This window comes from Moschus berezovskii, chromosome 22, assembly GCF_049115385.1.
Source record: "Moschus berezovskii isolate FMDL1 chromosome 22, NW_MosBer_1.0, whole genome shotgun sequence".
Taxonomy (NCBI): Eukaryota; Metazoa; Chordata; class Mammalia; order Artiodactyla; family Moschidae; genus Moschus; species Moschus berezovskii.
In genome coordinates, this window is record NC_142481.1 from 39,404,347 (window position 1) to 39,548,525 (window position 144,179).

The window sequence follows — 144,179 nt, forward strand, 5'->3', positions numbered from 1 at the left end:
GATAACCATGCTTCCCCCTACCCCGGGGGTCTCCTGTTTATGAAATGTGTGGAAGTTCCTGCAAATCCTGAGCTCAACAAGAGAGGTGTGGGGGAAATAACCTGATGGCCTAGGCCATGGAGAGTGGGGCCCGAGTGGTACCCTGCGTCCTGGGCCCAGCCCCACCGCACCCTTTCTGGTGCTACACCCAAGTTCATGGTGGCAGGCCCGGCCAGGAGAGCATGGCCCCTTTCTCCTCCAGGCCCTGAGGACAGTCCCCAGGGACTGGGCTGCCCGCCACACCCGGGCACAGGGAAGTTTCTTAGCCTCTCATGCTGAGACAGGACTGGCATTTGGCCTGCTCACTACTCGAGTGCTCAGTCACACCAACATCAGAGGTGGACGCAGACCACCACCAGGTGCCCCACCCTAATCCTCCACGCTCTCTGGGGCCCAGGCCTTACCTGAACAGAAGCTTCTCCGTCTTCCTGCTCGCCGTTTGGCCTTTCCACGGGGCTATTCAATGCGGGCCTGATGCTCTCTGACCGCTGAAAGAGAAACAGCAGCACAGACAATGCAGAGCCGCTCTGAACTCAAGGAACAGGTACAGGGGGACCAGGAGGTGGCGGGGAGAAGCTACAGCCCCAACAGGCTGAGTTCAACCAATCCCTGGCATCCAAGACACGAGAATGCTAGATTAAAGACCCGACAGAGGAGTCCAAGGCCTAAGCCCGAGAGTCATCAATGCTTAATTTCCCTTTCAGTAATAACTGCACAGCAACAACAAAACGCCAACAGCAGGACAGACAGAGCACTGGAAACCACCTCACCCACCGCAATGTCCTACAAACCAGGTGCCGCTGTTCTCACGCTCAGCCAGGCTGAGACCCTGGCCGACGCGGCAGACACCTCGGGACCCTGCCCTCATCCCTACAGGTCTGTCCCCTCGGTGCTGGCTGGCTGGTTTCTGTATTTCATCGCCCAAGGACGCGCTTTGGCTGTGTGAGGGAACTCCGCGCTCCTCAGAGGAAGCCCTGTGCCAACAACTGATGGGAACTGGTGTATAAACACCCCGGCTCCTCTTCCCTCAGGAGGCACATGAATTCTACACTGGATCCCAGAAGCCTCCAGTGGCTTGAGCTCTAGACACACACGATAGTGACCTGTTGGACGACAAGCCCTTAACCCGCCTCACAGTCCCACCTGCTGCCTGTGTTTCTTAGACTCCTTCCCATGGTTCCCAGAAAATGTTAGTCACTCAGTCATGTCCAACCTTGCAATCCCATGGACTACAGCCAACCAGGCTCCTATGTCCATGGGATTCTCCAGGCAAGAACACTGGAGCGAGTAGCCATTGCCTTCTCCAGGGGATCTTCCTGACCCAAAGATCGAACCCGGGTCTCCTGCATTGCAGGCAGATTTTTTACCATCTGAGTCACCAGGGAAGTATTGCATGGTTCCCAGAACACTTCTCAAATTAACTACTGGCATCCAAATCCTTCTCAGAGTCTGCTCCCAAAGCCACAGCCAGTTCCTACAGGTAAGGACCACAGAGCCACCTCTAATACCTCAACCCCTTTGACTACCAATTCCAGGCTTATTCCCTCTTCAAAGATTCTCACATTTTAAGATTTTTACTAACAGATTTCCACGTTTTGGCATATCAAAACTGAGTGATTTCTTGGTATATGATAGCCTGCATGTGGCTCAGTCACTTAGTCATGTCTGACTCTTTGTGACCTTACGGACTGTAGCCCACCAGGCTCCTCTGACCATGGGATTCTATTCTCTAGGCAAGAGTACTGAAGTGGGTTGCTGTTTCCTCCTCCAGGGGATCTTCCTGACCCAGGGATCCAACCTGCATTTTCTGCATTGGCAGGTGGATTCTTTACCACTGAGCCACTTGGGAAGCTCTTATGATACTCTAATCACATATTCATTCCTTGGTCCTGCTGGAAAGCTTGTCTTTAAAATGTCAGTACTTCTTATACCCATCAAAGAGGTTTTATGATGGGCCAGGAGACAGGACCTTTTTTTAAAAAGTCAATAATACAAGCCTCACACAGAGAGGAACTATACCCAGTGGACAGCCATACCGATGTGCAAAGCCAGCTGAGGACAAAGGGTGCTATCTCCCACAGCCAGGGTTGACAAACCGCAGCCTATAGGACAAGTTACTCCAATGGTTTCTGTAAATAAAGTTTTACTGGAACACAGTCATGTACGTTCATTTCCATATTGTCCACAGCTACTTCAGCACTGCAGCATGGAATTAAGAAGTTACAACAGATAATGCATGGCTTGCAAGGCCTGAAATACTTCAATCTGCCCTTTATAGAAAAAGACTGCCAATCCTTGTTGAAAAGTGAACTGATACTATGACCTCCTGGACTGGTGAGGGCAAACAGGTTTAGGGGATACATCTGCATAAAAAATCAGCCAAATGTTTGTGTCCTTGTCTTCAGCCAAGCCTTCTGGAAGAGTCGGTTCTCAATCATAATTTGGAAAGTTAGGGAATTCACAGAAACCATTCATCAAATCATAAATGATACTCAGCTGTTAAGTAACTAAGAAGTTAATTTAGAAGATTAAACGTTGGTAAGGACAGAATTCACTTGTCATGTCTGAACCCTCCGTTTACCTGTGTGGGAAAAGGTACTTGAATCCGTCCTTCCAGAATGTTGTCTGTTGTTATTTCAACCGAGCGTGTCAGCTGGAGGTCTTGCAATACAAGGTGGTATGGCACCTGGGGAAACATCTCTTGAATCTGATGAGCCTGCAGGACACAAAGAGGCCACGGAGGCGGTCACTCTTCGACAGTTACTCCCTGAGGTCACGGGGTGAGGCGGGCTCTGGGCACTGAACTTGGTGACCGGCCATGAAAACACAAGGACGGGGCCACTGCCATGCTGCAGGTCACTGTCACACTTAGTGCTTCTCTAGAAGGCCAAACAGGAAACCTGGTGACGGCATCAACTCCAAATAAAAAAGCACAGAAATTCGATCCTGAGGCAGACTGAACTAGAATATTCTAGCTTTAAACAGTATTCATTTCAGTCAATCCTGGATTTTGGCACCAAAAAAAAAAAAAGCTCAGTAACAGGTATACAAACATGTTCTCCTTAAAGTTATATATTCCTCGAAGGAACACCAGATGAAATTCAAATGTGTTATGTGGAAGATGTTCCACTCAAAAGGCTATGTACCGTAAAACGGTGACAGTGTCAGCTGCTCAGTCGTGTCCGACTCTTTGTGACCCCACAGACTCTAGCCTGTCAGGCTCCTCTTTTCCTGGGAATCTCCAGGCAAGAATACTGGAATGGATTGCCATTCCCTTCTCCAGGGCACCTTCCCAACCCAGGGATCGAACCTGGGTCTCCCACATTGCAGGCAGATTCTTTACAGTCTAAGGACTCCATTTATATGACATTCGAGAATAAGCAAAATTGTAAGGGTAGAAAACTGACAGGTGGTTCCGAGAGGCTGGGGTGGAAGCAGAAGTGATTACAAAGGGGCACAATGGAACCTGAGGGAGGGGGAACGAAGCTGCCCTGTATTTTGACCATGGTGCTGGTTACACTACTGAATGGATCTGACAAAACCCACAGAGATGGTTACTAAAAACACTGAACTCACTGTGTAAGTTACACTTTGGCCAGTGGGGGCGGGGGGGGGGGGGAGACTCTAAAGAATGTAATTGCTAATGCTGCTCCAGAGCGGAAGTTCTCAAACTGTTCTCTGGAAACGTCACTGAGGCCATCAGGGCTCTAGGGGGTCACATGTACAGAGGGGAGCACGCCACCACCTGTACTTTCATTTGAGCAGCTCCAGATTTTTTTCTCATGCATGTATATTTATTTTGCAAATACTTATATTCAGGATTTTATATGTGGAAAAAGTCCCAATGATCAAAAGAAAAAATGAGGAGGAAAAATTTAACTGCTTCGGAGGCACAAGAAAGACTACTGCTGGGAGAGGACCATGCTGCTGTAACTGCAGACACAGGGGGAATGTGTCTCAACGTCAGAGCGAGAGAGCAGCGAGCAGGGTGAAACCTGCTTGAAGCTTCGCCTGGGGTCACTGTTGGGGCAGAGAGGGCAAGACACGTGTGTAGCACAGAAGGACCTGGTGCTCTGCCGTCCTGGGACCCCTGTACTGTTTCTATGAACATGAGCTGATAATCTTTCAAAACCCAAGTCAAGACAAAGCTAACTGGGGAACAGTCCACAACACCTGGATAATCAAATAACATTCTTCTCTGTTCACAAACAGTTCCCCCTTCGTTTCCCAAATAAAGTAAGTCCAAAGCATTTCTTCCAGAAAATGCAGCAAATTATATATTAGAGCTTTATAAAAAATATATTGCGCCAGTAAATTAGTTGTGCTAAAAATAGGCTATTCCAATCCACGTGGATGGGGAGGAAGAACACCAGGACCTGTCTGTCTAGAATTCTAAACTCATCAACTCCAAGGTAATTCTCATTCCTGGGAGGTTTACGCGCCCCCAGATTCTGACTTTTTTAAGGGGGCAGGTGAGGTGAGCTGACTGAACCTAAAGTGCCCACGCAGAGCATCGGGGCAGCCACATTCCCAGGCCATCTGCCCTCACGACGTCACTCTGTCTCTCTCTGCTGATGACCCGGCTGAGTGCTTCACCGAGACAGCAGAAGCCAGCAGGAAGCCTGGTCTTTTTTTTTTTTTTAATGGTCAAAATCATATACAATCACCCATCTTAACCATTTTTAAGTGTACAGCAGTGTTAACTACACACACACTGTTGTGCAAGACATCCCCAGAATACCTTCATCTTGGCAAAACCACAACTCTAACACCCACTTATCAGCAACTCCCTACTTCCCCTTCCCCAGGCAGCCATTCTACGTCCTGTTTCTAAGAGTCTGAGTAATTTAGATACCTCATGTGAGGGGAATCACGCAGTATTTGTCTTTTTTTGTAACTAGCTGATTTCACTTAGCACAATATCCTTAAAGTTTTTTGGCTGGCTCAATCATACTCCCATTGTGTGAATAGACCATTTTCATAATCCATTCATCTCTTACGGACACGTAGGTTGCTTCTACCTAAATGGTTACTTGAGCCATGCCTTTTTAAAAAAACTATCTCAAAATGACATGCCTGCAGCCATGTCCATCCCCCACCCAACCAAGGTGAATGCCTCTCTCCTGGCTCTGGAGCCCAGCCCGTCCTCCACCTCAAGAACTGTGCCTTCAGTTAACTTTATTCTGTACCATCAATCTCTCCCCCTCTAGTGATCATTCCTATTTGCATACCAAGCATGCTTTAGAATCTTTTTAAAAAGACTCTTGGGGACAGAAAAGAACTAAAGAAAAGGTCTCAAAGAGGTATCTGTACACCCATATTCGTAGTCCCAGGACTCACGATAGCTAAAACATGGAAGCAACTCAAGTGTCCACTGACAGATGAATGGATAAGCCAAATGTGGTCTCTCCATACAAGCGGATATTTATCCAACCTTAAGAAGGAAGGGAAAAAAAAAAAAAGAAAGCAGGAAACTCTGACGCGTGCAACATCACACCTGAACCTTGAGGACATAAAGCTTAGTAAAATAAGCCAGTCACACAGAAAAATTTATGATTCTGCTTAAATGAGGTTCCTAAAGTAGTCAAATTCATAGAGAAAGACAGGAGAATGGTGGTTGCCAGGGGCTAGGAAGGGGGGAATGGGGAGTTGCTGCTTATTGGGTTAGGGCTTCAGTTTTGCAGGATGAAGAGTTCTGGAAATGGATGGTGGTGAGAGTTGCAAAAAAACATGAATATACTTAATACCATTGAACTGTACACTTAAAAGTGGTTAAGTGTATGGTATGAGACACACTGGAAAAGACCTGATGCTGGGAAAGATTCAAGTCAGGAGGAGAAGGGGGCAACAGAGGATGAGACGGTTGGATGGCATCATTGACTCAATGGATATGAGTCTGAACAAACTCCAGGAGATAGTGAAGAACAGGGAAGCCTGGTGTGTTGCAGTTCACGAGGTTGCAGAGAATCAGATACACGACTGAGCAGTTGAACAACAAACAACAAAAACTAGAAAAAAAAAAAAAAGATGACCCGTGGGGAAAAGAAAAAGCATACAAGCTTAGCACTTGCTTCTATGTGTATGTAAACACTGTGAAAGAACACAACACAGAAACCACTAATCAAAATTGTTATTCCATGTGAGGAGGGAGTCTGGGCAGATGGAGGCAAGGACAGGAGTGTGACTTCACCAGATACTCTCTATAGGTTTTGTTTTTTTTATTTTGGGGGTGGTTTTGGTCATGGCTCAAAGCATGTGAAATCTTATTTCACTGACCAGGGATGGAACCTATGCCTCCTGCAGTGGAAGTGGAAGCATGAAGTCTTAACTGCTGAACCACCAGGGAAATTCCCTACAGGTTCTGAAATCTGTGGATCAATGGCCTGCTCAAAAATCTTAAAGAAAAAAAAAAAATCAACCAAAACTCCTCTGATGGCACACCCCTATGAAGCTACCACCTTACTTCTTTGTACCATCTTGTAACACACTGCCAGCTATTGAGTGTCTTCAGCTCCCACTCATTTTTCAATCCAACAATCTAGAATTCAAGCCCTCAAGCCATGGAAACTGCTTGTTCCTCTCCAGCTGATAACCACCTCCACCCTGCCACACTCAAGACGCACCTCTCTGACTTCATCTGCTAAGAATTACCACATGCCTGACCTGCCTCTTCTCCTGGGGTTTCCTTCCTTCTCAATCACTGCCATGGCTCCTCTCTCTCTGCCAGACCTCAGCCCTGAGCCCTCTTCTCTTCGTGAGCCACCTTCTTTCCCCTGAAGAGATCCAGCCCCCTACGACTTAAAGCTCCTAAATGTCTCTCTCCAGCTGGATCTCTTTCTTGAGGTCCGCAACTGTCTACATGACATCTCTACCTGGCTGACTCACAGACACCCCAAGGTCCCCGGCCAAACAGAAGGCCGAGGTCCTGTGCTCCATCTGTTCCTCCCTCAGTCCTATCCATGTCAATACCTGGTACCACTGTCTGCTCAGTTGCTTACCTGAAAACCAACAGTCCCCTCGCCCCATGACCCTACATCCAAACCAAAAGTACTGTCAAGTCCTATCAGTTCATCTTCAAAAAGCCTTCAATTTGCCATTTCTTTTCATCTTAACTACCAACACCCTGCTCCAAGCCACCATCCTTTTTGGCCTGAACTGTTGCAACAGCCTCCTAACTGGTCTTGCTGGTTCCATGTCCGCCCCTGTAAATGTCATTCTCTCAGAAGTAAATTATTCTCTGCTAATGGTCCTGTCAGTCACAGTCCCCTGGGGGAGGAAAAAAAAAAGCCCCGAATGGCCACTAACACTTTCATCACAGAATCCAAATGGGACTGCGGCCTGCACACCCCACGTGACCTGCTCTGCAACCTCGACTACGTCACAGTCTTGGTGTGGACTCACACGCTCCAACCACAACCACTTCCCTTAGTTTCCAGGACACTCTCGCCTCATGGCCATTGCACCCACCGTTTCCACTGCCCCCTCACCCTTCCTGTCCCAGCTTAAATATCACCTCTCGAGTCTTCTCTGAATGTCTCCTCTAGAACAGTCTGTACTCACCACCCCACATGACCTGCCCTGCAGCCTGCAGAGCCCTCATCCGCACTGGCAATGACCTCGTCTGCTGTGTTTACAGTTGGTCTCCCTCTCCCCCGCCATGAAGAAGTCACACTTCTCCAGAGTAGGACTCCGGTCCAGCCTGTTGACGCTCTGGTACTACGCAATTTGTTGACACAGCACAGAGCCCATCTTGGGAACACGCTTTCACTACACATTTGTTGAATAAATACACTAAGATAAGTTAATGGACAAACAGATGAACCAATGACTTCCTAAAGTGCCGGCCAGGCCTGCCCATGTCAGCCAGAGGCCCTGTTCGGGCAGGAATAACACCGTTTACATTTTTAAGACTCTTGCATTTATCATCATAATAAACACTACATTTCAACAGTGGTCAATCAGTGAAGATCAGATGACAAAGCTTTAGAAAATACACAGAATTTATCCTTGAATGAGCCAAGAGCATGCCTCAACAACTCACAGTGTATGTGTTTGTGTGTATAAACACACACACTTACGTCCATAGCCGTATATGCATGTATAAGGGTGTGTGTGAATGTATACTCAGTTATTTATTTTGGGAAGGGAGGAGATGGAGTCAAAATAACACATTTGGTAGGCCTACTACAATTTTTAACAAAAACCGTATCATTCACTCAAGTCAGTAACTCCCCAAATACTTTTGGTGAAAATTAAGAGGAGCCCCAAGACTAGCGAAGATCACAAGAGTGACCCTAGTAGTGCTCAGAAAAGGTTACAGTATCTGCCACATCAGTAAAATGAAACCTCACTTCCAAACCAGTTTCAATTTTTTTCTTGGTAATTATTTAAATTTTGTTTTAAAGTTTTTATGTTATGTTGGCTTCTGCCATACAACCATGCAAATCAGCCATAATCACACATACACCCTCCTTTGCTAGCCTCCCGCTCCTCCCACCCCATCGCCAAGTCACCAGAGCGCGCCGCGCTGGGCCCCCCGTGTGCGCAGTAACGGCTCACCAGCCCTCCCCACACCTCTCAGGGCACACGTGCTGACGCTGCTTTCCCTACTCGCCCCCTCTACACCTGTGTCTCCATCCCCTCCCTGCACGCCAGTCAGTTTCCGTCTTAGAACACAGGAACTGAAGTGGTCCCGATGAATAAGATGCCCCTGAAAACCCTGTCGTTCTGCCAGAGCAGAGTGAGACCAGCCAGGTCACGCACACGGCACACGCTCTCCAGCTCCTCCTTCCCTTCTGATTAATAAGCTCCTTCTCAAGGCAGCGTGCGCTCCTTACCATTGCATTGAGCTGGGAGTTGCTTGCCTGCGTAATGCCTAGAATGTTGGTGGTGTGCATCACTTCGACTGAGAAACTCGGCAGCCAACTCGCGATCCGGGACCCTGAAAACAAACGAGAATGCAGCGCAGGTTTAGAGGCCTCCCTCCTCACGTGAGTTCCCATGTGAGGGCCACTACCAGCCAGGGCTTCCTTTACCCCAGGCCTCTGACCAAGTGTCAGTTCCACTGAAACCCCACCTGGGTTAATTATTCTTCCTATTTTACTCTTCTCAGGGATCTGACTCCAGTGCTCCTGTTGGACCCCAAGGCACTCAGAAGTTAGGTAACTTGTTCAAGATCCGGTGGCCAGCATTTAGTTCCGGTGGCCAGGACCTGAAGCCACAGGCAGGTTCCAGGACACCTCACCGCTAGGCTTGCCCACTCTCCAGTGGCCCTGGACCCACACGACACGCCATCCCTCCCACAGCCCGCACTGTCAGGAAGGTGTTCAGGGCTGCAAAGCTGCTACAGGAGCTGACCTTTCACCCTTCTCCCCACACTACTCATAAACACTACTCATCCGCGGACATCATTTTCATGAAGTAGTTTCTACTTAATAATCTGGTTTAAAGACTTTATTTTTCTCATTCAAAATGCTTCTCCAACTGCAGTACAACATAAGCTGTTGGACTAAGGGTACCAAGAAGTCTGCTGCTGCTACCATGGCCCTAAGAAAGGGGATCCTCAGCTATACGATCTAAAACAGCCCCATATCAAGCCACACATTTAAGGATTTCCCTCTCCTTCACAAAGGAGCACTGAGGCCAGAAATGTAAAACAAGCTCAAGGGCCACTCAAAAGTCTTGCCTGGACAGTTTGTGCCCAAGAAAAAGCTGGATACCTATTTCACGTACTTACTAAGGAGAAATAAAGTTGCCTTTATCAATTTGGACTAGGTTTTCAGTAATAATTCATAAAAAATAGCTTACATAGCCAGAACCCATGTCCAAGATCCGCTTGTCTAAGTCTGATGAGGAAGAGGCCTTAATTAGCAGCCACAAAGCAGCCCCTCTACACCTGCTCAGACAGCCAGGCGGTCACCATCTCCTCAGAGATGGACTCCGCTCCTCTGGTTCTTCCTATCAGGGATTTCAACATGTTCCCACTCCTTCTGTGCCCCACCCTTGGAAACTCAAATCAGAGACAGGAAGAGCACTCCTCCTAAACAAATAGTCTAGGGATACCTACTTTAGAGTAGGAAATATGAACTCAGCATTTAGTGGTATTGAAACTGATGAAAATCAGCAATGGGCCAATGTAATGTGAATTAAGGGATGATAAACCAGTTCCTCATATGGTGCCCATGATCTTAGAATTTTAAGTGTGGTTTTATCATGAATACAACTCTTTTCAACATTCTGGAAGGCTGAACATCCGTATCTCATGGACCAAGCAAGAGGGTTCCGGCTCTGATTCTCCTTCTAGTACTCACTGGGACGACTATTCAGTGACCCTTCATTATATGCTTAAGTATTATACCAACGTAATGAATTATTAGCAATGGTTAACTATTAAAGTGATTAAGCTCACTCCTGCAGGCATGGCTGATTCAACTATAACTATTTTCACCTCCCTGAACCCTCTTCCTCCCCCAGTTCACACAGAATCTAGCAAAGTGCCTGGTATAGACTAACTCCTCAGTGTTATCCATACTTACTGAACACTGTCAATTCAAACTGAAATATATTATTAAACTAGCCTGTACAGGACAAGTTATAATGAAAACAGTGTCCCCTAAGAGAACACCCTGCGGGTGGTTTAAGAGGTTGAAACCAACTAACCGTCGAAGTGGAAGAAGTGATTATGTTGATTTAAGCGAGGTCTGCCTTCGGCTGCCGCCACAGGAACCAAATTCTCATCCAGGTTCTCTCCTGGATGGTCTTCCCGGACACGATTATTGTCAGCAATGTTAAGAGACATCCTGCATGTGGGGCAGGAAGTGTCTTGTTCTAGCCAGGAACGAAGACAAGAGCTACCAAAAAGTCCAAAATAAGATATTCTTAGCATATTTTGCGAGAATTCACCAGAAGTACTCTGAATGTATCAGTGAGTTGTAATTTTACTTTCCATTCACCATTAGCAAGATTTAAGCATTGAGAAACACTTGCTGACATTACCTCTCGCCCAGTTTCACCCTAATGTACTTCTGGTGTATCCCGCTCTGGACATCATTCGTTAACATACATGGTCATCTACAAGCTCCCAGGCATGACCCTTCTCCAGTAAGACTTGCTCATACAGCTCACCATTTTCCTCTCCAGTTCAATTTGACTAGCTTCCAATCCAACACCCTTGCCTCTCACGTCTTTGAATCCTCTGTTCCAATGATCTGTTCTCTCACTCTACTTTAGCCACCCACTAACATGGTCATAACCTTGGCCTTCTCATCAAAATCGTGACTTCAAAGCTCTTATTCTCCAGCTTACTATCTCTCTGCCAGAAGAGTGTATGACAGTAATGGTCCAAAATAATGAATGTGGAAATTCAACTCTATCACATTTTGAAATAATAAAGTACCTATAATTCCTATTTGTGATCATGCAACTATTAGCCAAATAAATGATACTTTTAAAAGTTCACGTCCCTTTAATCAACACCCTTAAATCACACTTCTAGTTACACCAGCCTTGTGTGAGGCTCCAAAAGTATGTAAAATCCTTGCCTTCCAATAATGCTACAGGTGACACACTTTCCATAAGCAAATCTAACTTTACTTCATACTTCCAGCTCAAATGGATCAGTGACCTAAATGTAAGGGATAAAACTATTAGAAAAAAACTATCATGAACTCAGATTTGGCAATGGATTCTTAGATCTGACACTCGAAACATGAGCTACAAAAGAAAGAATGGGTAAATTGGATTTCATTAGAAATTTAAAAGGTATACATCAGAAGATATTACCAAGAAAGTGAGAAGACAAGCTACCAAATGGGAGAAAGTATTTCCAAATCATACACCTGATAAGAGTTTAGTATCCAGAATACATAAAGAACTCTTACAACTCATCAACAGAAAGAAAAACAACCCAAATAAAACAGGATAATCTGACTTCAACAGACATTCTCCAAAGAGAATGCACAAATGCACCAACAAGCCTGTGAAACAATGATCAGCATCACTGGTTAATAAAGAAATGAAACGCAAATCAAACCACAATGAGAAACCGCTTTACAACCTTTAAGATGGCTATTATCTAATGCAAAATGTAAACAGGTATACTAGCTATAGAAAACAGCATGAAAGTTCCTCAAAAACATGGAATTATCACATAAGCCAGCAACTCCACCTCTGGGTATATACCCTAAAGAACTGAAAGCAGGGTCTTGAAAAGAATTTGCACCCCCATGTTCGCAGCAGCATTATCCATGACAGCATGAGAAGACAGAAACCACCTAAATGTCTGCTGACAGATGAATGAATGAACAATGTGATACAGACACACAATGGAACACTTTTCAGCTTTAGAAAGGAATGACGTTCTGCCACATGTTACAACATGGATGAACCTTGCAGACATTATGCTACGTGAAAAAAGCCAGATAAAAGGACAAATACTGTACGATGTGCTACTGTGTGAGAGCTGACAGGAGATAGAAAGGTTGTTGCCAAGGACTGAGGAGAAGGGGAGACTATGGAGTTACTGTTTGATGGATATAGAGTTTCAGTCTGGGAAGGTGAAAACGTTCTGGAAATGGATGGTGATAAAGGTTGCCCGACAATGTGAGTGTACTCAATGTCACTGAACTGGTACACTTAAAGATGGTTAAATGGTAAAATTTATGTTATGTAAACATTTTCGAGGGTTTCCCTGGTGGCTCAGATGGTAAAGTATCTGCCTGCAATGCAAGAGACCTGGGTTCAATCCCTAGGTCAGGAAGATCCCCTGGAGAAGGGAATGGCCACCCACTCCAGGATTCTTACCTAGAGACTTCTATGGACAGAGGAGCCTAGTGGGCTACAGTCCATGAGGTCACAAAGAGTTGGACACAACTGAGCGAATACATTTTCACTTCATACATTTTTTACCACAACAAAAACATTACATTTGAGAACTAGCATTAAAAAAAACCCACCATAATGAGATACCACTTCCTACCAACTAAAATGGCTATAATAAGAAAAAAACAGAAAATAGTAAGTATTGTTGAGGATATGAAGAAACTGGAACCTTCATACATTGCTGATAGGATGTAAAATGGTGCAGCTGCTGTGGGAAAATCTGGTGGTTCTTCAAGAAGTTAAACATAGAATTATCCTATGACTCAGCAATTTCACTCCCAAGTATATACTGAAAAGAATTAAAAACAGGTACTCCAACAGATACAGATATCTGTTCACAAACATTTATATTAATAGCAGCATCATTTGGAATAGCTAAAAAGTGGAAAAATGGAGGGTCCATCAATGGAAGAACGGATAAACAGACTGTTCAATTATTATAAAAAATGTTTAACTCAGTCATAAAAAGGAATGACGTACTGAAATATGCTACAACTTGGATGACTCTGAAAATTTTATGCTGAGTAAAACAAGGCAGTCACAAGAAGTCACATATTGTATGATTCCTTTCATATGGACTTTCCAGAAAAGGCAAACCCACAGAGACAGGGAGTGGATTACTGGCTGCCAGGTAATGTGCAGAGGAAGGAGTGGGGAGTGACTCCCTGTAACGGGTATGAGGGGTTATTCTGGAGTGATGAACAAGTTTTGAAATTACAGAAGAGTGGTGGCTGTACCACACTGTGAATGCACTAAATGCCACTGAATTGTATACTTTAGGATGGCTGATTGTATGTTATATGAATTTTGCCTCAATTAAAAAAATTAAATCCTAAAATTAAGCTAATTAAATGCTTGAAAACATTTTTTCTGGAGTGAAATATACTCTTTTGAGTTATTCTTCCAAACTTTCTCCAAGCTCCTTAGGAACTATCTGAAGTTTTTGAGAAATGCATGTGTCTCTGGTCTTCCAACCTCATCAACCAGCACCACCATCCATCCAGTCGCTCAGCTGCAAAACTAGAAGAATCCTCAACACTTTATGTTCCTGACTCTCTCACAGCCAGTCTGCACCACGTGCCTCCTGCTGCTTCTCACACCTGTCCACCCCTCTCCTGCTCCTCTTCCACTGCTCTAGCCCATGTGCCTCTCGGCGCCCGAACGCTAGCAGCGCTTACTAACCAGCCTCCCTGATTTTTCCCAGCTGCATATCTGATCCTGATCCCCTACTTTAAAACCTTCCACGGCCCTCAGTTCCCTGCAAGGTGACTCAGGCCTGTGTCTTCTGCCTCAGCAAACACCATCCCCTCTCTGACACTCTGAGCTCCTGCCACACGGGTTCTCTTTCACTCCTTGGATACACCACACTCCCTCTGTCTCCAAGGCTCTTCCACCCAATCCCTTCTTTTGATGCCTTCACACCTATTCATTGTCAGGAGTCACCTTCTCCAGGTGCCATATTCCTTTGTTACAAGCTCTCAAGGACCACATTCCTTTTCTTTAGAGCAGTTGTCTCAATTTATCCTTACATGCTCATAAACACTCCTGCTTAATTCATGTCTGTCTCCTCCATTAGGCTGAACACTTTGTGAAACAAAGACCACCTCTGTTATTTTAACATTATTTCCCAGAAGCCAACTCAGCAGCCAGCACATTAAAAAAAAAATCAATAAATTTGTTGAGTTACTGATACTCTGGCTCCAAAGTCTTTCTAATATTAAAAAGGAGAAGAAAAACTACTTGGGAATACAAAATAAAGAAAGGAACATTAAACATGTAAAGATTATAACTTTCTCAATATGCAAGACTGACCATAGATACAAAAGGTCAAGAGATACCCAAAGGTCTATCAACATGAAAAACATTCAATCTACAAAGAGAATAATTTAGGATATAGGTTGAACAGACACAGTCCATATGAGAGCTCTAAAAATGAATAACGTTAGGAGGTGAGGACTGCAACAGCGAGAGACAAGGGCTCGCAGGGGACAGAAGAGCCTGCCCTGCACACAGATCTAGTCCAGCCATGGAGGTTCTGGAATCCCTGATGACACAGTCACAGTTCTGGGCTGCTTACTGCCTCTGGTCTGATCCCCATCCGATCACACTGCCCTGGTGTGTGCTTCTATGTTGCTTCTGGGCATGCGCGAAATGAACAAATAAATATTCTCACCCCAATAAAAGGTGAGGAAAGGAATAAGCTGTTGGAAAGCGAGGATTCCTCCACCCCTTTAGCCTATGTGTTATACCTCAGAGCTTACACAGAGAAGGAATGTGAAGACAGCTAACACATCCAGAAACTGAGATGGCAAACTGTGAGTGGGGAACAATCCTGCCGTGTAGGGAAGAGGCAGAGAAATAAGGCACACACTCCCAGGTCCCCCACCCCACTCAGTACCAGCACCATGGCCAGTCTGAGGGAACGCGCCCACTCTTCAGCTAAGGTTGGTCTTAAGCCCCGGCACAAGAAGCATCCTCGTGGCCAGGACAGAACACCAGTCCCATGTGGCCCCCTGCAAAGCTCCTACTTGTGGAAAAGATGTCCACAAGGCAGTTTCCTCGCAGCCTGCATGGAGTCCCAGCAGATGGCGCAGTCATCGTTATTGACAGCCAGCTCCTCTGGAGTTGCCACTGCAAACCTGTAAGAAAAAAAAACGAAAACCATCAGAGTGCACTGGCAGGGATCTCTGTCAACCCGACACACAAACACTGAGCACCACTTACAGCACAGATTTCACCTTTCCAACAGCACAGTTACAGAGGAAGCATGTTCAACATGAACTCTCCACCCACGAAAACCATGACAACCATGTTCTCTTCAGAGACCATCAAAGAGCAAGCAACCTATACAGAGAAACTGACCGTGTCATAACACAACGGCCCTTGTTAATGATGACTTGAGCGGACATTTCTGGGTAGATTAGAGGAGTTAAGACACCTCAGAGAGCCAAACTGCTCCCCTGGACACAAAAACGATGCCTGTTAATCTCACACCTTTCAGGCTTGGTTTAGCCTCCAGATGCCAAGTGAACACCTCAGTGAGGTTAAGAGTGTGACAGACAGAATGTGTGTTTGTGTGTGTCTGTAAGCCTGCATGTGTAAGGAATAAAAAGGGCAGAAGCCCAAGGAGACTTCCATTTAATAATAGTGATGATAAAAATAATGATGTAATAAAAGAACCTAATATTTACCCAGTACTGTTCTAAGTATATTATGTTCATTATCCCATTGAATCCACCCAACATTCCAGGAAGAAGGTATTGTTATTATTCCTAGGCTTAAGCAACCCAGGCACAGGGAGGTAAGTAAATTGTCCAGAATCACACAGTAACTAAGTGGGCTTCACATCCAGGCAGTCTGACTCCCGAGCCTGCACTCTTCACCATTCCATTAACAGCTGAAAAAAGCAGGGATATAACCCGGGATCTGTTATTGTTAAAGATCTCAAATGTGTCAACGTAGGCGGCATCAACCTGCTGACTCACCTGGCTTCCATGTTTCCAACCACTCGCAAATAGTTCTTGTGCCGGCGGATGCGACGCTGTACTTCATGAAACAGGTAACGCAGCTGCATGAAGATGACCAAGCTGGCCATGGACAACCAGATGTTGCCGAATAACTTGATGAGTGAGAGAGAGGATAAAATGTACAATAACGGTCAACGTGACCTTGCTAGCACTAAGGGTGAGGCAAGCAACAGAAGGTCTGAATCTGGGTAAAGGTGAACAGGAGCAGTTACTTGGGAAGCAAATGCACAGACTTCTCTCATGACCCTGAACACTGTCCATGCTCTTGAGCCTAGTCACTCCATCAACAGCCATCTTTCTGAGGAACTCACCAGAAATTTTAAAGCTTTATGCCAAATGATGTACATTCATGCAATTATAAAACAGAAAATCAGGAGACAGACCAAATGCCCAGTAGGGGAACAGTTATACTGTGAACTCACATAATGTAATATTATATACTCATTATATATATCATAAAATATAATTACATCCTATTATATTTTATATATAACATTTTGAAGATTAATGATATGGGTAAATAATAGTTTAAGTGAAAAGAGGAAAAAAATACTTCAAAAAAAAACTAATATGTGACCAAAAATTATGTAAAGATGTGAAGAGGCAAACAACTGAATAAAATCTAAATACTCTTATTATGGGAGCTGGGTGCTCAATGGCTAGGGGTGGGGAATTGAAGGAAGGAAACTGATCAAAAGGTACAAACTTCCAGTTGTAAGATAAAAACTTAGTGGGGATGTAACATACAACATGATAACTACAGTTATAACAGTGCTGTATGATGTATTTCAATTAAATCATCATAACTCTGTCATGGAATTTTTATCTTAAAGGTATTAAAATGATTTAGAAGAAATGTTGCTAGCATAGGAAAATGCACATAATACAACAGCTACAAAAACCTAAGCTATATGCCCAATATATGATGAATATATGGCTTTGAATAAATAAAGCAGCAGTAACCACAAAAAAAGTCAACACTTAACTTTGGACATTTGTTTGGCGGCGGGGGGGGGCGGGCGGGGGTTTTAAAGTACGTTTTCAAAGTCATTTTAAAAAAGTACACTTAGAAATGTGCTACATTCAACTCCCAAATCTTTAAATGCTACTTGACTGGCTTACAATATAAACAAATTGCCCACCAAATATGTTGATTCTCACCATTCTGAGATCACTGAAGTGCTAACCAGGGAAGCAGGTTTTCAACATGGTGATTTCTTGCACATCAAAGTAAAATGCAAACAATGAAGTAGGAAAAATTAAGAATAAAGACTGCTTTTAATTACAAAGATGGAACATTTATGCATCCATGAAGCAGCTAACACTGTGGGAGTCCCCTTTACTGCCTACAAAGTAACTGCTAAATATCAGAAGCCATAGAATCTACGAGGAGAGGAATTCTTTTAATACCATGCTAAAAGAATTAGCTCCTGACTTGGTCAGCAGAGTGAGTTAAGTCTCCTGGGAGGACAGCAAACACCTCTTGAGCTGGGCACCAAAGCTGTTCCACATTGTTTTACACCCAATGGGCAGAAAGAAACAAAAGGGGAGGGGCACAGTTGCATCATTTTTATAGTCTTTTAAGTGGGTCATCCACAAATGTTTCCCTTATTAAACTTTGTACTGAACAGACTTCCTGATTCTAAAAAACTTAGCTCTCTCTGTTGGAGTTCCCACTGGGAAACTTACCAACATGTGAATATGGTGCATGAGGTCCAAGGACAAGAGAGTGAGCTCCATGACAAAATCTGTGTAATAGACATACGTCCCCTTTCCTTCCCATGTCCCTTCATGGTTGAGGTCCCAGAGGTGAATTACGTATCTGCCATGAACAGAGAAGAATCATGTTAGTGATTTACTGTCACAATTGAATTTGCTTTAAATAGGATACAGCAGAGTCACATTTTTACAAATTTTCTACATGCTATATTTTAAAATCAACTGTAAGAGTGGACCTCCATCACCTCCCTCCCAAATTTCTACTCACCGTAAAATCACATGAGCAGTCCTCACTGTCACAAGAAGAGACTATTTTAAAAAAGAGAGATTTTTTTTTTCTTTTAGTAAAGTTTAGGGTTGCTCAGACCAAATTAACTTTTGCAAAATGATAAAAGACAAACATTTCTCAGTTCAATTAAAAAGCAGGTTGTTCAATGGCTGGGGCGGGGGGTGAGGGGGACTTGGAAGATGGTAGTCACAAGTTACCAGTTATAAGGTAAATAAGTACAGGGGATGTAATGTATAACATGACTATAGGTAATCTGTACCGTATACTTCAAAGTTGTGAAGAGAGGACATCCCAAAAAGTTTCATCACAGGGAAAAAACATTTGGGGGGAATTAAGAGGATACTTATTGTGATAATAATCATTTCACATAAACTATTATTATCATTATGCTGTACACCTTAAACTTATATAGACTATATATCTCATTAAAACTGAAAGAAAAAAAAAAAAGTTACCAACCATTTTAGTTCATGTGCTTCAAATTTCCATGGAATATTCTTAAGACCCAGAAACTCAACTTTTATTGAGCCTTTTCCTGTTAATAGGTGACAACCAACTACACCTGTCCAGCTCCTGGGGATGGCTTCCACAATCTCGAGGTCACTGAATTTGACAATCACTTCTATTTTGTACAGCACCGAGTCACCGTAATTGATAACCCGAAGAGGTGGTCTGAATACCTGGGGGCCATATACCCAAGGTAAGGTTTAGACCCTACTATCCTAGATAATCTACGAGTCCCTGCTTGCTGCATAATGCTTTCTGAACCCTGTTCACTGACACAGAAGAAAACCGAATGAAGGCAATCAATAACAAAATAAGACCTTCATGGTATTTTGTATTATAGAAACTGATGCTAAGAAAAATGTCCTCTTAATCTAGGAGAATTAAACATAAACATTCTTAGAGATTAGAAAACTTTCATTTACAAATAGAAAATATTTTGTGTAGAAGAGAAACACTATAAAAACATGATTCAGTTCAAAATATCAAACCCATAACATGATAATTTATCTTAAAAACTTAATGAGCTAAAATAAAATATGTACTATGGCCCAATAGGCCTGTTTTAAGTATCTTTATTTTTAGGTGCACCTTTTTCAAAGTTTGGCCTAATAGAAATTAAAAGCTCGAGAAACAAAAAAGGAAAACAATGTACTTACACTACGTTATACTCCAAAATGAACACTATTAAGAAAAATAAATTTTAATCCTATTCTAACAAATTCCCAATTAGCAGTTTAAACTTATAGTTTTGATATTAGCCATCTACTGATAGTGATACTAGATATCGTTCATTTTTTCATTAATAGCAATTATGGACGAAAGTGTTTTTCCTTTGGCCTGAAAAAAAAAAAGCAAATATAGCCACTGAAAAGAAAGAACATACAAAAAATCTGATTTCTATTGAATAGAAATTGGTATTTTCAGAAAGGTTTTTAAAAGTGCATTTTAAATATAAATGAATATCTCAGATTATTCTCTAAAAATAATGAATATAGTTTCCATATTTATTGTATTATTCTGTAAAATCTTAATTTATGGCCTATCTAAACTAACCAATTACAGGTGGTAGTTAAGTCACTAAGTCAAGTCCAACTCTTTGCAACCCCCTGGACTGTAGCAGGTAAGGCTCCTCTATCATGGGATTTCCCAGGCATGATTACTAGAGTGAGTTGCCATTTCCTCCTCCTAACCAATTACAGGGTATTTCCCTATTGTTACCAAGTACTGATTCTTAAGGAGAAAACCTTTCCCACTTGGAAGTCATAGACCTTGGATTATGCTAATTTTACCACTTTGGAACTTTTAGCAGTTCGGCTTCCATGCCATTTTCCCATTCATAAACAGGCATGTAAGGCATTTACAACAATCACCAGTGTACAGTAAGCACCATGTATAACTGCTGGCAAAAATAATTACAGCTGACCCTTGGGCAACAGAGGAGTGCATAAATTTACAGTCAGCCCTCCACATCCAGCTCCTCCGCATCTGTGGATTCAACCACCCAGGGACCGTGCAGTATTTCCTACTGGAAAATATCCACATATAAGCGGACCCACACAGTTCACACGTGGTTCAAGGGTCAACTGTACTTTTTATTAGGTTGTAGCAAGGATTACATGAAATAACATACATCGAAGCATTCAGTACCAGAATCCAATCTAAAACAAAGGAACTCCAAAAATGTTTGTTAAAATCAAAGACCAGCTATCCATCATGGGTGAAAAATAATCTGTCAACCACCCTCTAGCTTCCTCGAAAATACATGGGAACACAACCAGAGCAAAAGCCTGTGTCTGTATCTTACCTCTGCAGCCATGAAAGCCAACGTGTGCATCCCATGCGTGTAGCCTGTGACGCAGCAGACGACTGCTAACCCACAGCAGGAAAGCAGCATGGCGGTCAGAAGGGACAGAACTCGGCCGTGGCTACTCATGGGGGTGGTGGGAGAGAAAGAAAGCTGGAAGGACAAAACGGAAGACAGAGCTCATTCTTCAGCACAGCAGCGCTAAACCTGACGGAGAAACTCAAGGTTAAGCTTGGTGGCTTTGTTAGGAGGTCTGCACAGAAAAGTATCCCATTACCAGATGGTCAGAATTCTCCAGCCAACCTCAATGTGAGTATGTGCTGATACCTTGAGATCTTCACCATTTAATTTAGGGATCATAACAATATACATGATATTTTCATCTCAAATTCCCAAGAATCCTCCTACCGGTGGGGTTACAAGCCTCTAGAAGCAACTTGCCAGAGGTCTGTCATTCTCCCTTCTGGCTTCAACAGGACTCTGGGCAACACCATGCTCTGTCGTGCTCTTTCTCAATCTTGCTCTAATCCTAACCTCTCAAAGTCACCTGGGGGGACATTCCTAGCCTGTTCACAGCTGGGACAACTGAAGTGTACTCCAGGTGAAGATGGACCACTATCGTCATGCTGCGTTAACCGCACACAAGCAGAGGCAACAGCTTGGAGAAGGGAGGTCTGGAGCTGACTCCTGAGCAGGAAACTGTAGATACCAAACCAGCTGGGGAGACAAGCAGCACCTGTTCATGGCCCGGGATGGAGGCTGAATTCTGAAACAGCTCAAGGCCGTGGAACTGAGATCAACTCACATAGAGGTGCAAGGACCACCACGGTTCATGAAGACTGGGTAAGGAAACGGGCAAAGAGTACATGGGGCGGGTTTCACAGAGCGGCAGGATTGCAGGTGCCCATTTGCTCTGCATCTATGAGATCAGTTAGGGAGCAGTCAGGAAGGAAGATTCTCCCGCACAACTCTGCAGCCAAAAGGCAGAACTTACACCCAGACAGAAGAGCATTCACTTCTCCAGGGACCAAGGGAGCGAAGAGAGCTACTTCAGTCCTGGCCCGGGGGTGGAAACAACATAAACTAGTCAGAAAGAGGAGCCCCAAGGGTCAGAGTAAGAAGGGAGAGAATGGAAGATTAGAAAACATCTGGAAGAGATCAGCTATTTTTCAGTTTAAGCTTTCCTTTCACTCACTACGATCAAAACAGTTTGTGTTAGGTGAACTGACCCTACGTGGGCTGTCATGTAACAGCACTGGGAAGGGGAGAAAGCCTCCTGAGGGTACACTGCCCCTGCATTCCTTGGCTGCTGCAGAAAGTTCCTCAAGAAACAGGCAGGAGGTGCCTGAGCCAGGAGCCTTCCCTGGGAGAGCCGTCGTGCACACGCATGTCACGGCTCATTCATATTACACCATTCAGACCTGGCATGTGTATGCCTAAGCAGGAAAAGAAGAGCTTGGGTAAACACTCACATATTCAAACCGGTCCTTGCAGAGCTGAACCATCAGGTGCAGAAATACTAGTCCAGCAAACCAGAGGCACCACATGACCACTTCTTCCACTGTTTGGACATTCAGCACACCGAAAATGAAAATGAACTTGTAGAAAATAAAATTCCAAAATTTGTCTTTGAGGTGCTAAAAAGAAAAATATTTGTAAAGGTGAGTACCATTATACCTAATCCGTTCTAGAGAAGGTAACACAACAAAAGCTGGCTTTTAAGGAGGAGAGAATATTCTATTCTCTGCTTTCTAACACTTGTCCATGACAAAACCAAAGGCAAAGAAAGAAATGAGCCCTCTGAAGAACAAAGGTAGGACATCTAGGAAGTAATCTACAGATTCTGGATTGAATTCCTCAGTCAGTTAAGAAATTTTAGACCTTAAGAGTGGAATAATATTAGTTTAGTATAATATTAATAATATATGTTATATAACAGAATAAAACACAGAATAAAAAAGAATAGTGACAGCTACAAGTATCATTTTTACTACTTATGCTCTCTGAATTCTTAAAACAAAAGATTAGACATTCTTTTTTTTTTAAACATCCTTCAGATTCAAAAATAACATATGCTAATTTTTCAGCCATAATCAATAATGTATGAAAAAGTACAAAGAAAAGTTAGAACAAAACGATGCCTTAACATCTTCATGCAATTTTCTTCCTAAATGTAAAACACTGATTGATGCCAATGAACACTGTCTGAAAGGACCATGCCAGTGAACACAGATGGTCACTGAAATGTTTTTTCACCATTCAGAAAGTATTGCAGTGAATATCTTTGTACAAAATTCTATTTTTTCAACAATCAAAGGTTATGGATGTTGTTATGGTTCCCAATAAGTAACATCCACTGATTTCCAATGAAGTTATATAATGTACCCGCCCATATACGTAAGTATATCCACTTCACTGTACTCTTTCTGACACTGACGATGTTCAATTTTAAAAATATTTACCGTCCTGAAAAAAAAGAAGGGCAACGAGGAGCATCAACCCAACAGATATTAAAAAGTACTATCAAGCATAGTGGTGGAAACTGAGTGCAGAGAAGGGTGAAAACATGGCTCCTAAGTTTACTTTTATATAAAGTTTTTAAACTGTGTAAATGTTTCACAAATTCAAAATTTTAAACAGAAAGAAAAGCAAAATTGAAAAAAAAAAACAGAAATAATTGAACCCACATGTGGAACACATTGATAACAAAACTATTTAAAGATAAGAGCTATTTTGAGAACTTTAAAACACTGTACTGTGCCTAGACGCCCTTTGTTCAGAGAAAATGAACTAGGAATTGACAGATGTGAATGTCTGTTTCCAGATCTGGGGCAGGAAGCATGAGGTGAAGCTAGAACATTCTGTGCCCTGGTTCTGAACCTTTGTTCCACCATCTATTTCCTGTATGGCTTTGGTTACCAATCCCATGCTTTGGTTTCCCATCTATAAGACAGGCCTTATAGCAATAGCATATATCTCACAGAATAGCTGGGGGAAGTAAGTAAGTTAATACACATACTGTGCTTAGACAAATGCCACAGTAGGCATTAAGTGCATTAAAAAAACCCTTGTTACACCGCCACTTAACAGTTTAACATGTGTTCCAGTTTAGGTATTCAATGTCTTTGCCCCAGGTATTTACTCTGCTTCTTCAACTTTAAGCACCCAGAGAATAAACCCATATCAACTCTGTAGTGTGCTAACTCAAATCAGTGCTTAGTTAATACTACAGGATGACACTGGTCAAAAATGGTCATCACGGAACAACATGAAAGACGTGATCTATACAGAAGACAGTGGAGATGAGTGACAAATGTGCCGATTATGATTGCCTCCAGGTATTTTAAAAATCTCTATAGTACTTCAAGGTTAATTCTCTGTAAATTTTGAACTGGTATTTAACATTTTAGGAAACATAAAGTGGTACATAAGGCCCACTGGTGCCAAAACAATCCACCAACAATTGGATGGCTTGCTTGGCCTGACTGATTTCTGGCCTACAAGTCAAAGTTTTACTTGAAAACAGAAGAAGCATCAAAGAAAGCTTTTGGGCACTCCCCTGGAGGTCCAATGGCTGGGGGCCCAAGTCTGATCCCTGGTCAGGGAACTAGATCCCACATGCCACAACTAACACCTGGTGCAGCCAAAGACACAAATTAAATAAAATTTTTTTTAAAAGTCTTTGTATGCTACCAAAAAACTATGTTCTATTAATCCCATCTGGGAGACCTCTGGAGTTGATATTTTGCAGAAAGTGCTCAATACTCACTAACGAAAAATTTAGGGGAAAACAAACAGCCCTGCTCTTCACAGCATCCAAGGGCTCAATCACACGGTACCTGCATTTTAACTCTGCCCAGGACCTCAGCTGACTTGATAACAAGAGATTTGGGTTGAAAAGGATATGCACGGGGTGAGGCCACTGTGTACTGTTAATGTATCGACAGTAGGTTTTGTGTCTTACCACTGGAATAAGACAAAGTACAACATAGTTCTGCTCATGTGTTATTGTTGTAAAGGCCAGTTCTAAAGTCTTACTCTAAAACACACCATTCTACACTCCATCCGCTAAAATCCTTTGGGGAACTGCCAATCTGCACAGTATGTTCGTGGCATTAATTCTTTAATGAAAGCACATCCTGCTCATATATACATTCTGAGAATAATGTTCAAATGTCAGACTATCTCACCTGAACACTGGCTTGCAAAATGAGGAATCTTAATATTCCTTTCCAAAGGGAAAAACTAAAATCTCTCAGTAAATTCCTTTGGAAAAGTACCCATATTCTAAAGAATGATATATATATTATTATTCAAACAAAAAAAGTCAGACTTTCTTTCAGAATTACCTCATATATGTCATGGGGAAATAGCGATCAAGAACAATACTGGGACAGCCTGGTTACACTGAATACAGACTGTGGACTACATGAAGCATTTTACCAATGTTGAATTTCCTGATGTTGATCACTCTCCTATGGTTATATAAGAAAAGATCCTTGCTCTTAGGAAACATACACTGCACTATTTGAGGTTATATATGATGTCCCCAGTTAACTCTCAGATCAGAAAAAAACATGTATAAAGGTGAATATATATAGAGACAGATATTTATATAGAGATAAAAGGTGAATAGCCATAGATATTTATATAGAGATAAAAGGTGAATGTTAGAGCAAATGGGGCAAAATTTTAGTAACTCTGAATCTGGATAAAATCTATATGGGAGTTCTTCATACTCTTTGTGCAACTTTTCTGTAAGTTTGAAATTATACCCAAGAAAGTTTTTGTTTTTTTAATCTAGTCACAAGAATGCATCCTTGTCGTGCGGACTTACCTGTCTTTCGCTCACTCGAAGAGGGCCAAACACGATACACTGGATTAGCTTAGCCACCAACATCAAAATGCAGCAAGCAGTATTTACTAGAACCTGTGCACAAACCAAAGAAAGGAAGTTTATTTCCTCTTGTTGAAAAATAAATGCAGCTCTAAAACTTTTCTATTGGGAATTTAGCCAACATTTCTAATGACTGAACCTTTCCAGTTTTCTACCAGTACAAGATCAGTAACATCTGAAGGGGCACATTTTTATGGGTGGTTGGGGGTATGGATGAGGAGTAGGGAGGGAAGGTACCAGCTTGGTGGTTAACTCACAGAGCCCTGTCCCAATGTGTACCCTTCAGAAGGCCATCATTCCCTTCAGTCTTAACTGAAATGACCATAAACTCCGCACTGTATGTATAAAAGTGTATACACTTTAGAAAACCGTATCTCTGAGGTATATCAATTCTCATATTAAGGCTTTGAACAGTCTAGAAGAAAATTTTTTCCAGAAAATGTAGTTATCATGAACAGTAAAAGTCCAGCACCCAAACTTCCTACGCTGCTCGGTTCAAAAACAGGAAAAGAAGAGGGTGAATGGTCATAAAGAGTCTACAAAATCAAGGAGAATTGAAAATCAAAAACATACACATTTTCAAATGTATTGCAATGGGACAAAAGATACCTGTGGTTGGTGTTGGCCTTATTAAAGGAAAGGTTCTGGGGCATTTGAGGGGAGCAGAATCAAGAAAGCAGGAATAAACAAGAAAGGTGGCAGGAGGAGCTGAGAACTGCAGCCATAAGACACCAGTGACAGTGTAAGGCCTTCTTCACCAGCAAGTAGAAAATTTCCTTAGTAATTAAGAAGGACCTTACACCTAAACAACAAACCTAATGCTTACAAAATGAAAATGTGAGCTGCCCCAACTCAGAAGTTAGTATGGCACACCACCTTACTGATGCTCCAGTGATTTTTAAAACCAAAGAATCTGAAAAAGTCGAAAGGACCTTGATGCAGAACTGTAAAGACGACTTTCAGTTAGAGCAAATGAAAATGAACACCAACGACAGAAAAAGCTACTTCAATCTTTGTTTCACTAAGTGTACAGGAAGGTGGAGGTGGCCAGATTCCTCTTCCCAGGTCATCCGTTTCTCTACTTCTAAAAGAAGCAAATGATGTTTTAAAAATGAGTAAATAAAGGAAGGTGACAGAAGAGGGTAATATAAGGAAGGAAACTCCCTAGGATCTCTTCAGGTTCCTCTTTGTACTTGACATTACCCAGCCCTTTGGTAACCCTGATGCATTATGTATCATGAATGGTAGCCCTGATTCTTACAAAAGAATAAATTATGTTTGGTTACATTCTGCCTGTCTAATGGGACAAAGAAGTATGGTACGTATTTTCAAAGAACTAAAACAAAAATAGTGCTGAAAAACGAAACTCTTCTGGTAATTAATTTCTTCAGATAACCAGAAAAAAAAAAATTAGCTATCCAAAACATCCTAACCTCCTTAAGTACTATGGAACAGCCGTATTCAAAACAGTCCAACAAATTGGGTAGAATACTAAATTTTAAGGAGATGAAATAGATGTTTAAAAGGTTCATCTTCCTTGTGCTCTAAATCAGTTAGTGGGAACCCCAATCATGTCAATTAAGAAAAAAATGTCATAAGACAAAACTACAACCACAGTCCCTCATGCCATATGGCCCAGCTGAACCGGATTTTTTAAATCAGCCAAACATCCATTCCCAGCCTAATTACAACACAATTTTTTTAAAAAGTCTTCCTGTTTTTGCAGGTAGGCATATGAAATGCAGAAATAAATTCAACATATTAGTACCTACATGCTAAAGGTATGTGGGAGGTTAATAGAAATGAGGTTGATTTGGACCCTGCACTCAAAGAGCTGTTAGGATCTACAGGACACAGAACTTGATCAACATCTAACAGGCCAAGCCAGCTAGCTGCTCTCCTGAGAACAACAGGAGAGATCAAATTTAGGGTCACTCAATCATTTCTCTAACCTAAACAGATTTCTCACATACCCTGGGGTATAAACTAAGCAATAAAGTATTACTTCTTAGCTAAAACTTTTTTTTTTTTCAGTTTTCCTAAGTTCAAAGATAAGGTATAAAAACTTTGTAACTCTGATTTACCAAAAAAGAAGTGAAAGTCTCTAATAATTCCATCACCAGTACATAATCATTTCTATTTTAAATATAAATGGAAGATTTGAAAATTGGCATGGTTAAGCAGGGGAAAAGAGACTGATACCAGTAAACTGATATTAGAAAGAGATTTTAGATAAAAAAGAAAAGATAATATTTTGTGAATTTTATATGAAACTGAAAGCTATACAAGATTGGAAGTAACCAAAGATTTTAAGATCATGAAAAAGTGCTTTTAAAACACCTCAGTTCGGTTCAGTTGCTCATTCGTGTCTGACTCTTTGCGACCCCATGGACTGCAGCACGCCAGACCTCCCTGTCTATCACCAACTCCCAGAGTTTACCCAAACTCATGTTCATTGAGTTGGTGATGCCATCCAACCATCTCATCCTCTGTCGTCCCGTTCTCCTCCTGCCCTCAATCTTTCCCAGAATCAGGGTCTTTCCAAATGAGTCAGTTCTTCGCATCAGGTGGCCAAAGTATTGGAGTTTCAGCTTCAGCATCAGTCCTTCCAATGAACACCGAGGACTGATCTCCTTTAGGATGGACTGGTTGGATCTCCTTGCAGTCCAAGGGACTCTCAAGAGTCTTCTCCAACACCACAGTTCAAAAGCATCAATTCTTCGGCACTCAGCTTTCTTTACAGTCCAACTCTCACATCCATACATGACCACGGGAAAAACCATAGCCTTGACTAGACGGACCTTTGTTGGCAAAGTAATGTCTCTGCTTTGTAATACACTATCTAGGTTGGTCATAACTTTCCTTCCAAGGAGTAAGCGTCTTTTAATTTCATGGCTGCAGTCACCATCTGCAGTGATTTTGGAGCCCCCAAAAATAAAGTCTGCCACTGTTTCCCCATCTATTTGCCAGGAAGTGATGGGACTGAATGCCATGATCTTAAGTTTTCTGAATGTTGAGTTTTCAGCCAACTTTTTCACTCTCCTCTTTCACTTTCATCAAGAGGCTCTTAGTTCCTCTTCGCTTTCTGCCGTAAGGGTGGTGTCCTCTCATATCTGAGGTTATTGATATTTCTCCCGGCAATCTTGATTCCAGCTTGCGCTTCATCCAGCTCAGCATTTGGCATGATGTACTCTGTATATAAGTTAAATAAGCAGGGTGACAATATACAGCCTTGACATACTCCTTTCCCAATTTGGAACCAGTCTGTTTTTCCACCTCTGCTTCTAACTGTTGCTTCTTGACCTGTATGCAGATTTCTCTGAAGGCAGGTCAGGTGGTCTGCTATTCCAAGTTCTTGAAGAATTCTCTTCTACTTACAGAAAAAATGTCAACTTCACACATACTATCATTCCAATACAGATATAAATTTCAATTTTAAAACTGACAGAGCCTTGAAAAATTGAAAATACAGGAAGAAACATAATTCAAGCTGTCTTCATTTAAAAGTAAATCCCTGGATTAACATATAAACACTACCATATATAAAGTGCTTCCTTAATAGCTCAGTTGGTAAAGAATCCACCTGCAATGCAGGACATTCCAGTTCGACTCCTGGGTCAGAAAGATCCACTGGAGAAGGGACAGGCTACCCACTCTAGTATTCTGGCCTGGAGAATTCCATGGACTGTATATTCCACGGGGTTGCAAAGAGTTGGACATGACTGAGTGACTTTCACTTTCACTATATATAAAATAGATTAGCAGCAAGGACCTACTGCATAGCACAGGGAACTCAATATTCTGTAATAACCTATTTGAGAACAGAACATGAAAAAGAAGGGGTATATGTACATGTATAACAATCACTAAGCTGTACACATGAAACACAACACTGTACATCAACTATATTCCCATATAAAGTTAAAAGCAAACTGCATATCAGATCCCACTAGGTCATCAGTGATATTCTTACAGAAAAAACACTTCAGTCCATATTTAAACCAATAAAACCAGGACAAACCTTCTCACCTCCAATAATCAAAATGAGACTCACTTTCAACAGGCTTAGTCTGAACTTGATCCTTACAGACCACAGTAAAAGAACTAACCTCCTTCTATAATCTTCCCTTGTGGGCAGAATCCAAACTTACATGTAAATAAATCTAAGTATAAGGAGCTCACTGGAACACTGTTTATAACACCAGAAAAATAGAAAACAATTACATGGCCATTAGGGAGAATAGTTCAATAAAGTGTAAAAACAGCCATTCAATGAAATACAATGAAGCCAGGAAAACTAACTCAGCAGTTCTACATTTACAAGCATTATATAGAACCTTCGAGATAACTTGCTCACTGAAAAAAAGCAAAGTGTAGAAATGTGATTATTATGCTACTCTCTGTATAAAAAAGAAAGAATATGTATATATACTATGGGTTTCCCTGGTGGCTCAATGATAAAGAATCCATCTGCCAATGCAGGAAATGTGGGTTCAATCCCTGGGTCGGGAAGATCCCCTAGAGAAGGAAATGGTAACCCACTCCAGTATTCTTGCCTGGAGAATTTCATGGACAGAGGAGACTGGCGGGCTATACAGTCCATGGGGTCACAAAAGACTCAGACATGACTTAGCAACTAAACAACAACATATATCCCATACTGTATATATACTATATATAATTGTATAATATGTTAATGTGTACTGCGTCAAGGACTTGATCAATCTGGGTATTTCTTAATTTTCTACTTAACACCAGCACTAATTACAAGAAACTGGTAAGGGCCACTTTTGGGGGAGGGAGGCAGGTGACAGGGAGATTTACTTTTCATTGTACACATCCCCTGTGCACCTTTTGCCTTCTGTACCATGAGCATACATCATTTATTAATTTTTTTAAGTTAAGAATCTATTGAAAAAAAAAAATCTATTAAAGTTTAGAATCTAACCTGACCAGTTCCGAAGTTTCACATTACTTTTCTCACTGTACCATGGGAGACAGACAAGTAACAAACCCAAACTGAGTAGCCTAAGTCGCAAGTTAACCTGGTATAACACGTTGTATTTCTACTATAGTAAAATACTTCAGAAAAATGTCTACCTATAGCAGTGTTTTTTTTTTTTAAAAGCTTTAATATTTTTTGAAAATCTCACCAAATGCCTTTATTTTTTCTTGTCTACACAAAACAACAACAAGTTTTGCTAGTCCTTGAGTAGTCTTAACCAAACAGACCAGGTAGTAATGACCCAAGGAACCCCTACTGAATCAAGCTTAAAGTAATTCCCTTTGCTCTAAAGGCCCCGTAAGAAAACTTTTCTCCCAGAATGGCTCTTCTGTTCACCTAGAAGAAACAGAAACTAAGGTATCAGACAGCCTGGTCTGCGAGGAAGAGAAGAGGTGCTAAGAGACAGCTTGGCCACATTTATCACTGGGGGCGGGAGGAGAAGGGGACGACGGAGAATGAGATGGCTGGATGGCATCACCGACTCTGTGGACATGAGTTTGAGTGAACTCCGGGAGTTGGTGATGGACAGGGAGGCCTGGCGTGCTGTGATTCATGGGGTCGCGGAGAGTCGGACACGACTGAGCGACTGAACTGAACTGAACTGAGTCCATTTCAAGGGGACGACCGAGAATTAGATGGATGGATGGCATCACCGACTCTGTGGACATGAGTTGGAGTGAACTCCGGGAGTTGGTGATGAACAGGGAGGCCTGGCGTGCTGTGCTTCATGGGGTCGCGGAGAGTCGGACACGACTGAGCAACTGAACTGAACTGAACCCCGCAGGTGTTTGATTCTATAAAATGCTGGCCACCAACCAGGCATTGTACATCCCTGGTGGCTCAGACGGTAAAGCGTCTGCCCGCAATGCGAGAGACCCGGGTTTGATCCCTGGGTCGGGAAGATCCCCTGCAGAAGGAAATGGCAACCCACTCCAGTACTCTTGCCTAGAAAACTCCATGGATGGAGGAGCCTGGTGGGCTACAGTCCATGGGGTCGCAAAGAGTTGGACACGACTGAGCGGCTTCACTTAATGGGGCATTATTTATGACCTTGTGACAAAAAGCGATTCAACTCCCAGGAACCGTTTCAAGGATACAATGGATATGGATGTTACTTAGCCTCCTACTTAACACCAGCACTACCTACCCCCTACCCCCCCACCACAAACACACACATCTTTTATCAGTGTCCTCTTTTAAGGACACTGGAATGTTACTTTTCTGCAGGCTCCCAGTGACAAGTATAAAATGCCAATAACGCATTCCCCTCCTTATTACAATGATAATTATGTTCCTCTTTTCACAACATTGGGGAAATAAATGAGATTACATGTATAAAGCACATAGCACACATGTAGCAAGCAATTAAATAGCTATCTCCTTCCCCCTCACTCTAGAGATTTTTCCTGTATTTTTGAGCTGTTTATCTAGGTTTCGTTCCGTTGCTCAGTCGTGTCCGACTCTATGCGACCCCGTGGACTGTAGCCTACCAGGCTTCTCCGTCCATGGGATTCTCCAGGCAAGAATACTGGAGTGGGTTACCATTTCCTTCTCCAGGGGAGCTTCCCGACCGAGGGATCGAACCCGGGTCTCCTGCATTGGAGGCAGACGCTTTAACCTCTGAGTCACCAGGGAATGTCCTATTATTTACAAGTTTAGTCTTTCTCTTAAGTTGCCCCAAACATTTCTGGAGTTAACATTTTTCTCTCTTCTTTGGAATATTCATCTTATCAACACTCAAACCTAGCAAATTACTTTCAGTTCTCAAGTTGTATAATTATGTGAAGATGGGCTCTTTAAGGCAAGAGTCAGAAACTTTTTCTCTAATGGGCTATTAGTAAATATTTAAGGCTTTGTAGGCCACATGCTCTCAGTCACATAGTCTTCCTTTAAAAAAAAATTTTTTTTTAATGTAAAAACCATTATTAGCTAATAGGCCAAATAGGCCAACAAGGTTTGCTAATCTCTGTTCTCAATGATCAGTTCTCTTTTATCCATTTTCATTTTCGGTGACTTTTTCCTTTGACATTTCTATTTCAACTATCCTATTTGCATCTAATTAAGTCATCAGAACCTTAAAATTTGTTCCATATTTCTATTTCTCTATTTTACCACTTCCTGCTCTTACCATTTTAAAAGCAAATATAAAAGAGAGGAAAAAAAACAGAATGGAACAGGAAAAAACAAAAAATCAGGAGAAAGTAATGAAACTAATGAGTGAGATTAACAAAGTTGAAAAGCCAGAAACACCTGAACGATTCAAAACAATGATGGAAAAGGATCAGGAGATACTTTAATGGAAGGGACATCTGAACAATGTAAAATTAGCCTAGAAATAAATAACAAAATAAAACCTAATCTGGAATGAAAGTTTGGAATGGAAGTTCTAGAAAAACATAAACAAACAATCAAGACAAACCGGGTATTTGTTAGAGTACTAACACTGAGAAAATCCCCTCAAACGTGTTCTCAATATCCATGCCAGAGGGCCACCAGGAGAGCTCTCCTCGGAATTGGAGTCTTTGGTCACTCCATCTCCTAGCCTCTTCCCATTCTACATAAATCCATCTTCCCCACTGCTGCTATAGGTACCCCCCTGAAAAAATCATCTCATCATGACAGCCCCTCCTCCCGGCCACTCCCACTGAAACCCTTCTGCCCATGAAATAACGTTCACACTCCTTAACAGAGCAGGCAAGGTTTACATAATCTGACCTTCACCCCCTACCCCATCCTCTCCCTGATCAGTTTCTCAACCATTAATGAGTGGGAAATCACTAGGACATTAATTAGAATGAAGATATATTCCTAGCTATATTCATCTAAACTGTGCCCTATGAAAATAAGTTTTAGAGATCAATATGCAAAATAATAGCTAGCAGGATTTTGCAAACTGGCAGAAAGATCAACTGATTGTTTTTGTCTTGCGTGGTTTTTAAAAACTGAATGAGTGTTCTTGAGCAGGGCCAAAAAAAAAAAAAGGATCCATTTTAACAAAGACTCCACCATGTATTCACTTAATTAGGCTATCTGGCAGGTTTCAGAGGAAGGCTTTTGAGATTGCAACTCCTATTCTGCTACTAGAGCAGAAACTTAAGTAATGGGTGATGAGGAAAACTGAAAATGCAACACATGGAAGGTCTGAGGAACCAAGGAAGGCCAAGATAAAAGTGTGAAAACCACAGAGGAAAGATGGAAGAACAGCAGCAACACCAACTGAGAATGGAAAAAAAAAATCATCCACAGATAGGAAGAAATCATAAACTCACTGGAGGCAATATCTCTGTTGAAAAAGCTGGGAAGAAAAGGAAATTTTCTTAAAAATAATAATTTTCACAGAAAATCAACAGGCTTTAACGTTTTATGTTTATGTAATTTTTTTTAATGTTTTATGTTTATGTAATGTTTTATGAAGAGGTGCTAACCTTGGAACTGGAATGAGTTTTGTACAAAGAGACTGGGGGGGTGGTAATCATTACACAATACTTATAGTTGTTAAACACCATAGCAGTTCCATCTCAAAGGCTTACTTGTATCTTATACTTAAATATATATATATCAAAGACTACATTATAATCTCAACATTTGACAAAAGCACTCTTCACATTAAGTTGTTTATCTGCCAACTAAAATGCAAACCAGATTTTTAAAAATCTACGTTTAACAGACATTAAACAAGAGACATGGGTTGAGTTCTTTCTCTTCTCCCTTCTTCCCTACTGTAAGGTTCAGCTTTACACAGCAGTGGAAGAAGGGAACCTCACCCTTCCCATCATGAAGGACCAAGACACTTAATCTACACCCACAGAGTTCATAAATCCCACTGCTTCCTGATGAAGCACAGTGGGATTAATTACAACAAATGAGCTGTATATCATTCCGTATACTTGGAATATTAATCCCAGTCATTTACAGCCGACTCTCAACCGAAATGGGAGGAGACAAGACACCACAGCAAACCCTAGGGACAGACTTCAGTCCCAGAACAACTTTTTCTGATCACTGTGGGATTTCTATGAGGCATTCAAAGGCCAAGGTGGAAACCAAGTTCTTCAGCCAAAATACTGCTCATCTGCCCGCCTGAAATTATCTGTTCTAATAACCGAAACTAGCACTTGTGCCTCCTAAACGCTGCTTATCTTATACTGGCAGACAAACTGGAAACCTTGTTTTAACATGGATCACTAGAAGGAGAAACCCTGAGTTAAAACGAAGAGACATCTCTCGACTCCAGATGTTTTGGCTGACTTCAGACATCAAAGGAACTTTCATGAATCACCAGGTAAAAGCAGCAGGAAAGGGAGCACAGTCTGTATTTGTTTTAGGTCCACTCAAAGAGGACAATCACATAATAAAGAAGAAAGAAAAAAAAAAAAACAACTGTGGGAGACGGTCCCTCTCCAAACAACGTGCAAACACACCCAGATGCCCAAAATTCTCCTATGCTCAACATCTGAAATTCTGTCTCCTCTCTTTACACGTGAAACGCGTTAACATCTGCCTGCCTGACCGCGTCCGAAAAGCCCTCCCAACTCCGGGGAAACTGACTCTGCTCTTTGAGGTCTTCCAGTTCACTTCCGGGTGGTCCCTCAGCACCCCCAACTCGGCCCCCCATATTTTACTTCTCCCCCGGCCCCCGATTCCCAACCCTCCGCCACCTCCCTTCCACGCCTGCCCCCCGCCCGCCCCCGGCCGCCCGCCGCGCTCGTTTGCGCCCCGCCCCCGCGCCTCCCCAACCCCGTCCCGAAGTCCCTTCCCCAGGCCCTCAGAGACGAGCCGGCCCGGGACCCGCCGCCGCACCCCAGCCCTCCGCGGGCCCCGCGGGGGCGCGTACGCGGGCGGGGCCCGGGGGAGGGGACCCCGGCCCCAGCCACGCCCCCTCAGATAATGGGTGACATGGCGGCCCCCTCCGCTCGCCCCGCTCCCCCCTCGGCGGGCCCGGCATCCTCGCTCACCCACACGAACAGGCTGTCCGAGAGCAGGTACTGGGCCACGTCGCGGGCCCGCGGTCCCCCGGCGCTCGGCCGCACGAGCGCGGCCGGGTCTGGCTGCACCGGGGCCGTTACCGGCTCCGCCTCGGTGGGCCCGGGCGCGGGCCCGGCCTCGGGCTGACTGAGAGCGCGGTAGGCGCTGACGATGGTGCCGAGCAAGGCCAGGCCGCTGAGGCCCGTGTAGGTGCGCAGGCTGGGCCAAGGGAAGCGCTCGAGGAAGAGCAGCGGCATGGCGGCAGCGGCGGCTTCCTGCCCCCAGGCCTCCCCGCGCTGCGGCCGGGTCCCGGCGGCCTCCCGAACGGCGCCCACGAGCTCTGGCGTCGCTGCCGCTGCCGCCGCCGCCGCCGCCGCGCCGGGCCGGGCCGGGCCGCTCCTGGCCGCTCCGCCCCGCGCCGCTCCCGCTGCTGCCCCTGCCGGCGCGGAAGAGCCTCGGCTGGCTCGGGGCTGGCCGCCGCCCCCAGCAGGGTGCGGGCGGGACAGGCGCGGGGGCGCGGCCTCGGTCCCCCGCCCCCAGCGGTCGCGCTGCCGCCCCGTTGGCGGAGGCCCGGGCCGCAGGCCCTGCGGCCCAGCACCCAGCATTATCTTCCGCCGACACCCTAGCTCGGCCTGGCCCGCGGACGCTCAGGGCACTCGCCCCGGGCCGGGCCCAAGCGTCACTCAGGCCCGACGGCGCTGACGGGCGATCGAGCGCTGGCCGCGTGGGCCCATCCGCGCGCGGGACGCGGGGACCGGGCCACCAGGCGTCCGGCCACTTGTCCTTAGTTTCCTTAACCTCCCCGTAAGCAGGTTACCCCAGAGCCTCCCAGTGGGCCTGGGAGCTTCCCAAGTGGCTGAAAGAGGAGACAATGCTTAGGGAATAATAGAGGCCCTGGCCCCATGGGAAGACAGTGAATCAACAGTCTCATTTCCTCGCAAGTGAAGTTTCTGCTGTTCACTAGTAAACCCCGGCAAAGTCTAAAGTGAACCTGATTTCAGTTCAGTTCAGTCGCTCAGTCGTGTATGACTCTTTGCGATCCCATGAACCGCAGCACGCCAGGCCTCCCTGTCCATCACCAACTCCCAGAGTCCACCCAAACCCATGTCCATTGTGTCGGTGATGCTATCCAGCCATCTCATCCTCTGTCGTCCCCTTCTCCTGCCCTCAATCTTTCTCAGCAGCGGGGTCTTTTCAAATGAGTCAGCTCTTCACATCAGGTGGCCAAAGTATTGGAGTTTCAGCTTCAACATCAGGAAATAAAAATGTGTTCCCTCATACGCCAGGTAGGAATGTAACATAGTGCGGAAACTTTGGAAAGTGATGTCAGCTCTTCAAAAAAGTTTAAAACTAAGAGTGACCATTTGACCTAGCAATTCCATTCCTAGGTGGTATACCCAAGAGAAATGAAAACACACTACCACACAAAACGTCCACACAAATGTCAATAACATTATTCTTAACAGTCAAAGTTAGAAACAACCCTAATGTCACTCAAGGTAATAGATAAGGGATAACCTCCTAAAATGGAATAGTATTCAGCCATGAAAATGAAGTAGAGAAACATGCTGCAAGGACAAAGCTTGAAAGTGTGCTAAGTATAAGCATACACACAAATGGTCACATAATGTGAGTCCATTTATATGAAATGTCCAGCATAGGCAAAAACATAAAGTAGGTTAATGATTGATGAGCAATAGGGAGATGAGGAAAGTTATAAAAGCTAAACGGATTTTTTTTTGAGGTGATGAAAATGTTCTAAAATTTTGGTGACTGTAGCAGCTCTGAATATACTAAAAATCTTTATTTGTATAGTTATATGGTGAATAACGTAAATTATAGCCCAATAGGGCTGTAACAACAAAAAAGAGAAAAAGCTACAGAATAAAAGTGCTACCTTGAGGGGTCTTATTCCTTGTTTTATCTCCAAGGCCTTTACAAGTGCCTGATGTAGAGTAGGTGTTCAGCAAATATTTGTCAAATCTCACAAACTTTCAAAGGCAAAAGACTAAATTATGTTCAAGGTCTCTTTCATGCCTAATAATCTAATGCTAAAAGTTTATCAGTTAGAAAACAAAAGATGGTTCAGCTCAAGGTTATTACTATCCAATTTGCAATATTTAGAAACATCCTATTAAAGATCTTGTGATGAACGCAACAGTTTGGCTTTTAGTGGGGAGGGAGGATGAGTGTCTACACACACACACACATTTTATGAGATCTGTATGATTACACTTTCAGTTCCCTTTGATTCTCTATCTGCAGTCATTTGATTAAAATGCTAAACTTCCAACTGTATTGGTAAATAAAATTTCATTTTGAAAAAGGGATTGTAATTTTCCACAGAAGTAAATATTCTACTTTATCTGAGCCCCCATAAATTTTAAACCACACTATCCTACAATCCACATTCAATCCAAGTCACAAGTTACAAAAAATCATACACCAAACTTGACAAATCATCTTATTGGGCTATTAAGGTACAATATTCTACCATCTTGAATTCGAAGTGCTATACTCTGAATTGTATTTTGAGAGAACCATTACTTTCCAAGTGTTAAAACTAGGCAATCTGTTTTCTGGAATGACATTGTATTTAATAGCAGCTTTTAACAACTGATTCTGACTATATTATTATATATCTATGTATATATGGCTTCCTTGGTGGCTTAGTGGAAAAGAATCTGCCTGCAATGCACGATTTGCAGGTTCAATCCCTGGCTCAGGAAGATCCCCTGGAGAAGGAAATGGCAACCCACTCCAGTATTCTTGCCTGGGAATCCCATGCAGAGGAGCCTGGCGGGCTACAGTCTATTTAGAGTCACAAGAATCGGATGTGATTTAGTGACTAAACAAAATTTTATAAAGTCTAAATATTAAATTTTCAGAAGCTTGAAATTTCTGAAGATTCAATATAAGAATATGTGAAATTAACCCAATAAGGTTATTTTTTATTTGCATTTTAAGATTTTAGAAGTTGGTGTCTGGACATTTTACTAGGGTAATAATTAGTATTTATTCTACCAATATTTTGTCCTCACCCACTCCAAGTAGGTAGCCAGGCTTTTGCACATCCTTCCCTTAAGGATTTGTTTTTTCCAAGGATAGAACCCACTTTCTTAAGTCAACTAATGCTCTTGGTTCTTTGTACTGCTTCCTGCATCATCACAGGAGCAGGAAACAAGAACTCAGAGGGATGAATACTAGTGTGCCTAGGAAGTTTGGACCATAAGCATAGGGGCCACTTGCATCATCTGGTTCTAAGGCCTAAGTGTGACAGGGAGGCAATTGGATAAATATTCATGGAGTCCATGATGGAAGCTAGAGGTCTCCCCACCTCCACCTTCATTTCAGAGTACCATTTTTCCTTCCTGGATTCTTATGACTTTGGGTAGGCCCCTATTCCCAATAATGACTGAGACTGAATTCCCCACCATCTTTATGGAATGGGGGCTCTGATATGGTTTGATTAAAAGGAAATAAATGTAGCATTTCAGATAAACCAGAGTTGTGAGGATTCATTATTTAGATACATTACAGTTTTCATTTTTCTTAATATCCAAAATCCTTCTATACCCATGACCTCATTTGATTTTCACCCTGCCATGAGAAAGGTCGAGCAGTTTTCGTGTTAAGGTTCTGAACAGCCTAGGAAACGAACCTCATCTAATCCAGTAGCCTTCATTGTTTGCCCGTAGAATTCTGCGGGTGTTTTCATTAGCTGGACCAATGTGTTCCACTATTGAATCCAGCAGAGGGGGAAAAAATAACCAAGTCAAATTCATAGGGAAAAAAAGTAAGCTAACGGGAATATTACAACGTGTAGCTTTTGTTTCATAATTTTACATAGCTCTGTGGTGCCTGCTATAAAATATACAAATAGTAAAATTTTCAGAAAAACTTCACAATAACTTTATCAGGTTTGTTCAACCTTTGTTCAAGGCTATGGTTTTATTACACATATTCTCAAGTTCTGAGTTACTGTTACAGTGATGGAATTAAATTATAAAGTGTTACAGAAGTAGCAAGCATGGTGTCACAGACCATCATGCAAATCAAGCAAATCTGATTAAAAGAAGAAAAAAAAAACTGAAGTCAATCCTCTATGGAAACTGAGGCCTCCAATGATATAAAACAGTTAACAAAACTGTATGTCTACTTGTAAATTACAGTCAAGTTCCAAGTCCTTTCACATTGCAGAAAATGACCCTTTCACCTCGCAGGAAACTGAATCTGCCTAAGACCACTGCCAACACACAATGGAGGAATGTGAGAGGAGGGCAACACAGATGTCCCAGGTCTTCAGGTCCTTGCTGTTACGCAAGTTGTCTCTGACCTAATGTAATGGCCCCTGGCCAACGACAATGAAAAAGAATCATGCAGGATTTCTAATGGCACACTATGGTTAGTAGCCACACACACAAGTCAGAGTCATTCTGTTTTAATTTTTTTATTGAAATGACAATAAAATAAAAAAAGAACAGTGAACATTTTAATCAAACTTTAACTTTACAATTATAAAAATATAACCAAAACTTGTTTCTTTTAATACATTTTTCTATAAACTTAACGCCAGAGTAATTCTCAAAGCCAAACTTAAATGATTCTTGTACACTATGATGTGAACACAGCAACCAAAGTTTTTAAAGCACTGATTTTTCCCCTAACAGAACATGATACATTTTCCCAACTTTAGTCTCACAATACAATCCAACACTAAAATACAAACTACATCATAACTAGCTTAATCTAGACTTACTGAGGTTTTAGTCAGTTTTCTTTTTCCCCAAAAAAAGCTAGATAAATATAATACAAGCTAATATTAAAGTGTGTTTTATGGCTCAAGTCAAATTACAGTATTATGCTTCTCATTATGTATTTAACAAAAGCAAATAGCTTCAAATGAGTCCAGTTTAACACAAATAATGAGTGATGTAAAACATGTGGAATAATTACAGGAATCCAAAACTTACAGTCAAAGCCCACTAGACCTCTTCTGGCAAATGCAATATGCAAAATTTCGCACTCTCAGAAGTGGTCTTAGTGAGGAGCATAAACTGTTCCAAACACTATGAATGAGTGAAAACATTAAGTTTGAGGAACTCCAAGGAGTTGAAAAGGTACTCCAAGCATTTCGTCTCAAGTGACTGAGCAGATAGCTTAAAAAACAGGCATTAAAAAACTGAAAGCATAAGAGTCACACTTACTTAAGGGAATTTTAAGTGAACGGCCAGCTGGTTTGCTGAATCTGAGGAACTCCACCTCTTACTTCTGACTAAACATATAAGAAAACATACTGGCTATTTTGGTTATATTTGATCCAAATAAAATACTAACTCAACAAAACCCTTAAACATAAAAAAGGAATTACTGCAATACACAACACTGTAATAATTACAAGGGAAGACAATGATAAAATGTAAAAAAATCTTTTAACTGCTGTCAAAAGATGGATTCACACACAGAATTGTCATTATGCTATTTTAAGTATTATCCACTTATAAAAAAATCACAAGTCTTCATCACATAGAAAAAACCACAAATTTCACTTTTCAAAGGGATGTCAATTCTAAATGTGATTTAAAACATTTGAGTAAAACTTTATTTTTTCCCCCTCAATCTATTGAATACTTTCCAATGCCATTTAGTAGTTTTATATAGAATATGCACTACTTACTCAGGGAAAAGAACATGGCATGTTATAATTACACAATGCAAAAGAAGGCTTTCATTTACAAACAAACCTGGAAAACAAGGCATTCAAACATATAAGTTAGTTAAAACTAGTCAGTACTGACTACATAAAGAATTGGAATGAACATTTTAAGACTGTTAGTTCTTGAAGAAATGTTAAGAATTTACATATTAAAGTGTTAAACAATACCCTATACCCTCTTTCTAATGGACTACATCAAATTTGAACTTCCCCGGTTCTATTTTCATCAGGAAACCTAACAAGAGAGCACTGGGATACAACTATAACAAGTTCAAAAACAAGTCTTAAGATGTGTTTGTATTATGAACTTTAACTCAAAATCAGATCTATTACAGGTTAGTAACTCCAGCTTACTATTTTTCTCACGTAAGCCCCAAGGTATGGATGATTCAAGCACTTATATTATTGGAAGTAATGATCAAGAAAGGATTTCTAGGTCAAAGCTTGAGTTACAAAACAACATGAGTGGCCTTGAATTGGATGACGTTTCAGCTCTAACACTCCTTACTGACAACACTTCAAATCACACCACAAAAAAGTCTTCCTCTCTTCACTTTCCCCAAAGGTCATGAGCTAAGACACCTGAAAGTGGTCACCGTAGCTTTTCAACTGGAGGCCAGAAACAATTATGGACGGTAGGCTGGAGATCGAGCCATGTCCATCTCTGCCTTCCCCAATCTTGTAGGATGCATCCATGAGCTCAACAGTAAAATTATAGTTAGTTAGAGACACGTGAATGTGAAGCAGAACAGCAGAACTGTTACACTTGAAGGAGGGGGACTATCCATAGAAACGGGCTCGTTCAAAGGAGATCCCTGGTCATTTTTGGTCCTGGAGACACGTGCTCACCTTTAGTAGGCACAGTTATAGCCACTATTAGATTCACAACCATGTGACGGTTTCTTAGGACCTCACCTAAATAAAGCTGAATGTTTAAAATTGCTCAGTTGCTCTTGGTCTGATTTTCTCAAGCCTAAATAGGAAGAATATATGATGTATGTTTCACGTCACCCAATATTTAGGAGAATAGCTCTGTCATCAGTACCATAAAAATGTACTCCTAACCAAAAGTTCATTTCTATCTATGAAAAACATAACTAGCAATCTATTTAAGTAGCTGCATCTTATAAGACTTCCTTTACAATCAACCATTTGTAATAAGGCATACACAATGTACTATTAAGCAATCACAAGGCCAGTTCTTTTGCCTTAAGAATTTTTTTTTATTCCCTCAAATTTGATGCTAATTTAACTGTGCTTTTAAGATTCTTAAATTTGGTATTTTTCTCTTAGGCTGACAAAATCTAATTCTGATTATTCCAAAATATTTTTGATTCATCTCACTGGCTATAACTCCACATTAACTGAAATAACAAACTTTATAATCCAAGAGTTCAAAACCTAACAGACCCAATTTTAGAAACTTCCTTCACAGATCACCATTTCACCACAGCCATAAAAATAACTAAGACACATAATTTCATAAGAGCACAGATAATGAATATTTCCATTATGGGCTGGGAGGGGGGGTGTTTAATTGAGCCCTGGACCTCTTTTTATACCAATTCCCATGACTTTCCCCAACCTAGTCAATTTTAACAGTTTCCTGTATGGTTACCGTCTGTTGCATGCAAAATAAGGTCTAGCTACGCTGGTATAAAATGTACTCATCAGTAATACACTTGGAGTTCTGCTGTGATATAACTCATAAAGAGTGTAAAACTGATACAGCAGTTGCACCTTGGATGCAATCAAGCTAATGTAATTCCCCAAAGTAACAGACGATCCTCATCACAAAAATCTACAACATGGTCTTGGGAGTATACCCCCAAGAATGGTATCAGAGCGAAGAGTCCCACAGGCTTGACTGACCTTAATTTGCCATTATATCTTAACATTCACCTGCCTAGTTGGGGAAAAGGAATCCTCGCCTGTAAGAATTTTACAAGTTTAATGTGAAATTAAAAAACAAAATAACAACAAAAAAACCAAATAGAAGTCCACTTTCTTTAATGTTGTACAAAAAATATGTGCAGGACCAAAAGTAAACGAAACAATATCACATTTGTTTACAGCACAATCTAGCTTTTCATATTAACTTTACTATTCAGACAATAGAAAGTAGGTGGTAATTTCAGGACTGGGAAAGAGATAACACCAAAAAAACTTCAGGGATGTTTATTCTACACTGTGTATAGCTGTGCTCACAGAGACGGCTTCTCTTATTTCTCTGCTGTGCAGCAACTCAGTTGTATATAAAATTGAACCTGAATTTTAAAAAGAACAATATCGTTATTAAAAACAATTTTACATTTTTTCTACCTTAGTTAAATTTAAACTCTTCCCTGATATTTTGGGCATTTTCTACATAGACACCCTTTTCTTCCACTTGTCACATCTTACATTCAATGCTTCTGAATACTTACAATTTAAAAAAATTCTAACAGTCTAAGTTTGATTATCCACTTTCCTTGAGGGAAGCAAACATTTTTATACCTCACTGTATTCTGACCACCCAGTACAATTACTGTTACCTGACAGTGTTTAAATAAATGAATAACATGACACTTTTTTCATATCCCATGCTTTAATGTGTAACCCATCAACAGACCAAAACAGAGGAACAAAAGATGAAGTCTGACTTCTGTGCCAGAACAGAAAGACCAATTTCACACTAAACATGCTTTCACAGAAGGCCAAGATCACAACTGAAATTGTTTTTAAAGTAACATTTGTTAAGCATTTACCAGGTGCCTGGCATTATTCTAAGCACTTTATTATGTGCTATTTCACCTAGTCCTCATAAATCTATGAAGCTGGGTCTACCATCCCCCTTTACAGGTGAAGAAATAGGTATAATAATTTGTCAGAGACCACACTGCCCGGATGCAATGATGGTGGAATTCAAATCTACACACTTGACTGCAGAATCCATATTATTAACCACTATGTTATTCTGTGAGTCCTATCTGTTACTGACAAGGACCTCAACCAGTACAAGTCAACTTAAAAAACAAAACAACACACATTTCTCATCACTCCATCTGCCTCAAAGAAAAAAAAATTAAACTCCATGTAAAAATTCAGGACTTAATCCTACATGCCCCAACTTGGACCTGAATAGATTTCCCAATGAGTAATGAGAATACTCATTACAACAAGAGAGTCAATTCTCCACAGTTTTATATATGTAACTTCCATCATATTTATTATACATTTTTGACTACAATTTTACTATCTCTTCTTTGAATGAAGATTTCAAACTTACCTGTAGAAAATACCAGATTTGGAGAAGAACAGAAGCACAAACAACAGCATGTCATGCTGCAACTTAAGGTCTGGGGACATAGTCATCTTTGGCTTAATCTACACAAGACCTAGGGATCCATCTACTGTCTTAGTTTCCTTGAAGACCAAAATTTATGAACTATCCCTCCTCAAGTGGCTTGAATTATTTTAAATCTGGCAGCTTAGATGAAGAAAACACAAAAAGCCCAACTTTCCATACCTGCTCAAAAGCTGGGGGAGACTAGAAATGATGGGTCCATATCCAGGTGCATTGTCATACAGTTCAAATAGTGGTGCAGCTACCAGCTTGTAATTTTTAGGGACTGCAAACAAGGCTAAAACAAAAACAGTGTTCACTGGCTAAAATAAAAACAGTATTCATTTTCTATACTTCCTTATATAATCACTGCTTCTACTTCACTAGTAATCACCAATTTTACATTTGAGAAACTTCTGAGGAAAAAATAATTCTCATTAACACATTTTGGTTGTGTCTTTTAAGCAAAGGTCAGTCACAGCTTTGAAATGGACTCTAAAGAAATCCATGCTGCTAGCAACCAAGAGCACCTTATGAGTGCTGGCTCTGGGAGAAAGGGGAGGAGACCCTTGACCTTCTAATTTATTTCGAATTCCATTTTAAAAGTATAAAAAACCAGAGTAATTAGTTGTTAATGTGCACACAGAGCTAAAGACTCTATTATAAAAAAATCAATTCACCTGTCTCCTAAAATTTTATCACAATGTGAAATTAATACCAGCAGCTAAACAGTTATTAAAAATACTATAATCTGATATTTTTGGCTCTAGTCATTTAGTCTTCCCCCGTAACATAATTGGCTTATCCAAGAAAAACTAGGTAATTCTGGATAAAAATGGTATGTGTTTTTAGTTTTACAATAAATCCCCAAATTCAAATAACTTGAGGAAAAACACAAATAGAGTTAGAGGTATCCTTGAAATTACACTACAGAAGTTTTTAGATGACTGCCCTCAAAAACAAAGTAACTTACCTTTCTCTTGAAGCTGAACCAGAAACAACTTCTTATGTTCTTTAGGTTTTGTAATATGTGCAGGAATATATGGATACTAAAATAACAAGAGAATAATTTGTAGTTGCCAAGACATCCCTGACACCTCCCATGCCTCCACTGACCGACTTCTCCCATTTCAGACTTGAAGCTCAAGTATCAGGCCTGAAGACCAACTTCTTTATAACCCCAAAAGAATTTTAACATGTACACCATGGCTTCATCTATTTCTTACATGTTTATCCCCTAATACAGTGTAAACTCCCTGAAGAAGAATCCTTTCTAGTTTTCCCTTTACCTAACAGATCTGGTACCTAACAGATGAACTAATAAATACATGCTTTAATAAATATAAAATATCAAGCAGTAAATGATTCAGTCACAGAAACAATTATAGGTTGACAAGTTTAAACACAATGAAGTCTGACATAAATATTTATAATAAAAGTTGCCTTTTAAAAACATATTATTACAAAGTTAAATTTGCTAGAATCCTGATGCAAACTATGTTCACTAAATAAAAAGTTTAAATACAATGAGGTGCTCGACAGGAAATTTCTCCCCACAATCACCACACCCCCCACATGGGACAATGCTGCAGGAACACTGGATGAGCAGTCTCTGTCAGCTGAACAAAGTCAAACTGTGTGAAAATGGAGAAAATATTCTGAAGAATGTAAAGGAAGAGAATTACAGAGGGAAGGTTGCTACCTGAGAAAGAAGAATTTTACACAGAGAATTCTAAAAGTCTAAGATCTTTTTCTTTTCCTGTGCACACATAATGAAACCTCTCCTACATCTCCCCATAATATATTCAGAGAAGCCTACTTTCCTTTTTGAAGTATTTGAGGGCAGGGGAATTTAAAAAGTGCTAAAAACAGGCATAATGGGAAGGAGGATAAAAACAGAGGCTGCCAAAAGGAGGTATCAGCACCCAATTTCTGTAAGAAACTTGTGCAAAGAGACTAAGTAAGTATCCTTCCCATAATGATACAGTTAAGCAATGATGCCAGGATTCAACTGAGTCTATCCAAATCTTACCTAACTGGAAAAGCCTATTTCCCACTCTGCCATCCCAGTGGGACCGAAACAGTCCTCCGACTACAGTAATTCCATACCAGAACAATCCCTAGGGTATAATGAATCAAGACACCTAGCTACCCCAGGCTTTGGAGGTACCTTATATGATCATGAAAACCATGCACACTGGCATCAGAGAGATCCAGTGAGGAGAGCGTGCTTCAAAACAACAAAAGTGTGGATAGCAGGGATGGAGCAGTCAAAAGGAATAGGATTGCTGAAGTATGACCATGAGCTAATTGGTGGGGGTGAGTGACAGCTAATGGGATTTGTTCACTTTTACTACGTTACTTCTGTATATATTTGAAATTTTCCTTTAAAAGAAAAAAGGCTTGGTTTTTATTTTTTAATGTAAATTAACGAGAGAAAAGAGGAACTTTCAAGTCAAATTCTATTACGAACTTTTTAAATGGCTAGAATTAAATCAGTTTCCTATTTCCCTAAATGTCTAGCAACTATAACAACACTGACCTGAGGAGGCTCAAAATTTGGTCTCCACCAGTTGCCAATGCAGTCATCGATGACCCAGTCTTGCAGGACTCCATCCTGACGACCCAGTATCTGTCAAAAAGAAATGATAGAGCCGGTAAACTAAATATACATACCAATGAATATCCTTCTTCAGTGAAGAAAGTATTTTTCACAACACTCCTAATAGAGATGAATAGCTAATATGCCCCCCATACAAATTTCCTTTCTACAATTTATCTGTGTCATCCTGCCCAAGATATAAACTATTAGTTCAAAACTGGCAAGCTAGCATCAACATAATGATGGGGGACCAACCCATCTGTTCTATGCCTTGGCACTGAAAACCAAAGATTAATTACCTGTATCAGCCAACGGCATACAACAGTTTCTAGAATCAACTATAGCTTTTGTAAATCACCCACCTAACCAAGCTATAGAAATAAGTACGCAAAATTCAGTTTTCAATTCCATAAATCTGTATATCATAAGATTAAATTTAACTTAATCAGAGCTATGCTCTACACATTTTAATTAGCCAAAAATGGTTTTACAAAGTTCATGATGAGAAAAAGCAGTTAACTGTCCCACTTTTCCATTTCCACTGGCTACAACTTTGAACTTAGTCGTTTCCCCCCCTGATATTTGCCTCCATTTTTAAAAGCATTCTTATTTTTAAATAAACTGTTTATCTCAGTTTTAGGTTTACAGAAAAGTTGAAGCCTAGAACTAGGGAAGCCCTAGAACTCCAGCTGTGAATCAGAGCTGAGAACATCTACAAATTGAAGAGCCTTCCCAAATATCCCACAGCCAGTTTTCCCTATTAACGTGTTACATTAAGATAGAGTATGTGTCACAACCAAGGAACCAACACCGATAACCTTATTATTAACTGAAGTCCATATTTTCATCAGATAACCTTCATTTTTACCTAATGTCTTTTTTTCAGTTCCAGAATCCCACCCAGGATATTACATTATATTTGCATTTCTCCTCAGGCTTCTCTAAGACTGACAGTTTCTCAAACTTTCCTTATTTTTGATAACCTTCACAGTTTCGAGGAGTAGGAGTTAGGTATTCTGTATTATAGAATGTCCCTCTATTAGACTGAGATTTCAGATTTCAGGGAATTGGGGAAGGAAAATCACAGAGGTAAAGTTTCATTCTCATCACATCATTGCAAGGGGGTACATTCCATTAACATGATTTATCACTGATATTAACTTTGATCACCTAGCTGAGGTAGTATTTGTCAAGTTCTCTACTATACTTTTTAATAGTTAATTTTTTAACATTCTTTTACAACCATTCTTGATTGCTTTTCATTTTTAAAAACCTTTAAAAAAAATTTAACACCCTCTACTGGAACAAGAATTTAGATCTTGAAACCATATTCCCCACTCATACTTTCTCTTCTACCATGCTCCCATTGTCAGTATTTAAATCAATATTCAGTATTTAATATGACTTGGTGAATCAGCAGAGCATTTATTAAACTATAATTACACATCCCTACTTGAACAACTGTCCTTTCCTTCAGAGATAATACTCATTTCAGTCACTATCACTAATTCATTCCCCACATTCTCCACAAGAGCTTAAATTTCTTCTCAATTATTCTATCAAATATTATTCTATTTTCCTAAGAGACATTTTTCTATCATCCTGCTTCAATCTGTAGTTGCTCTCAACCCTGATTCACAGCTGGAGTTCTAGGGTTTCCCTTGTTCTCTCTCCTATGTTATTAGATCCTCTCTATATTCTTAACCCTGTCCCTTCTTTCTTTGTTCATTCTTTCATTTTGGCGGTGAATATCCTCCACTAGCTTCCTAAAAAAGGTACAAAAGACATCACCTTTATAGAAACTCTGCCGGGCTGGAAATAAATTTACCTGCACACTTGACTCATAGGTTTGATTAGATAAAAATGTCTCAGATGGGAACTATGTACTTTCAGATTTATGAAGGTATGCTCCATGATGACTTAGCTTCTGGTATTGTTTCTGGGAGGCTGATGCCATTTCTGACTTTTATGTTTTTGTATTTAACCCAGGGCTACCCATTCCTTCTCCCCAACTTTGGAAACTTTCAGGATTTTTCTCTTTACCCTTTTTCGAGAGAGAAGGCCAGTAGGTCTTTGCAATCTGAAAACTGATGACTAGGTTTGGGAAACTTTCTTGAATTATTGCTTTGCTAATTCCTTTTCCTCTGTTTTATTTATCCAGGTTAGCTTTTTTTAATTGAATTACAGTCGCTTAACAATGTTTAGTGTACAACAACATGATTCAGTTATACATATAAATGTATATATGCAGCCTTTTTCAGATTCTTTTCCATCGTAGGTTATTACAAGATACTGCATATGGCTTTCTGTGCTATACAGGAGGTCCTTGTTTCTACAGTTTATACTGATTCTTTTCTCTTACCTATGTTCTTTTTGTTCTACTTTCTGGTAGATTTCAACTCAATTTTTTAACTCACTACTCAATTTTTAATTCTGCCTTTAAAAAAAAATTACCCTTGAGTCCTTTTTTGTTGGCTATATAGTCTTTTCTAATGGCACACCATTCTACAGATACAATGTCTCCTTTTATCACATCAATAATATTAATTATAATTCTGCTGATAACTGAATTTTCTGTTTCTGCTAAGTTCCCTTTGCTTCTTTTGCTCTTTCCTGTTTAGAAGTTTTCCCCAAAAGCCTTGTGATACTGGTTACCTGCTCGCAATTAATGGTAAAATAAGCTGCTTAACTGACAACTCTGTGTACATGAGTGACAAGGCTACCCCTAGTTCTTTGGGGAGATTCCCAAATATTATCTATCATAAAAGTATTTTTTGGAACTCTCCATTTTCTCCAAGAAAAAAAAAAAAACCCTCTAATCTTCAGCCTGGGGTATGTAAAACTAGCTGTTAACACTATCAGCCTAGTAGAGTCTCACTATTCAGGATGTAACTTCACTTATTCTCCCCACCTCCTTTAACTTTTTCATTGCTTAGTGTTTTCCAATTCAATCTCTACCAAGAATTAATCAGCAGCCAGTCTTTGCCTAAATGTAAAGTAGGGAAGACGATCTAGGTATATCAATAATCCTATGCAGACTGCCAGTCAATTCAGCTTTCAGTCCATGCACACCCCCTCTTTCACAGGCACCCCCAATTCCTAAGCTTTTCTGATGTTCTAGAGTGCTGGGTCCTTGACTGCCCTACTGGGAGGCTGAGGTTTTGGCTAAGTCAATTATGATTTACTCATCTGCCTTCTACCTTCAAACACTTTTTCCTTGTTACTGTCTCATTTTACACACCATTAACCTAATGGACTTTTATCTTTCTAAAACCCCTTTAATGTTTTTTGGTGGAGTTATACGAAAAAGCTGAGGTAAGCAGATAAGTTCAATCTACCGTATATAAATTAAAGTTCAAACAGCACCGTATTTAAGAGTAACAAGGCATTTCAGAAATACTAAAAAGATAAGTCAAAGTCGAAGAAATACAGGTTTTAGTTTTGTCTCCTTTCTGTATGTGCCAAGGATTTTGCACAGAATATGTATTAGTTTTGTAACTAAGGGGGGTTGCATGCTAAGAAAGAAAACTATTTATTAATGAAACAGCCTACAATCTCAAAAACCTCCAGCATCTATATACATCTGGCCCCAAGTCTTTAGAGACAGACATTAGAATAGCTTCTAAAAGGTAGCACAACCTGGGCAAAGCCTAAAAGATATGTGCAAAAATGAAAATAGGTATGTAACAGGAATCATTCTCCTGTCAAAATTCCGACACCTACTCTGGAATGAAACCCCCTGCATCAAACCCCCAGCCTCACACACACTAGCTGCAGAACATCAAGGAAGCGACTTGCACTCTCTGTGCCCTAATTTATCAGTAAACAGGAATAACAGCACCCACTTCCTGATGCTGTTATGATGTTTAAACCAATTACTGCGTGTAAAGCACTTAGAACACTGCTTAGCAGTCAATACTCAGTAAATGTTCTTTTATTAACCATTATTGCTACATCAACTATCTCAATGGAAAATAATGCTATGACAAAGTATAAGTTCAACTTACAGAAAATAAACATTGTACTAACACTCTAAGATTTATGCTTTATTTACAGAAAACTAAATATTTAAAATAAACTCATCCTTTTCAAGGCATAAAAACATCTGACTATGCATTAAGTTGACGGTATTTAGATAAGCATTAATAAAATCATCAAAGTGGTTAAACAGAAAAATACCTCTGTCATTAAGCGTTTTAGTCCTTCAACTTCATCTTCTCCTGGATTAAGCTCACCACCAGGTCTGTATAAAGGTTAAAATTTCAGCTTTCAACTTGTATTAACAATTTTGGTTAACAGGAAAAACACAATAATTACTATTTCTATCATGTCGCTTCGTAACACATTTCAGTGTCACATAAGGCAATTAAAGCAAACAAACATCAAATGGAGGGGGAAGAATGTGCCAGAAAACTGAATTCATGTTCATTCACAAGATTCACAATACACAAACCCTAGTCTTAAACAAAATATGCTCCACAACATAAACATTACACAGTTGCTGGAAACTAGTACACCCCACGGAGAAGGCAATGGCAAGCCACTCCAGTACTCTTGCCTAGAAAATCCCATGGACGGAGGAGCCTGGTAGGCTGCAGTCCATGGGATCGCTACGAGTCAGACATGACTGAGTGACTTCACTTTCACTTTTCACTTTCACACATTGGAGAAGGAAATGGCAACCCACTCCAGTGTTCTTGCCTGGAGAATCCCAGGGACGGGGGAGCCTGGTGGGCTGCCGTCTATGGGGTCACATAGAGTCGGACACAACTGAAGTGACTTAGCAGCAGCACTACACCCCAATTTTTTCTCTCTGGAAGTTATCTAGTGATAAAGGAGTCTAGAAATGACGAGAGAGCACTGGACCCACACTCCCTAGGATCTGAAGAATTAGGCATTTTTTAAGAATTCCAAACTACGTATTTGAGAACACTCTTTTTGGTACAATCTAGTCAAACAGTTGTGGACTAAACATACTGAGAGATTTATAAACTTAAATGAGCAAACAATCATCTATAAAAATGTAAAACATTTTAAGGACAGGAAACACTGTTGATCCTAAGCAAGAAATAATATCAATTGTTCTCAGTAATGCTACAAAGACATCTAGAAATTGAACTTGGACTCGATTTGTTTCATAGAGCTTCTCTCAAGCTCAGTCATTAGCATCAACAATACACAGAAACATGCAGATTTCTAGTTAGACAATAAATGAACACTGCAATGGAGGGAAAAAAAATGCTTTTGAGTTTCTCTTCCAAAAGACTCCAGTAACAGCCATGTTTGTTCAGACAAATGACTAAAAGCTAAAGCTGTATTTTAAAGCTGCATAAAACAGCCATCTTATTAAAAACTGTTAGTTCCAATGACACTTACAATTTGAAGAACGTTGTTCCCAGCTGTAGTAGTAACACATGGGGTAGCCGGTGCTCATGGACAATCAAAACCCCTTCTACAGTCCTCCTCATGCCAATTTTATCAAATTCCTCCCTCATGCGCTGAAATCTGGCTGCAACAGAGCTGTCCTTTTCATAGAGGGGCTCTTTTGTACCAAAAGTGTAATTGGTAAGAGGGTACCTGTGATCCAAAGACAGACATCTTAGAACTGTAGACCATAAATTACTCGTACAGACACCAAACACATAAAAGAAACTTTGGTAAAAAGTGTATATATATTGCACTTAGAGACAAAGAATTTGAACAAAGTTAAACAACTAGTGAGTAAGACAGCAGAGATTAGAATCTAGCTCTCTGGACTCTAAAACCAGAGCTTTCATTAGCTCAAGCTGCTACTTCCTACTTGAACTCTCAAGTATAGATGACAATATCCTTGAAGCTCTTAAATGCATAGTGGAGTGGCTATCTGAATAACTGGCAATCCTCTGGTTTTAGACACTAACACTGTCAACCTGACTAATGTGCCCTTGGGCTCCTCTATCAATCTAATCATAAATTCTATTAATTATGGGTGCTAATGGCTGATGTCTTTTTCTACAAACTGAGCCACCACTTTCCATCATCTCCCCAGTTATTTTCTATTTGTCCCAGTCAACTATCATCAGAGTTTTCTGGTACCTTTCTTCTTCAGACGAACTTTTCCTTCCCTTCTAAGATGTTGAGCCTTCTGCATTTCTTCTATTCAGTATCTTTATTCTTCCTTTCTCTTCATTTGAATCTTTTGCTGACTAGATGTAATATAAACATTCTCTACTTCTTTATCAAGAATTCAAAATATAACATATTGAAAAGTTTTCTTCTTGCCTAGTAAATATTTTTTCCTTAGAAATTGTTTAAAAACTCGTATTTCATCACAGGTACCACCTTGTAACCCTATGATCATAAGACTTACAGAAAGCAACCTTTGATTATAAACCTTTGGGTAAGAATGCTTTGGCCACACTTGCCTGTCCCCAACATATCTTGTCTACCAAACACCTTGTGTTAGAAGTCAACAACTACATAATTAATCCACTAAGCTATTCTTAGAAGGGGAACAAATCAAGGTTGCCAAAATGTTAAAAAAAAAAAAAAGAAGAAGAAGAAAATTTTAGTCCCAGAAGTCAAATTCCAGGCATAAGTGAAGCAGCGCTAACATAACTAAAATAAACTATTTCCAAGGTGCTCTAAAGTTTTTAGGACCTTCCCCAGCAGACTCAATGCTAAATCTAACATCTTCATCACGAATAGCAGCAACCCCACATAGCAGTTTGTGCCCTGCAATTAAAAAAAAAAAAAAAACTTTGTATATATTAACATTCAGTTCTCACCACCTGAATTAGAATTAAAGACAGCTCTAATACATCTCTATTGCAAAGCCAGCTCTCACAAAAAGAGATGCCATTAAGATGAAATGTAAGACTGTTCAGCTGTGAAGTCAGAGCCAGCTCAGACACATCTGTAGTACTCCTATCCTACTGTGAGCTGTGTAAAGCAGAGACTACACCTGACTTCCTCACCACTGTCTACCCAGCATTAATCCCAGTGTCCGCTACAAACTAAGCATCCATGCAATACTTCCTCATAAAATATACTGGAGAAGAGAGAACTTATTTTCAATTTAGGCCATTACTCAACCAGGTGAAATGAATTCACAACACAATTCTTTCTGAATACTGTGATTATATAGGAGAGGGAAAGTACTGCAAATCCATTAACTCATAACTTTAACGGAGCAAAAATTGAAACATTTTCACCAAGTTAGTTTGACACAACGGCTTGATGCAAAACGATCAAATAATCAAGGTAAAGCAAGGTAAAACTGTGAGCATTAACAATAATAACCAATGAAAGTAATACAGAAGCTGTGCTTTCACATTTAAAAAAAAAACATTTAGCCTTTTCCATTTGATGGGAATACTATGAGGATTTTTCTAAAGAAGTGATATGAAATTAAAATGCTATTATGTTAGTGTAACAGCAAGAGATATTAACTTGTATGTATATGCTCAGTCGCTCAGTCATATCCAACTCTTTGCGACCCCACGGACCACAGCCCAACAGGCTCCTCTGTCCACGGGATTTTCAAGGCAAGAATACTGGAGGGATTGCCATTTCCTCCTCCAGGTGATCTTCCTGACCGAGGGATCAAATCGGTGTCTCCTGTTCTGCACTGGCTGGTGGATTCTCTACCGCTAGTGCCACCTGGGAAGCCCAGTAACATACACAGTATCTACTACTTGTATGAAGTGAAGTCGCTTTGTCGTGTCTGACTCTTTGCGGCCCCATGGACTGTAGCCTGCCAGGCTCCTCTGTCGATGGCATTCTCCAGGCAAGAATAATGGAGTAGTTGGCCATATCCTTCTCCAGGGGATCCTCCCAACCCAGGGATCGAAACTGGTGTTCCCGCACTGCGGGTGGACTTAACCGTCTAAGCCACTAAGGAATTCCTATTACTTGTATACATTTACTAGTTCCAGATTTCATACTCACTGGAAAAGACTCTGATGCTGGGAAAGGTTGGGGGCGGGAGAAGGGGACGACGGAGAATGAGATGGCTGGATGGCATCACCGACTCCGTGGACAAGAGTTTGAGTGAACTCCGGGAGTTGGTGATGGACAGGGAGGCCTGGCGTGCTGTGATTCATGGGGTCGCGGAGAGTCGGACACGACTGAGCGACTGAACTGAACTGAACATTTTTATTACCTAAATTTCCATCACCTGTTCTGTCAAATAAAACAAAATCATCTTTTCAATTCAAATCCCTTTTGAGCAAATTTCATTTATTTGAAGATAAAGTAGAGAAACACCTAATGTGCCCTACCAAAACACCAGTTATCAGTAAATCCTTGCATCCTTTAAATACTGACCAACATAAGAGACGTCTAGGCTCCTCTGGATAATTCTCCTCCGTTAGCTCGGCACCATGGTGCCTCTCAAATTCTCAGATTTCAATTCCCTGCCACAGATTACTTTTGAGAGTGGCTTCGAAATGCAATGGCTTTACGTGCTTAAACAATAAGATGTTAAAAGTAAAATGCAGCCAACAATGGGTTCTCTGGAGCTACATTTTGGTCCTCTCCAAGGACTGAAAGGACTTCCCAGATGTCTCAGAGGTAAAGAATCCGCCTGCCAGGCAAGAGACGCGGGTTCGATCCCTGGTTAGGGAAGATCCTCTGGAGAAGGGAATGGCAACCCACTCTAGGATTCTGGCGCGGAAAATCAAATGGACAGAGGAGCCTGGAAGTCTGCAGTCCCTGGGACGCCGAAGAGTCAGACACGGCTTAGAGCCTGAACTTCCACCTCCAAGGTCTGAGAGCCCGTCTACAATGAAAGCCCCAGCCCCCTCCCAAGCTGGGGCCTCATGGCTGCTCGGATGCTGTCGCTGCGGCGGCGAAGACATGCAACGGAACATGGGAGAAGTCAGACAGCCCTAAGCAGATGAACAAACTGTATTCAGGAGTCGAAACTCAATAAAGCAACAGAGGAAAAAACTAAGCCTGCGCGTTATAGCTAGATCTTAAAAGCTTACCATTAAAGCAAAGCCTGAACGGCAAAAACGATACTACGTTATACCACTCACACCAAATAAAAACTCACAAAATGCCATACACGCGCCGGTAAAGGATAAACACCACGGTTTGCGGCTGGTTATCTCCACAGACGTGGGGAAAGAATAAGTAGAATAAGTTCAAAGCGTTGTCCTACAATGACTGCAGGGGCATGGACACAAGCCATCTTTCCAGGAAAGAGAAAACCCTCTCAAGAAGGGCTCTAGCCTGTGGGGCTGGAGGGTGAGGAAGGGGAGGCCGCCGAGGGCGCGCCAGAAGCCTAGAGTCTTTAGGGGCGCTCACGACCAAGGGGGATGCAGACAAAAAAGCGCGCGAGGGCAAGGCCGCACTTACAGGTTGATGGTGCGCTCCAGGGTGAGGGGCTTGGTCTGCTGGATGTACTTGTTGCCGAACTGGGTGACTCCCCGGGGCCAGCCGGTCTGCGAGCGATTGGGCGGCACCACGGACATGCTGACGAGCTCGGGCACTAGCAGCGAGCGGAAAATGGGAAGCAGGGAGACTTTCCCTGTGTGAGCAGCAGTTATGCGCGTCCCACTCAGCAGCAGACGGCGGCCATTAACAAGAGAACGCCGAAGGAAGCGTACGCACGCCGGAAGTGCACCCGGAGCCTCTGGCGGCAAGAAGTAGAAAGGCGGTTTCCTATTCCCAACGATCCAATCACTGCTGGGATGACTCCAGTATCTGGAGCTCCTATTGGTAAATCAGGTACTGGTCCCGCCTTCCTTTACCTCGGTGTTTCCTATTGGATAGCAGCAGGGAAACACGGGAAAGGAGGCATTCTGGGAATTATAGTCTCCTTAGGAAAAGGGCTGCTACTTCAGCGTGGCCTGGGTCTTGTAGCTAGCGAAGAGATGAACGGAAAGCGGCCTGCTGAGCCCGGTTCCGACCGGGCGGGGAAAAAAGTAAAAAAGGAGCTGATGGCGAAGTTTTCGGATGCTGTCACAGAGGAAACTTTGAAAAAGCAAGTGGCTGAGGCCTGGAGTCGCAGGACGCCATTCCGCCACGGTGAGCGGGCGCTGTGAAGAGGGGGGCGCAGCGCCGGGTTGGGGGCCTCTGAAAAAGTCCTGGCAGTCGAGCAACAAGGCTGCAGTACAAGAGGCTCATGGAGACAGCGTGACTTTGGCCACCTCCGACTATCCTGCCTGGACTGCTGTCCCTTTTTAATCCAAGTTCATTTGGCTTTAGAAACCCAGTAGAGACAGAAATGTAGGCCAGGAAGTTTCAGGAAGTAGAGGGCATGCAAGTTGGTGAAAATTCTGGAATTAGAGATTAGCGAGTTATCATCTTCTTCACTCTTTGTGCGTCCTTGGGCAATGGGTTCAGCTGCTTACTGTGTAAACTAAGTTCAGTTCAGTCGCTCAGTCGTGTCAGACTCTTTGCGACCCCATGGACTGCAGCGTGCCAGGCTTCCCTGTCCGTCACCAACTCCTGGAGCTTACTCAAACTCATGTCCATCGAGTTGGTGATGCCCTCCAACCATCTCATTCTTGGTCGCCCACTTCTTCTCCCACCTTCAGTCTTTGCCAGCATCAGGGTCTTTTCAAATGAGTCAGTTCTTCATATCAGGTGGCGAAAGTATTGGAGTTTCAGCTTCAGCATCAGTCCTTCCAATGAATATTCAGGACTGATTTCCCTTAGGATGGACTGGTTGGATCTCCTTCCAGTCCAAGGGGCTCTCAAGAGTCTTCTTCAACACCACAATTCAGAATCATCAATTCTTTGGCGCTCAGATTTCTTTATAGTCCAACTCTCACATCCATACATGACTACTGGAAAAACCATAGCTTTGGCTAGACGGACCTTTGTTGGCAAAGTAATGTCTCTGCTTTTTAATATGCTGTCTAGGTTGGTCATAACTTTCTTCCAAGGAACAAGCTTCTTTTAATTTCATGGCTGCAGTCACCGTCTGCAGTGATTTTGGAGCCTCAGAAAATAAAGTCTCTCACTGTTTCCATTGTTTCTCCATCTATTTGCCATGAAGTCATGGGACCGGATGCCATGATCTTAGTTTTCTGACTGTTGAGTTTTAAGCCAACTTTTTCACTCTCCTCTTTCACTTTCATCAAAATGTTCTTTAGTTCTTCTTCACTTTCTGCCATAAGGGTGGTGTCATCTGCGTATCTGAGATTATTGATATTTCTCCTGGCAGTCTTGATTCCAGCTTGTGCTTCATCCAGCCCGGCATTTGCCATGGCGTACTCTGCATATAAGTTAAATAAGCAGGGTGACAATATACAGCCTTTACGTACTCCTTTCCCAATTTGGAACCAGTCTGTTGTTCCATGTCCAGTTCTAACTGTTGTTTCTTGCCCTGCATACAGATTTCTCAGGAGACAGGGAAGGTGTTCTGGTATTCCCATCTCTTTAAGAATTTTCCACAGTTTGTTGTGATTCACACAGTCAAAGGCTTTGGCATAGTCAATAAAGCAGAAATAGATGTTTTTCTGGAACTTTCTTGCTTTCTTAATGATCCAACAGATGTTGGCAATTTGATCTCTGGTTCCTCTGCCTTTTCTAAATCCAGCTTGAACATCTGGAAATTCACGGTTCACATACTGTTGAAGCCTGGCTTGGAGAATTTTGAGCATGACTTTACTAGCGTGTGAGATGAGTGCAATTGTGTATAGTTTGAGTATTCTTTGGCATTGCCTTTCTTTGGGCTTGGAATGAAAATTGACCTTTTCCAGTCCTGTGACTACTGCTGAGTTTTCCAAATTTGCTGGCATATTGAATGCAGCACTTTCACAGCATCATCTTTCAGGATTTCAAATAGCTCAATTGGAATTCTATCACCTCCACTAGCTTTGTTCATAGTGATGTTTCCTGAGGCCCACTTGACTTCACATTCCAGGATGTCTGGCTCTAGGTGAGTGATTACACCATCGTGATTATCTGGGTCGTGAAGATCTTTTCTGTATGTGTATTCTTGCCACCTCTTCTTAATGTCTTCTGCTTCTGTTAGGTCTGTACCATTTCTGTTCTTATGGTGCCCATCTTTGCATGAAATGTTCCCTTGGTATCTCTAATTTTCTTGAAGAGATCTCTCTAGTCTTTCCCATTCTGATGTTTTCCTCTATTTGTTTGCATTGATCACTGATAAGGCTTTTTTATCCTTGCTTTTCTTTGGAACTGCATTCAAATGGGTCTATCTTTCCTTTTCTCCTTTGCCTTTGACGTTTTTTCTCAGCTATTTGTAAGGCCTCCTCGGACAACCATTTTGCCTTTTAAACATAGTATTTCTTTGGGAAAGATGAGAGTGATTAATGAGCTAATGCCTCCGTATATCAATGCATATTTTTCTGAGGAAGGACCGGTAAGCATTTGGACACCTAGTCAAGTGGCTTTTGAGGGTTTTTCCTCTGAAGGTGATGCTTGTTTGTCCTGTGATAGCGTAGCCAGAGCATTTGTTGAGAGCTGCCTTATAGTAGGCACCTGGGCTTACTCAGTTTTGCTGGCCTGTAGTTCAGCAGCATGACACAGGGAAGTAAACATGGTTTGAACAAAGGAAGGAATCTGCCTCAAATGATTTCATCCTCAGCTTCAAATATCAACTTGTAAGATAAGGACTCTGCTTAATGCATCGTACTTTCGCTTCTAAAGTTTGCCGGGTTTTTTGTTTCATTGGTTAAGTGCTTTAAGGAGATGAGTCTTGGGTGTTCCGGATGCACATATAAAGCAGTGGCTTCATGTTTAAGCTCTCTACACCAGGGATTTTGTAGTTTCCTTCTGTGTGGGATAGAGATAGTGATGGGGTCTACCTTAAAACTGTTGAAAAGACTAAACAAGATAACACCTGTAAACTTTACACTATGAAGCCCTACTGTGCCTGGCACCTGGTGCATGGTGGCGGCAGTGAGTTTTATTAGAGGGGTACATAATTTCTCCCACCAGCCTCAGTGGGTAAAACGTTGAGATAAAACTAAAGGAGTTAGAGGAGGTTATTCCTGACCCAATTAAAAAAATATATATATATATATATTTTATGACTTCCTCTAGCAGTGCCTTAGGGAAAGAAAACGGATTGAAAAAAAATTGCCAACGTGTATTGCTATTCTTTTTTTAATTTGCTACTTTCATTTGAAGTTAAGAGGGAAATGAATTGCGACTAAAATGCATTCAGCTGAGTAAGTAATCAGTGAACTACAAAACTCTCCAAAAGAGCAGGAGTCTTAATTTAGTGACATCACCTATACTCATCTTAAGGCCTAACGTTGTTAAGCACAATACCTTTGAAAAGTAGTATTGAGTGGGAAGAGAAAAGAAAAAGAACTTATAGTTCTTCCCCCAAATCTTTGACTTTGGGTACTGTTTCTGAAAATTCATCACCATCCCTTTTGTATTCTCTCTGCTATGCTATTCATGAGTCAAAAATACAAGAAGGAAAAGTCACAGATAACACTTTCTTCCCAACAGAAGCCATTGTCATGGACATGGACCCCTTTCTTCACTGCGTGATCCCAAACTTCATCCAAAGCCAAAACTTCTTGGAAGGACTTCAGAAGGAACTTTTGAACTTGGACTTCCATGAAAAGTATAATGATTTATATAAGTTCCAGCAGGTATTTATGCCCCTTTCACATTAGCTTTTCCACTTCAGAAAGTTGTTGTCTATAAAAATCATTCAGTACCTTATCGACTTGAGGTTTTAGTTTGGGTTTGCCACTGGGGGTCCTGGTCTGGTCTTGACGTTGTTAAAAACATTCATTTATTTAACGTAACCTGAGTGTTCACTATGTGTTAGGTGTTAATAATTATTATGGGGGAGTCTTTGGCAGTGCCTGACCTGAAAGCCTTTAAAATTTAAAATTATAGAGGTGGTAGTGATGGTGAAAGATAGTCAAGAAGTACAGTAAGCTGATGAATTCATTTTGGGGAGTGATATAATAAAGAGAATAGTACATCGGAAGATGGTGTGTTAGTTGCTCAGTCGTGTCCAACTCTTTTGTGACCCCATGGACTGTAGCCTGCCAGGCTCCTCTGTCCATGCGATTTCCCAGGCAAGAATACTGGAGTAGCCATTTCCTTCTCCAGGAGATCTTCCTGACTCTGGGAATAAACCCGGGTCTCCTGCATTGCAGGCAGATTCTTTACTGTCTGAGTCACTAACCAATTAAATTTTTGAGTTCGTGTCTTTTGTTTAGGTGGATTTATGTATTGCCATATGTCTTCTAGAGAGTTAGATCTAGTCTTTTTAAATTGGTGGACAATTTTATTTGACAGAAGACTATCTCAAAATCAAGGCTTGTTTTCCTGTAACAACCAGGCCCATGCTAGGTTTAAAAATATATAGGTCATTGGTTTCCCCAGTTTGGGGGCATATTTTTTATTGTGGGGTGTACATCACTCTTGGAGATTTTTATAAAACCTTAAAGACAGCCCTTAAAATCACAAAAAAGTGAGGATGAAGAACTATCTTGTTTTCTTTCCATTTTCCCTTTTATTTCTTCTCTTCTAAGGTAAAAGTAACAAATTGCTCTGTCTTGCATTTAGTCTTCTGCAATTGAGCTGGTTGTGTCCCCCAGTCTGTCTATCTTTGGGCCTTTTATATGTATGATTTAATCTAGTTAAATACACAAATGATGCTCTCTTCTTAATTCTGAAATCTAATGAAAAATAGCTTTTATCCATAGTGAAGTTGTATAAGTTAATAAAAATCATAGTCATCTATCTTTGTAATTATATCAGCTTTGATAACAGTAGGTCTCTTTTGTTGATTTAGGGCTGTATGCATATCCGATTACTGAAATTGAGAAGCCAAACTGGTTTTTACTTAATGCAATTCGGTAGATGGAAAATACTTCTGTGAAGTCCATAAGAGGCAAAATAGTAAAAACAGCCCTAAGGTAATGAGGGAAAAAGTAGAAGCCATTACTTTAGATCCCAACAGTGCTTAATGGAACTTCTGTGAATCATTTTTCACTGTTCTCTCTGTGGGACTTCTTCACCCAAAGACAGTAAATATAAACCTGCTTTCCATCTCCTGTCCCATCAAACTTCACTTATAGCCCTTTTTCTTTGCTTGTACTATGAATTGACTTTATAATTGGGTCTATAACAACTTCCAGTTCTCCTAACCAAGTTAGTCATTAGGAGTAGCCTGATTTTTTTTTTTTGTTCTTCACTTTACGTTCAGGATACTTTACGTTCATGCTCATTTTCCTTCTGCCTCACTGGCAAGTCCTTCTTAGTTCCCTTTGGCAGGTCTTCCTTTGGTACCTGGCTTCTTAATGACAGAGTACTCTAGGACTTCGCCCTTGGAGACTCCAGGGAGTCTCATGGCTTTGCCTCCACTTTTGGATATCTGTTAAGTGTTTCACACTTTCAAAAACTAAACTCCTTGTCTTCTCGCCCTAAATCTGCTCCATCTACAATTTCCCCCATCTCAGTTCATGAGAGTTAATCTTTCCAGTGACCCAGGCCAGAAACCTTGAGGTTATCCTTCATTCCTCGCTCACACCTCTTCTCCAGTCTATTGGAAAATTCTGTTGGATCTACTGTCAGAATATATTCAGAAAAACACACTTTTCACTTCCACTGCTAACAGCTGTCACCTGACCCAAGCCTTTTCTCTCACCAGGATTATCCTGTTGGTGGGTTAATTACTCTCCTTGCTTCTACCCTTGGCCCGCCTACAGCCATTGTTTTTGTAATGGACCCAAGAAAATTGAAATCATTTGCTCAGATAAAAATTTGCACTCAGATTTCAAAGCAGCATTATTTATAATAGCCAAAAAGTAGAAACACCCAGTGTCCATCAACTGATGATGAATGGATGGATCAAAGTGGTATGTCTATACAATGGAATATTATTCAGCCAGAAAAAGGAATGAAGTACCAAATACTGCTGCAACATGGGTAAACTCTGACAACAAGCTCAGTGAAAGGAGCTAGACAAAGAAGGCCACATATAGTGTGATTCCATTTATGGATAATAACCAGCAAAACGTAGAGAGTTCATTAGTGGTTGCCAGGAGCTGGGGGGTTCGGTGGGGAATGACTGCCTAATAGGAAAAGGGTTTCTTTTTGGTGTGATGAAAATATTCTAGAATTAGATTGTGGGAGTAGGAAATGGCAACCCCCTTCAGTTTTCTTGCCTGAAGAATTCCATGGACAGAGGAGCCTGGCAGGCTACAGTCCATGGGGTCGCAAAGAGTCAAACACAACTGAGTATGCATGCATGATAGTTGCACATGTGAAAATACTGAAAGTCCCCTGAGTTACACTCTTGGAGATGTTAAAATAGTAAATTTTATGTAAGTGAATTTCATCTCAGTTCTAAAGAGTTTTGCTCAAAATCTCCTTAAGGTTCTCATTTCTCTGAGCAAAAACCAGAGTGGTTGTATGTCTCCCATTACATCTTTGGCCCCACCTCCTGCTGCTTCGTTCCAACTCGCTAAGCCACATCCTATGATTTCTTCAACAGGCCAGGCATTCTTTCCACTCAGGACATTGAATCTTTGCTGAGATCTTCCCTGAGTACACCTCCCAACTTCCTTCAAGCCTCTGCTGTACATTCATAAGTCTAACCTGGCCACCAAATTTATAATTGCAAGCCTTTCTCTGCTCTTAGCACTCCTGATCCCTCGTACTCTGCTTTATTTTCCCTTGATATTTCTCACCTTTTTTATTCTAATAATCAACTTTTAGTGTTTATTGTCTTTCCCCCACAAGAATATATAAACTCCACTGGAATACCTTTGTAAGTATTTGTTGAGTGAATAAGGCACAGAGAGGCTAAACAACGTGCCCAAGTCACAGAGCTGCCAAATGGAGGGGCCATGTGTCAACCCCAGGTAATTTGGCTTCAGAGTCCAGGCTCTTAATGACAGTGCTGGAATGCCAGCATGCTCCCTCCCTAAACTGCTCTGCTCTGTGTGTCTGATTTATGAAGGAAATCCTTTTTTTTTTTTTTTTTCGTGGTCAAGTCTGATGATCTGAAGAAGAGGAGAGAGCCCCACATCTGTGCTTTAAGGTAAAGGAGTACTTATACTTGTTGGGTGCCTACTATGTGCCAGGCAAAGGAGTCAGTGCTTTGATTGTTACATCATGCCATCTTTATTGGCATTATTGTCCCCTTTTGTAGAGGAGGAAACAGAAAGTAAGTAATTTCTCCAAAGTTATCTAGGGGAAAATGGAGCTGAGATACAGATCCTTGTCTGTCTGACTCCATGGCCAAAGTTTTCAGTGATAAAATGACTGTTAGTAACCAGGAAAGCAAATAACACTGGCGGTACCATCTTTCACATTGTCAGGTTGACATATATTTCAAACAAAAGCTCCAGTGTTGACAGAAGTGTAGATATACAATGCTACAATTTTTCTTAGAAGATGGTTTTGGAAAATGTATCAAAGCCCTTAAAATTCTGCTTTCTTTTTGTAGTATAATTCCACATATAACAATTTGTCCTATGAAAATAAGGATGTGCTCAAAGATTCCATACAAGATTGTTTATTATAATAGTGAATAATTATGTACAAATTAAATGGCCACCCATCCAGAGTTATACAAATAACGGTACAGAACAAAGTGGAAAACTATACCATTAAATGAGAAAGCTCCAGGAGTTGCTGATGGACGGGGAAGCCTGGTGTGCTGCAGTCCATGGGGTCTCAAGGAGTCAGACACAACTGAGTGACTGAACTGAAGTAATACCATTAAATACTCAACACATGAGTATGGTAGTTGTTTCATCAATTCCAAGACACTTTTTTTTTTACATTTTAATCTTTCTGAAACTCAGTATCTCACACAATTACTGTTTTGTCCCAGTTTAATTTGCAGTGTTTTTTGAAGTGATTTATAAAATGTGATACCTATTGCTGGCAAAGGTATAGGCTTATAAAGAGAAAAGAAGTTAAAAATATAAAGAGAAAAGAAGTTACAAATGGCACACATGGTGTGATCTCATTTGAAAAAAAGATGTTTATTTGTATACCTATGTGTATACAGAGAAAAAGACTTGTAGGAATGGTATGCTTAAATCTGGCTAATAGGACTATAGGTTTTTTAAAATTCATTTTTACTTATAGGATTTTTCCCCTAGTTTTGCTACAGTGGACACATGTTACTTCATAAAAGCTGTTTATTTTTTGTCTATACAAGTTATTTTTCTCTCATTCTGTCCCCCCCGCCCCATGATATTTCCATAAATAGTGGCAGTCTGCACAGATTATTTCTTCTAAAACCTGAAGTATTTGTTAACTGTACTCTTAACAGTGCACAGTTATTTAGACCTTTTTTCCCCCATGACCATGCTTTTAGGGCATCGTCTCATTAGTTCACACCACGCCTCTGATAAGCATTTCTTTCCTCTGGGATTGAGTGACATTCTATACCCAAACGGTAACAGCCAGATGGTGTGAGAGATGGACTTCCTTGTCTTTACAGAAAGGTGACCTTTTTATTTCCCCGTTAGGCTCTGTGATTTCTCTCATGAATACTGTTAACAAGAATGATGGCAGAAAATAGCCCTTTAATTGTGAGACCTTCGTGGGATGACCAGAGGAAGAGCTTTTATGGAGTAAATTTGTGGCAGTTGATGTTACCAGTAAAAGAGGGATGGAAGACTTTGATAATATCAGTTGCATAAATGTTTAAGACTCAAGACTTTGACCACCCACTTTACCTGAAGCCTGGTTTACAGTTTGCTTTGCTGGTCTATTCTAATTTGCAACTCTGCCTGTAAAAGTTACTTGGCACTTACGGTTGGACTAACAAGTACAATATATTCTGGAACGTAGTATACAGTATAAAAAGATATTTGGTAATAAAATTTCAAGGGATCAACCTGGAGACAGCACAATTGCATTTTATGGGGATTTCAGTTATGTACATATGGATTAAGATGATTGAAACAGTATTGTCTCTTCATGTGCAAAATTTGAACTATCATAAACCCTTTAAAAATATTTTTTAAAATATTTTCCCCAATTTTATGGAGATAAAATTGACATAAAAATGTTGATCCATCAAAGTTAACCTAATTTCAGAGTTGAGTGAGTCTTAAGTTGTGTTAGAGTTCTATACAGAGCCACTTTAGCTGTAAATGAAAATGTTCAACCATCTTTTCTTTGGTATCATCTTAGTATCAGAACTTCTATGAAAAAAGTTTATTGATTATTACACAATTAGCATAGTAGTCACCATTACTGCAGTTTAAAGTTTTTAATCCTCCACAGTGCTACCCACCCAAATGTTCATTAAGCAATACAGCTAGCATTAGTGCTGAAAAGCATGTCTAGAAGTCAGTAACTTTGGACTGGAACATTGGTATTCTGCTATCAAAGGCCAGACCACTATCATGATAGGGCAGTACTATAAATTTAAGAGGAAGAAAATAAGTTGAAACAGTAGAAGAAAGGTTTGCATTTATTTCTCTGGAAATACTAGTCTTAAACTTGGCAAGTTTAAAGTGAAGAACATTCTCAAGAACGGCTCTTCAATTAACCAAAACCTGCAGGAAAAAATAGTTATGGCATAGATTGAAATGGAGCCCCCGTCATGGTATAACAAGTTATCTTTTGTTTACATTGCTAGGAAAATTCTGTTTGAACATTTCCGGGCTTGGATTTCAGACATTTCCAAGATTGACCTGGAGTCAACCATTGACATGTCCTGTGCTAAATACGAATTCTCAGGTAAGAGAGAGAAAACCTTGTTGTCGCTGAGATTTAAAGGCTTTAACTAAACGATTATGGGAAGACAGTGTCAGTGTTGCAAAATCCTAGACTATGTATCCCTTCATAGTGTTAGAATCTTCTTAGTGAGGATGATCTGACCCAGCTCAGACAGAGAAATGTCCATCTGGGAAGGTATAAGGCAGGTTCTCTTTGGGAGTGTAATGAGAGCTATGACTGTGTTGTAACCAAGCAAGTTTAACGTTCCCACTTCACACAAAGCCAAACTTTCTTTCTTTCTTTCTTTTTGGTTGTGCTGGGTCTTTATTGCTGTGCCTGGGCTTTCTCTAGTTGCTGTAAGTGGGGGCTACTGTTTAGTTTTGATGTGTGGACTTCTTATTTTGGTGGCTTCTCTTGTTGCAGTACACAGGCCCTAGAGCATAAGGGCTTAGTTGCTCAGTGGCATGTGGGATCTTCCCGGACCAGGGATTGAACCCATGTCCCCTGCATTGGCAGGTAGATTCTTCACCACTGGACACCAGGGAAGTCCCATTAAGCCAAACTCTTGACAGTAGTCTTTGCAGGAAAATAAGAACACCAAGCAAGGAGAATGGGCAGTTCACACTCAAAAAAAAAAAAAAAAAATCTGAACTTCCCTCTAGCTTTCAGGGAAGGATTTTTAAAGACATGGCAGAGGGTTTTCAGATGCATAATAGCTCCTGGACCTTCTGATTGGTTGGTGGTGAGGTAGCAGTGACATGGGAATCTCAATCATCATCCTTCTGGTTCCAGTCAGTCTGGGGTCTCCATGTTGCTTGTGGTCAGCCTGACGTTACCATCCTCCACATGGGTGGTGAGGGGGTTGTCTTAGTTTCTGAAGAAGAGCTCAGAAATATGCATCAGATTCTTATCTCTGTCCCTTCAGGAGGAATTAGGAGTCCTGTGACTTGTGTCCTAATCATTAACTGCTTGAGCCTGCTCTTTGGAACCTGGGGAGGCCTAGGAAACAAGCCTTTTTTTTTTTTTCCATAAGCAAGAAATGAAGGACATAGAAGGGCTTTTGTGTCCAGGAAGGCCCTGCAGGGTCCTGCTCCATTTCAGTATTTTCAGAAAAATGCTAATGATGCATATACACGTAAGCTTTGCATATGGCATCAGGAAATTCAAAAGTGATATTGTAAGCTCACTCTTACACTTCCTAGGAAACAGGTGTCCCCTCAATGCCTTTTTTTTTCTTCTGAAGGTAATAAATGAACATATTCTTTTTTTTTAATTTCTGTTGGAGTGTATATGTGATTTACAATGTTGTATTACTTTCAGCTCTACAGCAAAGTGTATGATTTATACATATACATATATCCACTCTGTTTTTTAGATTCTTTTCCCTTATAGGACATTATAGAGTATTGAGTAGAGTTCCCGGTTCTTAATAGTAGGTCTTTTATTAGTTATCTGTTCTATATATATAGTGTGTATTTGTCAGTCCCAATCACCCAGTTTATCCCTCCTGAATATATTCTTAAGAAGAAAAAGTCAAACAATATAGCTTGTAATCCACTATAGTCCCCCTCACTTTCTCCTTGTCCATTGTCACCAGTTTGGGATGCATCCTTCCAGCTCCCTTTCTGAGCATATACAGGTCCTTTTGAAAGCATGTTTGATTTTCAGGTGGAAGGATAAGCGTTTTGGGTTGGCGGTTTTTACTGAATAAAATTTTGATTTGGGTTTACTCTTATACATTGTCCTGGGGAAGTACAAATTGGTCACAACATTTTGAGGATAACTAAGACACAGAGTCATGTCACATCCCCTTTTTTAAAACAATTATTTATCTGGCTGTGCTAGGTCTTAGTAGCGGCATGTGGGATCTAGTTCTCTGACTGGGGATCAAACCTGGCCCCCTGCATTGGGAGTGCAGAGTCTTAGCCGCTGGACTACCAGGGAAATTTCCCATGTGCCCCTTTTTTGGGGGGAGCGGGGGGTAATTTGAAGTAGTTTCAGATAAATGGTGAGAATAATACAAATGAATTTTTACTATTTTACTTAAGAAGAGGTTGCCTTTTGGATGCTCTGTGACCCCCTGAATACTTCAGTAACTCCTGCAACAAGGACCTTCTCCTACATGATAGTAATAAACCATCAGAATCAGGAATTAGGTTTGATATGTTACTCCCATCTAATCCACAGGCTCCATTCAGGTTCTGTGGCTTGGTCCTTTATTAGCAAAAGGGTCCTGTCCAGGGTTGTGCATAGCATTTAGTTCTCATGTCTTCTTAGTCTCCTTAAGTCTACAACAGTTCCTCAGTCTTTCCTTGACTTTTATGATCTTGATGCTTCTGACAGTTTACAGATGAGTTATATCACAGATGAGTTATATCGTAAAACTTCCCTCAGTTTGGGTTTGTCTGCTGATTTCCTGTGTGCTTATTATTGCATCTTACCATGCATTAGATAGTGTGTCATATTACCCGTGCTTAATTAAGTGATTACTTAATTAAGGTGGTGGCTGACATCAGGTTTTTCCTCTGTAAACTTGTTCTTCTTTTTAAGGTAATAAATATTTTGTAGGGAGACACTTTATGTAAATATCCCATTTCTCATTAAAATTTGATTCACTTGTTTTAGCATCCACTGATTTTTTTTTAATATATTTTATTGAAGTATATCTGACTTACAGTATTTCAGGTACACAGCAAGGGGATTCAGTTATACATACACACATATTATTTTTGAAATTATTTTCCATTATAGCTTATTACAACATATTTATTGACTGTAGTTCCCTGTGCTGCGGGCTTCCCTTGTGGCCTCGCTGTTAAAGAATCCACCCGCAATATGGGAGACTTGTGTTCAATCCCTGGGTTGGGAAGATCCCCTGGAGAAGGGAAAGGCTATTCACTGCAGTATTTTGGCTTGGAGAATTCCATGGACTGTATAGTCCATGGGGTCACAAAGAGTTGGGCATGACTGAGCGACTTTCACTTTGCTTTCCTGTGCTAGATATAGTAAACCTTTGTTGTTTGTTGCATATCTATTTTTTAAAATTAGAAATACAGCATTCTGTTCATACTAAGTCAAAAAAGTGGAATCAAAATGTCATACATTTTTTAGTTAGGCAAAAATTCTTTATATATATTATACATATTTTTATATATGTATACAAAAGATTTCTACTATGCTTGATAAAGGCTTGAGAAAGAACATCAAAAAAAGAGGTGGAGAAACTGGAAGACATAAACTAAATGAAATGGCAGCACTGAATATGAAATAGAAAAAGTGAAACAAAACTAGATAAAAGTGAAAAATCATCATATAGTCCAGTTGTTTTTAAACATGGCTGCTCGTTAGAAATATACCTGGAGCTCTGGAGAAAAAAAGCAATACCTGGTCATTTGTATTTTTCAAAAAATTCCAAGATAATTCTGACATACATCTGGATTTTAAAAAGTGATTATAAGTTTTTCTTTTAAATCATAGTTTTGATGGTACAGAGTTCTGTTATTTTTCTGTTGATCGATCATGACACAATGGTATTAAGTGAGTAATAGTTACATAATCACAATAGTAAAAGATGCTTTTCAGTTTTCACAATCAATAGCCAGATGAAAAAATAAAAGATAATTACAATTGCAGGCCATAATGGGAACATGATTAACCTAACAGTATAAAGTAATTACATACGGTTTGGGGGGTCAAGCAGAGTGATGTGGTAAGTGGAAGTGCATCCATGCACGTGTTTTCATTCTCCCAGCCAGTCTTTGTTTTTTGATTGGTGCATTTGATCCTGTTACCATTTCTTAATTTTGGGGGGTTTATTTTCTGTAGGTCTTTTCCTTCTTTTGTGTTTCTTGCCTAGAGAAGTTCCTTTCACGTTTGTCCTAAAGCTGGTTTGGTGGTGCTGAATTCTCTTAACTTTTGCTTGTCTGGAGAGCTGTTGATTTCTCCATCAAATCTGATTGAGAGTCTTGCTGGGCAGAGTATTCTTGGTTGTAGGTTCTTCCCTTTCATCACTTTAAATATATCATGCCATTCCCTTAGCGTTTCTGTTGAGAAGTCAGCTGATAGCCTGATGGAAGTTCCCTTGTATGTTATTTGTTGTTTTTCCGTTGTTGGTTTTAATATTTTGTCTCTGTCTTTAAGTTTTGTCAGTTTGATCACTGTGGCTCGGTGTGTTCCTCCTTGAGTTTATCCTGCCTGGGACTCTGTGCTTCCTGGACTTGGTTGACTATTTCCTTTCTGACGTTAGGGAAGTTTTCAGCTATTACCTCTTCAGATATTTTCTCAGCTACTTTCTCTCTTCTCCTTCTGGGACCTCTATAATTCGAATTGGTGCATTTAATGTTGTCCCAGAGGTCTCTTAGGCTGTCTTCATTTCTTTTCATCCTTTTTTCTATATTCTGCTCTGTGGGTGTGATTTCCACCATTCTGTCCTCCAGGTTATTTATCTGTTCTTTTGCCTCAGTTATTTTGCTATTGATTCCTTCTAGTGTATTACTCATCTCTGTTTGTTCTTTATTTCTTCTAGGTCTTTGGCAGACATTTCTTGCATCTTCTCCATTGTTTTCCTGAGATCCTGGAACATCTTCATTATCATTATTCTGAATTCTTTTTCTGGCAGGTTGACTATCTCCACTTCATTTAGTTGTTTTTGTAGGGTTTTATCTTCTCCCTTCATCTGGCACATAACTTTCTGCTTTTTCATCCTGATTAACTTTCTGTAATGTGGTTTTTGTTCTAGCTATGGGATTGTGGTTCTTCTTGCTTCTTCTGTCTGCCGTCTGATGGAAGAGGCTAAGAGGCTTGTATGAGCCTCTTGATGGGAGGGACTGGGAAAAACTGGGTCTTGCTCTGGTGGGCAGGGCCTTGCTCAGTAAAGCTGTAATCCAATTATCTGCTGATGGGGCTGATGGGTGGGGTTTCGCTCTCTGTTGTTTGGCCTGAGACAACACTGCCCTGGGGTCTACAGGCTCTATGGTAGAGTTAATGGTGACCTCCAAGAGGGCTTATGCCAGGGGGGACCTTCCCCGACTGCTGCTGCCAGTGCCGTCATCCCTGTGGTGAGCCCCTGGCAACGCCCACCCCCACAGGAAGCCCTTCAGCACTGGCGGGGAGCGTTGGTGCAGCCTCCTGTGGGGGCCCTGCCCCTTTCCTCTGGGGCTTGGTGTGTGCACGCTTTGAAGACCAGCGTCTGTTTCCCCCAGTCCTGTGGAAACACTATAATGAAATCCCACTGGCCTTCAAGGTCACATTCCCTGGGGATTCCCGGTCCCTTTGTCAGATCTCCAGGCTGAGAAGCCTGATGTGGGGTTCCGAACTTCACAACAGTGAGAGAACTTCTTTAGTAGTATTGTTCTCCAGTTTATGGGTCACCCATCCGCTGGGTCTGGGATTTGATTTTATTGTGATCGCTCCCCCTCCTACCTTACCACTGTGGCTTCTTCTTTTGACGTGGGGTATCGTTTTTGGTGGGTCCAGCTTCCTCCTGTCAGTGGTTGTGCAACAGCTGGTTGCCATTTTGGTGTTCTCACAGGAGGGGATGAGCGCATCTCCTTCTACTCCACCATCTTGAACTGGAAGCCCGATATTTCTTTTTATTACATTATTACTATGCAGGGTGCCAGATGGTGGTTTTTCTAATAAAATAATTTCTGTTATTAGTTGTTATTCTTTTGTAAAGAAAACATTGCCATCTCCCCAATTATTTACTCATTAAAAAAAAAAAATATTTGGCTGCGTCTGGTCTTAGTTGGGGCACGTGGAATCTTTTGTTGCAGTGCTTGGGCTCAGGAGTTTCAGTGCATGGAGCCCACAGCATGTGGGATCCTCATTCCCTGACCAAGGGTTGAACCAACATCCCCTGCATTGCAAGATGGATTCTTAACCACTGGGCCACCAGGGAAGTCCCTACCCATTTATTTATGTCAGTGTGAATTTAAGAATTACTATTTATGTAACAGCTCCTGTCATTATGTTGATGCCCATATTGTCCTTGATTTGATCAAGGGGAACCCCTGTAAGCTGACCTTTGTGTCCTTTTAATATGTCCTCATGTCACTCAACCAAACTCAGGTTGCTTGCAGTGCACAGCAAAGCCAATCTGTTGGCTCCGGGTCGTGGTGAGGAAAAGTACAGCATTTATTCCAGGGCACCAGACAAGGGCACAGGTGGCTTGTCCACAAAACATCCCAGCTCCCCGATGGAGTTTAGTGGAAGGTGTTTAAAGGGGAGGTGCACAGGGTGTGTCATCAGCTTGTGCACAGTTCTCTGATGGATGCGAGGTGAAGTAACAAGATGAGGTCACAGGTCGACATCATCTGTCTTCAGGTTCCAGCCGGTCTGGCGGCTACATCTCATGGTCAGCTTTTCTCACCTGGTTGGGGGTAGGGGGGTTGTCACTATACAAACAGGAATGTGTCAGACTTACCTTTACCTTTGAAACAGAGCTGGGAGTCCTTGTGACTGATTTATTAAGTTATGGCTACTCTCCTGTCTGCCTGCCCTGTCTTTATTTCTCAGTCATTAGCTGCTGGGGCCTGCTGTTCGCTTCTCGTGGGGGAGTGTAGGAGGTCACAGTTTATTTCCAGAGCCCCTTTTCCCAATCAGCAATAAGCAGGGGACACCAAGAGATGGCTTGCCAGGAAGGCCACTACGTGGGTTTGCTCAGTTTCACACGTCATCCTTATTGTATCTTACTTTCTAGCAAAACAAGATTTTCCAAACTTATCTTACTTTTCCTGTGTTCTTGATCTGGAGCTGGCAGTTCTTCCAAAGAACGCGGGTTCTTTCATATATATTATTTATATATATATGTATTGTGTGTGTGTGTGTGTGTGTGTGTGTGTATATATATGAAAGAATGAAATTGAATTCACATTGATTCCTCCAGTTTCATTTCCGCACCATAGGGTTCATTCTGTATTTCCTTTTCCAAATTTATAAATCTGTTCTTCAACTTTGAGAAATCTGTTTTCCATTAATTTCAATATGCTTCTTTATTAAAATCGTCTGTGTGGAAGGATCTCACTTCACCCATAGCACCCACTCCCCTCACCCACCTTGCATGGATGCGTGCCTTGTTCAGTCATTACCTAATGACTTTTAGAAGTTTAGCTCAAGAAATGGTACTGTATAACTCAGGGAACCCTACGCAGAGCTCTGTGGTGACTTAAATGGGAAGGAAATCCAAAAAAGCGGAGGTGCATGTATATATGTAGCTGATTCACTTTGCTGTACAGCAGAAATTAACACAATGTTGTTAAACATCTATATTGTTGCTGTTGTTCAGTCGCTAAGTCGACTGAACAAAGTGTCCAGCACTTTGCGACCCCACGGACTGCAGCATGCCAGGCTTCCCTGTCCTTCACTGTCTCGGAGTTTGCTCAAATTCACAGCATTAGGGTCTTTTGCAGTGAGTTGCCTCTTCGCATCAGGTAGCAAAAGTACGGGAGCTTCAGCATCAGTCCTTCCAGTCCTTTAGGACTGACTAGTTTGATCTCTTTGCTGTCCATGAGACTCTCGAGTCTTCTCCAGCACCACATTTCAAAAGCATCAATTCTTCAGTGCTCAGCCTTGTTTATAGTCCAACTCTCACATCATAGTAGTCACCTACAAGACTACAGGAAAAACCATAGCTTTGACTAGACGGACCTGTGTGGTAAAGTGATGTCTCTGCTTTTTAATATGCTTAGTTTATCATAGATTTTCTTCAGAGGAACAAGCGTCTTTTAATTTTGTGGCTGCAGTCACCAACTGCAGTGATTTTGAAGCCCAAGAAAATAAAACCTGTCACTTATTTCCATTGTTTCCCCATCTATTTGCCATGAAGGGACCAGATGCCATGATCTTAGTTTTCTGAATGTTGAGTTTTAAGCCAGCTTTTTCACTCTCCTCTTTCACCTTCATCAAGAGGCTCTTTAGTTCCTCTTCGCTTTCTTCCATAAGGGTGGTGTCATCTGCATGTCTGAGGTTATTGATATTTCTCCTAGCAGTCTTGATTCCAGCTTGTGCTTCATCCAGCCCGGCATTTCACATGATATACCCTTCCTGTCAGTTAAATAAGCAAGGTGACAATATACAACCTTGACGTACTCCTTTCCCTACTTGGAAGCAGTCCACTGTTCCATGTCCAGTTATAATTGTTGCTTGTTGTAATGCATACAGGTTTTTCAGGAGACAGGGCAGGTGGTCTGGTATTCCCACCTCTTTCAGAATTTTGCAGTTTGTTGTAGTCCACACAGTAAAAGGCTTCAGCATAGTCAATGAAGCAGATGTTGTTTTGGAATTTCCTTGCTTTTTCTATGATCCAGTAGGTGCTGGTAGTTTGATCTCTGGTTCCTCTGCCTTTTCTAAATCCAACTTGTACATCTGAAAGTTCTTGGTTCATGTACTGCTGAAGCCTAGCTTGAAGGATTTTGAGCATATTTTTTTAATTTGTTTTTTGATTGAAGGATAATTGCTTTACAAAATTGTGTTGTTTTCTGTCAAACATCAACATGAATCAGCTAGAGGTATACATATGTCCCCTCCCTCTTGAACATCCTTTCCACTGCCCTCCCCATCCTACCCCTCTAGGTTGATACAGAGCCTCATTTTAAGTTCCCTGAGACATACAGCAAACTCCCATTGGCTATGTATTTTACATATGGTACAAGTTTCCATGTTACTTTCGCCACACATCTCACCCTCTCTCCTTCCCTCTCCCTGTGTCCAAAAGTCTATTCTCTATGTCTGTTTCTTCATTGCTGCCTTGCAAATAAATTCATCAGTATCATCTTTCTAGATTCCATATATATTTGTTAGTATGGGATATTTATCTTTCTCTTTCTGACTTATTTCACTCTGTATAATAGGCTCTGGGTTCATCCACCTCATTAGAACTGACTCAAATGCGTTCCTTTTTATGACTGAGTAATGTTCCATTGTGTATAAGTACCACAACTTCTTTATTCATCTGTTTATGGACATCTAGGTTGCTTCCATGTTCTAGCTATTGTTAATAGTACTGCAGTGAACCTTAGGGTACATGTGTCTCTTTCAGTTTTGGTTTCCTCAGGGTATATGCCTAGGAGTGGGATTGCTGGGTCATACGGTGGTTTTATTCCTAGTTTTTTAAGGAATCTCTATACTGTCTTCCACTGTGGCTATATCAGTTTATAGTCCCACCAGCAGTGCAAGAGGGTTCCCTTTTCTCCACAGCCTCTCCAGCATTTACTGTTTGTAGACTTTTTGATGATGGCCATTCTGACAGGTATGAAGTGATGCCTCATTGTAGTTTTGATTTGCATTTCTCTAATGAGCGATCTTTTCATGTGTTTGTTAGCCATCTGGGATTTTGAGCATAATCTTGGGGCATGTTTAATGAGTGCAGTTATATAGTTATTTGAACATTCTTTGGCATTTCCTTTCTTTGGGATTGGAATGAAAACTGACCTTTTCTAGTCCTGTGACCACTACTGAGTTTTCCAAATTTACTGGCATATTAAGCATAACACTTTAATAGCATCATCTTTTAGGATTTGAAATAGCTCAGCTGAAATTCCATCACCTCTACTAGCTTTGTTTGTAGTCATACTTCCTGAGGCCCACATTACTTCATACTGTAGGGTGACTGGCTGTAGGTGAGTGACCACACCATCACAGTTATCTGGGTCATTAAGACCATTTTTATACAGTTCTTCTGTGTATTCTTGCTACCTCTTCTTAATATCTTCTGCTTCTGTTAGGTCCATAGCATTTCTGTCCTTTATTGTGCCCATCTTCACGTGAAATATTCCCTTGGTATCTCCAATTTTATTGAAATCTCTATAGTATTTCCCATTCTATTGCTTTCCTCTTTATTTCTTTGTATTGTTCACTTAAGGCTTTCTTATCTCTCCTTGCTGTTCTCAAGATCTCTGCATTCAGTTTGGTGTATCTTTCCCTTTCTCCTTTGCCTTTTACTTCTTTTCTTTTCTCAGTAAGGCCTCCTCAGACAGCCACTTTGCCATCTTGCATTTCCTTTTTTGGGGGATGGTTTTGGTCACCACCTGCTATACAGTGTTAAGAACCTCTATCCTTAGTTCTTCAAGCACTCTGTCTACTAGATCTAATCACTTGAATCTAATTTGTCACTACCACTGCACTCCAAAATCACTGCGGATGCTGATTGCAGCCATGAAATTAAAAGACGCTTACTCCTTGGAAGGAAAGTTATGACCAGCCTAGATAGCATATTAAAAAGCAGAGACATTACTTTGCCAACCAAGGTCCGTCTAGTCAAGGCTATGGTTTTTCCCGTGGTCGTGTATGGATGTTAGAGTTGGACTGTGAAGAAAGCTGATCGCCGAAGAATTGATGCTTTTGAACTGTGGTGCTGGAGAAGATTCTTGAGAGTCCCTTGGACTGCAAGGAGATCCATCCAGTCCATTCTAAAGGAGATCAATCCTGGGTGTTCATTGGAAGGACTGATGCTAAAGCTGAAACTCCAATACTTTGGCCACCTCATGCGATGAGTTGACTCACTGGAAAAGAGTCTGATGCTAGGAGGGATTGGGGGTAGGAGGAGACGGGGTTGACAGAGAATGAGATGGCCGGATGGCATCACCAACTCGATGGACATGAGTTTGAGTGAACTCCGGGAGTTGGTGATGGGCATGGAGGCCTGGCGTGCTGTGATTCGTGGGGTCGCAAAGAGTAGGACACGACTGAGCGACTGAACTGAACTGTATAATCATCAGTTCAGTTCAGTCGCTCAGTCATGTCCGATTCTCTGCGAACCCACAGACTATAGCACGCCAGGCTTCCTTGTCCATCACCAACTCCCAGAGTTTACTCACTCATGTTCATCGAGTCGATGATGCCATCCAGCCATCTCATCCTCTGTCGACCCCTTCTCCTCCTGACTTCAATCTTTCCCAGCATCAGGGTCTTTTCAAATGAGTCAGCTCTTCGCATCAGGTGGCCAAAGTATTGGAGTTTCAGCTTCAACGTCATTCCTTCCAATGAACATTCAGGACTGATTTCCTTTAGGATGGACTGGTTGGATCTCCTTGCAGTCCAGAGGAATCAGAGATCAAATTGCCAACAATCTGATCCATTTTCTGGGTCATTGAAAAAGCAAGAGAGTTCCAGAAAAACATCTGTTTCTGCTTTATTGACTATGCAAAAGGATTGGACTGTGTGGATCACAATAAATTGTGGAAAATTCTGAAAGAGATGGGAATACCAGACCACCTGACCTGCCTCTTGAGAAGTCTGTATGCAGGTCAGGAAGCAACAGTTAGAACTGGACTTGGAACAACAGACTGGTTCCAAATAGGAAAAAGAGTATGTCAAGGCTGTATATTGTCACCCTGCTTATTTAACTTATATGCAGAGTACATCATGAGAAGTGCTGGGCTGGATGAAGCACAAGCTGGAATCAAGATTGCTAGAAGAAATGTCAGTAACCTCAGATATGCAGATGACACCATCCTTATGGCAAAAAGTGAAGAACTAGTCTCTTGATGAAAGTGAAAGAGGAGAGTGAGAAAGTTGGCTTAAAGCTCAACATTCAGAAAACAAAGACCATGGCATCTGGTCCCATCACTTCATGGCAAATAGATAGAGAAACCGTGGCAGACTTTATTTTCGGGAGCTTCAAAATCACTGCAGATGGTGACTATAGCCATGAAATAAAAAGACACTCCTTGAAAGGAAAGTTATGACCAACCTAGACAGCATGTTAAAAACCAGAGACATTACTTTGCCAACAAAGGTCCGTCTAGTCAAGGCTGTGGTTTTTCCAGTAGTCATGTATGGATGTGAGAGTTGGATAATCATGAGGGATTTGATTTTGGTCACATCTGAATGGCCTAGTGATTTTCCCTACTTTCTTCAATTTGAGCCTGACTTTTATAGTAAGGAGCTAATGATCTGAGCCACAGTCAGCTCCCTGTCTTATTTTTGCTAACTATATAGAGCTTCTCCATCTTCTCTGCAAAGAATGTAATCAGTCTCATTTCGGTATTGACCATCTGGTGACGTCCATGTGTAGAGTTGTCTCTTGTGTTGTTGGAAGAGGGTTCTTGCTACGATCATGTGTTCTCTTGGCAAAACTGTTAGCTTTTGCCCTGCCCTACTTTGTACTCCAAGGCCAAACTTTCCTATTGCTCCAGTTATCTCTTTACTTTCCACTTTTGCATTCGAGACCCCTATGATGAAAAGGACATCTTTTGTGTGTGTATGTATGTGTTCTAGAAGGTCTTGTAGGTCTTCATAGAATCATTCAGCTTCTTCAGCATTAGTGGTTGGGGTGTAGACTTGAATTAATGTCATGTTGCCTGGTTTGCCTTGAAAGAGATGACAAGTGTTTACTGATATGGAAAAGACATTTGCCATGTAATTTAAAAAAAGTCGACAAAAGAACCACTGTAGGATACTGTTTTTAAAAGGCAAATACATATATGTTGGAAAAATACTGGAAGTGACCATCTCTGAGTCTGTGTGTTCTTCTCTGTTTTTAGAGTTTTCTACATTGACAGTTTTATTTCTGTAATTATAAGAGGAGAAATAGTGTTGATGTAAAGCTGGAGGAGCTGCCATTATGGAGGACTAGCAGATGGATTGATACTAAGCACAGAGGCAGGCAGCTGTTCATTGCCCACGCGGGGACATCATGGTGTGCGCTCATCTGTTACAGATGCCCTGCTCTGTCATGATGACGAGCTGGAAGGGCGCCGGATCGCCTTCATTCTTTACCTGGTTCCTCCCTGGGATGCGAGCTTGGGGGGCACCCTGGACCTGTTCAGCGTTGACGGTAAGACAGAGGCTTTCCCTTCAACACCAGCAGACACTTGTGAGTTCTTCCACGCAATGTCTGTCCTCATCAGAGGCGATGGAAGCCATCCATTACCCCGACGACCACAGGGGAATCGAATGACAGCCCGACAGCCGCCTCTTTGGGTTGTGCTTGAAATATCGGTCCTCCAGAGATAAACTGGGGTTGATTTAAGATGAGCAACAGTCAGACCCTGGTTCTGAATGCTGGCCATGGGAGCGTGGAGCGCATGTACAGCCGCTCTTGGTTATGAAATCTGCCGGGACCAGTCCATCTGTCAGGAGGTCAGGGTCCTTTTTTGTTTAATGACTGACACCAGAACTTGACTTCAGAAATCATTCGGAACTTTTTCCAGCTTTCATCAGTAATGCATGGTGGAGTAAGAACAGATGTCTCCTAGCAGAACTGTGTTAAGAGAAACAGATGGAAGGGGGTGGCATTTGGGGATCTGAAGGGGACATCTAGCTACCCTTAGAAATTTGCGAATTATCAAGGTGGAAACAAGGCAGCCTGGAAGTGGTTAATGATGATGAAGCTCGTTTATGGATGTGTTCTCTCCCGGCGCAGAACACTTTCAGCCGAAGCAGATTGTCAAGTCCCTTATCCCTTCGTGGAACACACTGGTTTTCTTTGAAGTGTCTCCAGTATCCTTTCATCAGGTAAAGACTGTGAGCCACAAATACATAGAGTGCCAAAGAGCATGCTTTTCAGTCTCCCACTTTCTAAATGTGGCAGCTTCTGGTTGGACTACCCAGCCAGGTGGTTTTCAGGGTCCTGAAATTAGTGAGCCATGGCTAGTACTGTTTCCCCCCCTCATCTTTATGTTGATGTGCTGCTGGTCTTGTCCTCTCAGGTATCTGAGGTGTTGTCCGAAGAAAAGTCACGTTTGTCCATCAGCGGCTGGTTTCATGGTCCTTCACTGACCAGGCCTCCCACCTACTTTGAGCCTCTCATAGCTCGGAGCCCTCACATCCCGCAAGATGTAAGGATAAATTCTTGTTGCTGGGATTCTCACCTTAGAAGCTGTGGCATATCCTTTGCTTTTTTCTTTTTTATTTGGCTGCACTGGATCTTCATTGCAGCATGTGGGATCTAGTTCCCTGACCAGGAATTTAACCCAAACCCCCTGAATTGGAAGTATGAAGTCTTAGTTTACTGGTTTGACATAGTGGCAGAACAAAAGCAAGGGAATTATTAACTCACCCTTCACATCTGCTGCTCCTTTCCAGCATGAAATTTTGTATGATTGGATCAACCCTACTTATCTCGACATGGACTACCAAGCTCAAATTCAAGAAGAATTTGAGGAAAGCTCTGAAATTCTCCTAAAAGAATTCCTTCAGGTAGGCCAGCAAATCCTGTCTGATAATACCATATTTGGCACATAGCCTTGCTTCTTGGGTGGGTGAACAGGCGTCACTTAGAGAGCTTTTAGTTTTTGTTTTGTTCCTGGTTAGAATTTTACATCATCCTCTTCAAATGATGAAATGATACCAGCTAACATTGGTACCAGTTGCATGTTAGTAGGTTGAGTCTCTTGGGTGTTTATTCCCCAGTTCTCTACACTCTTAATCACACACACTCTGTCTCACTCACACACTTGTACACTGTGGGGGAGCGGTATGTAGTTCCCACCCTATTCATTTTGATGACTGGTGCTATTTTACTTTTAAATAATAGAAAGATTACTAATTAACAAATTAGTAACACATGTTTGAGAATGATGAGATGGCACCTTACAGTGGAAAGAGACCTAGGTTAGAAGTCAGAAGACTATATACATGTCTTGGTTCTGGTTTTACTGATCTCAGCAAATCACTAAAGGTCTCAGCTTTTATTTCATCATCAGTTAAACTGGGATAATACCTGCCTTGCTTATCCTGAAGAGCTGTCATGAGGGCTGAATGAGATCACGTAGACAGGTGTGGTGCTTCCCAGCTGACCCTGGGTCTCATGGAATCACAGTCCCAACAGTTGTCCCTCCATTAAAAAAAGGTTGAGACACACTACATCCTGCCTTTTGGGATCATATAGCAGATAATAGCATATTAAGGAATTTGAGAAGTATTATAGTAAATGAACTTTTTTAATCCTATTTGATTCAACTTACCTAAACCATGCTTTGGGATCCTCTTTCCTGTTTCACAACTGATAGGATTACTGTCTGTAGAGCACTCCTTGGGAAATTGCATTTAAACAAGTACTTATGAAAGCCTCTTATGGAGAATATTTAGATTAATTAGTTTCTTGTACTATACGGAACTTTTTAAATTTAGAATGCTGATTAAATGAAGGGAATGAGCAGAGGCCTAAAGAATCTGTATTATTACATAGACATTTTCATTATAACTGTATCAGTTATAATGTATAGTGTATTAATTTGTTATAACTATATTAATGCAGTTTTTCTCCTCACATGAATTAAAGAATCTGCATTAGGATCCTTGTTTTATAAATGCGGGAATCCTAGAGGTCTAGCAGTTTGACATAAGACATGCAGGTACATAAGGTAATGGCCCAGATTGACACTCGTGTCTCTTGGCTAAAGCATGCTGACAGTTTATCCAGCCTTTGCTCTGGCTTCACCCTGTCAGGACTCGGGGGTCTGGTGTGAAAGGGATGAAGGAGGTCACCTGGCCCTGTTGGGAATGGGCCAGGATGATTGTGCAGAGCTGCTGTAGCTGCAGCAGCCAGTGTGGGGTGTAGACAGTTCTGCTGAATGCTTCGTTTTCTCATTCTCCAGCCTGAGAAATTTGCAGAGGTGTGTGAGGCTTTGGAGAAAGGACGTGTGGAATGGAGCAGCCGAGGTCCCCCTAACAAAAGGTAGAACTAATTGTTTAGGACATTTGCTTCTGCATTTAGCATCTACCTGGTCTGTCTGTGAGGCTCACCTCCAATTATAGGACATTTGCCCTAATGTTTTGTTCTCAGGCACATCCACTAGGAGACCCTAACAGAATCTGTTTTTTTTTTTAATGTTATGTCTTTTATACCTGTTCTTTTTTTAAACATTTATTTATTGGTTTTGCTGGGTCTTTTTTGCTGCACTCGGGTTTTCTCTAATGGTGGTGAGCAGGGGCTACTTTTCTAGTGTCGTGATGGGTTCTCATTGAGGTGGTTTCTCTTGTTGTGGAGCACATGCTCTAGAGCACACAGGCTTCAGTAGTTGCTCCACAGCATGTGGGATCTTCCCAGGCCAGGGATCGAACCCAGTGTCTCCTGCACTGCAAGGTAGATTCTTAGACAGTGGACCACCAGGGCAGTCTGGAATCTCACTATGTAGCAAATTAGGATTCAGTAAGCAAGGAGATCCAACCAGTCCATTCTAGAGGAGATCAATTCTGGGTGTTCATTGGAAGGACCGATGCTAAAGCTGAAACTCCAATACTTTGGCCACCTCATGCGTCGAGTTGACTCACTGGAAAAGACTCTGATGCTGGGAAAGGTTGGGGGCGGGAGGAGACAGGGACGACAGAGAATGAGATGGCTGGATGGCATCACCGACTCGATGGACATGAGTTTGAGTGAACTCCGGGAGTTGGTGATGGACAGGGAGGCCTGGCGTGCTGTGATTCATGGGGTCGCGGAGAGTCAGACACGACTGAGCAACTGAACTGAACTGAACTGAAGCTCTGCCAAGGTTCAGGAAGAGAGGTAACAAGCTAATGATCAGCTCTCATTCTGTGAGTGATGTTCCATCCATGTAATGTGATGAACACCTTGATGAGCACCTTGTGTTGCTGCCCTACAGGTTTTACGAGAAGGCTGAGGAGAGCCAGCTTCCTGACATCCTGAGGGACTGCATGGCGCTGTTCCGCTCCGAGGCAATGTTCCTGCTGCTCTCCAACTTCACAGGCCTGAAGCTTCACTTCCTGGCACCTTCAGAAGAAGATGAGCCAGGGGACAGAAAGGGGCAAGACGCAGTCTCTGCTGCTGAGAACACTGAAGAAGGGACTAGTCACAGCTCTTCTAAACCAGAGAACATTCGGGCAGCCACCAGCGACAGCAGTCTACAGAGCGATGGACCAACAGACCCAGAGCCAGAGGAAGACGAAGCAAAGAAAGGTGAGCTGCTGTTGTGTTCTGTCCTTATTTTACCATTAGGTATTCACAATTCAGTGGTTTATTCATTCAACAGGTATTTCTTAAGCACTTACTATGTGCTAGGTCCTGCTTCTGGACTTGGAGAAGCAGACAGACAAGGTCTCAGCTCTCCCTGAGCCCATATATTCTAGTAGGGGAGAGGCCAGAGATGAAATGATACACAACAAGATGTCAAATAGGGATAGCTGTGGTGCAGGAAATCTGAGTAGGGTTACATGCAGAGGAATGACCAGGTTACCTCTTGGATGCAGGGCAGTCTGGATGAGCTGTCATCCTCAGCTCAGGTCTGAATGACAAGACAGATCTGTGGGAAGAGCACTCTGGGCAGGATGAACAGCCAGCTGACAGTTTTATTAGGCTAACAGTACAAATGGTAGAGAGAAATACCATTGGTTCTGCCTAAACTTACTCTAAAACACAAGAACATAAAGGAGCGGAAGGTAAGTGGCTTAACCATCTTTTAAACAGATGGAATGGACACATGACATTAAACCAGTAACATGTGCACCAGCGAGAGTGAGCCCTGATGTGCACTGTGGACATCAGTTATACTCGCCTCTCGATCCGGTCAGTGGTAACCACCCCACTAAGACAGGATGCTAACAGGAAACTGACAGGGAGGGGCAGGGGCTGCGTGTGACAGGGACGGGGGAACTGTACTTTCTGGGAAATTTAATTTTTCTATAAACTGCTCTAAAAAATTCTACTTAAATAATTGTTATTTTTAAAAATGGAGTGGGGGGGGCAACTAAAGTATATACTCCATCTGAAATTCATGGTAAAGAGAAATAGTCAATTCTTTTTCATTATAAGGCTTATGTATTATATATAGTGTTATAGTAGAGCCACAGGTCAGCTTAAAGTTTATAGAAATGGTTTCTCTTTAGTGCTGTACTGCTCCTAATTACCATTCTTTTGCAATCTAGCAGTGGTATCAAGGTAATTTTTTTCTGACCTTCTGTTATGTTTTTCTTAGAATCGAGTGTTCCCACATGCCAGGGGGAACTGAGGCATTGGAAGACTGGTCACTACACTTTAATCCATGACAACAGCAAGACTGAATTTGCCTTGGACTTACTGCTCTACTGTGGCTGTGAAGGTAAGAGGGACAGTCACTCCCAAGAGACCCTCTCTAACTGAACCAGTTCAGAAGTTACCTGCCTTGGTTATGATCTCACATCACAGGAGCTCTATGTTGGAAGGGTCTTAGGGGTCATGAATTTCAGTCTTCCATCTCAGAGTACTATTTGTACCTGTGATCGAGGTATAGGAGATGGACCAAATAATAATTTTTAAGGAACCCCCCCAGAGCTTTTATGTAAGTGTCTTTCCAGGTATATTTTATATTTTAGTTTTCAGTTCTTACTCAGTGTTGGTTGAATGGTAAATTCAGGCTCCTAAGTCAGAGCTGGGTACTACTCAACTCCCAGATCCCCCATTGTTAACCAGCGTGGAATCAATGATTCAAACAGATGATGTAACTCTTACAGTGAGAGCTTTCTGAATGCTGTTTGTTTGCCCTTTGTAAGGCTGGGAGCCAGAGTATGGTGGCTTTACCTCCTACATTGCCAAAGGAGAAGATGAAGAGGTAAGTTGCTTCTGATAACAAACCATCCTTTTTAGTTCTTAAAAATGTGTCATTCTTCAGAGACCCAACTTTTATGACTTTCCGTCAGTGTCTTTAGCTGATAAATCCATGTTGGTCTATCTGGCAGTGATTCTGATTTTAGTAGAATGTACTCAGCATGCAGTAAAGATGCTAAAGGATAATCCCTAGGCATTTTACCCAGCTGAGATATTCCAAGTAAATGAAGAGTCAGGTGGTACATTTTCATGACTCTTTGAAGGTAGGAAAACCTAAATGCATTAGGTAAAAGCTTTCTGGGTATGTACTGGAATGGGGCTTGCTGGAATATGTCTTGACAGCCAGAGCAATAGCTCTAATAAAGGATCTTTTAAAAGATCCCTATCACCAGAGTTTGAGTATTTGGTATGGAAACATATGTTTAAGAAGAGATGAGAATCATCTGTGTTCTGATGTATCATTGTATTTACCTGTTTCAGCTGCTAACAGTGAATCCAGAAAACAACTCTTTGGCACTGGTCTACAGAGATAGAGAAACTCTGAAATTTGTCAAGCACATTAACCACCGAAGCCTAGAACAAAAGAAAAGCTTCGCAAACAGAACAGGTTTCTGGGACTTTTCATTTGTCTATTACGAATGACAAAGCAGGGCAGAGCTGGAGAAGGGCCTTTCCTGAGTGCTGGCACAACTGGAAGAGTTAAGACAGCGCATGAAGGAGTGCCCAGGGTGGCCTGTGTGACAGTGGTCTTAAAAACTGTGCCGGTCCTTTAGTAGGGCTCAGTGATTGTCGTCAGTTTAGACCTTGAGCTCGGGGCTAGGTACTTACCTCTTTTTTTTTTTAAGGGTTTTGTCTTTAACATTCAGTTCTTCATTTTCCATATTGGCTTCTTCAATGATTAAAAAATGTGTGTGGTAAAATATACATGACATAAAATGTACCGTTTTAACCATTTTGAAGTGTACAGTTCAGTGGCATTAAGTACATTCACGTGGTCGTGCAGCCTTCACCACCATCCATCTGCAGAACTTTCCCATCTTCCCCAGCTGCACCTCTGTCCCCATTAAATAGTAACTCCCTGCTTTCCCCTCCCCAGCCCGTGGAAGCCACCATTCTACTTTGTCTCTAGGTATCTACTAACTCATGTTCCTCATAAGACAAATGTCTTTTTGTGACTGGCTTAATTTCACTTAGTGTAAAATCTTCAATCATGTTTCCAGTGGTTGATTTTTAAAAAGTATGTATATACATAGTCATAAATTTATGACTAGTTTCTGTCCTTCCCAATCTCATTGGATTAGAGGATTATAGATTCTCAACACCCCCTTTGATTCTGGGCCCCTTTGGCTTCCTCCCACTGCCTCTGGCTTTGTTTCACTGTGACTCTGCACTGTATAGACTGAAGACAATGTTTAGTATATTCCCTTGGAAAAAAGCCTGGTTTGAAACCACGTGGCCCCAAGAGACTTACGATCAGTGACAAGGACGGCTGCTTGGGCCCTGTGCAGTGGTTTCCAGGTGCCCATGACTGCTCCATGCTGGAGTCAAGCCTCCAGTGTAACCAAATGATTCTAATCTCATATGTGACTTTCATTTCCCAAATACTGTAGGGTCATCTGTCAAACTAGCCTTCCTTTAAGAGACCAGGTGTTAGAGGCCCTATCAGAATGCCAGGCGCTGTCCTCTGTCACATTCTTCCCCCTGACCTGCTCAGGGGGATTGTGTGACACCTGCCGCCCTTGTTCGGGTGCGTGGATGGGCGCGCAGTGTCACTGCATCGTTAGTTGAGAGATGCTATTCTCATTCCATTCCAGCGCTATCTCCTTGTTAACTTTCTCTTTTTTACATTATGGGCTACTGCAGCAGCTTTTATTTTGGATTTTACAAATTAATAGGAAAAGCATTGGGCTTTGTCCTTTTTATCTCCTAAAACCTTGAGTACTAAAATCTGCATTTAAATGAAGACAGTTTCACTTTCTTTAGGCTGATGGTTTCAAAATTTTGATCTTGCACCTCAATCAGTAAAAAAAAAAAAAGCTTTAGCATGTACGTTTATTATATGGGGTATTTATAAATTGTACACACTTCCTATACTAATGTTCCGTATTGGTTGTTATAAAACAGTAATTTTTAAAAGATGAACTAAAATAATACCTAGAACTGGTTCTTATATATTGTCTTTCCCACTGACATGGTGGGAACCGTGTTTCATGCATACTGGTTTGGGGACCACAATATGTTAACCACAGCATAGTGACACTCAGGTGGGATTGCAACTACTACTTTATTTTTGTTGTTTTAAATTTCCAGGCTTGCCTTTTAAGTTCCTGCAGACTGAAGGTCATCCTGTAATATTACTTTTGTTAACATAAAAATATGTTTATGTTAGTGGCATCAACCCAGGAATAGGGCTGAGCGGGTGTGTGCCAAGTATGGAAAACAGTTTGAGACTCATTGTCCTAGGTAACATCTAAGAGCTCTGGAGCACTGAGTCTAAGGCTTAGCATCCTACACAAGCATTAAAATCATTCACCTTAATCTCAGTGTGTTTATGGCCTATCAACATGTTTTCCATACACTACAGTATTCTGGTGTCCAAGGGGAGAGAATCCCTGAGAGCCAAACTGTGATGTTGCTGTCAGTTACATCACCCACAGTGGTACCTCTTAGGCTGTGAAGGATCATGTAACTTGCAGGTCAGTTCTCTGCACTGAAGGTACCCAGTGATGAAGAAGTTGTTTTTCTTTGGTATTTCATTCTTCATCTTAGTTTTTTTAGGGCCTGGAGCCACCGTAGACAACTGTTAAGCAGCAAAAGAGGAATTACAACATGGGCATCTTTTTTATACTTACTTCTTGCAGGTACAAGCTATGATGTTCACCTATAAAAATGTCATCTCTTAATTCTTATAATTCCTTTTAATAAAGGAAGATATTTTTTCCCCAAAGAGAATAGCTCTTTTTGGCAGATTATCTCTGTAATACATGTTCATTGTGAAGAACACAACATATAAAAACATAAAGGTCACCTGGAATCCCACCAGCCTGTGACAGCCACTGTGTGCTGTGTAATGTATCAATTTGGCTAGACTGAACTACATTTCCCAGGATTGCAAAACCTCTTTCCAGTTAGAAAGTCTCTCACTAAATCATGTCTGACCCTTTGCGATCCCGTGGACTATAGCTCACCAGGCTCCTCTGTCCATGGGATTTTCCAGGTGAGAATACTGGAGTGGGTTTCCAGTTAGACTGAGCCACAAGTTCTAGTGCAAGATACGGAGGGCCAGCATGAAGCAGTAGTCATTCTGCACCTCACACACATTGTACTGAATAACTTCCCTGGTGGCTCACCTTCTCAGTGTGAATCTGTGCCTGCACCTGCTTCACTTTCCATTGGCTCTTCTTTCAACTTCTCTGATGCAGGGTCTCCCCTACACCATCAAGGTCAGGCAAGAACTGACACAGATTTTAATGTGTCCTGGTGGGCTCCAACTTGTTCTTCCCAACTCTACATCCTTTGCAACTGCCTGTCCTGTGCACTTCAACTTCCAGCATCAGACTAGAAAACCTAGATAACTTTGCCACTCCCCACAGCTGTGTAAGGTCAAGTCGCCTTGACAGATTTCGTTTATCATGTCAACCATTATGTAAATTAAGAACATTTTCATAAAGTTATTTTGAGAGCATATTAGTATTTCTGTTGAGAAGGAAAATTAAGTATTTAAGGAAGAATCCTATAAATGATTTCAGTCCCTCATTTAAAGATGTAGAAAAATGAAACGCAGACAAGAAAGAGGCTGTTAACATTTTGAACTTGGCTTTTCTACAGCTTATAGCTTGCCTCCCAAACTCCTCTGAATGTGGTATTTCTTTCCCAACGAGTACTGAAAAATAACAATGCTTGGGCTGCCTGTGCCAGACCAGCATTTCCTCAACAAATAAATTTTGGCTGCAATGTCTCTTCACTATCATTATATACTTACCGCTGTTACAACTGAGTGAGAAAATACAAACCCTGTTAAAAGGGTTCTTGGTAGAGTGAGTGACACCAAGGCAGGCCCTTCAGCCTGTGTGAACTGGACATTCCTACAAAAACAGATGATTCCTTCTCTGATATAAAATCAGTCCACAGAATAGTTTTGAAAACTACTTGGAACTTGTCCATGTGGCTTCATTTCAGGAATAGCAGATTTCTGTACCACACAGATGAAAAGATGACTCATGAGCCAGAGCGTATAGTGTGGGCAGGGGCCAGATGGGGAAGAGGCAAAAATGCAAAACACCAGGCTGCCATGGTGTCTTACTGTACATTAGTGTCAAAGTGAGACTGGGGTTGACTTAGTTTTGTGATCACGGTAATGCTGAAGATCATTCTGGTCCAGAGTTCCTAGTTCTTTCACTTCTGGAGCTACTAACAGGCCTACTGAGGACAGACACATATGCAGAATAGCAGATGCTTTTCTTTGCTCAAGGGATTGGCGCAGCACCATAGGAGGACAGAGCTGATTAAGATGCAGCCCCTGCTCTCACTTAATAGAGGATTTATATAAACAGAGTATAATAAGAGTTAAAGAACAGATATGGGAGAGGAAAGGTCTCCTGAGAGAGAGCATTTGAACTGAGCCTTGATTACCAGAGGGCTTCTCTGGTGGCTCAGACAGTAAAGAATCCGCCTGCAATGCAGGAGACCCAGGTTTGCTCCCTGGGTCGGGAAGATCCCCTGGAGAAGGACACAGCAAGAAGCATCCTCCCAGATACCAGAATCCTCAAGCTTCTAAATGGAAGCAGAGCGTTCACTTAAAGCTACAACAAAACTCAGCAATGAAATAGAACTTAGGCTGTGGCTTCTAGAAGGCACTCAGATCCTCTCACCACAGAAAAATATGGCAACAAAGTAAAGAACTAACTGATAACCAAACACTTTCTTTTCCCTAAGCCAAACACTTTCTTTTCCCTAAGCTGAACATGAATGACATCTAAGAGGATAAAAAGTATTATCCTTTTTATCATTATCCTGGATTAATGTTTTATGAACAATTTTCATCTCATCTTGCATTTATTCACTGGGGAACAGTTTGAAATAGCAGAAAGGGCCATGACTGCTTGGTTTCAGACTCCACACTGCAACTTACCAAGCACTGGAACCCTGTGGAAAACATTCTGCCTCTCTTGAGCTCAGAGACAATAACAAAAGGATCAGATTAATGCAAAAATAACCTATTTATAATCTCTAGATCAGGACTATGAAAGATATCCTGCTTCAGACTGACTCCTTCAAACCTTGTCCATGAATATTTTTAGGCTGTAAGGAGTTTGGGGGGCTGAAGAACAACAGAATGACCTTTAATGAGATGATTCCTTAAGGGTCCTTAAAAATAAATAATGCCATACAATTTAAAACCAGCACCAGGCTTCTCTGGTGGTTCGGTGGATAAGAATCTGGCTGCCAGTGCAGAGGACACGGGTTCAATCCCTGGTCTGGGAAGATTTCACATTCCACTAAGCCCAGGTGCCACAGTTACTGAAGCCTGTGCTCCTGGAGTCCAGGCTCCACAACAAGAGAAGCCCAGCACCCAACTAGAGAGTAGCCCCCGCTTACTGAAACAAGAGAAAGCCCGTGTGTAGCACCAAGGACCCAGCACAGCCAAAATATATAAACAGAATTTTTAAAAATAAAAAGCAAATGCTTTCAGAAAAACCATCACCAACTAGAGATCACCATGTCAAAAGGTGTAAGTCAGACTATGGCTAACCAGAAAAAGACCCCACAGTGGGACTTGAGTTTTGCCAGTAGCTCTGTGACTCTAGTAAGTACTTAGTTCCTGCACTTCAGTCTCCTCATCTTTGAAGCAAATAAAAGATACTTTACTACTCTGGAGATTATGGAAGATAATATAGTATACGAGGATGTCTTCTGAGCTTACAGATTTCAAAGTGCAAAACAAAAGGTGTTATAGGGGCTTCATCTCATAAAAATTAGAACTCTAAAAGCTCAAATTTCAGAAATGGAAGAGGTAATCCTCCATGGCCAAATGGAGGACACTAGTAAAGTTAATTTACCACAGAGGAAAGGCCTGGCCTCTGTATGTTGTCTATGGGGTTGCATATTAGTCAATATTCTGATGCAGAGAACAAGTTATACAATTTGCTAGACAATTTGAATAAAAGGATTACAGCATGCCAGGTGATTTACAGAATTACTAAGGTGGTTAAACAAAAAACCTGTAGGTTGCAATTCCAGAATCTCTTCTCAAGTCTACACTGCAGAGGAGCTGCTCCTACCCAATCAGGAAGGTAAGTGCTTGTGAAACCAGGAGGCACCCTGTATTACCTACATAAATACAGGACTGCCTGACTCTGAGCTGCTAAATCAGCTACTGCTACTGGATTAACAGCTTAACTGTGCTCCATTCAAGAAACCTCACGCAAAACCAGGAAGCTGCCACTCTAGCTTCAGAGGCCCATATCATGCCAGCTCTTCTACCATCCAGAATCTATTTCTGCTAAATGGGCAAGCCTCAGAGACAGAGAACCTCTGCTGTAACCCCCACTAGTCAAACGCATGCCCAGCATCCCATTTTTCTCGTTTCAAAGTGTCATGTGACTGCATCTGAAACAAAAGCTGAATCAAACCTCAATCACCAGCTGAAAACGAACTGGAGAAATCTGTTTTAGCTACCTGCTTTTCACAGGAAAAGGAAGTCGTCATACTCAAAACTGGAATAGATAATTCTGAGCCAAACCTCTGTGACTGCCTTAAGAATTCACTCACTTCTCCACATTCAGCTCTGAAAATTCCAAACTTTTTTGTTTTGTTATACAGAGAATTTGATCCATCTTTGGACCCAAGTCTACAACATTCCTACTGTAAATAAGTTCTTAATAAATCCATATTTGGGACTTCCCTGGTGGTCCAGTGGTTAAGAATCTGCCTTCCAGTTCAGGGGACATGATCCCTGGTTGGGGGATTAAGGATCCCACTTGCCATGAGGCAACTAAGCCTGTGCGCCACAACTACTGAGCCCAGGCACAACAGCTAGAGTCCATGTGCCACAGCGAAGATCCCATGTGCCACAATTAAGACCCTATGCTGCTGCTGCTGATGCTAAGTCGTGTCTGACTCTGTGCGACCCCATAGACGGCAGCCCAACAGGCTCGCCCGTCCCTGGGATTCTCCAAGCAAGAACACTGGAGTAGGTTGCCATTTCCTTCTCCAATGCATGAAAGTGAAAAGGGAAAGTGAAGTCACTCAGTCGTGTCCGACTTTTAGCCACCCCAGGGACTGTAGCCTACCAGGCTCCTCCGTCCATGGGATCCTATGCAGCCAAATAAATAATTGAAAAATAAATATACTCAATAAGTTGATAGGTTTTACGAAAAGGTGCACAAAATGAATATCCACGTTTTGGTTTTCTCCACCCAATACAAATGGTCTTATGCAGTCCTGATGTGGTGATCTTTACAGTCAACACAAAGGGCAACACCTTTACGTTTTAATGGAAAAGTAGATAATGTTTAATTACAATTTCAAGAAAAGATGTATCTATACATTGACTTTACATACATACAGAAAAACTGGACTTTGAAGCCCTAATGTTTCAAAAGTGTTCATTTCCCTCCATACAAACCAGTATTACTCAGTAACAGTACAACTGATTTTAAAAAAACAGAAAGTGAATACACTTCTAAGAGGCAATGCTTTGTCTTTTCATTGGTACAACTCACCAAGGTGGTTTTTCCTCTCAGCACCCTGGGTTCACCAGGATGTGATCCAAAGCAAACCAGCCTCGAAGTTTGAGGAAACCTTTTCTAGGAACCTGGTTCCCTGTCTCTCCCCTCCTATGAAGAAGCTGTCCCCACCCGCATGATTCGGAACAGCATGTTGATGTTGTTGCTTCGAATCGCGTCCCGACAAGCAGTGATCACCTGGTTCTTTGGTTTTCCAACTGTCAGAGAAGAAACACCATATCCACATGAGCCAAAAGATGATTGAAAGTGAAACCATCTTTAAAAACAACATAAAACTAGGGTAGAGAAGAGTTAAAGAGATAACACAAATTTTTTAATTTAAAAAAATTGTTTATTTTTGGCTACACTGCATCTGTTGCTGCACCCTGGCTTGTCAAGTTGTGAGGAGTGGGGCTGCTCTCCATTTGCAGTGCATGGGTTTCTCACTGCAGTGGCTTCTGATGCTGCAGAGCACAGACTCTAGGGTGCTTGGGCTCAGTAGTGTGCAGCACACACTTAGTTGTTCCACGGCCTGTGGAATCTTCCCTGACCAGGGATGGAACCCATGTACCCCACACCAGCAGGCAGATGCTCAACCACTGGACCACCAGGGAAGTCCTAGATAGTACAAATTTATCTTATTGTACCATTCCCTAAAAAAGATTCTCATGAGGAACCTTAATCACAAACCAAGCTTAGAGACCATTTTACACCTAGAAACTTAGTCAATTTTACAGAAAAGGATCAAAGCTTATATCCACTTAGCAAAGATTATTTCTAAAAGGAGGTCAAAGCACTGACCCAAAAGAGCAGATTCCAATAGGAGTATTTAAGGCTTTCCTCTTGGGAATATGTCAGTCAGTTTTTCTTTTGAGGATGCAGCAAGTTCGGGAAGATCCCACATGCCTTGGGACAACTAAGCCTGTGTACCACAACTATTGAGCCTGTGCTCTAGAGCCCGTGCACTGCAACTACTGAAGTCCTTGCACCTAGGACCAGTGCTGGTTCCTGGAGCCACAACTGAAGAAGGCCCAAGCACAGCAATGAAGACCCTATATCGCCAAAAATAAACCTTTAAAAAGAAAAAAAGAACTGAAAGTTTTTACCGTCTGACATTGGCAAACTAACTAAAGCCAAACAGTAGGCTGGCTAAACTCAAGTGAATGGCACCAACTTGAATGTGAAAGGTATCTTTATAGATACAAGCCCTGATAGGAATTCTTGAAACTACCACCATCTTTAATGGTTCTCGCCCCGAAATTGAAGACAAAATGCAGTGCTACAAAAAGAGACTTACCACGCAGACGACCTGCTCTTTGAATAGCTTGATTTACCGCTTTGAGGCTTCCCAACAGTTCTGTGTGATTGTTACAGCGAATTTTATATCCATTGAGCAAGTCTTTATTAAGGTCATAGAGTTCCATATAGCGATTCTTCATTGTTTTCCTGTGTACATCAATAGAAGGTTAGCATCACCGGACCTCAGTATGGCAGGCTTAAATGAAAAGATTTGCAAACTTCTTAGACACATTTAATAAAGGATCAAACCAGATTTTTAGCTGTACTGTCATTAAAACAGGGTAACTGCTAAAGTCTGCTTTGAAAACACTGAGAATATTCTATGAACTATTCTGTTTCTTCCAAATAAATGGAAGACAAGTGGCCTTCCTTGGTTATTAATCCATGGTTTGTTTGAATTTAGGGACCAAGAATTATTGTGCCCATGATATAAGGGGTGGGGAAAAGTGAGCAAGGTGACAGGCTATATTCCAAGCTTCAGAATAATACTGACAGTTTCTTATCAAGCTAAATACACACTTACTGTACAACCCAGCAATCACATTATGACACATTTCACCTAAAAGAATGGAAACATGTCTGCGAAAAACCTGTATGCAAGTATTTATAGCAGCTTTATTCTCAATCACCAAAGTCTGGAAACAATCTCAATTAATCAGTGGGATAGTGACCAAGTATGGATATCAATACAATAGAATATTCAGTAATAAAATGGAATGAACTACTGGTAGCTTACAACGTGAATGAACCTCAACGGCATTATGAAACCTGAAAGAAGCCAGACTCAAAAGGTTGATTCCATTGATATTGTTTGATTCCATTTATGTGACAGTTTGGGAAAGATAAAACTATAGGAAGAGAAACTCGATCATTGGCTGTCATGGACTGGAGGTTAGGAGAAGTACTTGATTGCAGTAGTAGCAACACAATTGTATAAATTTCCCCAAATTTATATTATAAATTACATATCAACTAACTTGGCTTTAAAAAATAAAAACTGTGTACATCTGACAGTTTCTAAATGAAATATAAATCAAGAAGAAAGGAATTTTAGAGGTCGTTGGTCACTTCCCTCCAGTTTTTATTTTTGTCACTCAGTCATGTCCGACTCTTTGCAACCCCGTAACTGCAACCTGCCAGGTTCCTCTGGCAGGAAGATATCCAGGAATTACCCAGGCAAGAATATTGGAGGGGGTAGCCATTCCCTTCTCCAGGGGATCTTCCCAACCCAGGAATTGAATCTGGGTCTCCTGCATTGCAGGCAGATTCTTTACCGTCTGAGCCACCAGGGAAGCCTAACTGCCACCAGGGAAGCACAGTCAAATGCCTAAGGCCAGCAACATCTCTTTGCCTTAAAAATAAAAAAAGCCAGAGAGAGAAAAAAATGGGGAGCCCTAGAGATAAAGCTGGCAAGAAAAAGCACCTATGCTGGCCATGGTACATACTCACATGTCCCTCATCAGACGGGCATCTTCAGCTCGGACCAGCAAACTACGGATCAGATTAGAGTTATCAGCCATGTCAGCACTGAGCTTCTGATGCACTGAGTGGTATTCATCCACCTGGAAACCATGAACACCCAGGAATTAAAAAGGCCTCACCACCTTCCTGAAAACTAAATAAATTGAGAAGGAACTATCTTCTCTGTACCAAGGCCCTGTTTTTTCTGCCATTCACTTGTTCTATCTTAACTATCCTCTGTTGTTTGATCTCCTCTTCAGTGAAATACTCAAAATGACATTCTGTGTCAAGCTCTTCCACATCTTTGGGCATTATGAGCCCAAGCCACACAAATATTAACATTTTAGAGGTTTGGGGTGGGGATGTTATAATTGAGGACCCATCACAAGCCTTACTTTTGATTTTGGGCTCTTTGTTGTTGTTTAGTCGATAAGTCACATCTCACTCTATGCAACCCCATGGACTGTAGCCCACCAGGCTCTTCTGTCCATGAGCGTTTTCAGGCAAGAATGCTGGAGTGGGTTGCCATTTCCTTCTCCAGGGGATCTCCCTGACCCAGGGGTCAAATTCATGTCCTGTATTGACAGGCAGATTCTTTACCACTGAGCCATCTGGGAAAGCACCAAGACAGAAAGCAAAATATATACAACAGATAAGATAAAAGGCTAGCAAAGAAAAATGTTAAAATATATATTTTTCAAGTAGCCTTCTAAACCAAGCACAGAAAGCAGGTGCTCAAGCTAATCACTCACTTTTACAAAAGAAATCCTTTAACTCATGAACTCTCTAATACTAGCTCAATTTTTAGTTTAAGAATTTTCCAAAGTTGTTTAAGACATGACTACCATGTAACATATGTACATTTGTAGTTTCATTAATTAACAGAAATAATGCAAACATTATTAGATCACTGTGTTCTCACAAATTCATCCACCAGGTGCCCTCACCTTAACTAGCACCTTTCGTAATTCTTCAAAGTAGACAGGGAAATCAGCTTCGACCTGAAGGTCTTCAATAGCAAAAAACGATGCCATCGACTGGATGATATCACCAGCCAAATCGATATCATCAGTATTTATAGTGATCTATCCACAGGAAAAAAGACAAGTTAGCATCCTTAGATAGCTGGAACAGTACCTGAACTTTCCCATATTCAACACATTTATTGAACATAAGTTTATATGCAATGATAAACAAAAATAAGGTCCAGCCCTCAAGAAAATAACATTTCTAGCAACAGGCCCCCCCCAAAAAAAAGAACCAATCCTTTTGCCTTATAAATGGAACAACAAAATCATTCAAACAATGAAAACCTTTTGTTCTCCTCTGTATTCCTAAACAATCCCAAACTAGGTGACAAACAGGTGAAGGGAAGTAGGGGAGAGAGGCAGAAACACCGCTAATCTACATTATACGCCCGTGTCAGAAGTGATAACACTAACAGTCTAGGTTGAGACACATGGTTTTACAACCTTGAGATTGGTGTCACCCGCCTCGCTTAACACTGAGTGTTATAAACGTTTACATGAGAAATCTGTGTCCATGACAGTAAAAATTACCTCTCCACTAAGTTTTATCTTTATATACAGCTGGCCACCATTCCGTAGGGATGAGAAACACACTTGAAATGGAGCATTCTGAATGTTAGTGTCCTCTGGTAACAGAAAGTTCTGGCTGAGCCACATAACAACCTTGAAGAGTGTGAAATGAATTTCCATTTTTTAAGTACAGTCAAGAGTTACCCTTCTTTCTAGTTTTACTACTTGGTTTAAAAAAAACAACAATAATTACAACTCTTCCCCCACCAAGGAAACACTATCCACACTCCTTTTTCCCACCTGATACATGTAATAAGTAACATGCACAATTATATCTGATCCCAGAGTATGCATTTGCTACTCAGATATGTATTTTTTTAATTATTTATTTATTTAGTTTTACTTTTTGGCTGTACTGTGTGGCATTTGGGATCTTAGTTCCTCAACCACAGACTGAACTCGAGCCCCTAGAGTGAAGCATAGAGTCTTAACCACTGGATCACCGGGGAAGTCCCCTACTTAGACATAACCTTATATGCAATATAGACACGATTCAAGTATGATGCTAATTCTGTTTAAACGAGAGCTCTTCTGTGCCTCTAGCCTGCTTAAAATCATTCCACTCCATCCTTTAAAACATTTAAATGAAGTTTGCACGCACAGAGACAACATCCACACTATAAGTAAAGAATAAATCTTAATATAAATAATAGTAATACTTTACAGTGGTTTATAACACAGGTTCCATGTAAGATCCACTTGTGAGGTATTTTAGAAGGGGCCACCTGTAGAGTTTCAAGTTTCATAGACCAGAAAGGGGCCTGAGAATCTCCATGATTAAAAAGCCTCACTGAGAAGTCTAAAGTCCAGTCAAGGTTAAAATCCACAGATATTACTAGTCCTTTAAACTTTACAAAGTGCTATTATACCAATTATGTAATCCTCAGGGGCCCCCTGTGAGGTAATACTATCCTCAATGAGGGGAATTCCGCAAGACCCCAAAGAATTTACTTAGTTAGGGTAGCACTTGAAAACCCACAATATTCCCATTTCCAAGGGCCACTCTCTTTCCACTCTGATGCAGGCCCCTCTTAAAACACTAGATCTGGACAATCCCACTAAGACTAACAAAAAAAAGAGGAGTTAGAAACTGAGAGGAATTCACCTGTGACGAAGGACTGCTTAGGTAAGTAACTTTGAATTAACGATTCAAAATATTTCTGAATTGATTAGCCAAGATAAATATTTTTGAATAATTTTTTCAAAATGGGAGAAGTTATTTTAGCAACATTTTTGGTACTTGTTGTAAACTATCCAACTCCAGCCTAACTCCTTCATGTCATATTTACTGCTACCAAATAACACACTCATCTAATTTCCCCTTTTCTGTGAAATAATGTCAAAGATTCTCAAGTGCAAAAGGGTCGCGAAGAGAAAAGCCAGACACTCACCCTCTGGGCCCGTTCTGCGATGATAAAGTTGACGTAGCTGAGGGGCTCACTGGCAGGGTCCGGGCTGGTGAGCGCATACATGGAGAATCGGGGTAGCTGTCTTGTCAGCTCAAACACGTGAAACTGGGTGCTATGGCCAACCAACGGAATAGAAGAGAACTGTTTGTGTGGAATGTTATTTCAAAGGGAAAGGCCCCCCAGATAAATGTAAGGTCACTACTGAGTCATCAAGCTGTTACTTAAGGGTTTCACTAAAGAAACTCTGTCTACTCTCCTCCCCCTACACCCACCTCAAAAAAAAAAAATTGAGGGTTCAAGTCCCACAGTAATGGGGTTTGGGATTTAGAGGCGTGAGTCTGTGTATAAACATGCACACACCCAGGGTTTACAACACCCAAAAAGGAGTGTGCAAAGGTTTCTATCTTCCACAAATCCAGTGCGTTTCTTCACTGGCTGAGGTTACATATGACTGTCATGTAATAGAACCTAAACCCCTATAGTCTTGGTGGCCAAAACTAAATTACCCATTAAGTGCCCTTTTGGAATTGCTGTGAATAGGAAATCATCTGACTAAAGCCAGAAATAATAATTTCAAACTTACACACTTTTTATTTATTTTTTGGAAAGATTTCAAATTAGAGAAATAGTCATGGGAAACCTTGCCGGGGTGGAAAGAGCCATTAAGTGGCTTCTCTGGCCCCAGAGAATCCATGGCAAGAGGGGAAAGCTACACATTCTACTCTCCTCTCAGTGCTGCCTGGACGTGAACCGCGACGTGCAAAGGGTCACCTGCTCCTGTAACCCACGAAGGTTTTCAAGTGTAGGTCCACGGGGATGTCTTTGGGAGGTGAGATGGGGATGTGGACGGAGCTGGAAAGGTGGTGAACACTGGGGTGCACCACGTGGCTTTCACCTGCAAAAATGCCCTCCGCAAAAATCAACACTGCTCGGATGATGGTGTCTGCAGCGAAGAGAGAAGACAGCAGTCCAAGAGCCACTCTCAGACGACACAGGTGCCAACGACCACCAGCCGTGTGTCAGTAACGCCTTACCATTAGAGGTGGAAATGCACAACTCAGCATGGGCGGCCTGTGCCTCGTGCCCCAGGTTGACGGAGAGGGCGGTGTGGAGCTTGGTGTTGGCCGGGATCACGCCCCGATGCCCATCAGCCTCGTTCAGTGGACTGCTCAGCTCAGCCTGCAAAACACGCAACCCCCCACTTCCAGCTCAGTCCCCGGAACAGTGAACTCATGTCAATTTTAAATACAGCTATTTGGCTTCAGAAGACAGATCCCCTGTATCTTATATTCATCTGAGTCTTTAAACGTCAGAGAACTCACCTCATTAGTGCTCTCGCTCTCAACTGGCCTTTTCCCAAAGGAAAATACCCTCAATCCCTTCCTGTGGTTAGGGACCACAGCCCCCAAGCACGCCTTCTACATTCTAAAAAATTATCTATTTACTGGCTATGCTGGGTCGTCGTTGCTGTGTGGGCTTTTTTCTCTAGTTGTGGCGAGAGGGCGCTACTCTCTAGTTGCGGCGTGCAGGTTTCTCATTGCAGTGGCTTCTCTTGTTGCAGAGCACAGGCTCTAGGGAGCTCGGGTTCAGTACTTGCAGCTGCCGGGCTCTAGAGCACAGGCTCAGTAGTTGTGGCGCTCAGGCTTAAGTGCCCCGAAGCACTAGGATCTTCTCGACGAGGGATCAAACCCATTTCTCCTGCATAAGCAAGCGGAGTCCTTACCACTGAGCCACCAGGGAAGCCACCCAGCTTTTACATTTTTCTGTATTGCTTCTGTTTTAACTGACTAAAGAAACTCACTTAGTATAGCAAATTCAAACAGTTATACAAGATAGGACAAATTAAAATCCTACTCCCCAGCTCACCCTCCAGCTAGTCAGATAAGTACATGTACACACGTATACCCCCCCACACACACCACCAGACCCAGAGTCTCTGCAGGTGTCCATGTTTATGTTATTTGTGGTTGAAAAAGATACTCTAAACACTATTCTTCCTTCCCTTCACTCAATAATACCAGACATCCTTCCACATTAGTCCACGTGTATGTAACTTCATTGTTTTGAGCTGCTTAATATTCCCCAGCCCACCCTCCCTACGACTGACCAAAAGTTACCATCGCTTCCAACTGTTCCCTGCTACAAACAGTGCTGCAGTGTGTTTGAACAGTCGTGCAAATCTCTCTCTGGCTGAGCTCCCCGGCAGTGGGATTTCTGGGTTAAAGGATATGTGCCCTCTTCATTCTGCACTGGCAGAAAGGCCAAGCCATCTGCCCGCCCACCAGCGGGGAGGGGGAGCCCACGCCTCGCCAGACGCAGAGACCCTCCTCCTTTCCCAACCGCCCATCCTCCTGGTCACTCGCAGCCTCTCAGCCTCCCGCGTGCCCGTCCCATCGGGTCTGACCTTGGCGTTGTCCTCATAGTTGCGGAGCTCCAGCAACAGGTTCTGTTTTTTCTGACTCAGCTCTCGGATCAGGTCCTGTTCTACGCTGGTGTCCATGAGGTTGCCTCTCATCTCAGCCATGCCTGGCAGGTAGCCCCGGACTGACAGGAGGGTAAAAAAAAAAAAAAAAGTCACAGGACTGAGGGAGGGCCTAAGCACAGCCAGGTATTACTTTTTAAGTCATCAATGACTTAGTCTTAAAACCTAAGTTCTCATTTCCCCAACTCAGGTGAATTTATTAGGACGAAAGGGTATCAACACAAACACTTTATGGTGAATCTCCCAGGATTCTGACCCAATCAGACTGAGAAATCTGACTTCTCAAAGATCTCTCCTATCCCGATTTACTTTCTCCATCCACCGAGCAGCAGATTAACTGCTGGCAGCCATCCATCCGGTAATCTCCCTCCACCACACCAGCAATCGCAGATGAAAAGCTGTCCTTAAAGATGACCTCCCCAGTCCGGTCACTTCGAGCATCGACCTAAAAATAGAACAAGAACTTGAAAATAGCTACTGCTATAGGTTCTTAAAAATGACACAAAATTTTCTAGTTCAACCAGCTTTAAGTCTAGAAGTTTTTAAGAGGGCTCCAAGGAGGGGACTTCCCTGGTGGTTCAGTGGTTAGGAATCTACCTTCCAATGCAAGGGATGAGAGTTTGATCCCTCGTGGGGGAACTAAGATCCTATGTGCCACTGGGCAACTAAGCCCTCTTGCCACAACTAGAGAGCCTGCACACAGCAGCGAAGGATTCCTCAACCTGCAACTAAGACCCAATGCAGCCAAATTAAAAATAATAATTTTTTAATGAGTACTCCAAGGGGCCCCCCTGTGGCTTCACAATACCTATCTATAACCAGGGGGCCAAGGGACCTCACTCAGCTCTGTTTTTTCTTAAAAGCTGTTTTACATACTGGCCTAGTATTTCATTTGGAGAAGTGGGTTGGCTGAGAGACAGTACTTTCAGAAAATATATAACACAGTGTGAAAGTCCAAACTTCCCAGGTTCAAATTCCAGCTTTGCCACTCACTACCTGCAGGATCTTGGGCAAACCTCTTTAACCATTCTGGACTTGGCTTCCTCATTTGGAGATCAACAATAAGAACATGAGGAAAATAACTGTATCTACACATCAGGGTTGTAACAAGGTCTAAAAGGGTTAACGTGTTAAGCAGGTATATCAGGGACTGGCATATAGAGGTATACAAGACACATTAGCTCTACATACAAATTTTACTTTTATTATATATAAATATATAAAATACATTACACCTAAAATTTTTATTTATTTGGCTGCACTGTCTCTTAGCTGCGGCATCAAACTCTTAGCTGCAGCATGGGATCTAGTTCCCTGACCAGGGATCAAACCTGGGCCCCCTGCATTGGGAATGTGGAGTCTTAATCACTGTTCCACCAGGGAAGTCCCTAGTTATATCTAAAGTTTGAAAAATGCCAAGCAAGCCCAGTCTCCCACCATCCACGCTTCTGGAATAGTCCTGTAAAAAGCAGAGACATTACTTTGCCAACCAAGGTCCGTCTAGTCAAGGCTATGGTTTTTCCCATGGTCATGTATGGATGTGAGAGTTGGACTGTGAAGAAAGCTGATTGCCAAAGAATTGATGCATTTGAACTGTGGTGCTGGAGAAGACTCTTGAGAGTCCCTTGGACTGCAAGGAGATCCAACCAGTCGATTCTAGAGGAGATCAATCCTGGGTGTTCACTGGAAGGACTGATGCTAAAACTGAAACTCCAGTACTTTGGCCACCTCATGCAATGAGTTGACTCACTGGAAAAGACTCTGATGCTGGGAGGGATTGGGGGCGGGAGGAGATGGGGACGACAGAGAATGAGATGGCTGGATGGCATCACTGACTTGATGGACATGAGTTTGAGTGAACTCCAGGAGTTGGTGATGGACAGGGAGGCCTGGCGTGCTGTGATTCATGGGGTCGCGAAGAGTCAGACACAACTGAGCGACTGAACTGAAGGTCCCTTTGCCACGTGAACTACTGAGATACTGCAGAGAGCCCTATAATCATCCACATCTCCTCTTCCCAAAGGAGGCAGATAAATAAATCACTGACCCTTCAGAAATGAATGCATCGCAAAACAACGGAAGGATAACCACCTAAAATGAGCTTTTGTTCTAAGCAAGAACACATGCATTATTGATAAAAGGCTGCTGCTGCTGCTGCTAAGTCGCTTCAGTCGTGTCCGACTCTGTGTGACCCCATAGACTGCAGCCTACCAGGCTCCTCTGTCCATGGGATTTTCCAGACAAGAGTACTGGAGTGGGGTGCCATTGCCTTCTCCATGATAAAAGGCTAGCTACAGAAAATCTAACAGAGAAAGCATCTCAGTGACCACTATTTTTGTCTTTTCATAAACAGCCTTCTGGGCAAAGTTTTTCAGTGAAAAACACACTAATTTAGGTCATAGCTTACTACTAGCTCCTACCCCTTGGCTGGACAATACCATGCTCTTAATAACAACATCAGGTCAGCCTGAAAATTATGGGTGCTAAGGCTAGTAAAGCAATGAAATGGCCTGTACTGACTAGAGTTCTTCACACATTAACAGAAGCCTCGAACTCAGACTGAACTGAACTTGCTTCATTTTAACTTCTCCATAGCCTTCAGCACTGCGTTTTCACAATATTTAGCAAATAAGAGGGTTAACTTGCTAACTAAGAAACAGGGCTACAAATCTGCACTTCTGTGGATTTTCCATTCTTTTGCTTTATCCAACATGAAAGTTTTGCCATGGAAAAGATGACCCTCCAAATCAACAAATGACCTACTAAAGAAAAAGTTAGTTGGCCAGTTGCATTTAAATTAAGTAATTTTGCACCTGTGTTCACCCGGTGGATCTATGTTCCTTTTAATGTTGTTTCTGTTGAGTGCAGATACCAATTGTTCCACTTACATAATGAACTGTACAGTTTGCTCGTCTTTTGTATGGCTTAGAACATACAAATTATGATTATGTAATAGAAATTTCTTAAAATTTTGAGAGCATTTAACTAGACAGACTTCAAGGTTTATAGTCAGATCTGAAAGTTGCTTTTGATAACTTCTTAAGTAGTTTTCTAATTCTTGGATCAATCATAATAATTTATATTCCCCCAGAACAGGGTCCCCTTTTATGGGTTTTCAAGTTTCTTAATAAGCAACTACACAGTCTTCGTTTCTAATTTTTAACACCAATACCAAAAACAAAACCAAGTGGAGAAGTAGGAACCAACATAACAGTTTTTTAGAATCTGTTCTTTACACAGCACCAAAGGAAGGTTACAAGACACTGGCCAAAAGTGAAGAAAAATCAAAGAAGAAAAGCTAGAACTAGCTGATCTCCTTCAGGCAATCAGCACTGACAGATGAAAGAGCTAGGGCAAATGGTATCCATGGAGATCTGGCAGCTCCTTTGGCAGTTTCTAACAAGACAATCCTGACTTGCCAAGAGACTGTACAAAGTTCTGATTTGAAGTTAAAAAAGGAAAGAAGCAAAAAAAAAAAATCCTAGTTTGAAGTTATACCTTGGAAAACAATGATAACATAACTCTTGCCACTAATTCTAAGATTTTAGTCAAACTTGAAGATTTACTAGAAAAGAGCTACATGCACAGTTCACTGCTGCTGCTGCTAAATCGCTTCAGTCGTGTCCGACTCTGTGTGACCCCACAGATGGCAGCCCACCAGGCTCCCCTGTCCCTGGGATTCTCCAGGCAAGAACACTGGAGTGGGTTGCCATTTCCTTCTCCAATGCATGAAAGCGAAAAGTGAAAGTGAAGTCGCTCAGTCGTGACCCCATGGACTGCAGCCTACCAGGCTCCTCCATCCATGGGATTTTCCAGGCAAGAGTACTGGAGTGGGGTGCCACTGCCTTCTCCCACAGTTCACTACGAGCTTACTAAAAATCCTTTTTTTTAACTTGCCCATGCCTATGTTCGGGAAATGGCAACCCACTCCAGTGTTCTTGCCTGGAGAATCCCAGGGATGGGGGAGCCTGCTGGGCTGCCAGCTATGGGGTCGCACAGAGTCAGACACGACTGAAGTGACTTAGCAGCAGCATGCCTATGATCAACTTGATTAAATTGATCCCCATCCCTTCAAAGAAGGGATTTAGACCTTCCTGGAGCTCTTCCCCCAAATATGGCTTATAAACCAAAGGGACACTCACTCACTCTGCAGTGCTGATAACCAGAGCAGGAAGAAAAAATCTAGGAAGATTATGAAGTTAAATTTGAAAGCACAGCCAAGGAACTCAAGTGCATATTCTCGTGTTACTGTTCGGAGTCATACAGCCAATATATCTCAGATAGTTATTACTTTAAATTATACTTGAACACTGCTATTTAAACTTACCTTCCCATTGGACCAACCAGTTATCAGTTCACACACTCCATCAGAGTTAAGGTCAAAAGCATGAATACTCATGGCATGATTCTTGGACTGAAAAGGAATTTCAATAATTAGTATAGAAGTCTCTCAATAAGTATAAAATCCCTGAGTATCAGAGGTTGTATCATACGAACTTTAATTCTCCAGTATCGGGCTGTTTTGTCATAAACCCCAACGGTGCCATTGGAAAGGGCATAACCAAATCGACTGCCATACATGGGGCAGAGAGAGGTGATGATCTGCAAAAAATAATGAAAAAGATAAAGTTCGTTAAGGCTCAATTCAGTGCAAAATGACTTTACAAAACTGCATACCTTGCTACAAGTGTGTTAAAATTAGGTTTAAATGCACTTCCAATCCATTAGTGGGGAATGTGTTCTTCTCTATGGTCCATGGCCTCTATTTCAGATTTGGATCATGAGAATTAAACTCACAAAGTTGACTGTTTTAGATCAAGCATATGTAGCAAATTTCAACAAATTATTTTTTAAAATAATAAAATCGAGGAATTAAGGAGGAAATAAACTATGTACACAAGATCTGGAATATGTAAAATTGATGTTATACACACTAGCTCAAAATATTTTAATGATTATTTCAATTTCCTTAACTTACAATATCCTACAATCTAAATTGTAAAAGGACTTAAAAAATCCACAATTAAATATCTTTTAAGAGTATACTTTTCCAAGGTATAATTTACTGTTTGCTAGAAGAAAACATAATCCTTAAAAAGCAAAACCCCAGAATACCATAGATTTGTACATATCTAACAACATACAGAGTGCATATGTTATACTGGAGTATTAACAGGACTGTTAGGAGGATTTAACACACTTAAGAGAATTTACAGTTACTTACAATTTACCAAATCTACAATTTTAGATACTGAACAAAATTATCCTTAAAAGTTAAAACCAAAGTTTAAAGATATCTATGACCCTGCAGATCTACTTTCTGACTAATGTCAGAGATAATAAGAAATAAACTGTATAAAGCAGAGAATAGTTATGTAATTTCTTCTACACCTACAGCTTTTCTATAAAGCCACCCACTTCACTTGACTCTGAATACAAAGTGCCATGTGGGACTCCAGAATTATTTAGCTCAAGGCATTCTTTTGGCAGTACTGTTCATAATTTTGCTGATATGCAAAAACACATTTGAACAAAGAGCAAAATCAAACCAAGAGGACAAGAAAACGGCCCTGAAATGAACAATCTTATAAAGTCCACATTTTCCTAAATTTAGCCCCAGTTTCCCTAGGTCCCTTAGTCCTTTATAAGGTCTTCTTTTGTGGATCAGAGGATCACCAGGCACGTCAAATTCCTCATGCTCTCCTGTCCTTTTCTAGGATTTAGGAAAAAGGTGTTTCCCAGAATATACTCCCCTCGCATCCAGTATTGACAATCAACAGAAATCCAACAAAACCTCAATGATTCCGCAAATGGGAGAAGATTTACTATGAATTTAAGTGAAAGGGAAACAGTAATGCAGAACCCAGCACCTACAGGTAATTCTCAAGCTGGCAATCCCCTTCAACAATCTACTGAAAGCTAAGGACCATCTCTCTGGAAAAGCGGACAGGAAACACATACAGGCACACAAAACCCCCATATGGACACACATCTGCAGCTATGCACTGCTGCTGGCACTCGCTTCTCCCCTCCATTTGCCTCTACCACAACTATCAGCTTCCATTCCGTTCCATTCCGTTGCTCAGTCGTGTCCAACTCTATGCGACCCCATGGACTGTAGCCTACCAGGCTTCTCCGTCCATGGGATTCTCCAGGCAAGAATACTGGAGTGGGTTACCGTTTCCTTCTCCAGGGGATCTTCCCGACCCAGGGATCAAACCCGGGTCTCCCGCATTGGAGGCAGACGCTTTAACCTCTGAGCCTACAACCATAAAAAATGTGAGTACACAAGAAGTGGAGTCAGATTAAGTAAAAACCTGTAGTAAAAGTGAAGAAGTGCAATGAAGTCGCTCAGTTGTGTCCAACTCTCTGCAACCTCATGGACTGTAGCCTACGACGCTCCTCCGTCCACAGGATTTTCCAGGCAAGAGTACTGGAGTGGGTTGCCATTGCCTTCTCCAGAGGATCTTCCCGACCCTGGGATCAAATCCAGGTCTCCCGCATTGCAGGCAGACACTTTACCATCTGAGCCACGAGGAAGTGCATAGTAAGAGTAAACCCTTCAAAGTCACTGATAACACTTTATATATCAATATGCACATTTTGCTTTTGGGTCTCCCTTTTGCAGGCAGGGGAACAGAAGCCTGATGTTCCTAAATAGCTTTTGTAAGCGAAGAGAAGCAAGGATGAGTTCTCATCCCGAGGTGAGCTCTCAGGCTGCTGCCCTGATCTTTTCTGATACAGCCTCCCAAACACCAGCTGATTCAATTCCGCACAATCCCACCATTTGATCTCTAAGACTTCCTTCGGTTGTTTTTCTTTTCTGTCCATTTACAGGTTCACAAGCCAATGCTCCTTTATTTCCATCTCCTTCCTTAATTTAGAATATCCTAATTATCTTTTTGGTGTCCATCTTGCCCAATCCTGGAAAACCAGCAGCAAATAAATATCCTAAGAATACCAAACCATAAGGGATAAGGGCAATCTTTAGACACTGTTTAAAAAAAAAGACAACTCTTTCAGAAACATTTCAGTTTTAATTACATGAGTAATTCTAATCACAAAGAAACTAGTCAAGTTCTCTGACATCTAGTTTTTAAGTTTACCAACAGAAATGTGCCTAAGAAGTACTTAATTTGAATGAAGAGGAAAAGTCTAAAACCCTCACATATACAGTTCATCCAATATTCAATCCCATTTAATACACATGATGAGAAGCAGGAGGAGGACCTGACCATGCCACTTAATAGTCATGACCTTTTGAGAGTAACTTAACAAAGAAATGTAACATGTTCCCTCATCTGTAAAACGAAAACTACTAATTCCCTCATAATTGGGCTCTTGTTGGATTAAATGAGTAGCTCATGTAAATAACTTAGAACAGTGTCTGGCATATATCAGGTACACAATAAATGGTTGCCATTATTATTATGTAATAGCTCACTAAAAGAAATACCTTTTTGTGCTCCATAATTTTTGTCTGATCAGTGTTTTCAAACTGTATCTTTTTTATTTTCTTCATTGGAGTACAATTGCTTTATAATGTTATATTAGTCTCTGCTGTACAACAATGTGACTGAGCTGTATGTATACATATATGCCCTCCCTCCAGAGCCTCCCTCCCACCTCCCCATCCCTCTGGGTCATTAGCGAGCAGAGTCAAAATGTGTCTCGATAAAGGATATTTAAAGGCTTCTTTCTCTGTAATGTACTGCTATGTTTAATCCCCACAGTCTTTACCATAAAACTGGGTGGAGCGATGTCCCAGCACTCCCGCTTTATGCTACACTTAACTATGCTAATCTGTCAAAGTTTTAATTCTGAGGTGGTGCTTACCTCTGTTTCTGTCATTTCTGCCACAATCTCATCTTCTTTGAAAACGCGGATATCAAAATCCTCAGATCCAACAAGAAGCTGAAAGGAAAAAAATAAAATCAGGTATATTTAGTTCAATAAGTGAAGACAGCCAAATTTCTATAAATAAAACAAAAAAATTGCATGATACTGTGTATGCTGCGGGAGCCACCCAGGAATTCCAACTTCTCGGTGATGGATGCTCAGAAAGGTTCCTTCCAATGAGAAGGTCATGAATTGGTCAGTGAAGAAACAGTGGTTACTACAGATCCTGCCACGTGGGCACCTCCTACCAGAACAAGTTCTTTCACCAGGCACCTGAAAATGCTCCCTGGCTCAGCGTCTGTCTGCCCGCAGGTGGAAGCCCTGCTTCAAAAGCCAGAGCCCAGTATCTGCAGACAATCGGAGGGTCAGTCAATGTCCAACCCAGTACTTCACTGACTGCTCAAGAGGTTAACTTCTAGAGAAACCGTTAGAGTAATTTAAAAAGCTAAAAGCCAATCTCTAAAACTTCCAGATTCCTGAAAAAGTTGGCGAAAACTGAGAACTAGGTACTAATATGATTTTAAAACACTGGAATCAAGTTATAAGACTGTGAATGTGACTGTGATCCCAACAACTATTCTTCTCTCTCCCCCATCAGGTGTCTTTAAATATGGTCTTGATCTCTGTATTTGACAAACCCAAATGAATTACTGTTCAAAAGAGAGGAGGAAGACAAATGAGGCCAATCAGTTCATCATTCAGGCAATAGAACAGCAAAATCAACCATGAGAAGCTAACTTCTCTCAACACTAAGGTCACTGTCCTGGGGAAATGTATGTACTCAGCTGAGAAGTACACACAAGAGAAGGATCCCCTCCCCCACATACCTCTTTCTTCCCATCACCATCAAAGTCACACAAGGCCAAGGAATGAACGTTATCTCCAGTAACCTGAAAATAAAATCCAAGTCATTACTATGCCATTTCTTTTCACTTAATCCGAACATAGGAGCTACATGAAAAGACAGGACAAAATAAACCACGAATTCAAAATTTACATTACTCATATCCTTTTTTAAATGTATAAAATTATAAGTACTGGTTTATTTTGTTTCCATTATTCATTACTGTCAGTGCTTAAAAAAACAAGCAAACAAGACCTAAAGAACATTTAAAAAGTAAAAATATTTAAGAGTACTACAGAGAGTATTTTGTTCTTCATACTGTCCAAAAGAGATCATTTCCTTCATGATTGAAACCCTGCAGAGCACAATTTCCACCAATAATTGCAAGAGGAGAGGTAATGTCTCCCAGCGTCCCCAGCACAATTGCATTGGCCCCATCTGCTACCTAAAAAGAAAAACAAAAAAGACAAACCCTCAAACACAATGCTGCACAGGCACACTGGAGGTAACACACATCCTTCTTTTTATTTGGAAACTCAAAGGCTTCTGTCATCATTTCTGAGAAGCTACCTGGTCTCCTGAGAGGCAGGCCAGAGCTGTCCATCAGGGATAGGCAAGGATGAGCACTGACTCAGGATAAACTCAGGCCCTTGGTCTCTCGCACTAACCTGCTATGATAACCTACTCTAAAACCCCAGGTTCTCTTGGATCACCGAGTTCTAGAGGCCAAATTCTCAGAGAATCAGACTTATGCCTTTAAAACACCCAAACTTTTGTAATCTATTTTAACCACTTTAGATGGAAATCTATTAATACTGATTAATTAGTTCTCTTACTACTGCTCGTTTTTAATTTTAAGTACTAAAACTACAAGCACTTATAGACCCACCATTCGGAACTAGTAAATGTCTCAGACTTCTTGAATAAAATACATAAGCACAATTTGATGAAAATGTTCTAAAACTGATTGTGGTGAAGGTTAGTTACACAATTCTCTGAATAAACTAAAAACTACTGGACTGTATGCTTTAAATAGGTGAACTGTATGTGAATTATATCTTAATAAATCTTAAGATTACATGTATATATCATGATCCCATTTTGTAAACAAAGAATTCACTCACAAATACTAAGTAAAAAGTCAGGATAAATCAATCAAGAGTTAAATGTTATTTCCAAATGAAGAAATTATGGGTGATTATTTTTACTTTGCTTCTATTTTTATATAATAAATATGGATTATCTGAGTATTAAAGCTGCAGTAGCCTGTAGATGGCAGGCTATGGTAAGTGCTTCTCCTGGAAACTACTATACTAAACTTCAATGCAAAGCCACCAGGAGACCTGTTTGCTGGCTTTCTGGCTGCTGGCTGAATTTTTAATGACAAATCTTGACAGATGAAAATATCAACAGATACACTGTTGTTTTTCAGTTGCTAAGTCATTTTCAACTCTTTTGCAACCCCATGGACTGTAACGTGTCCATGGGATTTCCCAGGCAAGAATACTGGTGGGCTGCCATGTCCTTCTCCAGGGGATCTTCCTGACCCAGGGATTGAACCCACACTTCCTGTACTGGCAGGTGGGTTCCTTACCACTGAGCCACCAGGGAAGCTATCAACAGATAATACCTCCTGAAAGATAATCTGGAGCATCACAAAATGATTACCAACCATGATGAAATAAGTGTCAAGGAGATGTAAATGGCAAAACATGCATTTTTTTTAAACTACACTACAACAGCCACATAATAAACCCAAGTAAATGTCTGATCTCTTTCAAGCATTTTAAAAAAAATAAAAAAACAGTGGACATTAATGGGAAGTGGGAGTTTTATGGTTATAAAAGGGTATACTTGCCTCTCTGTAGAACAAATCTGAATTATTGTAGACGTCATAAGCTAACAGATTGGTCTGCGTCCCCACTAAAAGAGCATCATAGCCAAGTTCAGGGTTCAGTACTCCTGCAGTCAGGCAGCTGACTGTCTGGTTTATGTTAAGAAGTGAAACGTCAGACTCCAGGGGGCTCTGGAGGAGCCTGGGTGCACCGAGATGCTGGCTCCGTGCATGAGGGTTGTGAATAAAAACCTAAAAGAAAAAACAGTTAATTACATCCCTTTAACAGTCAAAAAGTGTAAAATTAACATATATTTTTATTAAAAGGCTCGGGTTATTAACAGATTACCAACGTTAACAAGAAGGGATTTAATCATCCACAAAACTTAAAAACACCCACAGTTCTGTGCATGGCTGGCTTTCAATCACTTCAAACTGTGGAAATCCAGTGGCTCTCAGCCTTGTAAAGACCAAAGAAATGGCCAAGATCTAGTTGTCACTTCCCAGGGCAGCTTACATACAACCAACTGGCAGGACGTTCAAGCATTCTTACAAACCAGCCTTTTCCTGGTCAACCTATAGGAGGTTACCATCAGTTACAACGAGATTGCGCACACACACAAAAATCAGAGAAAACTGAGTAATAAACACTTCATTATCTTTCATCCCAACACCTAACAAATTTACTTCCTAACCCTTAAAGCTGATTGGTAGTAAATCTGTCTTACAATCCCAAACTGAGTCACACAAAGCAAGCTTCTTGAAGGCTTTCATAGTCTATACAAGTAGACAGAATTAACTCCAAGTTAATTAATCTAGCAGTTTCAACTATCACAAATATAATCATCTGAGTGTCCCTACAAATCTTTAAATTTTCCTGGGCTTCGTATATAAAAGGAGGTTTAGACTAGAAGAAGCATTCTCAAGAGGGGTGATGTTGCTCCCAAGTTGGGTAACTGGGTTTGGGGTGGGGGGCATCTTAGACATTAGGCCACGGATATACAGTACAGAAATTTTATTAGGGAAATTTTCATTTTCTGGAAAAAAAAAAAAAGCAATATAAGAGGCAATATAAAAAAAAAGGATGAGAAACTAGAGATCCCTTAGGCCCCAATCTAGTTCTAAAATTTGCTAATTTTATTTTACTTATTTATTTTTGGCTGTGCTGAGTCTCTGTTGCTGTGAGCAGGCTTTTTCTCTAGTTGCAGTGAATGGGGGCTGCTCTCTAGCTGCAGTGCACAGGCTTCTCCTTGTGGTGGCCTCTCTTGTTGTGCAGCACGGGCACATGGGCTTCAGCAGTTGCAGCTCCCAGGCTCGAGAGCACAGGCTCAACAACTGTGGTTCACGGGCTTAGTTGCTCTGAGAAAATTTTCTAATTTTAAATGAGCACTTCAACCCTTTGGTGTAAATCTGTAACCCGGCAAGGCCGGTCTGGTTGCTCGCCACTCAAAAGGCCAATACCCGAGAGACAAGTGTTGGTGGGAAAGGAAATTTTGCTTGATTCAAGAGGCCAGCAACCTGGGAAGAAGGTGGACTAACATCCTAAGACCGTCTCCAAGTTGCCAGATAGGAGAGAAAAGTCTTAAAGGCAGTGTTGGGGGGAGGGGGCTGCAGGGCATGCAAGCAGCTTGCCCACGACTCTTGGATTGGTTGGCATCAAGGGGAGGTTTCAAGCCTCACCTGTTTTCTGGTTTCAACCCAGTCTGGGGTCTATATGCTCATGATCAGCAGTTTTCAACTGGTAGGGGTCTGCTTCCTGTAGAAACAACTTAGGCATGTGTGTCGGACCCTCACAGTTTTCAGGGAACTGGGAGTTTGGTAATTCTGTCATTCAAATTGTTGCCAGTTTCCCAGCTCAACCGCTCCTTTCTACACCTTCACAGTTCTAAACATTAACACTTGAGCCAGCCTTCTGAGACTCGAGGGAGGCCTGGGAGACTAAAGCTTTTCAACAAACAAGAAGTAGAGGACAAGGTTGGTTGGGAGGGGGCTGTCCCACTAGGGTCCAGCTTGGTTACAGTCTCCCCTTTTCTCTGATACCCCTCAAGCCTGAGGGTGTGGAACAAGAAAGGAAATAAAGAGTTCTCGTTAGAGAAGTTAATCATAAACTCAGTAGAGGAACTCAGTTTTAGGGGACTCGGTTTTACACCCAAGCATGATTAATTTTAAATTATTATCTAAACAAGGTAACCTGTTCAACAAAAGATAATTTTTACAAGACTTAGTAGACTTAGATGTCCATTAACAGATGACTGGATAAAGAAGTTGCAGTGCACATATACAATGGAATACTACTCAGCTATAAAAAAGGAACGAATTTTAAGTCAGTTGAACTGAGATGGATGAACCTAGAGTCTGTCATACGGTGTGAAGTAAGTCAGAAAAACATATATATTAACACATACATATGGAAACTAGAAAAACGGAATTGATGAATCTACTTGCAGGGCAGGGACAGAGACGCAGACACAGAGAACACACTAGGGGAAGGAGAAGGGGGGATGAATTGAGAGAGCAGCACTGAAAGACACACATTGCTGCTGCTAAGTCACTTCAGTCGTGTCCGACTCTGTGTGACCCCATAGACGGAAGCCCACCAGGCTCCCCCATCCCTGGGATTCTCCAGGCAAGAACACTGGAGTGGGTTGCCATTTCCTTCTCCAATGTGTGAGAGTGAAAAGTGAAAGTGAAGTTGCTCAGTCGTGTCCGACCCTAAGGGACCCCATGGACTGCAGCCTACCAGGTTCCTCCATCCATGGGATTTTCTAGGCAAGAGTACTGGAGTGGCTTGCCATACCGTACGTAAAACAGACAGCTAGCGGAAAGGCGCTGTACAACACCACAAGCTGAAGCGGTGCTCGGTGACAACCCAGAGGTGTGGGATGGAGTGAGGTGGGGAGTGGAAGGGAGGCTCAAGAAGGAGGGGATATACGAATACATGGTGGCTGATTCAAACTAACACAACCTTGGAAAGCACTTATCCTCCAATTAAAAAGAAATTTTAAAAAAAGATTGGTGAGAAACCTACAGAAAAGGTGTGTAGCTACTGAATATTGTGTTCACGTCCTCATTTGTATGCCTTTATAAATGTTACTGCATTTGGTCCTCCGGATATACAGAAGAGGTCAGAGGGGTTACGGCCTTTCCTTTCCCAAGGTCTCACCACTGATAAGTGACAGGAGTAAGACACAAGCCTGGTGTCAGGCTCCAGTAATCTCCAGCCATATTTTACTTCCTTTTATAATAGTTCTGAACAAAAGAATTCTTACAGAGTCTTCTAGTAATTAGATAGGCTGAAAAAGAGCAGGAAGAAAAATAACCTGTGGACTTCACGTTCATTGTTATTGGGATGAAAGGAGTTTGAGGTTTACTGCCAGAGTCCCAGGCGTCTTGTTCCACCCTGATCCCCTCCCACTGTTTTCTACACACAGCAATCAGTGCCCAGGAGACTCATCTGGCCCACAGGCTCAGTCACTCCCAGTGCCTTTATCCAGGGCTTCCCTGCTGGCTCAGGGGTAAAGAATCTGCCTGCCAACACAGGAGACCCAAGAGACTAGAGTTCTATCCCTGGGTCGGGAAGATCCCCTGGAGGAGGAACTGCCAACCCACTCCAGTATTCTTTCCTAGAAAATTCCATGGACAGAGGAGCCTGATGGGCTACAGTCCATGGGGTCACAGAGAGTCAGCCACTGAGCACACAGGCGCACATGCATGCATGCACGCGCGCGCACACACACACACACACAGTGCCTTCAAGCCAAAGAACTGGCTGTGGTTTACACATTTGTTCTAGCTGAGGGGGTGCTGCTGCAATATATATTCCATGGTGAGAGGAAACATGTCCCCAGATGAACTAATGTTCATCCTACAAGAAACCCCTTTTCAAAATATCCTTGCTCAGGTGCAGAGACCAGATCCCAATAAGTCAGCCCCACCTTCACAAAGAGTCCCACAGAAAATGACAAAATCCTGTTTCTAAAGATATGGGCCCCCACAGTCAAGGAGGGCTTCAGCCTTACCAGAGACACTTGTTTTTAAAGGAAATTATATTTTTGTGTGTTGTTTGGATCATAAAATGGTGCCAATTTTTTTTTTAAGTCTACAGATCAGGTAAGAACTTCTCAGATCTGTTTTTGAAGTTCTGAATATAAAGTATCTGATTAGAGAGAACATAGGAACTTCCATCTCTCCCTTTTTCCCCCGTCTTCAGAAACAGACTTAGAATAAGGTGTCCCTGCCTCCCTCTCTAGGTCACATTCTAATGAAAGGGTTTCCAGAGAAATCTGCTCCCACTCCCTGCATCTCTGTTGCAGTACCACCCAGTAATCCTTCATCTAAAACATAAACCAAATCCCAATCACCCACTTTTTCAAAAGCCAAGGTCTCTGCTGTGGCCTATGAGGCCCTATATGATCCAGCTACTGGCCACCTCACTGCTTCCCTCAATCCATTCCAGTCCCAGAAGCCTTCCTGTGTTTCTGGAACACACCAAGTATACCCTCTACCTCAAAGCCCATATGTACTTGCTGATACACTTAACTCCATCTGCAAGGCTTGTTTCATTTCCTTCAAACCTTTGATCCACAGTTATCCTATCAGAAGCCTACCTGATCACCCTGTCTAAAACAGCCATTACCCCTCTGCAGACTGTGTGTATCTGTTAACTGTCTGGCTCCTTCTCTCAAATGTAACCGCCAAGGGGGTGGACAGAAGTGTTAAGCGCTCAGTCGTGTCCAACTCTTCGCAGCCCCATGGACCATAGCCGGCCAGGCTCCTCTGTCCATGGGATTTCCCAAGCAAGAATACTGGAGTGGGTTCCCCCATCCTTCTCCAGTGGCTCTTCCTGACCCAGGAATCGAACCCATGTCTCCTGTGTCTCCTGCACTGGCTGGCAGGTTCTTTACCACTAGTGCCACCTGGGAATAAAACCAGTAAGACTTGTCTGTCACATTCACCCTTGTAACTGCAGAATTAAGAACAGTGCCCAGCACACAGCGAGCCCTCAATAAACTCAGGGCTGAGCTAGTATCAATGGGAACTTTTCAGCCCATTTATGTAGCTGCTGTGTTCAGTTCAGTTCAGTCGCTCAGTCGTGTCCGACTCTTTGTGACCCCATGAATCACAGCACGCCAGGCCTCCCTGTCCATCACCAACTCCCGGAGTTCACTCAAACTCATGTCCACAGAGTCGGTGATGCCATCCAGCCATCTCATTCTCTGTTGTCCCCTTCTCCTCCCTCCCCCAATCACTCCCAGCATCAGAGTCTTTTCCAGTGAGTCAACTCTTCGCATGAGGTGGCCAAAGTATTGGAGTTTCAGTTTTAGCATCAGTCCTTCCAGTGAACACCCAGGATTGATCTCCTTTAGAATGGACTGGTTGGATCTCCTTGCAGTCCAAGGGACTCTCAAACCAATACGAATTTCTTTCTGGTATTTGTCAGTGCCTCCTCACATTATTACAGCTAACATTATTATGTGCCAGGCTCTGTGCTAAGTGTTTTCCTCCATTACACAACTTAATTGAAATGAATCACTACTTTTTAATTGATGTATCCCAAGGCAGAGCAAATGAGAAAATATATATTGGAGGTGGAAGTGTCTTGAAAACTATAAATCATTATATAAATGTCAACTTGTTAAATCCATGCTGGGTCAGAGAACAGGCACTCTAATCTTATTTCTACTGCTTTCCAGTTGAGCAACCTCAAACACTGCTTTGAACCTCTCTAAACCATTATTTCCAATCAGTAAAGTGGTAGTAATAAAAAGAAAATAACAGCTAACAATTAGTGATCACTGCCTATATGCCAAGAGCATGACACATAGTAACTTACTTAATCCTCTTAACAACTCTACGTGGTAGATACTATTAAGCACCTTGCCCAAGGTCATGAAATCAGTAGGTACCAAAGCCAGGATCTACCACACCTGTGCTACGCTACAGCGGTTGGCAATTTAGCAAGGACGCTGAGATAATTAATGTAATAAGGCTTTGTGACTGTTAGCAGTCATTAAGCTCGGCGTCACTGTATTCCATGTTTTTTGGGCATTCCTCCATCAGCACACAGTGCCCTGATTTGCCCTGTCTGTTGTCCTTCTGGACCAGAAGCTTTCTGAAATACGGACTCCAGGTTTATCTCTGAATCCCCAAGATCTAGTACAAAGAAGGTGTTCAGTAAGTCTGGTGAGACATTGAATGACCGTATCTTTTTCGTCTCCACGACGCCCACACTTTGCACAGCACCGGCTACACAGTAAGCCCCTAATAGGTACTTAGTGAATAAATTACAGGAAGAGACATGAATGTACATGGATAAAGATCAAAAGAGCAATTTGAATCATTTAAGTTAGAGGTATCTATTTTTTTTTTTTTCCTGCCGTAGAGTTGTTTGGCTCTGAGAGGCAGTCTGAGATGGTAGGAGGTTCCCAGCGAAGGGCAGAGGCTCTGGGCTTGAATCTGGGGTCCTCCATTACTGCTAACCCTGACCAAGGCCTTCCCTGAAGGGGACTTCTCTTCCCTATGCTCCCTATCTGTAAAGAGACTCCAACATCATCCGAGTCTAAGAGCCTGAAGACAAGCTAACTGCTCGGAAGGGCCGTTCCGCTTTGTTATTCAGGATTTCTGCGCAGAAAGGAGGGCTGGCCAGACTGCCGACCCGTTGCCTGGCAACCCTGGCTGGGGGCGGGGTCTGAGAATGAGCGGCGGGACTGCCAGGACGCGCCCGCGGAGGTCGTGGGGTCTCTAGGCGCCCGGGCTCCGTGCGGGTGGGGACGGGTGGGAGCGGTTACCTTGCCCGCTTGGGTAGCGGCCGCCAGGCACGGGTGAGTCCCGTCGTAGCGCCCTACGGCCACCATGCGGGGGTTGATTTTGTGGCGCAGTTTCAGGGTGAACACGGGCTGCAGCATGTTGGCGGCGGTTCAAGAGAAGAGGGCTGGTGGCCCGAGACCGGCGCCGCGGACCCCGCCTCACCGAGGCGTTGAGAGGCGCGGAGAGCAGACCGGACCGGGTCTGGCCGCAGCAGGCCCGGCGGGAAACTGATGCGGACTTGACTCGGACCCCAGGCCGCAAGCTCGTCCTGCGGCTGCGCAGGCCCGCCCACTGAGTTCTGCAGCTGCGCGGTCGGGCCGCAAGCGCTGCTGAGGCTGAACTTGGGTCTCGCGGGTGGGGTCCTGCCATTTTCCTGCTGAAACTTACCAGCATTGGATTCAACTCAGCTACGGGTCTACAGTGGCGGTGTTTGAGCCATCGCACCCTTGGGGCTTCTCATTCTAGCACCACAACCAAGCTGCCCAACTTGCAGCCTACACATCTATCTACCCCACTCCAAGGGCTTATTCAATAAATATGCCTTGAATGTGTGTTCGTCGCTCAGGCGTGTCCGACTCTTTGAGACCCCATGGACAGTAGCCCGTCAAGCTCCTCTGTCCATGGAATTCTCTAGGCAAGAAATACTGGAGTGGGTAGCCATTCGCTTCTCCAGGGGATCTTCCCCAGCCAGGTATCGAACCCGCGTCTCTTGCATTGCAGGCAGATTACCTTCTGAGCCACCAGGTAAGTCCAAGGCGGCAACTAGCATCACCGACTCAATGAACATGAGTTTGAGCAAACTCCGGGAGACAGTGAAGAACAGGCAAGCTTGGCTAACTGCAGTCCTTGGGGTCACAAAGAGTCGGACGTGACTTAATGGCTGAACGACAAAAACGCCTTGAATATCTACTCTTCTTTCTTTAGCTGTTATGTTGATGCCCACAGTAATTACTTAATATATCAGACCTCTGGGGAAAAAATCAAACTTTAAACTCTCATCTTTAACTAGGTCTTTATCAATTTCTTAGCATTCATTCAGACATTTATTTTTTGAGACTTTACTGTGTTTACAAAGGATGAGATGGTTGGATGGCATCACTGACTCAATGGACATGAGTTTGAGTAAACTCTGGGAGTTGGTGATGGATAGGGAGGCCTGGTGTACTCCAATCCATGGGGTCGCAAAAAGTTGGAAAAGACTGAGCGACTGAATTGAACTATGTGTCAGGCCCTATTCTAGTAGCAGAGATATGGCAGTAAACTTAAGACAAACCTTAGGTCTCCTGAAGCTGACATACGAGTCAGAGGAGACAAACACTAAATGCATGTGGGAAGTCTTCTGGTGGTAAGTGGTCAAGAGGAAAGAGGGATGGGAAAAGTGCAATTTTAAATAAGGTAGTAGGGAGACTTCCCTGGTGGTTTAGTGGTTAAGAATTTGCCTGCCAATGCAGGGAACATGGCTTCTATTCCTGGTGCAGGAAGATTCCACATGCCATGGGGAAGCTAAGCCTGTGTGCCACAACTACTGAGCCTGCACACCTAGAACCCACTCTCTGCAACAACAGAAGTCATCAGAATGAGCAGCCTGGGAACTGCAACTAGAGAAAGTGAAAATTGCTCAGTCATATCCCACTCTTTGCGATCTCATGGAATGCAGCCTCCCAGCCTCCATGTCCATGGAATTATCCAGGCCAGAATACTGGAGTGGGTAGCCGTTCCTTTCTCCAGGGGTTCTTCCCAACCCAGGGATTGAACCCGGGTCTGCCTCATTGCAGATGGGTTCTTTACCATCTGAGCCACCAGGAAAGCAACTAGAGAATAGCAGAGAGTAACCCACAGTCACTGCAACTAGAGAAAGCCCATGCACCGCAACAAAGACCCAGCCAGCCAAAATAAATAATTTTTTAAAATATGGTGGTAGGGAAGAGACCTCACTGAGAAAGTGACATTCAGGCAAGAATCTGAAAGGGAATCAGTTCTGAGGAAGTGTGTTTCAGCAGAGGAAATTCAGGTGCAAAGACACTAAGGGATCGCTCTGGCTGACTTCTAAAAATAAACGTTTAAGGCTGAGAGATGAGATGAGTGGGAACCAACAGAGGAGACTGAGAAGGAAGCTAAGTGAAAATGTTGCCAGGAGGAGGAAAATCACTGTGTCAGATGTTGAAGGTAGGTCTTAAAAGATGGGTTCTAGAATATTCTTGATATTTGCATTTTGCAATTACAGCTGTTCAAATGAGCATCTTTTTTCAAGCCTATGGGGAGTGTCCATGACTAGTTGTAATCTCTTTGGGAGATAATGTTTAAAGACTAAATTTGAGGGCCTTGATGGAATGTAGGGCTTTCCTCTTAGCTCAGTTGGTAAAGAATCCTCCTGCAATGCAGGAAACCCCGATTCGATTCCTGGGTTGGGTAGATCCCCTGGAGAAGTGATAGGCTACCCACTCCAGTATTCCTGGGCTTCCCTGGTGGCTCAGCTGATAAAGAATCCACCTGCAATGCGGGAGACCTGGGTTCCATCACTGGGTTGGGAGGATCCACTGGAGAAGGGAACAGATACTCACTCCAGTATTCTGGCCTGGAGAATTCCATGGACTATCCATGGGATCACAAAGAGTTGGACATGACTAAGCGACTTCACTTTCTTTTCTTTCTTTTCCTCTCCTCAACCCCTAGACTCTGTCTCCAGGAAGGCGTCATCTCACTGAATCCACTTTGCTAATAGCTGAGCACAAGCTGACAGGCCATCTCTCCCAGAACAGCTTGAAAAGAACAAATCTCTAATAGAGGTCATCTCACATTTACTGAAGGTCTCCATATGCTAGTCTGTTCAATAAATTAGGGACGTTAGGGACACTGTGGCAAACTGAAAAGACATACTCTGTGCCCTTATGGAAGTTACACCTAGAGGTATATTTGTTTGCTAATGCACTGCCATAACAAAATACCGCAAACTGGGTAGCTTCAACAACAAAAATTTGTGTGATCGCAGTTCTGAAGGCTGGAAGTCCATGATGCCAAAACAGTTGATTTCTCCTGGAGCCTCTATACTTGGCTTGCAAATGGCCCCCGTCTTGCTGGCTCTTCCCACAGTACCTCTGTGCATTCACCCTTCTTTGTGTGCCCAAATTTCCTCTTCTTCTGAGGACAGCAGTCATACTGCATTGGGGCCTGCCCTAGGGACCTCATTTTAATGTAATCACCTCTTTAAAGGTCCCATCTCCAGATACAGTCACATTCTGGGGTATAGGGGTCAGGACTTCAACAAATGAATTGGGGGGGGACACAATTCAGCCTGTAACAAGGGGACAGGGAGCAACAGACATTAAACATGAAAGCAAGTACGATTGCTTTTTCTGGAGATAAAGCTGATATGCCAAGGCTCAGAAAAGGCTTTTCAGAGGAAATGACATTTGAACCAAGAGCCCCGTGACAAGAGAGTGGCAGCCCAGAGAAGATGTGGGGAAGGTCCTTCCAGACAGAGGGAACAGCTGGGTCCAAGGACCAGGGATGGGTATGTTTGAAGATCAGAAATACAATAAGGTGGCTGGAGCCTAGTGAGTGAGAAAGAGGCCAGGAGGGGCCACACCAGGAAACCTGCCTTTTAGTCTTTAGCAGGCAGCCAGCAGATATCCATGCCTGCTGGTGTCCATGTAAGGGTGATCTTGGTCTCTGGCCGCCCCCCTGAACCTCACTCACTCTGTACTGCCTGGGTGGTCTGCGAGAGTTGCTCTCACTATTCACTGCAGGACAGTACCAACACCAGCAGCAGCATCTCTGAACATTTAATTAGCATTTTCTAGGTGCCACTCCAGGTACTTTATACGGGCCTTCCCTGGTGGTCCAGTGGTTAAGAATCTGCCTGCCAAGGCAGAAGACACAGGTTCGATCCCTGGTCTGGGAGCATTCCACATGCTGCGGGGTAACTAAGCCCTTGGGCCACAACTACTGAACCCGTGCTCTGCCACAAGAGAAGCCACTGCAGTGAGAAGCTGGCGCACCACAACTAGAAAGAAGCCCCTGCTCCCCACAGCTGGAGAAAACCCTCGCGCAGCAACGAAGCCCCGGCGGAGCCAAAAATAAACAAAGCTGATTTTAACAATTAAGAAAAATGAATGATTAAAAAAAATACTTTATGTGGATCATCTCTTAATCCTCCAATAACCCTGTGAGGCAGGTCCTACTTTTATCCCATTTGACAGATGACAAACCCGTACCAGAGTCACCTCCTCCCTTCATAACTCTTCACTGGCTCCTCATTTTCAGCCAAAGTAAGTTCAAGCTCTTTGACAGATCACACAAAGACCTTCAAGTTCTGACCCCTGTTGGCCTCTGCAGCCTCCTTTTCTACTACCTCTTGCCACAAGCACACTCCCTCCTCGCATGCTTTCTTGGCCTCTCTGCCTTTGCTCACACCAGCCCTCTGCCTGGAACATTCTCACCCTCTCCTCACAGGTTGGACGGCACCGCTCCAGGGGGTTGCATCTGGCGGTCTCTCTCACAGCGGCTATCACATTTGGGAGGTAGCTGCCGTGCCTCTGTGCTTCCATCAGTCCCCCAACGATCATATCATCCTCCATATTGGGGCTATTTGAGTCTTTGCATCATATCCCTATCCACTCCAGTATTCTTGTCAGGGAAATCCCATGAACAGAGGAACCTGGCAAGCCTGGCATCCATGGGGTTGCAGAGTTGGACACGACTTAGCAACTAAACAGCAACAATATCACAACCCTAATTAGAAACAGCATGAATCCACAGAAGGGCAGAGAATCCTCATCTAAACCCTGCTCAGGGAAGGAGACTTGGAAGCCTTCCAACAAGGGCCAGGAGAGGCTGGCCCACAGTCTTTCTCTACCTCTCATGACCCACTAGGAATCACTGGCTTTTCAGAGAGGGCATATCTTCACATTTCTGAGATCTGAGGTTCCTTCCTGGGAACCCAGGACTTGGAGGGGAGGGGCTGGCTCTAGGTTGGCAGCAGTCCATAGCAGAGAAGCCCATAAGCCTTGACAGCCTGCAGACCTGGGTTCAAATTCCTCCTCAATCAATCCCTAGCTGAGACTGAGGCCCATCATTTAATCCTCCCGCTCACATTTATTAAGGGCCTTCTCTGTGCCAGGCTCTGGACACACTAACTCACTGCATCCTCACAGCCACGCTCTGAGAAAGATTCTGTCATCATCCCGTTTCATAAGAGAGGAAACGGAGTGATGGGAGGTTCCATAACCTAAGCCCAAGGCCACACAGCTGGTAAGTGGCAGAACCAGGATGGCCAGCCCAGGGGGTCTGAACTCCAGAGTCTGAGCCATGAGTCTCCTGCAGTCAACACCCCAAGTACTTGTGTCTCTTCTAGAAAAGAGAAAGACGAATAATAGTACTACTTCTGGAGAATGTTGTTGTGGGAATTAGACCAACTAATATAAAAAAAGCATTTAAAGCAATGCCTGGCCCTTAATAAGAGATCCCATAAATGGCTATTATCATTGTTATTATAAGGTTATTATTATTACCTCTAGGTGAAAAGGCTGCTTTTGACCTGTTGCTCAGTCGTTCGGTCATTTCTGACTCCTTGTGACCCCATGGACTGCAGCATGCCAGGCTTCCCTGTCCATCACCAACTCACGGAGCTTGCTCAAACTCATGCCTGAGTCGGTGATGCCATCCAACTATATAGTAATATAGTTGGTGTCTTTTCTGTCTCTCTGTTTTTTTTTTTAAGAGTAGGTGGCTTCATTCCCAATATCCTTTCAGCTCTGGGATCAGAAAACCAAACTCAGTAGTCAAAGGCTGGTGGGACTAGGTGAGACAGAGAATTTAGAAGCTGAGTTACAGGGGCCTTTGGTCACACCTGCCACTGCCCTCACCTCACCTATGCAAAGCACCCCCACTAGAGGGTGTGCAGGTGCAAAGAAATGAGGCTTTCACACAACAGGACTCAGGATTAAAGGCTGAGAGGGAAGCGGGGTGGACGGCCCCCAGGACCAAGGCCTCACTGGTCCAGTCGACATCAGGGATGTAGACTGGGGCAAGGGTCAGCTGGAGATGCATTTCTGCCTTTTTCTTTACACACTGTGATGCTTGCTGTGGTTATAGCAAGCTTGCTTTACTTTTGTGATAAAACACATGTACACAACTTAAAAATAAAGCAGTGTGAGGGTGAGGGCTCTCTGTGCCCTTTGGAGATCCACAGCCTCTCCCCACCAGTTGCCCCAGAACCTGCCAGTAAAGGACCCCAGGCTCAAGCTTCCCTGACATTAAGAGAGTCACCATTAGCATCCCTCCACAACACCTGGATGGCAGGGGCCGGGGACACCGGGGCAGAGCGCAGGGCACAGAGCCTGGCTGTGTGAGAACGGTTCACAAGCAGCCTTCTTGGACACCCAATCCATTCGTCTTTCATCGCGTGGCTCCCTGCTGACTATGGGATGCTGGGGCCAGGAGGGTGAGGCCGTTCACATGGCTCTTCTGTCAGTCCATGTCACTCTCAAGAAATGAGCACAAGACTCATATACAAAGCCTCGTCACAACATGTCACTTATGCAAAACAGAAACAGCTGCTTTTTGGTCAGCAGACAGGGAAAAGCTACATCATCATCATCATAATAGGAGCTAATATCTGTTGAACACTTACCATGTACCAGACTCTCAATTATTTACTTGTATTTTTACAAGTGCCCAGTGCTCTCTCTTGCTCTCACACACAGCACTTCTGCTTTATTTTCTTCATAGTGTTTATCTCTTTCTGAGATGATCTTAATTCTTTTTTTAAAAAACACCTATTTATTTTTATTTTGTTTTTTGGCTGTGGTGGGTCTTCATTGCTGCACTAGGGCTTTCTCTAGTTGCGGTGAGCAGGGGCTGCTCTTGGGCTTCTCATTGAGGTGGTTTCTCTTATTGTGGAGCACAGGCTCTAGGCATGTGGGCTCAGGAGATGCAACTCGAAGACTCCAGAGTGCAGGCTCCACAGCTGTAATGCACAGGCTCTGAGACGTGTGGAATCTTCCCGACCAGGGATCACACTGGGGTCCCTTGCATTGCAAGGTGGATTCTTAATCACTAGACCACCAGGGAAGACCCTCCCCTTTAAAAAAAAAAAAGATTTACTTATTTCTATTTTATTTTCTTCTTTCTTTCTTTGGCTTTGCTACTCGGCTTGCAGGATCTTTGTTCCCTGACCAGGGGTCGAATCTGTGTCCCTAAAGTATAAGCTTGGAGTCCTAACCATTGAACCACCAGGGAATTCCCCCACTATTTCTTTACTGTCTTTTTTTTTTTTTTTTTTGTCTCTCTGAACTAGAATTCAAGTCTCTTGCCCACTTTTGGTAGGGCAGCCCAGTCCCTAGCCACTCCTACACTGCTGCCTCGAGAGAAATCAAGCAGATGGGGGTCAGTATATTATTTTATCCCTGGTAAGAAATGATAATGGAGAATGTGACTTCTATATGCCAGAAAATGAGCTGGCAAATCCTGAATGCCAGCATCAGGAGATGTGTTCATCCCTGGAAAACCACAGGCCATGTCCTAAGGGCAGACCTCTCTCACCACACATCCGGGGGTCGGCAGGCCAGCTTTCTGGGGGCAGCTGAGCTACGCACCCCAGGAGTAAGAGCGGAATAGCGGGGGCTAAGGACACCAGGACCGTTGTGCAGTGCTCTTGCTCCCTCTGCAAAGAATACTCCAGCCTAATGTCATCCAAGCATCTTCAACACTTTCTGACAAAAAGTGAATGCACTATGTTATTTTATTATTTCTTTTCTCTGGCCACACCATGCACCATGTGGGATCCTAGTTCCCCAGACCCCATGCCCCATGCCGTAGAAGCGCAGCATCCGAACTAATGGACCACCAGGCAAGTCCGTGGCTACAGTTTAAACATCTGGTCGATGAATGATGGTCTGTTCAAACAAGTCCACGTTCACATCTTAAATAACTCACTGCAGGACTTACTGCGCCACCTTCCAGCTCCCTCCACCCAGAATGCTCAGCTCGAAGATCATGTCAAGCCTGACTCCCCTGTGTCCATCATATTTCAGCTCAACACTTTCCTTCTCAAAGCGGCCTGCCCAGAGCCCTCATCTTTCTCTCTCATGACCCTGCTTCTCTCAATCCCACCCTGTAGGACAGGCCTTCATAATTTCTCCCCACTGAAAAATTCAAAATAGATCCTATGGTTTTGTATTACCGAGCATTGAGAAGTGATGCCTCTTTCTTTTCCTTGTTTTTGTACCATGACACCCACAAGACCATGCTTGACATTGTGGGCTTGATCTAAGCATGATTCATGATTCGGGGTGAGCCGGAGCCTCCTGAAGCGCACAAGGGAACATGGGGGAGTGATTACCGTCTTTGTACATATGAGGTTACTCACTGGTTTTGTTGTTTTAGCTGCTGAGCCGTATCTGACCCTTTTGCAACTGCATGGACTGTAGTCCTTCCAGGCTCCTCTGTCCATGGGATTTCCTAGGCAAGGATGCTGAAGTGGGTTGCCATTTCCTTCTCCAGGGGATCTTCCTGACCCAAGTATCGAACCTGTGTCCCCTGCACTAGTAGGCGAATTCTTCAACCACTGAGTCACCAGGGAAGCCCACATATGATGACCAAGAGTTAATTTTCTTCTTATGGAAACAACAATAAAGCAACACTTTGATGCATCACATTCTCAGTTACGACTTAGTAAGTTACATTTAAAGACTCTTTAGGAAGGTAAAGATTTTTGTCTAGCAGAATTCAAATATTATAAAAGCCTTGCCAAACAATTCACTCAAAGATACATATTTTGATCAAGTTTTGTTGATGTTCTAATACTTTCTGGCTTTAAGCATAAGCTTTTGATTTTGAAGTCCTTATGTAATGTACATGAGTTGTGTTTTTTTTTTAATCTAAAAATCTACTCTTTAGTCTTTTTGTTGTTGTCATTTATTAAAAAAACTCCTTCCACAGTCATCTCCACCTGCCAAGCCCACAGTGGTAAATGGTATTGATTGATGGGAAGGCGTGACCAGAGATGTGCTGACAATGACAAGTCAGCTCTTCCAGGGCAATGAAAGCCCAAGAGTCTTCAAGTGTTTTGAAATTAGAGGAACCCTCACAGGATAGAGGGCTTCCCAGGTGGCTCAGTGGTAAAGAATCCGCCTGCCAATGCAGGAGACACAGGTTCGATCCCTGGGTTGGGAAGATCCCCTGATGAGGGAAATGCAACCCACTCCAATATTTTTGCCTGGATAATCCCATGGATAGAGGAGCCTGGCGAGCTACAGTCCATGGAGTCAAAAAGAGTTGGACACAACTGAGCAACTAAACAACAAAACAACGCAGGATGGGCAGTAGTCCAACATCCAAGGAGCAGAGGAACTGGTTCCTGGCCCAGCCCACCCCCCAGGTTCAGATCAAAGCTGATGGCTGGAGTCTGTTCCAGTTTTCAAGGAGTGTGCTCTTTATTGCTCCCTGGAGCCATACATGGGTGTGGGCAACATGGGACGCTGGCTGAGGCTTGCCTTGGCTTTTGTAACCTCCTGTTTGGATGGGAAGTCAACCTCTGGGCACCTGGTCTGGGAAGTTTGCGTTTTCTGTCTTTGTAGGAACTCCTGAAAGCAGTGAGTAGCTTTGCAGATCTAAGCACTCTTATCTTCAGGGGACACGGCATACTAAAGGCAACTCCAAGTTCTATTTGCATAGTCACACCATTTCCCAGTAGGAAGGGGCCAGAGAGACAGCCAACCCAGGCTTCTAACCAAGGCAAGAATCACCATCCAGACCCCGCTTGAATATGTCCCTCAATTTAAGGGCTTATGAGTCTCACGGAGGCCATTACATCTGAACATGATTCTCAGAAATCTCTTCTCATATTGGTCCATGTATCAGTCTTTCTGTAGAAAGAGACAGAAGGACTTCATTGCTATCCCCATGTGGGCTCCTCAGGGGTTTAAAGATGTACCATCTTCCCTCCATGACTTTTTTATGCTAAATACCCTGAGGTGTATCCTTCAAGGGTTTGGGAGTTTGGGAGGATGAAATCTCTAGTTCCCTTACCCACCTGGACACATTTAATGGTTTCTTCTTCCTTAAAGAGCCTGCTTTGAAATGAATAGCACTTAAAAAAAAAAATTGTCTCCAGGCTTAACGGGTGGCTCAGTGGTAAAGAATCTCCCCACCAATGCAGGAAACACAGGTTTGAGCCCTAGTCCAGAAAGACCCCGTATGCCTTGGAGCAACTAAGCCCGTGAAGCACAGTTGCTAAGCCTGTGCTCTAGAGCTAGAGAGCCACAAGTATGGAAGCCCTCAGCCCTGGAGCACGCGCTCCAAAACAAGAAAAGCCACTGCAATGAGAAGCCCACTCACTGCAACTGGAGAGCAGCCCCAACGGTCTGCAACTAGAGAAAGTCGCATAGCAATGAAGACCCAGCAAAAAGTAAATTACTAAAAAAACCTTCAGATCAGTCCCATAACATGGGTTCTATTATTATCCCCATTTTACAGTTGAGAAAACTGAGTTATGGAGTCCACGCTCTGCAACAAGAGAAGCCACTGCATGAGACGCGCTCATGCCACAACTAGAGAGTAGCTGACACAGCAACAGAGACCCAGCACGGCCAAAAATAAATAAATAAAATTATTTTTGAAAACTCCTGTCTCACTTAAAAAAATTTTTTTTTTAATGGTGGACCATGTTAAAGTCTTTACTGAATTTGTTACAATATTGTTTCTCTTTCATGTTTTTTTTTTTTTTTTCTTAGCCACGAGGCATGTGGGATCCTAGCTCCCCAACACCGGATCAAACTCACACCCTCTGCATCAGAAGGCAAAGTCTTAACTGCTGGACCACCAGGGAAGTCCCTTGAGGAACAGAGCTTTAAAGCAGATATAATGTATTGTGAGTCCTCCCCTCCTACACACACAGACCTCCTTACCCTCCACCTGTCTCAAGCTCCAGGGATAAAACAGATGCAATGACAATGGTACCACACAGAGAACAGGGGTATCGGGCGGCTGTGAAATTCTCCAGCAGTGACACCAGGAGACAGAGCAAATGGCCAGAGTGCTAAAGCTTCAGGGGTTTCTGCAAGAAGAGAAGACATGCTCAATGGGCTGAATGAAGGTGTGGACAGGACTTGGGACACCAACATGGGAAAAGGAGGCACCTATTATTAGCTGAATTGTATCCCCCCCAACTTCCAAAAAAAAAAGTGTGATAGATTTCTAATCCCCAATGTCTCAGAATGTGACTTTAATTGGAATCAGGGTCTTTACATAAATAATCAAGTTAAAAGAGGTTGTTGTTTAGTCTGTAAGTCGTGTCCAACTCTTTTGAGACTCCAATGACAGTAGCCCACGGGCTCCTCTGTCCATGAGGTTTCCTAGGCAAGAATACTGGAGTGGGAACTTCCCTGGTGGTCCAGTGGTTAAGACTCTGCCTGCCAATGCAGGGGACATGGGTTCCATCCCTGGTCTAAGAAGATCCCGCATGCCTCAGAGCAACCAAGCTTGTGTGCCACAAATACTAAGGCTGTGCGCCGTAACAAAAGGAGCCACTGCAATAAGAAGCCCACTCACCACAACTATAAAGCCCCCACTCGCCACAGCCAGAGAGAGCTCGCATAGCCGTGAACAGCCAGCGGAGCCGTAAACAAATAAATAAAATTATGTGTGTGTGTGTGTATATATATATAAAAGAATACTGGAGTGGGTTGCCATGTCCTTCTCCAGGGGATCTTCTCCACCCAGGGACCGAACCCGAGTCTCCTGCATTGGCAGGTGGATTCTTTGCCACTGAGCCACCAGGGAAGCAGAGAAGAGGTCATTAGGACATCATTATCCAATACGACTAGGGTCCCTACAACTGGGGAATATTTGGACACAGACATGCATAGAGAGAACGCCACGTGAAGATGAAGACAGAGATCAGGGTGATGCTTCAACAAGCCAAGGTACACAAAAAATGGCCAGCAAACCATCAGAAACTAGGAGAGGGACACGGAACAGATTTTCTCTCTCAGACTTCAGAAGGACTCAATCCTGCTGACACCTCAATCCTAGACTTCTAGCCTCCAGAACTATGAAACAATACGTTTCTGTTGTTTAAGTCCTTCAGGTTGTGGTACTTCATTATGGTGGCCCTACGGAACGAATAAACCACCTCTAGGCCTAAAGACAACTAAGATCATGGCATCCGGTCCTATCACTTCATGGCAAATAGATGGGGAAACAATGGAATCAGTGGCTGACTTTATTTTTCTGGGCTCCAAAATCACTGCAGCTGGTGATTGCAGTCATGAAATTAAAAGACGCTTACTCCTTGGAAGCAAAGGTATGACCAACCTAGACAGCATATTGAAAAGCAGAGGCATTACTTTGTCAACAAAGGTCCGTCTAGTCAAGGCTATGGTTTTTCCAGTGGTCATGTATGGATGTAAGAGTTGGACTATAAAGAGAGCTGAGCACTGAAGAATTGATGCTTTTGAACTGTGGTGTTGGAGAAGACTCTTGAGAGTGTCTTGGACTGCAAGGAGATCCAACCAGTCCATCCTGAAGGAAACCGGTCCTGAATATTCATTGGAAGGACTGATGCTGAAGCTGAAACTCCAATACTTTGGCCACCTGACGCTTAGAGCTGACTCATTTGAAAAGACCCTGATGCTGGGAAAGATTGAGGGCAGGAGGAGAAGGGGACGATGGAGGATGAGATGGTTGGATGGCATCACCGACTCAATGGACATGGGTTTGAGAGAACTCCAGGAGTTGGTGATGGACAGGGAGGCCTGGCATGCTGCAGTTCATGGGGTTGCAAAGAGTCAGACACAACTCAACGACTGAACTGAACTGAAGGTCTAAAGACACAAGGAGAGGAAATCATGTCTCAGATGCCCAGTGAGGGTGAGCCTGACAGGGGCTGTATTCACTGAGGTGGCAATATAAGGAGGAAGCCAAGCAATAAAGACCCCCTTGCTTTTTCCTCCCACTCTCCAGCCTCCTACAACGCCTCAGTCAATAGGAACCAGCAGGCAAGGGTGATGGGAGACACACAGGGAGAAATCTACTGGATTGGCCAAAGAGGTCATTTGGGTTTTAACGTAGTATCTGATGGAAAAGTCACCCCCTGGTGGCTCAGACAGTAAAGAATCTGTCTGCAATGTAGGAGACCCAGGTTTGATCCCTGGGTTGGGAAGATCCCCTGGAGGAGGAAATGGCAACCCATTCCAGTATTCTTGCCTGGGAAATCCCAATGGACAGAGGAGCCTGGCGGGCTACAGTCTATGGGGTTGCAAGGAGTTGGACATGACTAAGTGACTACACTTATGGAAAAAGCCAAACAAATTTTTTGGCCAACCCAATACCTAGAGGGGAGCATTGTCCATACTTTCCTTGGAAACTGATGTGGGAGTCTCAGCTGAAAGAGCAGGAAGGGAACTCAGGAGCACCAAATCCAACTCTCTTATCTGACCCCTGAGGAAACAGAATCCCAAAGAGGGGTGTGGCAGTGTGGCCAATTAAACGCAAGGGATTCTGGATTCTGAGTCATGGCAGGCACCCCTTCTGAACGTCAGAGCTGTTTTTTGTTTTACTGTTGTTGCTGTGCCCTTTGACTCATGCCTCCTGACCTCTTTAGCACAATGTCTTTTAAAAATGTTAATTTGAGATTTGAAAAGGTAACACTTCGACAGCATATCACATTCAGTTCGGTTCAGTTGCTCAGTCGTGTCCAACTCTGTGACCCCATGGACTGCAGTACACCAGGCTTCCCTGTCCGTCACCAACTCCTAGAGCTTGCTCAAACTCATGTCCATCACATCAGTGATGCCATCCAACCAACTCATCCTCTGTTGTCTCCTTCTCCTCCTGCCCCCAATACCTCCCAGCATCAGAGTCTTTTCCAGTGAGTCAACTAATTGCATGAGGTGGCCAAAGTATTGGAGTTTCAGCTTTATCATCAGTCCTTCCAATAAATATTCAGGACTAATTTCCTTTAGGATGGACTGGTTGGATCTCCTTGCAGTCCAAGGGACTATCAAGAGTCTTCTCCAACAGCACATCACATTAAAAGCTATCAAAGCATATGCAGAAGGAGGTGGGGAGATTGGAATCCTTGTGCACTGCTGATGGGAATGTAGAATGATGTAGCCACTGGGGAAAACCGTGAGATGATTCTTCAAAAACTTCAGCATAGGATTATCGTATGACCCAGCAATTCCACCTCTAGGTATAGATACAAAAGGTTTGAAAACAGGTGCTACTTAAACAGATACTTGTATACGAATGTTCAACCAGCATTATTCACAATAGCCAAAAGTGGCAACAAGCCATCTGCCCATAGATGAATGGATAATTAATATGTGAAATATATGGCTATCATTGATAATATATGACTGAAGAGGGAATTCTCTGGCAGTCCAGTGATTAAGATTCTGCCTTAAAATGCAGGGGTGTGGGTTCAAACTCTGGCTGGGAAACTAAGATTCCACATGCTGTAGGGTGTGGCCAAAATTTTTAAACATAAAGCTTGTTTTAAAAATATATATATGATTGAACATTATTCAGCCATATAAAAGAGTAAAGTACCAAAACATGCTATTGTACAGCATGGATGAACCTTGAAGATGTTATGCTAAGTGAAATAAGCCAGACACAAAAGGACAAGTATATATGGTTTCACTTACATAAGGTACTAGAATAGACAAATTCATAAAGAGAGAAATTAAAATAAAGGTTACCAGGGACTGGAGGGGAGTTAGTATTTAATGAGTATAGTTTCTCTTTGGGATGATGAAAAAGTTCTTAAAATAAATAGTGGTGACAATTACATAACATTGTAAATGTGCTTAATGATACTGAACTATATGCTAAAAATTATAACATTTATGTTATGTATATTTTACCATACTATATGTGTGTGTGTGTGTGTATATATATATATATATATATATATGCTATGCATAGTTGCTCAGTCGTGTCCAACTCTTTCTGACTCCATGGACTGCAGCTTGCCAGGCTCCTCTGTCCATGGGGATTCTCCAGGCAAGAATACTGGAGTGGGTTTCCATGCCCTTTTCTAGGGGATCTTCCCAACCCAGGGATCAAACCCAGGTCTCTCACATCACAGGCGAATTCTTTATCATCTGAGCCACCAAGGAAGCCCAAGTATACCAGAGTGGGTAACCGATTCCTTCTCCAGGGGATTGTCCCGACCCAGGAATTGAACCGGGGTCTCCTGCATTGTAGGCAGGTTCTTTACCAGCTGAGCTACCAGGGAAGCCCATATATAAGTGTACATACACACACACACGCACACACATATATAAAAGTTATAAAGCCCATATATATGTGCGTGCACACACACACACATATATAAAAGAGTGACATTGGGCCTCCAATTAAAATAAATAAATCTTTAAAAAAAGAAAAAAAGTTACATTGGATTAGCAGAAAGTTTTTCCATAAGATGTTATGGAAGTGAAGTGAAATGAAGTTACTCAGTCATGTCCGACTCTTTGCCACCCCATGGACTGTAGCCTACCAGGCTCCTCAGTCCGTGGGATTTTCCAGGCAAGAGTACTGGAGTGGGTTGACATTTCCTTCTCCAGAGGATCTTCCCCACCCAGGGATCGAATCCGGGTCTCCCGCAGTGTAGGTAGACGCTTTACCGTCTGAGCCACCAGGGAAATCTTAGATGTTATGGAAAACCCTAATAAACTTTCTGGCTAACCCAATACAAAGAAAAGGAAGTCTCTCTATCACCACAACCCTTGCCACCAAGATCCCTTCCCTGAAGATCCCCTAGACCAAGTTCCTAGGTCTCCTGAAAACAATCTGTGACTACACAGGTGAGTCCTCTCCTCCTACATATACCCTTCTCCCGAACTTTTGTTTCCTCCATAAATGGTAGCGTACTAGACACATGGTTTTATATTTTGCCTTTTGCACTTAACAATATACTTTGGAAAGCACCTTTATTTTCCTTATAAGGCCACAGAGGGTATTCTTGCACAAGCTTTTTACACAGAAAGTGTCTAAGTAACATTTGAAGATGATAACATTCGAATTTTACTAAGGTACAATGTATTCACTCTAGAGAGTGAATTAGAAATGATAGAACTTCAGAAATCTGCCAAGTATATAATAAGAAGTGAGGATATAGTCTTTTTTGGTTCAGCTGGACATGAGTTTGAGTGAATCCGGGAGTTGGTGATGGACAGGGAGGCCTGGCGTTCTGTGATTCATGGGGTCGCAAAGAGTCGGATATGACTGAGCGACTGAACTGAACTGAACAAATATTTATGGGAAATTCCCTGGTGGTCCAGTGGTTAGGACTCCACGCTTTCACTGCCAAGGGCCTGTGTTCAATCCCTGGTTGGGGATCTAAGATCCCACACACCACATAGCACAGCAAAAACAGAAAACAAAAATTTATAGAGGCCACATCAGGAAAAAGGTCCTTTGAAAAATATTGGTATAATAACAGCCAACACCTATAAAACTCCTACCATGTGACAGTTTCTGTCTTACACACATTAACATGTTTAATCCTCACAACAACCTTAGGATGTAGGTGCTATTATCAGTTTTTTCCATTTATAGGTCAGGACTCCCAGGCATGAAGTGCTAAGCGACTGGCCTAGGATTACAGAGCTAACGAATGACAGAAAAGGGACTGCGCTCACAGACTGGGGCTCCAGGACCCCCATTTGTGTTCACTACACCACCACGGCCCTGCTGCTTCTCGAGCACACAAACATTGATGGAATTGTACACCAGGACCTGGGCTTCCTCCCCAGAGAGATAGAATGATGCCTTTGACAAAAGCCCCAAGTTCATGAGTTAACGACCGCAACACGCACACAGTTCGCCCTCCTGCAAAACAGAGAACTGACCATGTTAAAAGAGAAGAACAGGAATTCCTTCACAGTACGGTGGTTGAGGATCCGCCTGCCAATGCAGGGGACACGGGTTCGATCCCTGATCTGGGAAGATTCCACATGATGTGGAGCAATTAAGCCCGTGTGTTCACAACTATTGCAGCCCGAGTACCTGGAGGCCACGAGAACCCACCACAATGAGAAGCCCACACACTGTAACTAGGGAGGAGCCCCCACTCTCCCCAACTAGAGAAAGCCCGTGTGCAGCCACGAAGACCCAGTGTAGCCAAAAAGAAGAAAACAAAAAGAAAGAGAGGAATATATGGAATGTTCTGGAAGTTAGGGAGGAAAGACAAGGAACCCCAAAATGCCCCGAGGAGGAAGTAGCATCTGAAGATGAAGGGAAGCAATGTTTATGGAGCAGCCATCCCACACCAGCCACTTGACATGTGAACTGCTCCCAACAACTATATTATCACCCGCGCTTCATAGACGAAAAAGACTGATGCTCCCAGAGATGCTTGAAAAGGGTGGAGCCAGGATCTGCTCCCATGCTGGCCTCCAGGGTGGGGCCTGGCCACTGGCCTGGCAGAGTGCTCCCCATGCCAATGACATCAGCTCTCCTCTGTCAGGCTGTGGGATCTTGAGTCAGCTTGGTGTGAATCGTAACCAACTAATAAGCCAAAAGCACTTTGAAGATGACTTTGCCCATAAAAAAGGGCTGGTTCCCACAGGTGCAGGCTTTTCAGGCAGGGACAGTTTGGAGGGAAGCTTCAGTGATGACAATGCAGGGACACTGTCTAGATTCCTGGGCAGAGGAGCCTTGAGCCAGGAGGTTGAGCTTCCAGGCCATTCCAAAAATTTCCTTCCCTGGCCCCGGAGGTGCCCACAATTGACAGCAAAGTTGCCCAAATGTCAGTCTTCTGTGAATACTTGCCCTAAATTTTGCCATAACTGCATTCTGCCTGTGTTGTAATTCACCCAGTCTTTTCATTACATTGATTCAGTTAAAAATGATTCATCCTAAGCACAAGCTTTGTGCAATTATAAATGCCATGTGTTAGTTGCATTTCTTTCTAATATTCATTACAGTCAATTAAAATAACTAAAATAACAATGCTTTTCCATATATCATCTTAAAGCCTCTCCCTTTGGGAACCCCAGGCTACAGCACTTGTCTCCCTGGTGAGCAGAGGATTCACTAACACCACTCTTCCTCTTGCTCAGGACTTAGAGAAAGTCCCTTTTATTTCTCTGGGCCTCAGTTTCCCCATCTCCAGGTTCCTTACAGCTCTTACATAATGAGGTGATGAAACGTACAGATTCAAGTCATTCAGCCTGGGTCAGAATTCCTGCCTTCCCTTTCTTGGCAGTGTGACTCCAGGCCAGTCACAAAACTCAGCTCTGCCTCAGCTGCACCATCTGTGAAATGGGGACAACTTCACAGGACTGTTGCAGGACCTTCTCGAAGCAGCCTACCCTGACTGCCCGATCGTACACTCCACGTGTCCCCTGGCCCTGGCAACTTCTGACCCCTCTTATGATTCTCTTCTTGTCCTTCACTGCATGGCAGTTATTACCTCCTAACAAACTATATGATTGGTTGCTTGAGTATGTTTATTTTTTCCCTCCTGCTTTTCTCTAAGAACATAAATTCCATGAGAGCTGGAATACTCACCAGTTTTGTTCACTGATGTATTCCCAAGCACCTAGACACACATGCACCTTTTAAACTGGGGGAGCTATAGTGGTTATCCTGCAGTTTGGACGTCACTGTCTGTGACTGAGCTCTTCTGCTTCCCCACAGCCCACCCATACAGTGTATTTCACATTTTGAGATCCCTGCCAATCAGATACATTTTATAACAATGATACGTAGTTGTAGTTTAAATTTGCATTTCTATTAGTAGAAGTGTAGATGAGTATCTTATCACTTGGCTCTAAGAGCCATTTCTATTATTTATTTCTATCATCTCTCTCTGCACATACATGAATGGTCTAAATTTTCTACCACAGACCCAGCCCTTCCACAGGGAAACCCATGGTGTCCATCTCAGGCTGAGCCCTCTTTGGAGCCCTCTGAGGACTGAAAAGAACAGGGTCCACATCTCCTGGTACATCCGGATCACAGCAATGCCCAATGACTCAACTCTCATTTTGGGTTTTCTAGCTGTAAATTAAGGGTGATAATCTATGATAGTTGGGCCATAAAGAAGGCTGAGAACTGAAGAACTGATGCTTTCAAATTGTGGTGCTGGAGAAGGCTCCTGAGAGTCCCTTGGACTGCAAGGAGATCAAATCAGTCAACCCTAAAGGAATTCAACCCTGAATAATCACCGGAAGGACTAATGCTGAAACTGAAGTTCCAATACTTTGGCCACCTGATACGAAGAGCCGACTTACAGGAAAAGACCCTGATGCTGGGGAAGATTGAGGGCAGGAGTAGAAGGGGACGACAGAGGATGAGATGGTTGGATGTCATCACTGACATGAGTTTGAGAAACTTAGGGAGATAGTGAAGGGCAGGAAGCCTAGTGTGCTGCAATTCATGGGGTCCCAAAGAGTCGCACATGATCCAGCGACTGAACAACAAGCAGGAACGTGACTCAGCCAGGCCCAGGGCAGCCCCCAGTTCCCCCAGCAGCAGGCTGCAGGGGCCTGCCCCACTGCAGGCCTGTCCTTGAACTTTGCAGCACTCCTGCTACCCACCCTGAGGAAGAGAACTTCTTAGTCTTCTGGGTTTCTGTTTTCTCCCCATGTCTTTAAAAAGTTGTGTGCTGGGAACAGAACACTTCATTCAAAGAAAGCCTTGAATGGCCCTTCTGTGCTGCATCAGTTCCAGGAACTACCAGCTCAGTATTCTCTGGAAGAGAAAAGACTTGGACAAAAGCGGGCATCTTAAGATCCCTGGAGGCCAGGTCCTCGTTAATTAGCCCCTGGCATCTTTGCCTCTTCAGTATGTGAACAGAGCTTCTGCTCCTCAAGCTCCCTCGTGACCCAGCTCTGTCTTGATGTTAATTTTAGAGGCAGGTTTTTTTTCTCTCCAGCACTTGGAAGGAGAGCTCCACAGACCAGGGTTTTTTCTACCTGAAAATGTGGCTGAGGATGGTATTTCCAAGTGCCCATCGTTATCCTGACCATGCACGCAAGGTGGACAAAGCCCAGGCTTCCAAACAGATGCACCAGGGCTCAAATCCTTGCTCTGTCCCTTCCTGGCTGGATGACCTTGGCAGATGACCTCTCTGAGCCAGCATTTCATCACAATATGTATCCACAATAGCACCTACTCTGCAGGTGAAATGCTGGAGTCTTGAGATAAAGAAAGGATGCAGAAAGGACATTTGGAGATCACAGAAGATGTATTTGTTGGCCAGGCTTTCCTTTAAGGAGCAACCACTGAGTCCAGAATAATGCGAGCAAATCCTAACATTTCTTTTTGGGTTGAAACTCATCAACTTCCTATTGCCTTATTATTCTCAAAGTTAAAAAAAAGAAAAAATTTGCCCTGGCTTCTAGGACCCACGAAAGCTGGACCTGTACACTCCTAACCACCAAAGCACCATGAGGCCTTGGGCTGTGAGGTCCCAGAAGTGTGGGCCCAAATTCAGGTCTAGGAACACTTAAGAGTACACCTACACCTCTCCGCCTCCACTAGAAACTCCCTCAACCTGGAATATTTCCCCACTCTGTCTAACCCTTGCTCCAATATTCAGCTTTCAACTGAAACATCACTATTTTGGATTTAGGTGTGGGTTCCTGAAACTAGGGGTGGATTACTGGCTCCTATGACCCCCTGCAAGTTCCATCTTGTAACAAGCATTGCTTATGTTTGACTCCATGTTTTCCTTGCAAAGCTGCAAGTTCCACAACAGTGACTTTCTAGAGCCAACACTGCAACTCCGTGTGACTGGCATCTAGAAGGGACCCACTGTGTTTCTGAGCAAAGACAGAAAGGGAACAGAAGGGGAGGGAGGGAAAGGATAGGCTGGTGGGGAAGACAGGGAGGTACGAGGGCCTCCCTGGAATCCCACAGCATTTCTACCTGGGGAAGATCCCCTGGAGATTGGGGAGGGTGGATATATAATTTGGTGGCACTTAAAGGAGCAACCCCCTTCTGAACTTTGTTGTTTAGCTGCTAAGTCATGTCCGACACTTTTGCGACCCCATGGACTGTAGCCCACCAGGCTCCTCTGTTCATGGGATTCTCCAGGCAAGAATACAGGAGTGGGTTGCCATGCCCTCCTCCAGGGGATCTTTCCAACCCAGGGATCAAACTGGTATCTCCCTCTGAACTTTAGTGGGTGCTTTACTCTTGGAAGCTTCAAAGTAATTTACAAACCTTAACTACCTACATATTAGAGCCCCAGGGAGCCACCAAACTTGGCCTCAACCCTCCCATTTGCAAATTAGAGAAACTGAGTCTTCCAGTTAAAAGCTTGCCTGAAAGCAAAAAAGAAATCAGCCTAAAAGGCTGCCCATTCCTCAGGAAACCGCTGGGTGGAGCAAGAATTGGAAGCAGAGAGGACTTGGGGCCTCAGTTTACCTCCCAGGGTGAGAGGACACCACCCACTCTATAATTCCTTAAATGTCTACTGTGGATTTACTCAGCTCTGGGGCCTCCAAGAGGCAGCACCAGGGAGGATAAATTCAGTCCTCAAACGTGTTGTGAAGATCCCAATGTTTTGTTTTTAAAAAAAGATTTTTAAATAAAAATCTAGAATTGAGAGTTCTCTTCAAAAAACAAAGGTCTGGCAATACTGGCCAAGATTTCTTTTTCACATGTGCAAGGCTGGCTGGAGCTAAGCAGTGACTGCCTTTTTTTATAAAAAAAAATTTTTTTAATTAAAAACTTTTTTTTTTTGCCACACCACTCAGCATAGGGGATCTTAGTTCACCAAGCAGGCACTGAACCAACACCCCCTGCAGTGAAGCCTGGAGTCTTAACTACTGGATTGTCAGGGAAGTCTCATGACTGCCTCCTTTACACAGGTGTGTGGTCACCAATTTGACACTACTACCAATTTGTCCCTACTACCAATTTGTCCCCACTGCTCCCTCTTGTCTCCCATTTGGCTCACTTCTTTCAACCATGAAACCTGCTGAACCCTGTATACATCTGAATCACAGTTCTTGAAGTATCTCCTCCTCTTTGGTCACTAGCTGCTAGTTGCCCTGGACTTCTCTGGGTTTTTCAAAAAAAGTTCTTCCAGCCACGGGGCCTTTGCACATGCTATTCTCTCTGCCTGGAACACATTTCCCTCCACAAGGGTCTGAATTGGGTTCCCCTTAATGTGCCTGTAGTTATCTCTCATATCACAGATCACAACTTACAATCATTCATGTGTATGCTTATTTATTTGTCTCTGTCTCCCCTACTAAAATAGAAATCCAGGGAGGGCAAGGATTGCTTGGTGTTACAGATTGCAGCATTTGCAGTATGGAGCCCAGAACCTGGCCCATCTTAGGAAATTGGTAAATTTTTGTGGTATGAATGAATACTGGAATGCATGAGTGAGATTCTGCCAGGCTTGGGGGTGTCCATTCAGTGTCCGTTCAGAGACCAATCTTCCATTTACCTGCAGGGTTAGTAAGAGGATATCATTTTCCCAGCATCTCCACGGGATTCACTCTAGCCCATGTTGAGCAGGCCCATATGTTCCCTTGTTCTGGAAGCTCTGGGATGAGAGGTGAGTGAGAGCACTTAGGGGCATTTGCATTCAAAACCTGGGTACATTTATCAGGCAAGTAAATGATGACTAAAGGGATCAAAGCAATGAGTTGACAGAGCTTCAAAGTGAGGCTTCTTCTAGATGGAGAAAAGGAGACTTGAATTAAATCTATAAAATCCCAGAGTGGATGCAGAGGAAGGGATGATGGACACCCAACCTCAACTATTAGAAGGAGAGGCCCCCCCCCCTTTAAGTTTAAAAGAGTTTAAGGCAAAGAAAAGCCATGCACACTCCCCAAGCTACTTTGCTCAGAAGGACATTATGATGGTGGCAGAGCTGAGGCTGGGCTGAGGGACCTTTTACAAATGTGTGGTTAATGTTCAGCCAATTCTGGATGAAAGTGATGACATGAATGTCACAGCAGCGTTCCTCTCCTGCAAGTGCCCACCAGATGCTGATCAAAGCAAAAGTGTTGTGAGGAATTCCCTGGTGGTCCAGTGGTTTGGACTCTGGACTTCCATTGCCAAAGGCCCAGATTTAGTTCTTGGTTTAGTTCTTGAGGGAACTAAGATCCCTCAAGCCACACAGTGTGGCCAAAAAAAGCAAGAGAGCTGGGCTAAATGAATTCAAATAATCCTTTATTTGATGCTTCTAGTATCTCCAAGCTGTACCTGACTCACACTGAAACAGTTCATCTTCCAGGCTTGGGGGTCAGCCTCTCCTAGAGAGAGAGCCACAGGGAGAAGATGGTGACCATGAAGTAGGTTTGGCATCTCATGCTGGATTCATGGAGTGAGGTCTCAAAAGAGGACAAAGGGATGAGGTGGCAGGAACAGGATTCACCAGGATCTGGTCAATTATCTGCTCCTGAATCCCCAAATCCCAAGAGGAAGTGATCTTCATCCTTGGCCAACGCCCCCATCCCCTCAGCTTCTCCTGGTCTCCTGCTCTAGTTCTTCCCTTCAGACCCCAGTAAAACCAGAAAGAGGAGCTAGAGCACAAATGTGGGATTTGCAGGTGAAAGCTAGGGGTGCTGGAGAAAGCTGCTTGTGAGAAGAGGTGACTGGGTTCTGCTCAGCACAAGAAGGACTTTTCTGAAGACTAATGCTTGCAAAAAGGGGGGAGGCTTTCTCCAAAGGTAATGAGCTCCCTGTCACTGGAGGAGTACAAGTAAGGCCCCAGAGGCTATTTTCATGGCACTTGTAGATGGGATTCCAGCAGTAAGTACTGCCAATGTTCTTCACTGGGTGGTCTCCAATGGCCTTCAGAGAGAGGTATTCAGACTGCCTAACACTGTATGCAAACTTTTTTCTGGATTAGTATCTTCTCCCATCCAGGAAAATGTTCATAACTTTCTTCAACTTCTAAAAAGTGCTTATGACTGAAAAATTTTAATCACTAAGAACTGATGGAGGTCACCATTTCCCAAACCTGGCTGCCCGACTGAACATCTGAAGAGTTAAAAAAATAATAATAATAGGAGACCCTCCCCAGATCCCATTCCAAGCCCATTGCATCAGAATCCCTAAATACTTGTGTTTTTTATTAATAAAATTTGTCTCTCTGTAATTCTGATACCCTCAACCAGAACTGGTTTGAAATCTCTAGAAAATGGTAAGCAAAGGTCTTAGTGAATTTTAAGGGACTATGCACTCCTGAAGCTTTAGAATTCTATGACAGAGGTCACAAAATAGGACCCAATAGGCTGCTCTGGCATATGGATATGTTTGTTCATGAGGTGAGTATTCTAATATAATAAACAACTTTGATCACTGTTTAAAAATTAGAATATTCACACACATACACAACATCCAGTTTCCCATTTCTCCTACAGAATCAGAAGAGATAGCAAAAGTTGACCCTAATTCCCAAATCCTAGTATTCTACTGGAGCTTAGACAACTAGCCACATTCAGAGAAGACTCTTGAGAGTCCCTTGGACTGCAAGGAGATCAAACCAGTCAATCCTAAAGGAAATCAACCCTGAATATTCATTGGAAGGACTGATGTTGAAGCTGAAGCTCCAATACTTTGGCCACCTGATGCAAAGAACTAACTGACTCATTGGAAAAGACCCTGATCTTGGGAAAGATTGAGGGCAGGAGGAGAAGGGGATGACAGAGGATGAGATGGCTGGTTGGCATCACAGACTGAGTCTATATGAGTTTGATCAAACTCCAGGAGATAGTGAAGGACAGGGAAGCTTGGCGTGCTGCAGTTCATAGGGTTGCAGATAGTTGGACAAGACTTAGCAATTGAACAACCACCACCACCTCAGTCTATTACTATAATCAGTTTACTTTGCTCTTATGCATTAAGATCAAAGTCTTGTCTTGACTTGCCCCTGAAGTCAAGGCAGTTGGAGACCCCTGTTTGAGGTTTCCCCTGAAATTCACCAGCTTGGGAGATCCTCCGGTGACTCCCCAGTTGGGACAGGGGCCATCTGCTCTTGGCTAGGCTGGGACCTGAAGGGCCTCAGGTCCAAACTTCCCCAGCCCCCTGCCTCCCACCCTGCTGACATCTAGGAGTTGTCCTGTCACTCCAGCACCGGGGCCAAGGACTTCAAAGCCAAACAAGATCCAAACTGAACTGGCACTAATCCTCTTCAGTCTCGACCTCTTTTCTTCTGCCAGGCAGAACCTTCTTGTCTCTGTTGGCTTCCTATTAAAGTTAACAAGCATTGCAGGCAGGCATCAAAGGCAGAGTTGTGCCTTTAATAGTCCAGGCAGGCCCAGGCTGTGATCACGGCCCCTCCCCCTCTTCCAACTGAACTAGGGAAAATGGTACAGCTGCAAGTGCCAAAATCAGAACAATGGCCATCCTCATCTGTTGGATATGGGCACCATGAAAAATTCCAGGTGAGCAGAACATCTTCATAGCAATTTTCTTCAAAGTGCCCTGCAGAAACTGGCCAATTATT

At 42.6% G+C, this 144,179-nt stretch overlaps 4 protein-coding genes across 5 annotated transcripts in view; 1 reads left to right on the forward strand and 3 right to left on the reverse strand.

Annotated features, from left to right (window-relative positions):
• The window catches only part of AMFR (autocrine motility factor receptor), a 40,267-nt gene extending 4,186 nt beyond the window's left edge, over positions 1–36,081 (reverse strand). Inside the window, exons 1-12 of the mRNA XM_055412727.2 lie at positions 35,622–36,081; positions 25,602–25,694; positions 22,237–22,401; positions 20,765–20,917; positions 18,433–18,473; positions 18,135–18,267; positions 16,404–16,537; positions 15,447–15,557; positions 10,699–10,889; positions 8,877–8,980; positions 2,621–2,755; positions 444–527 (exon numbers count right to left, since the gene is read on the reverse strand). Of these exons, the coding sequence (XP_055268702.2) occupies positions 444–527; positions 2,621–2,755; positions 8,877–8,980; positions 10,699–10,889; positions 15,447–15,557; positions 16,404–16,537; positions 18,135–18,267; positions 18,433–18,473; positions 20,765–20,917; positions 22,237–22,401; positions 25,602–25,694; positions 35,622–35,888 (1,611 nt within the window). The 5' untranslated portion in view covers positions 35,889–36,081. The remainder of the gene's footprint in view (positions 1–443; positions 528–2,620; positions 2,756–8,876; positions 8,981–10,698; positions 10,890–15,446; positions 15,558–16,403; positions 16,538–18,134; positions 18,268–18,432; positions 18,474–20,764; positions 20,918–22,236; positions 22,402–25,601; positions 25,695–35,621) is intronic.
• Positions 36,082–43,340: 7,259 nt separating this feature from the next.
• NUDT21 (nudix hydrolase 21) lies at positions 43,341–56,874 on the reverse strand. Its single transcript, XM_055412728.2, has 7 exons — positions 56,617–56,874; positions 52,651–52,851; positions 51,454–51,517; positions 47,215–47,304; positions 45,646–45,721; positions 44,856–44,970; positions 43,341–43,614 (listed from the first exon to the last, which is right to left on the reverse strand). Exons 1-7 carry the CDS (start codon positions 56,730–56,732, stop codon positions 43,593–43,595), a joined length of 684 nt encoding a protein of 227 aa, XP_055268703.1. The 5' UTR covers positions 56,733–56,874; the 3' UTR covers positions 43,341–43,592.
• A 198-nt stretch (positions 56,875–57,072) lies between these two features.
• Positions 57,073–86,337, forward strand: OGFOD1 (2-oxoglutarate and iron dependent oxygenase domain containing 1). The gene is made up of 13 exons (XM_055412731.2): positions 57,073–57,288; positions 60,697–60,842; positions 64,209–64,255; positions 66,821–66,921; positions 79,559–79,675; positions 80,264–80,355; positions 80,550–80,678; positions 80,926–81,039; positions 82,440–82,519; positions 83,448–83,761; positions 84,777–84,899; positions 85,330–85,388; positions 85,865–86,337. The coding sequence occupies exons 1-13, from the start codon at positions 57,135–57,137 to the stop codon at positions 86,024–86,026; spliced, it is 1,638 nt and encodes a 545-aa protein (XP_055268706.2). The 5' UTR covers positions 57,073–57,134; the 3' UTR covers positions 86,027–86,337.
• A 6,520-nt stretch (positions 86,338–92,857) lies between these two features.
• Positions 92,858–119,025, reverse strand: BBS2 (Bardet-Biedl syndrome 2). Of its 2 annotated transcripts, XM_055412729.2 has the most exons (17): positions 118,726–119,025; positions 111,962–112,189; positions 110,423–110,548; positions 110,087–110,149; positions 109,197–109,274; positions 105,858–105,962; positions 105,688–105,774; positions 101,670–101,805; positions 101,283–101,422; positions 99,913–100,057; positions 99,650–99,821; positions 98,861–98,990; positions 97,431–97,562; positions 96,819–96,956; positions 95,860–95,972; positions 94,409–94,557; positions 92,858–93,329 (listed from the first exon to the last, which is right to left on the reverse strand). In XM_055412729.2, the coding sequence occupies exons 1-17, from the start codon at positions 118,840–118,842 to the stop codon at positions 93,223–93,225; spliced, it is 2,166 nt and encodes a 721-aa protein (XP_055268704.2). In that variant the 5' UTR covers positions 118,843–119,025; the 3' UTR covers positions 92,858–93,222. The 2 variants fall into 2 exon arrangements, with proteins under 2 accessions (XP_055268704.2, XP_055268705.2); XM_055412730.2 differs by lacking the exon at positions 110,423–110,548.
• Positions 119,026–144,179: the final 25,154 nt, after the last annotated feature.

Coding starts and splice junctions, on each gene's coding strand:
- NUDT21 (XM_055412728.2), bottom strand. CDS start 56,732: ATGTCCGTGGTGCCGCCCAATCGCTCGCAGACCGGCTGGCCCCGGGGA. Junction 52,852..56,616: donor CTGGAGCGCACCATCAACCT/GTAAGTGCGGCC, acceptor TTTGGATCACAG/GTACCCTCTTACCAATTACA. Junction 44,971..45,645: donor GGTTCAGCTTCAAGAGAAAG/GTAAGTTACTTT, acceptor TTTTTGTTTTAG/CCTTGTTTGCAGTCCCTAAA.
- OGFOD1 (XM_055412731.2), top strand. CDS start 57,135: ATGAACGGAAAGCGGCCTGCTGAGCCCGGTTCCGACCGGGCGGGGAAA. Junction 64,256..66,820: donor CCCCACATCTGTGCTTTAAG/GTAAAGGAGTAC, acceptor TTACATTGCTAG/GAAAATTCTGTTTGAACATT. Junction 85,389..85,864: donor CCAAAGGAGAAGATGAAGAG/GTAAGTTGCTTC, acceptor TACCTGTTTCAG/CTGCTAACAGTGAATCCAGA.
- BBS2 (XM_055412729.2), bottom strand. CDS start 118,842: ATGCTGCAGCCCGTGTTCACCCTGAAACTGCGCCACAAAATCAACCCC. Junction 112,190..118,725: donor CCGCTACCCAAGCGGGCAAG/GTAACCGCTCCC, acceptor TTTTTCTTTTAG/GTTTTTATTCACAACCCTCA. Junction 105,963..109,196: donor CAGAAATGACAGAAACAGAG/GTAAGCACCACC, acceptor TATTTTTTGCAG/ATCATCACCTCTCTCTGCCC.